At 41.1% G+C, this 141,763-nt stretch overlaps 1 protein-coding gene across 1 annotated transcript; it reads left to right on the forward strand.

Annotated features, from left to right (window-relative positions):
* The first annotated feature begins 34,766 nt into the window (after positions 1 to 34,766).
* On the forward strand, positions 34,767 to 120,985 carry LOC140475907 (uncharacterized). Its single transcript, XM_072567834.1, has 14 exons — positions 34,767 to 34,856; positions 35,616 to 35,785; positions 36,690 to 36,797; positions 64,566 to 64,659; positions 68,439 to 68,488; positions 69,341 to 69,422; positions 73,230 to 73,315; positions 77,876 to 78,070; positions 93,097 to 93,192; positions 97,641 to 97,784; positions 99,947 to 100,051; positions 102,288 to 102,373; positions 111,533 to 111,911; positions 120,566 to 120,985. Exons 1-14 carry the CDS (start codon positions 34,796 to 34,798, stop codon positions 120,983 to 120,985), a joined length of 2,076 nt encoding a protein of 691 aa, XP_072423935.1. The 5' UTR covers positions 34,767 to 34,795.
* Positions 120,986 to 141,763: the final 20,778 nt, after the last annotated feature.

A 141,763-nucleotide genomic window follows, 5' to 3' on the forward strand; every position in this document is an offset into this window, starting at 1 on the left:
TGTGTTTGTGACTTACTGGCCTAGGTAAATTCCTTACAGCTTAAAAAACCCTATGCTCTGGCTGTTCAAGGCAGAATTCTGGAATAAATTCTTAATGAATTAAATTATTAAATATTTAAATAAACCAGTGTTTCCCCTTTGCCTCAAAACATTACTCAGTAAAATAGGCAGGATCATGCTGGGTTTTGACATGCCAACATTTCTTTTAAACACTTAACACATGTGCTCACTACTGAACCTAGGTTCCAGCCATGGTACGGCCCAATCTAATGTCAAGAGGACCCTGGTGTTGGTCCTTGATTCTTCTGGCAAGCTTGCTTAGAGGTAGGATTGCAGTGGGAAGTTGATGCTATCTTCTCTGCCTTCAAACATTTACTCATGGAGTCTTCTCCAACCCATTTCCATTAGATTGGGAAGATTCTGCCCATTCTAACTGAACTGTGCCATGTCAAAAAGTATTTGGCATAAATAAATGAATTAAACAATTTCATTCCAACCCAAATATACTTTGTGATTAGGGTCCTCAGAGTCTTTACTCTGCAAATTTGATTGATAGCTATTTCTGAGATAAAGGTGTGATTTTGCTTGGTGAGAGAGAGGGAGGCCAAAGCTTCCTTATAATCAATTCAATGAACACCACGATCAGCAATTTCCAATGTGCATTCAGTTCACCAGTTAGTCTGAGGAAACCAGAGACACTGAACAGGTAGTAAGTTTCTGGTTGTCTTTTGACATGAGAACGAGTGAGCGACTGTGCTTAAAATATCAATTTTTACATTAAGAATTAGCTCAAGAGTGCATTTGGCACTTTGAAAGTGTATAAAACATACTGTTTCAATTAAATATCTGTTTACCCAGGAATTATTTATAGTGCTGGAGGTACATGGTATATTCTGCGGTATGCAATGTACCTTGAGTGAGGTCTCATTTTTATTTTACGAAAATTAAAAAAAATGTTTAAAAGAATTCTCAGGATGGGGGTGTTTCTGACAAGGCAAGTATTTATTGTTCATTCTGTGTTGTCCTGAGAAGATGATGGTGAATGCCTGTTGTTGGTTAGTTGCATCAGGGAACAGGAAACCAGATAAATTTGGGGATTGGAGTTTGTCCATTCCAAACCTGGTGAGGCTGGCTGGTTTCCTCCCTTAAAGGGCAGTAGCGAAGCAGTTGATTTGCAGGCTTGAAGGTCACTTTTGTTGCCACCAGAATTTTGTTTTCATATTTAAAACTAAATTTAAAAATTCTCAAACTGCCATGGTAGAATTTGAAGTCACTGATTACTGCTATAACCACCTACCCACACTTCCATATCTGTTGAGCTTGGTGATTAGCAGATGCCCATTCTGGTTTAAGGAGAAAGTAGCTGTTGACCCAGGAAGAATTTTCTGACGAAAAATGCACATTTTTTAACTCAGTAATTTTAGAAGTGTATTATTTTGGCATTTTTGGAAAGACAGGGAACAGAGGAATTTCAACTAAACATGTAGGAATTATGTTTAAAACATTGACAGATTGAATATAATGTGGTGAAATGTGCTTCATGTTTGTAGGAAGAAGAGAAAAAAAATTAATGTTTGGATTTAAAATGGTGAGAAGTTATTGAATATAATTGCCCAGGGATTATGGTGATCTTATACCTAAATATCAGAAAGTTAACATGACAATTATGAGTTCAGATTGGCTCATACGTGGAATGAACGAGGAACATTTAAAATACTTTTGGGAAGAAATATGAATAGGAAATGTTAAGAGGGATATAGGCCAAATGCAGACAAATGAGAATAACTTAACTTGGGAAACTTAGTTGGCATGGACAAGTTGGACTGAAGGGTCTGTTCCCATGCCTTATGACTCTGTTGTTACAAATGCTATTTATTGCATCCATTCATTTGGTGAATTTCTGAAGTATTCTTTCAAACTGTATCATATTTCTTTAGTCTTCTTAGTTTATTTGTTGCATTTAAATTATTCACTGGATAGGGCTGCCCCTTGTTCCTCAAGGTGTACAATAACTCTACAGAATATGTCTCATTGCTTCCCCTGAGTCTCTAGCTTACTGACAATGAAACATAATCATGACAGAGCTTTGATGACAGTAACTGTATAGACTTATTATTTATTCAGCAAAGGTAATGATTACTCACTGCATCACTATATTGTGTTCTTGTTTAATTAGCAGACTAATGATTATACTCATTGTAAATGTTAAGAGTAGTCCCTGTCTACTCAACAGTAAGACCTACTGAAGAAGTCAGTGGCTTCCACAGTTCCTAGCTGATTCAGCTGACAGACCATTTCAGAGAGCAGTTAGGAGTCAACCACATTGCTGTGAGAGTGGAGTCACAGGTAGGTACGTTTTCCTTCTCGAAAGGGCATTAGTGAACCAGATGCATTTTTATGATGATGATGTCATGGTCATGGTTAGATTTTTAATTCCAGTTTTTTTTTAAAAGATGGCATTAAAAGTCCAGCAGATTGCTGTGGTGGGATCCAAGTCCAGGTCTCCAGGTCATTACCTGAGTCTTTGAAGTATGACTTCAGTGACAGTACCACTACAGCCTTCCCTATTTCAGCAAAGTTGGGTCCTCCAGGTGCATCATGATGGAGAGATCGAGAACTGACATCTGCTCAATGAAACTTATAAAATTCTTAAATGACCAGAAGGGTGGTTGCAGATGGTTCCCTGGCTGTGGTATCTAGAATCATAGAATGCAGTCTTAGAGTAAGGGTTAGGTTACTTAGAACTGAAATGAAGAGCAATTTCTTCAGAGGATGGTGAATCTTTGAAATTGTCTACCCCAGAGGGGGCTGTGGAAACTCAGCGATTGAGCATGTTCTAGACATAGATTAACACATACCTCAATATTAATAAAATCAAGGAATAATGGGGTAGACTGGAAAATCCCAGGTTGATGATCAGTCATGATCTTGGATGGTGAAGCAGACTCAAAACGCTGAATACACTACTCTTGCTCCTGTATTTCCAGCACAGCTGGGCTGCTGAGAAGTTTATATAAGGAAAGTTATGATTTGAATGCACTGTTTGAAAGGTTGGTAGAAACAAGTTCAATTACAAAGCATTCAAAAGGGATTTGAATATATACAACAACTTTGTAATTATGTAGCACTTTTAATGCAGTAAACTGAAGTTTGACACCGAAGCATAGAAGGATGAAGGAGATATTTAAATGTTTTAAAATATTCATTTTGTGTCAGATTCCTGTCAAATTTCTGGTAAGCCCACAACACTCCAAAATTTCTGTGTTCCACCAATTCTGGTATTTTGTTCAACCTCAATTATAATTGCTTCACTCGGTAGCCACACCATCAGCTGCCAAGGCTTTAAGCTCTGGAACTTCCCCTAAAACGTTTTGCCTCTCTTTCCTCCTTAAGATGCTCCTTTGACCAAAATTTTGTTCATCTGGCTAACATGTTCTTACATGACACAATAGTCAAGTTTTGTTTGATTACACTCCTGTGACACTCCTTGGAATGTTGTAGTACATTAAGTGCACGAGATAAACTATTGTTATTTATACAGTTTCAGATTTCATACTAACTACAGCAGTTTTGACAAATAGCAATAACAGCTAATTATAATTCAACCAAACTTAATATCAATGTTAATATATTGCTCTTTTTTTCTCTTTATTGGACTTTAACCTAATTGTAAAGAGCCAGGCATTTTGAGTGTTTCTAGGGAAACGACTACTGCTACTGAACCCATCACTGGTTTTACTGTGACATCAGTGCTTGTGATGTAGCTAAAAGATGTGGCAGGGATTTTTCAAAGTTTGTCATGCCATACAAGAAGAACAAGAAAGACAAAGTGGTACCAGCAGGAAATGAACAAAATGGCAGGCATGACCAAGGTAAGGGTAGATTACGGGATAGTGTTGTCAAACCTCCAGCATTCTGCTGGGCTCAGCAGACATTAAGGAATTATACCCTGGCTTGCTCACAACAGTACCCATGTGATTAATCTTTAGGGGAATTTTAGAAATTATGTTTTATTTTAAGCAGTAATTGAAATATGGGGAGGATAAAAATTATAGTTTGACCAGCTGTTTGGGGAGGGGAGGGGAGGGGCATTGTGGATGGTAGACGATTATGTGCTGACAGCTCAAGGAATTTATTTGCCATAGTTGGTAACTTTAAACATGGGGGAGGCACACAATTAAGTTTAGCCTTGGCCTGAACCAGAACTAGTCTGATAAAATAGAATCCCTGCAATGTGGAAAGAAGCCATTTGACCCATGGAATCTCTCACTGACCCTCCGAAGAGCATCTCACCCAGATCCCCACTCTATTCCCGCAACCTCACAGCAAGTACATGCAAACCCCACAGAGACAGTCACCCATGTGGAATCAAACCTGGGTCCCTGGTGTTGTGAGGCAGCAGCGCTAACCATCGAGCCACTGAACCACTCCAAGAGATGTAGAATGTATTATTATCACTTGAGAGTTCAGAATGTTTTGAAAATAGAGATAGACTACAGTTCTTTGAATATAGTTTTTTTTAAGAGGTCAGGAAGACATTTGAAACAATGACTTTAATATATAAATTACAAGAAATGATATGATTCATTTAAGTATTTAACATTGTAGTGTTGGGGTTAATTGATGAAATAGTTGTTTCATGACAGAGTAAACAGTTTGTGGATGGGGGTGCACTAATTTAGTTTTGACTTCAGAATAATCAGTTTAGTTCTGGAGAAAGGTTTTATCAAACAGGAGAATCAGGATTTCACTTAAGGAGAGCCATTTACAACAGAGAAATGATTTCATTTGTGATATTTTCAAGCTGTGAGAGTTTATATAGACATTGACAAGTTGTCAGAACTGAAAGGGGTTCAGACTCAGCAGAACTGGAAAGAAGGCAAAAAAACTGTCTTAGCAGACCAAGAAGGATAACTGAACAGAATTAATTAAGTAATAAAGAGTTGTGATAGGAGTGGTATTTCTCTAGTATTGAGTATCTGTAAAAGAATATTGCAAGGCAACATGTAAAAATTTTGTTTTGCTGTTAATATTAAGGTCCTCCTAAACTAATATAGCTTTTCTCCTGTCTAGTTTAAGTAACATAAAAACTCAGAAATTAGAAGCAGGAGTTAGACCATTCAACCCTTTGAGCTTGCTTTGTCTTTCAGTATGATCATGGCTGATTATCTATCTTAATGCCATATTCCTGTTTTTTTATCCATACCCCTTGATGCCTTTAATATCTCAAACTTATCAATCCATTTATTGAATTACTTAGTAACCTGCCCTCCACAGCCTTCTGTGCTAACGAATTTCACAGATCGACCACACTCTGAATGTAAGAATGTTTCCTCAGTCCTGTCCGAAATAGCCTGCCCTTTTTTCCAAGACTGTGACCTCTTGTTCTTGACTCCATAACTAGGGGTAATGTTATTTCTATATTTAGTCTGTTGTAATGTGATATGTTTCAATCAGATACCCTCTCATTCTTCTAACCACTAGTGAATACAGGCCCAGTCAAATTAATCTTTCTTCACAGGACAATCCTACCATCCTCAATATTCTCCTAGGGGACTTACACTGTACTCTCTCTACGATAAGTATATCCTTTCTTCAGGGGGGAGATCAGAACTGCATGCAATACTTCAGGTGTGGTCTCACCAAGGCCCTGTTTAAATGTAGTAAGATATCCTTACTTCTGAACTCAAATCCTCCTGTAATGGAGGCCAACATACCATTGCATTCCTAATTGCTTGGTGCCACTACCTATTTACTGCCATTGACTGCTGTGCAAAGACACCCAGATTGCTTTGTACATTACAAATTCTAATATATCATTATTTGTCTCATACTTTGCCTTTTTGTTTTTCACATCAAATTGTATAACTTCATATTCAAGGTAAGGGCTTTTGCAGGAAACGTCGATTTCGCTGCTCGTTGGATGCTGCCTGAACTGCTGTGCTCTTCCAGCACCACTAATCCAGTATATAACTTCATATTCATCCAGGTTATACTATATCTGGCATGTATTTGTCAACACATATGTCTAGGTTGTCCCAAAGCCTCCTTGCATCCTTCCCACAACTCATCATCACACCTAGATTTGTATCATCAGCAAACTTGGAAATTTTGCATTTGATTCCTCATTCAAGATATTTATACATATATCATAAACAACTAAGATGTAAGCTCTAATTCTTATGGCACACTGCCTATCAACCAGAAAAAATGCATTTATTCACACTTGTTTCCTGTCTGTATAGCATTCTTAGTCCATGACAGACACTATAGTTCATTTTGATCCCCCATGAACAGGTCAGTAGAATCGAGAAAAATAATTGATCTCCCTCAGGTCCAGACCAACATTCCTTCTAAGCTGTATGCATGCTAGAATTAGAATTAGAATTAGAATCCCTACAGTGTGGAAACAGGCCCTCCAGCCCAACAAGTCCACACCGACCCTCCGAAGAGTAACCCATCCAGACCCATTCCCCTACCATATTACTCGACACTTACCCCATTAGATTTACCCATCTACTGTATAGCCGCTGTGTTCTCTACACAGCGATCAGTGTACTGATGTGGATTACACCATTGACTTCTGGTTCCAGAGCCTCAGAGGTCAGCACAGAAGATTAAAAGAAAATTAGAGGGCACACTGGTGCAGGTTGCCATCAACTACATGTACGTGGTAGCACTAAGGGGGTCATGTCACAACATTGCAGAATTCATTAACAGGAAGGGTTTTTTTGGATGAATGTTCAAATGATCTGTGATCACCATTACCACTTCCTGGAGGAATGTGATATATTGACAGCAGCCATGATTCCTACGTCCTGGAGCATTCCTTTGTACCTGGGTGTGTTTAAGGTCCAAGTGCCTTACAAGGCAAGTAACTTGAGATAAAGGCTGATGTGGAGATGCCAGTATTAGACTGGGGTGGAAAATGTTTAAATCACCCAACACCAGGTTATCCACTGTGACCATGGCTTACGACACCATTGTGCAAATCCTGGACTATTATAAAATGTTGATACAATGATGCCAATAATTTGACTAGGGCTGAGGTAGAGCTATTGGCTCTAAGTCAACAGGCAATACATTTATCATGGGTGACTTTAATATTCCTGTAGTTTTGGAAAGTCAAGTTGGCTGACATAGCTACAAGAAAGAGTTCATAGAATGTGTTCAGTTTCCTAGAACAATATGTTGTGGATCCAACCAGAGATTAGACTATTTTGGATATAGTAATACGTAATGAGGCAGATTTAATAAATGATCTCAGAGTAAAACAAACTTGAGAAAGCAGTGATCATGACTGGTAAAATTTAATATTTGCTTTGAGAGTGAGTTACTTGGGTTAGAAACAAATGTACCTAACTTAAATAAGGAGGGCTGGAGCAGAGTTAGCTGGAGTAAACTGGGAAAGGAGTTTAGCAGCAAAAACAGTTTAAGAGAGTAGTTTAAGAGAGTAGTTCATGGTTCACAACAAATATACATTCCTGTAAAAATGATTTATAGGAATGGGATATGCCAACTGTGTATTACCAGCAAAGTTAAAGAAAACATCACATTGAACAAAAAACATATCATATGTAAAAATTACTGGTAAGCGTGAGAATTGCAAAATTTTAAAACCCAACAAAAGGTAACCAGGTAAGTAATATGAAGGAAGAAAATAAACATTGTGGTAAATCGGCAAGCAGTATCAAAGTAGCAAGAATTTCTTTAAATATGTAAAACAAATAGAGGCCAAAGTGAACATAGGTGCCTTAGAAAATGAGGCTGGCAAAATAACGGGAAACCAGGAACTGGCAGAGGAGCTGAATAAATACTTAGCATTATTCTTCATGGTAGAAGATACTAATAATAGTCCAAAAACACTAAATAATCAAGGGACAAAAGGGGAAGAGGAAACAAATACAATAACTATCACTGGAGAAAAACACTTATGGTCTAATGGCTTCTGAGATACAGTTCTGCTGCTTACAGCAGTTTGTAGGAGCCTTCCAGTATAATTCAGACAGAGTGCTCCATATCATCCTGGTGTGCTGTGCTCTACACAATTGGAGCAGCTTACAGCGCAATGCTGAGGAATTGACAGAATGGGCGCAGTTTTCCAAGGAGAAGAACAAGATGTTGGGAAGGATGGAATGCAATCTGCTTGTCACTGACAGAGCTCAGCACAGTGGGCTCTCCAAGCAAGACAGGACTAGTTCTCAAGAACAATCTTTGGACTTGAAACAATAACTCTTTTCTCAAATGCTGCAAAACATGCTAAGTTTCTCCAGCAATTTCTGGTTTTCTTTCAGTTTTCCAGAATTTGCAGTTCTTTCTTTTATCTTAGGACCTGCTTTCAGTAAATGAGAGTACTGCATGGAATGGAGAGACCGTCATAGAATGTAAGGCGGCTGTTAGTTATAATGCCAGCATTTGCTTTATATTGTGGGGACAACCTACAGCTTCTTTTTCTTTCTGTTCCCTTCGGGTGGCTGTAAATAAAAGTTCATGTTTGAAATTGTCTGAATGCTCACCTGTGTGTGATGTTTCCCTGGGCAGTGGCAAGATATGTGTCTACAGTGAGCCGTTGGGGAGAATGTAGCAGTAACCTAGAGAGGATATTTAGATGGGATGTAGCTAAGGGCAGGTAAAATGTATGGTATGATTATTTAACAGTGACTATGGTGAGACAATAACACTATCTGCAAGTGAGAGTCAGCCATGCCAGCTGTTTGCCATGAGTAGCATGGCTTTCTAAATGCTGTACCATTACATTGCCAATGAGGGGTAATGTCAGTTTTCCAATGCTTGTCCAGGTGCAGAGCTGTCTTTTAAATATAGCATGAGCGGAAATGTTGCCGGTCATTTGGTGAAAAATTATTTTGGGAATTGCATGTTGTCAGATGGGGCTAGAATTAGATGTGAGGGGCAGCATCATGGCAGGATAAGAAATTAATAAAGCAAGTTTGGTAAGATATGGCGAGACATGGGTGGCACAGTGGGTAGCACTGCTGCCTCACAGCACCAGAGACCCGTGTTCAATTCCCACCTCAGGTGACTCTCTGTGTGGAGTTTGCACATTCTCCCTGTGTCTGCGTGGGTTTCCTCCAGGTGCTCCGGTTTCCTCCCACAGTCCAAAAATGTGCAGGTTAGGTCAATTGGCCATGCTAAGTTGCCCCTAGTGTTAGATGTAGGGGAATACGTTTGGGTGGGTTACGCTTCGGTGGGTCGGTGTGGGCTTGTTGGACCAAAGGGCCTGTTTCCACGCTGTAAGTAATCTAATCTAAAAAATCTTACTACGTCTGTGGTGAAAATCATCAAAAAATACATGACACCACTCGCACTTAGAAATGAATCTTAGGTTCGTTTGGCGATGTGTCATTAATGAATTATTTCACATAGAAGGATTAGTCAGTTTAATCTCTGTCATGAAAACAAAAAGAGGTACAGACACTAAAATCTAGGTATCAACTGACTGGGATGTGCAAAGTTTCAGTTACCATTTTTTACACTCTACAATCCTGTACTGTCTTGACTTTCAATTCAGTCCTCTGTCTCTCCAGCTATATGAGGATCAACAAATTTTAATCAACAGGAACTTTTACTACAGTGCAACTGTTGGATATTTTATTCAAACAGCCAACTCGGAATTGACGACCCCAGTCTGAACATTTGCCAGACGGATTATCCAAACTGAAGCATAATGGTAAATTATTAACTGGACTATCTATTATCAGGATTCAAAGGTGTAAAGTTAACTGTAGAAAGGACAAGGGGCAATCTAAAAATACATACTTGGAGGATAGACAATTTCAGTGGGGCTGAGAATGGACTGTTCCAGAATCAAAGTCTGGCAGGTACAAGTACTGGAACAATATGTTGCCTATCAGGTAAAGTCATGGTACCAAAGTGAGAAAGGAAATAGGAGAGACAAAAATGAGAAATGGCTGATAGTTACCATAAAGTTTAAACTCATATAACTAACCCAAAATGGTTCTCCAGGAAATTAATAGTCAAGGAGTAGTAACAGGAGGGGTGGATGTGATTGAGTATTTACACATAGATTCAAAGAACATAGCTGATCTATGAAATGATCAATGGTAATGAAGAAAATCTTGCCAAAGGTACAGAGGAAAATAAAGTGAGATACTGAAAGAAGGTAATTAATAGAATGTCTGACTATACTTATAAGTTGAATAACCATCTAGATTAGATCAGGTGCATCTGAGGATACTGAGCAAATAAAGGATGGAAATTATGGACATTATGGCCATAAATACAAAGGCAGTGACTTAGAACAAGAAAACTTCTCTGGGAAGCTAGGGAGGAGATAGCAGAGCTGTTGGCATTATCTGCAGGTTTAGTACCTGAGGACTAGAGGATTGCAAATGTTGTGCCATTGTTCAAGAAGGGCAACAGAGATGACCCAGGTAATTATAGACCAGTGAGCCTTACGTCTGTTGTAGGAAAGGTTTTGGAAAGAATTATAAGAGATAAGATTTATAATCATCTAGCAAGCAACAATTTGATTTCAGATCGTCAACATGGTTTCATCAAGGGCAGGTCATGTTTCACAAACCTCATTGAGTTTTTTGAGAAGGTGACCAAGCATGTAGATGAGGGTAGGGCAGTTGACGTGGTATACACGGACTTCAGTAAAGCCTTTGATAAGGTTCCATATGGTAGGCTGATGGAGAAAATACAGAGGCGGGTGATTTAGCAGTTTGGATTAGGAACTGGCTTTCTAGAAGAAGGCAGCGAGTGATGGTTGATGGAAAATATTCAGTCTGGAGTCCAGTTACTAGTGGTGTACCACAAGAATCTGTTTTGGGACCACTGCTGTTTGTCATTTTTATAAATGACTTAGACCCAGGCATAGGTAGATGGATTAGTAAATTTGCAGACGACACTAAAGTCGGTGGAGTAGTGGACGGTGTGGAAGAATGTTACAGGTTGCAGGGGGACTTAGATAAACTGCTGAGAGGTGGCAAATGGAGTTCAATGCAGCTAAATGTGAGGTGATGCACTTTGGGAAGAATAACAGGAAGGCAGAGTACTGGGTCAATGGAAAGATTCTTGGTAGTGTGGATGTACAGAGGGATCTTGGAGTCCATCTGCATAGATCCCTGAAAGTTGCCACCCAGGTGGATAATGCTGTGAAGGCATACAGTGTGTTAGGTTTCATTGGTAGCGGGATTGAGTTCCTGAACCGGAACTATATGCTGCAACTGTACAAAACGCTGGTGCGGCCACACTTGGAATATTGTGTACAGTTCTGGTCGCCATATTTTGGGAAGGATGTGGAAGCATTGGAAAAGGTGCAGAGGAGATTTACCAGGATGTTGCCTGGTCTGGAGGGAAGGTCTTATGAGGAAAGGCTGAGAGACTTGGGTCTGTTCTCACTGAAAAGAAGAAGACTAGGAGGGGATTTGATAGAGACATACAAGATGATCAGAGGATTAGATAGGGTAGACAGTGAAACACTTTTTCCTAGGATGATGATGTCACTTGTACAAGGGGGAATAACTACAAATTGAGGGGTGATAGATTTAAGACACATGTCAGAGGAAAGTTCTTTACACAGAGAGTGGTAAGCCATGCCCTACCTGCCAATATAGTCAACTCCCCGAAACGTCGATTTCGCTGCTCGTTGGATGCTGCCTGAACTGCTGTGCTCTTCCAGCACCACTAATCCACTACCTGCCAATATAGTCAACTCAGCCACATTAGGGAGATTTAAACAATCCTTAGATAAGCACATGGACGATTTTGGGATAGTGTAGGGGGATGAGCTGAGAATAGTTCACAGGTCGGCACTTCATTGAGGGCCAAAGGGCCTGTTCTGCGTTGTATTGTTCTATGTACTAAAATTGCAATGATAAACCTGGTTCAAAAAAAAATGTTCGGATAAACCCAACAAGTACAGACCAGTAATTAGAATTTCAGTGAATGACAGTCTGGGACAAAATTAGCAGTTGCTAGGACAAGTTTGGATTAATTAATGATAGTCAACTTGGACTTCTTAAGGAAAAATCATTTTAAACTAATTTCTTGGAGTTTCATGATCAGGTATCAGAGAGGGTCGATGACAGTAACATTTTTGATATGTATATGTACTCCCAAATAACATGTCATAAAGTGCCACATTGTCGGTTTGTCAGCAAAGTTGTCAGCAAAAAGTGGTGACATCAATGCAAAACCAGATGAGCAACAGGAAACAGAGTAGGAGCTGGTTTTCAGATAGAGGAATATTTATAACAGGATTTTTGAGGGGTTAGTATTCGGACCACTGCTTGTCTTGATTCATACAAGGCTTGGTCTGGTTGTACAGGGTGCAATTTCAAAGATTGCAAGTGCCAAAAACTTGGAAGTATCTTGTATTTTGAAAAGGTTAGTTTGGTCAAAACCTGAACTAAGAGTTATTTAGAGTGAAGCTGTACAGCAAAGTCTTGATCTGAACTATGTCGGAAGGAAAGGTATGAAGAAGTGTTAGAACATAGAGCAGTACAGCACAGTACAGGCCCTTTGGCCCACGATGTTGTGCCGAGCATTTATCTTAATCTAATTGTCACTGACTACTACTTCAGAAGCTGGCACAAACACGATAGGCCAAATATTATACAGCGATCCTATGATTCACTGACTGAGTTTCTTTCTTGCTTCCTTCTCATGTTTCAGGACCAATAGAAGAAGCCATTTAACAGAAACCGATATAGTATCTAGACAAAAATCAAAACAGACAGTTATGTACAAGGTAGCAAATGGATGAACTGCTACAGAAACATTATGCAGTCATGTGTAGCAAGTTACTCTGTGGTCAAACTGATGTGGTATCCTGTTCCTAACTCAATTTATTCGCGTGACATAGAGGCTGGAGCATGTTACTTGCAGAATATCAGACAGAATCTTAAACATAGGTCATTAGTCTGTGGACTTCTCTTCCACAGAGATCAGTGGAAGTTTTTTCACTGAATACATCCAAGACTAAGTTGGACAAATTTTCAAACAACATGTGAGTTCAGACTTTTGGGGAAGGCGTATTAGGTGGATGGAGACTGGAAACTGGAGTTGAGGCCACAATCAGATTAGACAGGATCCTATTAAATGGTGGAGCAGACACAAGGGGCTGAATAGCCTTCTCATGCTTCTAATTCCTGTGTTCTTATAAACCAAAGCATTATAGAAAAGATGAATTTTAGACACAGAGTGGCAAATATGTTGGAGTATGTGACATATTTGTTACATGATATACATGATGTGTTTGTTAAAGGGCTGAAATAAATGCTACAAAGCAGAAGACCTTTACACATTCCAGATCAATTCTAAATATGTTATCGCTATGGAATATGTTCCAGAATAGGTTATTCTGTACTTTTTCACAATCTCAGGAGTTACATATGAATATATCAGTTCACAGTAGTAGGAGACCACTAGAGAGAAATGAGAGAAGTCTGAGTAGGTCACTATGGTGAAGAGAGTTAAGAGAGGTGCTCAAAATTATGAGGAATTTTGGTAAATCTGATGTTGCTAATTCAGAAGGCTCAGTAGCCAGAGGGCACACATTGAAGGCACAAGCAGTCTTAATAGGAGCAGAAGTATATTGCCATTCAATAAGATTTGGGCTGATCTGAATGTGATCTCAATTCCACTATTGCGTATCCCCAATACCCTTTAACTCCCTTGTTAGTCAAGGATCTCTGCCTTAAAAAAAATTCAGTATGCAATAAGTTATTTGGCACACGAGCCAGAAGGGGGGATAAGAATTTTTTTAATGCAGTGAGTTTTCATTATCTGAAATGTACTGCCTAGAAGGGTGGTGGAAGTAAAATTCAATAGTAACTTTGAGTTGGAAATTCAATGTATATACTCTTGATCTGAAAAATGATATTAAGTGTTTTGGGAAAGCGAAGCAAAGTATTTGATTCAATAATTTTCTCAAAGAGTTGCATAGGCACTATGGGTCAAATGGCCTTCTTCTATTTTGCATGACTCTAAGGTGATTTATAAATAGAACACAGATATCGAGTTACAGCTAGCATTTCATTAAGGAGATTGGATGACTTTAGATATAGAATAAACAGCAGCTCAAGGAGCCAGTTACAGGCTGGAATCTAATAATCAGATTTGTTTAGTTTATAAGTAGAATAATGGATGTATAGCAGTCACGGCTAGTTCATAGTTCCTTGAAATTGAAGTCACATGTAGGTAGAATAGTTAAGAAAGCATTTGGTATGCTTTCCTTTATTGGTCAGTGCATTGAGTGCATTAGGTCACTGTGTGGCTGTACAGGACTCTGCTTAGGCACTATTAGAGTACTGTGTGCAATTCCGGTCTCCCTACTATGGGAAGGATGTTGTGAAACTTGAAACTTCAGAAAAAATTTACAAGGATGTTGCCAGGGTTGGAGGTTTTGAGCTATAGAGAGGCTGAATAGGGTGGGGCTATTTTCTCTGGAGTATCAGAGGCTAAGATGTGACCTTATAGAGTTTTATAAAATCATGAAGGGCATAGATAGGGTGAATAGACAAGATCTTTTCCCTGGGAGGAGGGAGTCTAAAACTAGAGCTCACAGGTTTTAAGGTAAGAGGGAATAGATTTAAAAGGGACCTAGAGGGCATTTTTTTTCACGTAGAGGGTGATGCGTGTCTGGAATCTGCTGCCAGAGGAAGTGATGGCAGCTGGTACAATTACAACATTTAAAAGGCATCTAGATTCGTATATGACTAGCCAGGGTTTAGAGGGATATGGGCTAAATGCTGGCAAATGGGACCAGACTAATTTATGATATCTGGTCAGTATGGACAAGTTGGACAGAAGGGTCTGTTTCTGTGTTGTATATTTCTATGACTCTGACTTATGATTATAATCTAGTTGAGGAATTTAGCTTTTAAAGTGTAGCTGCATTCTGGATAGGGAGATAAGGAGAGTGGATGCAAATTTAAACTAAGGAAGACACCACGTTTACTCCTGAGGTCCCAGCATTACAGATACCAGTACACAGCCAAATGGATTTACTCGACATGAAATAATTGAAGGCACTGGATTCTGGGAAGGCCATGGACCTGACGATAAATTAACAATAGTACTGCAGACTTGTGCTCCAGAATGAACCCCTAGCCAAGTTGTTTTAGTGCAGCAACAATACTGCCATCTTTACAGCACTGTGGAAAATTGTCCAGGCATGATCTGTACACAACATGCAAAACAAATCCTTGTGTATAATGGTAAAAGATGTGATCAGGTTGTTACTCAATAAGCAGGAATTGGGGCACCTAAATTGGGGACTGACGTTATTGGAGAAATGCACAACAGAAATGTGGAGGTTGTTTAGGGAGCACTTGCTGATAGTGTTGGGACAGGTTTATCCCACTGAGGCAAGGAATGGATGGTGGGTTGAAAGAACCTTGGGTGACCAGGGATGTGGAACATCTAGTCAAGAGGAAGAAGGAAGCTTATTTAAGGTTGAGGAGGCAACAATCAGACAGGGCTTTAGAGGGTTACAAGGTAGTCAGGACAGAACTGAAGAATGGACTGAGGAGAGCGAGAAGGGGGCAGGAAAAAGCTTTAGTGAATAGGAATAAGGAAAACCTGCAGGCGTTCGTCATTTAACGTGAGGAACAAGAGAATGGCCAGAATGAGGGTAGAGCTGGTCAGGGATTGTGGAGGGAATTTGCACCTAGAGTTGGAGGAGGTAGGGGAGGTCCTTAATGAATACTTTGCTTCAATATTCACTATTGAGAGGGATCTTGATATTTCTGAAACAGACTAATATGCTAGAACAGGTTGATGCTTGGAAGGAGGGTGTGTTGAAAAGTTTCAACAACATAAGGATAAATAAATCCCTTAAGTCAGTCGGGATATTAAGTGAGGGAAGAGCCATTGACAATGATCTTTGCATCCTCACTGTCCACTGGAGTAGTGCCAGATGATTGGGGGGGGGGGGGGGGGGGTGGCAAATATTATTCCCTTGTTCAAGAAAGGGAATAGGGATAATCCTGAGAATTACAGACCAGTCAGTCTTGTGGTGAGCAAAGTATTGGAGAGGATTCTGAGAGACAGGATTCATGATGACTTAAAACCATAATTTGATTCGAGATAGTTCTCATGGCTTTCTGAGGGACAGGTCCTGCCTCATAAACCTTATTGAATTCTTTGAGGATGTGATAAAACACATTGATGAAGGTAGCTCAGTGGATGTGGTGAACATGGATTTTAGCCAAGCATTTGATAATGTTGCCCATTGTAGGCTCATTCAGAAACTAAGGAGGCATGTGTTACAGGAAAACTGACTGTCTGGATACAGAATTGACTGGCCCATAGAAGGCAGAAGATAGTAGTAGATGGCAAGTATTCAGTGTGGAGCTTGGTGACCAGTGGTGTTCCGCAGGGATTGGTTCTGGGTCCTCTGCTATTTGTGACTTTTATAAATGACTTGGATGAGGAAGTGGAAGATTGGAGGTTTACCGATAAAATGAAAGTTGGTGGAGTGGTAGAGAGTGTGGAGCGCTATTTCTGGTTGCAATGGGACATTGACAAGATACAGAAATGGGCTGCTAAGTGGCAGATGGAGTTCAACCTGGAAAAGTGTGAAGTGATTCACTTTGGAAGGTTGAATTCGAATGCAGAATACAGGGTTAAAGGGAGGATTCTTACAGTGTGGAGGAACAGAGGGATCTTGGAGTCCATGTCCATAGATCCCTCAAAGTTGCTATTCAAGTTGATAGAGTTGTTAAGAAGACGTATAGTGTGTTGGCTTTCATTAGCAGGGGGATTGAGTTCAAGAGCCACAAGGTTATGCTGCAGCTCTATAGAGCCCTGGTTAGACCACACTTGGAATATTCAGTACTGAGTTCAGTTCTGGTTGCCTCATTATAGGAAGGATCTGGAAGCTTTAGAAAGGGTGCAGAGGAGATTTATCAGGATGCTGCCTGGACTGGAGACAGTCTGGTCCCATGAAAAAAGGTTGAGGGAGCCAGGGCTTTTCTCATTGGAGTGAATAAGGATGAGAGGTGACTTGATAGAGGTGTACAAAATGATGAGAAGCGTAGATAGAGTGGGTAGCCAGAGATTTTTTTCCCATGGTGGAAGTATCTATCATGAGTGGACATAATTTTAAGGTAACTGGGGGAAGGTTTAGGGGAGATGTCAGAGGTGGGTTTTTTACACAGAGAGTGGTGGGTGTGTGGAATGCACTGCCCACGGTTGTAGTAGAGTCAGATACATTAAGGATATTTAAGTGACTCTTGGGATATGCACATGGAAGATAGTACAAAGAAGGATATGTAGGTTAGTCTGATATTACAGTAGGAGAAAAGGCCGGCACAACATCGAGGACCGAAGACCCTGTACTGTGCTGTACTGTTCTATGTTCTATGTTTAACTACTTCCCTAACAACAGTGTGGGTGGACGTGCCTCTAACGGATTGCAGCAGATTAAGAAGACACGTTACTAACACTTTGTCAGGAGGAACTCAGGATGGAAAATAGATGCTTGTATAACCAGTGACATCAAAATTCTTTGAAGTAAAAGAAAACATCAGGAGGGATGAGCATTCAAAGATACTGTTTCTACATATAACATAAGAAAATAGAAATTAGAAGCAGGAGTAGGGCATTCAGGCCTTTGAGCCTACTCCACCATTCAATACAATCAGAGCTGGTAGGGTTGTAGCCTGAGTTACACTTTCCTGTTTGCAACTCACCCATAACTAATAAAATGTGACTCTCTTCTCTACCAAAACTTTATCTAAAAATCATCTGATTCTGATGGCCAGAGTGCACTGAAAATCAAGACCTACTACTTCACTTGCCACACCAAAAATCTAATTTAATTATCAATTTATTTATTTTATTATTGCTATTTGAACAAAAGAGGTTTGCTGTTTATTACTTACTGCTTGCTTCAATACACTCAAAAATAAGATTTTTTAATATAGATAAACTATATTCTTACAGTGGCAAAAACAGATATTAAATAAACTACGATGCAGCATCCACCTTTATCCCAAACATACAGATTTATAAAAATCAGGACAGGACAACACAGTTCTGCAGAGGTATTACGGGTGGAGTTAAACTCGAAAGAAAAGTCACCTTCTGGAGCAAGAGTCCAAACCAAAGAATTGATGTTGTATAGTTCCTTCAGTTTCCTATTGATGAAATCAAGTTGTTGTCACCCCCAAAGTGAAGGCAGGTACTCAGTTCGCGTGAAGGTTCAATTAGACCTAGGTCTTTGGACTGAGTTAACAGTTTAGCTTTCAGAGTTTATTAGGAGCTCAAAGAGACTAATTTCTGAAACTTGGTTAGTTTTCTTTTAATGGTTATCTTTTACTCAGAAAAAAGATAAAGATGTTTCGTCCCCTGTCTAGGTGACATCCTCAGTGCTTGAGAGCCTCCTGTGAAGTGCTTCTGTGATGTTTCCTCTGGCATTTATAGTGGTTTGTCTCTGCCGCTTCCGGTTGTCAGTTCCAGCTGTCCGTTGCAGTGGCCGGTATATTTGGTCCAGGTCGATGTGTTTGTTGATAGAATCTGTGGATGAGTGCCATGCCTCTAGGAATTCCCTGGCTGTTCTCTGTTTGGCTTGTCCTATAATAGTAGTGTTGTCCCAGTCAAACTCATGTTGCTTGTCATCTGCGTGTGTGGCTACTAAGGATAGCTGGTCATGTCATTTCGTGGCTCATTGGTGTTCATGGATACGATCATTAGCTGTCTTCCTCTTTGTCCTATGTAGTGTTTTGTGCAGTCCTTGCATGGGATTTTGTACACTATGTTGGTTTTGCTCATGCTGGGTATTGGGTCCTTTGTCCTGGTGAGTTGTTGTCTGAGAGTGGCTGTTGGTTTGTGTGCTGTTATGAGTCCTAGTGGTCGTAGTAGTCTGGCTGTCAGTTCAGAAATGTTCTTGATGTATGGTAACATGGCTAGTCCTTTGGGTTGTGGCATGTCCTCATTCCATTATCTTTCCCTTAGGCATCTGTTGATGAAATTGTGAGGGTTTTTAGCGAATACATTGTAGAGGTGTTCTTCTTCCTCTTTTTGCAGTTCTGGTGTGCTGCAATGTGTTGTGGCCCTTTTGAACAGTGTCTTGATGCAACTTCTTTTGTGTGTATTGGGGTGGTTGCTTTCGTGGTTCAGGACTTGGTCTGTGTGTGTGGCTTTCCTGTATACCTTTGTGGTGAATTCTCCGTTCGGTGTTCTCTGTACCATCACATCTAGGAATGGGAGTTGGTTGTCCTTTTCTTCCTCTCTAGTGAATCGGATTCCTGTGAGTGTGGCGTTGATGATCCGGTGTGTGTTTTCTATTTCTGTGTTTTTAATGATTACAAAGGTGTCATCTACATATCTGACCCAGAGTTTGGGTTGAATTTGCGGTAAAACTGTTCTAATCTTTGCATTACCGCTTCTGCTATGAGTCCAGAGATGGGCGAGCCCATGGGTGTGCCGTTGATTTGTTCATATATTTGATTGTTGAATGTGAAGTGTGTTGTGAGGCACAGGTCCAGTAGTTTGAGTATGCCGTCTTTGTTGATAGGTTCCCTGTCTTGTCTGTTCTGTATGTCCAGCAGGTTGGCTATTGTTTCTCTGGCTAGGGTTTTGTCGATAGAGGTCTTCAGTGCCATTACATCGAATGAGACCAGAATTTCTTCCTTGTCTAAATGTATATTTCTGATGATGTCCAAGAATTCCTGTGTTGACTGTATGGAGTGTCTGGATCCGCTGATCAGGTGTTTCAGTTTCTGTTGTAGTTCTTTAGCCAGTTTGTGTGATGGTGTCCCTGGTGGTGATACTATGAGTCTGAGTGGGATGTCTGGTTTGTGCACTTTAGGTAGTCCATAGAATCTGGGGGTGGTGTTGCTTTCAGGTTTCATTCTTTGTAGGTCAAACCTGGTTATCTGTCCGTTTTTTTGCAGGTTCCTCAGTGTGTTGTTTATCCTATTGGTGAGCTGTGGGGTGGGGTCAAACTCCCTCTTTTGGTAGGTGTTGGCATCTGCAAGTAGTTGTGCTTTTTGGATGTACTCTGCTTTGTCCAGGATGACCGTCATTCTGCCTTTGTCTACTGGTAGTATGATTATGTTCTTATCATTTATTAGTGTTTTTAGTGCTTCCCTCTCCTTGGTGTTGAGGTTGTGTGTTTGTCTTTTCCTTATTATTAAGGGTATGATACTTTGTCTCACTGTTTGTTGTATCTCTTCTGTCAGACCATTGTTTCTGTGTGTACATTCTAGTGCTGCTAGGAAGTCTGCTGTCTTGGCGTCCCTGTGGTTATAGTTGAGTCCCTTGGCCAGTATTGTTCCTTCCGTGTCTGTGAGCTGTCTGTGGGAGAGGTTTCTAACCCAGGTGTGTGTTGTGATGTCCTCTCTGTTGTGTGTTAGTTTGGCCATATTTTTCTTTTAGTGCTGTTTATTTGCGGTGTGTGGTCCTGTTCTGTCCTATGTTGACGGCCTGTTCTGTGGTCCGGGTCCATTCCTGATTGGTTGTTTTTGAAATTAACGATTTTTGGCGCGCAATTTCTTGTCTGTATTTGTGTAGTCTGTTGTGTGCGTCTGTAATCATTACCTGGATCATCCTGAATCTGTTCTGTCTGGCTGTGTCTCTGGCTTGTGGGTTGTTGACTGGTGGTCTGTGTCTGACACATGTGGAAGGATTCGATTCTTTTGGCATTCGTGCAGGAACTGGAGTTGTTCATATGTGGCGCTGAGGCAGTTTGCACAGGATTCCCATTTCCTGGCTTGTCTTAGCGTCTCTCACCCGTAGGTGTTCAAAGTTTGTGAGAAGATTTGTAGCTTGGGTGCTCGTTGTTGTGGTTCTGTTCGCCGAGCTGGGAATTTGTGTTGCAGACGTTTCGTCCCCTGTCTAGGTGACATCCTCAGTGCTTGGGACCCTCCTGTGCAGCGTTTCTGTGATGTTTCCTCCAGTATTTATAGTGGTTTGTCTCTGCCGCTTCCGGTTGTCAGTTCCAGCTGTCCGCTGCAGTGGCCGGTATATTGGGTCCAGGTCGATGTGTTTGTTGATAGAATCTATGGATGAGTGCCATGCCTCTAGGAATTCCCTGGCTGTTCTCTGTTTGGCTTGTCCTATAATAGTAGTGTTGTCCCAGTCAAACTCATGTTGCTTGTCATCTGCATGTGTGGCTACTAAGGATAGCTGGTCATGTAGTTTCGTGGCTAGTTGGTGTTCATGGATACGGATCGTTAGCTGTCTTCCTGTTTGTCCGATGTAGTGTTTTGTGCATCGAAAACACACACCAGACCATCAGCGCCACACTCACAGGAATCCGATTCACTAGAGAGGAAGAAAAGGACAACCAACTCCCATTCCTAGACGTGATGGTACAGAGAACACTGAACGGAGAATTCACCAAAAAGGTACACAGGAAAGCCACACACACAGACCAAGTCCTGAACTACGAAAGCAACAACCCCAACACACACAAAAGAAGTTGCATCAAGACACTGTTCAAAAGGGCCACAACACACTGCAGCACACCAGAACTGCAAAAAGAGGAAGAAGAACACCTCTACAATGTATTTGTCAAAAACAGATACCCCTGCAATTTCATCAACAGATGCCTAAGGGAAAGACAACGGAATGAGGACATACCACAACCCAAAGGACTAGCCACGTTACCATACATCCAGAACATTTCTGAACTGACAGCCAGACTACTACGACCACTAGGATTCATAACAGCACATAAACCAACAGCCACTCTCAGACAACAACTCACCAGGACAAAGGACCCAATACCCAGCATGAGTAAAACCAACGTAGTGTACAAAATCCCATGCAAGGACTGCACAAAACACTACATAGGACAAACAGGAAGACAGCTCGCGATCCGTATCCATGAACACCAACTAGCCATGAAACGACATGACCAGCTATCCTTAGTAGCCACACACGCGGATGACAGCAACATGAGTTTGACTGGGACAACACTACTATTATAGGACAAACCAAACAGAGAACAACCAGGGAATTCCTAGAGGCATGGCACTCATCCACAGATTCTATCAACAAAAACATATCGACATGGACCCAATATATCGGCCACTGCAACGGACAGCTGGAACTGACAACCGGAAGCGGCAGAGAGAAACCACTATAAATGCCGGAGGAAACAACACAGAAGTGCTTCACAGGAGGCTCCCAAGCACTGAGGATGTCACCTAGACAGGGGACGAAACGTCTGCAACACAAATTCCCAGCTCAGTGAACAGAACCATAACAACGAGCACTCAAGCTACAAATCTTCTCATAAACTTTGAAAGATAAAGAAGAGAGCACTACAGCTATATCTATATGTATTCTGAAAAAAAGACTTTTGTTTCGAGGCTGTTGTTCGGCATGTTGGCAGCTAACAGTTGATATGCCAGCCAGTAGCTAATCAGTGCATTCCCTTCATTGACCTCGACAGCTTCTGCTTATAATAAACCTCAATAGGAAACCATATAGAAGAAGTGCAGGAACAAAGGGTTCTGGATGTCTATGTAGATACATTTGTGAAGGTGGATGGAGAAGTTGAGAGTGTTTTTGAAAATAAAATGTTGGACCCTTCAATTTATAAACATAGGCATAGAATACAAAAGCAGGAAAACAACCCCTAACCTTACATATGACTGAAAAAGTGCTTAATCCCGAAATGTCGATTCTCCTGCTCCTTTGATGCTGCCTGACCTGCTGCGCTTTTCCAGCAACACATTTTTCAGCTCTGATCTCTAGCATCTGCAGTCCTCACTTTCTCCTATATGACTGCTCCAGCCTAACTACAGCAATATCTCCAATTCTGGGCACTGTTTTCAGGGAAGTTGTCAAGCCTTTTGGGAAGGTGCTGAGGACAGTTACTGGAATGGATCAGGGACAAGGGAGTTCAAGTATGTGGAGAATCTACACTTATTCTCCCTTGAACACAGAGATGTTTATACTCAAAGAGTTTTTAAGACTAAACAGCAACAAAATGATAGAAGGGGCAAGAATCAGAAGGCACAGTTTTAAGGCAATTGACAAAAAGCAAGGTATCAAGACCATTTTATATACAAGTTGTTGTGATCATAGAATCCCTGCAGTGTGGAAGCAGGCCATTCAGCCTATTGAGTCCACACTGACCCTCTAAAGAGCATCCTACCCAGACACATCCCCTACCCTATCCATGTAACTTGCATCCCTCTCAACTAATCCTCTTCACCTGCATATCCCTGGACACCAAGGGCAATTTAGCATTCCTGAAGAAAGGCTTATGCCCGAAACTTATGCCCGAAACGTCGATTCTCCTGCTCCTTGGATGCTGCCTGACCTGCTGCGCTTTTCCAGCAACACATTTTTCAGTTCTGATCTCAAGCATCTGCAGTCCTCACTTTCTCCCGATTTAGCATGGCCAATCCACCTAACATGCATATCTTTTGATACACGGAGGAAACCCATGCAGGTACAGGGAGAATGTGCAAATTGCACACAGATAATCACTCAAGAGTAGAACTGAACCCGGGCCCTAGTGCTGTGAGGGTGCAGTGCTAACCACTGAGCCATCGTGCCACCACAAAGCATGGTTGAGTATGTATTTCTGGAAATACAATGAAAGTAGGTTCAATATCGATGACAAAATATCGAGTCATAGAGCCATACAACATGGAAACAAACCCTTCAGTCCAACTCATCCATGCCAACCAGATATCCTATATTAATCTCGTCCCATTTGCCAGCATTTGGCTCACATCCCTCAAAACCCTTCCTATTCATACAGCCATCCAAATATCTTTTAAATGTTGTAATTTTACCAGGCTCCACCATTTCCTCTGGCAGTTCACTCTTTTCCAGACATCACCCTCTACATGAAAAAGTTGCATCTTAGATCCCTTTTATATCTTTACCCTCTCCTTAACCAATGCCTTCTAATTTTAGACTCCCCTCCCCAAGGAAAAGACCTTGACTATTCACCCTATCTTTGCCCCTAATGATTTTATAAACTTCTATAAGGTCACCACTCAGCCTCTGATGCTGCAGAGAAAATAGTCCCATTTTATTCAGCCTCTCAATTTGGCTCAAACCCTCCAACCCTGGCAACATCCTTGTAAATCTTTTCTGAACCCTTTCAAGTTTCACAACATCTTTCCTATAGCAAGGCAATCAGAATTGAATGCAATATTCCAAAAGGAACAACAGGGAAATAGGAGGAATTGCACAGGACAAATGGCTGAATAGGATAAGTTCCACTGGATTAATACTCAGTAGATGAAAATGTAAAATCTACTTCAAATTTCTTGAACCTTTGCTGTCTAAATGATATTGGACATCAGATATTTACTGAAGGAATTAAAATGACATCTCAAACATATTCAGATAAAGAACTGTCAGAGAAATTTGTCTTGGCAAGTTAGTTGCTAGCTAGGTCTTATTGGGAGATTACTTACAAGGCTAATTTTCATTAAAATGTGCATGTCGCGCTAATCATAAAAAAATGCTGAAGTAAGATGTAGTGATGGTAGGAAGTAAGATTTTGTTAACAAGTTGGTATGGACATAAGCAACAAAAATGTATATAGTTTTTCATAGCTGGGTGGTAATATGGCTGAGCAGGTCACCTGCTCTTGTGAAAACCATACAGTATTTATCACATCAAATCAATGGAATGTAGCCTGGATGGGTTTTACAACAGGCATGCAGAGTACATCCTCACCTGGAGTGTATTTAGTAAGCTCAACCTGGTTTTTGTTAGATTACAGATAGTTGTTACACATCATGAATGTGTGGAAGAAATTTCTTTCGATTAAAGGTTATTGTTGATTGTACTGGCTGTGACTCATCCTTTTGAACACAACCACTGAGGACAGAAAGCCTATGAATCACAGCCATTACAATCAACAATAACTTTTACTGCTGTGATGAAGTTTTACAATATTTGTTGTTTATAAATTTGGATTCTGAAGTCGAGGCTTTTAGTTCTGTGGAGGTGACATTATTTATATCTCAGAAACTCACTTATTTTAGCAAAGTCAAAATAGCATTTCCAAGAAATCATTAACTTGAACTAAATGACAAAATATGCTACCTAGATAATTGATTAAGTGTTTACTGTGTTGAACTTTTACTCCCCAGAAAGGGAGTGAGAGACCAGCGCAGGTTCAGTTTAGAAGAAACGATCCATACCATCAAGTTTGCTGTTTAGCAACTGAAAAGTAGTCAAAGTAACTGGAAAAAGCACAACTGTTCTTTGCCTCAGAGGTCAGTGAGGTCCATCAGTGAGGTAGATTATAGCCCCTAATGAAGAGCTTTTGTCCAAAAGGTCAATTTTCCTGCTTCTCGGATGCTGCCTGACCTGCTGTGTTTTTCCAGCACCACTCTAATCTAGACTCTGATCTCCAGCATCTGCAGTTCTTATTTTCACCGTCAGTGAGGTAGATTGTCCTTGTGTGTGTTGGGGAGAGATGGAGAGAATTTCATATTTTAATGCAGAAAGTTGCTGAGAGAAAATGCTTGTGATGACATCAGTTGAGTATGAAATTAAAGAATGAAGATAGGAGGAATACATTATTGAGATTAAGTGTCTATAAAGAATTGCTGGGAAAAATCTTTTTTTTATGCAAAAATTTTCCAAATTGTCAGACATATGTAGCTTTGGTATACTTTCCTTTGAGTAATAGAATCTGATGTTCTTTCATTAAAAATACATTGGCAGCCTCTTGTGAACATGTTTAGTGACCGACCACCATGGTAACCAAATTGTAGAAAAAAAAAATCAATCCAGGTCTCACTCTGCAACCTCAAATGTTCCAGTATTACAATCAGCTAGGATCATAGCATTAGCCATTATCTAGTAATCATATAACTCAGGCATGATAACATTGTTACTTGGATTGGATGTTATACTATTTGTAATTCATTCTTTCGTGGATTGTCATGAATTTAAAGGAGGTGGGATATTTGCTTGTAGCCCTTGTTCTGCACAGGATTCCAGGCCCCAGCACTGCAGTTCACTCTTAACTACCCTTTGTAAGAAGGGTAGTTCATACTGGAGTTTCTGCAACAAGCAACAAATCCTGGCCTCACCAAGACACTCTCATCACTTGAAAAAAAAGACAACAAAAAAAATGATACATTACCCAACAGAATACAATTTTTGGAGAAATTATTTTAATTCTCTCACTTTTCATACTCTGTTTTACAATATATAATTTTACTAAATCATTAGGAAGAACTCTTTCAAAGCTAGCTGATGCTAGGTGAACTGGTCCTTCACTTCTTTAGTTGAACGTCACACACTTTTGTGCCTCATCCCATGGTTTCGCTTCCTGTCTGACAAGTGAAAGAGATTCATTTCTGAGTTTGCCTGTCTCAAACTCTCTCTCCAAATCAAAAGAGAGACAAAAAGAACAGAGATTGTCCTTTGAATCCTATGTGGTTTGACTTTCCAAGGAAAGTGACTACCTCAAGCTAAAGACCAATCTCTTGGATAGAAGTTGACACATTTGTTTGCCTTGTTCAGCTAAGCCCCTTGTAGAACATTTTCCCAGTGCTACAAGCAAGTGAGGGTAGGAATAGGAGGATAAATCAGATGAATACGTGGCTGAGGAACTGGTGCATGGGAGAAGAATTCACATTTTTAAATCATTGGGAATCTCTTCTGGGGTAGAAGTGACCTGTACAAGAAGGATGGATTGCACCTGAATAGGAAGGGGACTAATATACTGGCAGGAAGATTTGCTCGAGCTGCTCAGGAGGATCTAAACTAGTAAGGTGGGAGGGTGGGACCTAGGGAGATAGTAAGGAAAGAGATCAATCTGAGATTGGTACAGTTGGAAAGGGAGTAAGTCGAACAGTCAGGGCAGGCAGGAACAAAGCAGAGAACAAGGTCGGACTGATGAATTAAACTGCATTTACTTCAAATCAAGAAGTCTAACAGAGAAGGCAGATGAACTCAGGGCATGGTTAGGAATATGGGTCTGGGACTACGTAGCAATTACAGAAACATGGCTCAGGGTTGGGCAGGACTGGCAGCTTAATGTTCCAGGATACAAATGTTATAGGAAGGATAGAAAAGGGGGCATGAGAGGAGGGAGTGTGGCATTTTTGATAAGGGATAGCATTACAGATGTACTTGGGGAGGATATTCCTGGGAATACATTCAGGCAAGTTATTTGGGTGTAACTGAGAAATAAGAAAGGGACAATCACCTTATTGGGATTGTATTATAGAACCCCTAATAGTCAGCGGGAAATTGAGAAGCAAATTTGTAAGGAGGTCTCAGTTGTCTGTAAGAATAATAGGGTAATTATGGTAGGGGATTTTAATTTTCCAAACATAGACTGGGACTGCCATAGTGTTAAGGGTTTAGATGGAGAGGAATTTGTTAAATGTGTACAAGAAACCTTTCTGATTCAATATGTGGATGTACCTACGAGACAAGGTGCAAAACGTGACCTACTCTTGGTAAATAAGGCCGGACAGGTGATTGAGGTGTCAGTGAGGGTGCACTTTGGGGCCAGCGACCATAATTCTATTAGATTTAAAGCAGTGATGGAAAAGGATAGACGAGATCTAAAAGTTAAAGTTCTAAATTGAAGAAAGGCTCATTTTGATGGTGTTAGGCAAGAACTTTCAAAAGCTGATTGGGGCAGATGTTCGCAGGTAAAGGGACAGCTGGAAAATGGGAAGACTTCAAAAATGAAATAACTAGAGTTCAGAGACAGTTTATTTCTGTTAGGGTGAAAAGAAAGGCTGGTAGGTTTAGGGAATGCTGGATGACTAGAGAAGTTGAGGTTTTGGTCAAGAAAAATAAAGAAGCATATGTCAGGTAAAGATAGGAGAGATCAAGTGAATCCTCAGAAGAGTATAAAGCTGTAAGAGTATACTTAAGAGGGAAGTCAGGAGCGCAAAAAGGGGACATGAGATAGCTTTGGCAAATGGGGTTCAGGATGATTCAAAGGGTTTTTTATAAATACATTAACGACAAAAGGGTAACGCGGGAGAGAATAGAGTCCCTCAAAGATCAGCAAGGCAGCCTATGTGTGGAGCCGCAGGAGATGGGGGAGATACTGTTTTACTGTGGAGAAAGACATGGGTGATATAGAATGTGGGGAAATAGATGGTGACATCCTGAAAAATGTCCATATTACAGAGGAGGAGGTGCTGGATGTCTTGAAACGCATAAAAGTGGATAAATCCCCAGGACCTGATCAGGTGCATCTTAGACCTCTGTGGAAATCTAGGGAAGTGATTGCTGGGCCCTTCCTGAGATATTTGCGTCATCGAGGTGAGGTGCTGGCAGACTGGTGGTTGGCTAACGTGATGCCACTATTTAAGAAAGGTGGTAAGGAAAAGCCAGGGACTATAGACCGGTGAGCCTGACGTCGGTGGTGGGCAAGTTGTTGGAGGGAATGCTGAGGGACAGGATTTACATGTATTTGGAAAGGCAAGGACTATTTGCGATAGTCAGCATGGCTTCGCATGTATAAAATCATGTATCATGAACTTGATTGACTTTTTTGAAGAATTTGGTAAAAACAATGACTGCAGATGCTGGAAACCAGATTCTGGATTAGAGTGGTGCTGGAAAAGCACAGCAGTTCAGGCAGCATCCGAGAAACAGGAAGATCGACGTTTCGGGCAAAAGCCCTTCATCAGGAATAGAGGAATTAACAGAGAGGATTGATGAGGGCAGAGTGGTGGACGTGATCTATATGGACTTCACTAAGGTGTTTGGCAAGGTTCCTCGTCAGAGACTGAATGGCAAGGTTAAATCTCATGGAATACAGGGAGAACTAGCCATTTGGATACAGAACTGGCTTGAAGGTAGAAGACAGATGGTGGTGGTGGAGGGTTGCTTTTAAGACTGGAGGCCTGTGACCAGTAGAGTGCCACAAGGATCAGTGCTGGGTCCACTGCTTTTTGCCATTTATATAAATGATTTGGATTGAACATCGGGGGTATAGTTAGTAAGTTGCAGATGACACCAAAATAGGAGGTGTAGTGGACAGCAAAGAAGGTTACCTATGATGACAATGGGATCTTGATCAAATGGGCTGAGGAGTGGCAGATGGAGTTTAATTTACATAAATGTGAGGTGCTGCATTTTAGAAAAGCAAATCTTAGCAGGACTTATACACTTAATGGTAAGGTCTCAGGGAATGTTGCTGAACAAAGAGACCTTGGAGTGCAGGTTCATAGTTACTTGAAAGTAGAGTCTCAGGTAGATAGGATAGTGAAGAAGGCGTTTGGTATGCTTTCCTTTATTGGTCACAGTATTGAGTACAGGAGTTGGGAGGTCATGTTGTGGCTGTATAAGATATTTGTTACATCACATTTGGATTATTTCGTGCAATTCTGGTCTCTTTCCTATCAGAAAGAATGTTATGAAACTTGAAAGGGTTCAGAAAAGATTTACAAGAATGTTGCTAGGTTTGGAGGATTTGAGCTATAGGGAGAGGCTGAATAGGTTGGGGTGTTTTCCCTGAAACTGCAAAGACTGAGGGGTGACCTTATAGAGATTTATAAAATCATGAGGGCCATGGATAGGATAAATAGATTAGGTATTTCCCCTGGGTGGGGGAGTCCTGAATTAGAGGGCATAGGTTTAGGGTGACAGGGGAAAAATTTAAAAGGGACCTAAGGGGAAACGTTTTCACGCAGAAGGTGTTTCTTGTATGGAATGAGCTGCCAGAGGAAGTGTTGGAGGCTGGTACAATTACAACATTAAAAGGCATCTGGATGGGTATAGGAATAGGAAGGGTTCAGATATGGGCCATATCTGAAGTGCTGGCAAATGGGACTAGATTAGTTTAGGATCTCTGATCAGCTTGGACAAGTTGGACTGAAATGTCTGTTTCTATGCTGTACGTCTCAATGACTCTATGACTGAAAACCTGAAATAACTCCTCAGAGGCCGATATCCGATCATCAAATCACCCTTTAATTACACATGCAAGGGGGGTGGGGTGGCCAAGTTGGTAAGGGATGATATTCAGTCCATTGCGTGGGGGAACCTAGAATCAGGGAATGTAGAGTCAGTGTAGATAGAGCTGAGAAATTCTAAGGGTAAAAAGACCCTCTTGGGAGTTATTCACAGGCCCCCAAACAGTAGTCTGGATGTCGGATGTAAGCTGAATCAGGAGCTGAAATTGGCTTGTCGCAAAGATGTTACTACAGTTGTTATGGGGGATTTCAACATGCAGGTAGACTGGGAGAATCAGGATGGTATTGGACCTCAAGAAAGAGACTTTGTGGAGTGCCTCTGAGATGGATTCTTAGAGCAGCTGGTGCTGGAGCCTACCAGGGAGAAGGCAATTCTGGATCTGGTGTTGTGCAATGAACCAGAATTGATCAGGGACGTCGAAGTGAAAGAGCCATTGGGACCTAGTGACCATAATACAATAAGCTTCAATCTGTAATTTGAAAGGGAGAGGGTACAATTGGAAGTGACAATATTTCTGTTGAATAAAGGGAACTATGGAGCTATGAAGGAGGAACTGGCCAAAGTTCACTGGTGCAATAGTTTAGCAGGGATGACAGTGGAGGAACAATGGCGGATATTTCTGTGTATAATGCAGAAGATGCAGGATCAGTTCATTCCAAAAAGGAAGAAAGATCCTAGGAGGAGGCATGGGTGGCTGTGGCTGATGAGGGAAGTTAAGGAACATATAATGTTAAAAGAGGAAAAAGTATAACATACCAAAGATAAGTGGGAAAACGGAGGACTGGGAAGCTTTTAAAGGACAACAGAGGATTACTAAGAAGGAAATAGGCAGAGAAAAAATGAGGTACGAAGGTAAACTGACCAAAAATATAAAGGAGGATAGTAAAAGCTTTTTTAGGTATGTGAAAGACAAAAAAATGGTTAAGATTAAAATTGGGCCCTTGAAGACAGAAACAGGGGAATATATTACAGGGAACAAAGAAATCGCAGAAGAATTGAATTGGTACTTCAAATCTGTGTTCACTGGGGAAGACACAAGCAATCTCCCTGAGGTAACAGTGGCTGAAGGACCTGAACTTAAGGAATTTATATTTGCCAGGAATTGGTGTTGGAGAGACTGTTAGGTCTGAAGGTTGATAAGTCCCCGGAGCCTGATGGTCTACATCCCAGGGTACTGAAGGAGGTGGCTCGAGAAATCGTGGATGCGTTGGTGATTCTTTTCCAGAGTTCAATAGATTCGGGATCAGTTCCTGCGGATTGGAGGGTGGCTAATGTTGTACCACTTTTTAAGAAAGGTGGGAGAGAGAAAGCAGGAAATTATAGACCAGTTAGTCTGATCTCAGTGGTGGGAAAGATGCTGGAGTCTATTATAAAGGATGAAATTACAACACATCTGGATAGTAGTAACAGGATAGGTCAGAGTCAGCATGGACTCATGAAGGGGAAATCATGCTTGACTAATCTTCTGGAATTTTTTGAGGATGTAACTCTGAAGATGGACGAGGGAGATCCAGTAGATGTAGTGTACCTGGACTTTCAGAAAGCTTTTGATAAAGTCTCACATGGGAGGTTAGTGAGCAAAATTAGGGCGCATGATATTGGGGGCAAGGTACTAACTTGGACTGAAAGTTGGTTGGCTGATAGGAAACAAAGAGTAGTGATAAACAGCTCCATTTCGGAATGGCAGGCAGTGACCAGTGGGGTACCGCAGGGATCAGTGCTGGGACTGCAGCTTTTTACAATATATGTTAATGATATAGAAGATGGTATTAGTAATAACATTAGCAAATTTGCTGATGATAGTAAGCTGGGTGGCAGGGTGAAACGTAAGGAGGATATTAGGAGATTACAGGGTGACCTGGACAGGTTAGGTGAGTGGTCAGGTGCATGGCAGATGCAGTTTGATGTGGATAAATGTATGGTTATCCACTTTGGTGGCAAGAACAGGAAGGCAGATTACCATCTAACTGGAGTCAAGTTAGGTAAAGGGGCAGTACAAAGAGATCTGGGTGTTCTTGTACACCAGTCAATGAAGGTAAGCATGCAGGTACAGCAGGTAGTGAAGAAGGCTAATAGCATGCTGGCCTTCATAACAAGAGGGATTGAGTATAGAAGCAAATTGGTTCTTCTGCAGCTGTAGAGGGCCTTGGTGAGATCACACCTGGAGTACTGTGTGCAGTTCTGGTCTCCAAGTTTGAGGAAAGACATTCTGGCTATTGAGGGAGTGCAGTGTAGGTTCACGAGGTCAATTCCTGGAATGGCGGGACTACCTTACGCTGAAAAACTGGAAGTGACTGGGCTTGTATATCCTTGAGTTTAGAAGAATAAGAGGGGATCTGATTGAGACATATAAGATTATTAAAGGATTGGACACTCTGGAGGCAGGAAACACATTTCCGCTGATGGGTAAGTGCCGAACCAGAGGACACAGCTTAAAAATATGGGGTAGACCATTTAGGACAGAGATGAGGAGAAACTTCTTCACCCAGAGAATGGTGGCTGTGTAGAATGCTTTGCCCCAGAGGGCAGTGGAGACCCAGTCTCTAGACTCATTTAAGAAAGAGTTGGATAGAGCTCTCAAGGATAGTGGAATAAGGGTTATGGAGATAAGGCAGGAACAGGATGCTGATTAAGGATGATCAGCCATGATCATATTGAATGATGGTGCAGGCTCGAAGGGCAGAATGGCCTACTCCTGCACCTACTATCTACTGTTTATAGTTGACGCCCATCCAGCATCCTCAGAGCCACTCTCAGAGTGAACAGACCCTTTGACACTTCTGTTTATATCTGTCAGCTAGGGCTGCCTGATTGTACCAGGTTAACAGCCCCAATCAGGCAACTCAAAAGTTATGAGGTCCACCTGACTGACCTTGTTACAATCACTACAAAGCCCATTTTACCACAGTGGCAAAAAAATGTCTAAAATGAGGGATTTAAAGTCCTAATGTTACAAATCAACACTTAGTGACTTCTCTGAACATGATTTGGAGATACCGGTGTTGGACTGGGGTGTACAAAGTTAAAAATCACACAACACCAGGTTATAGTCCAACAGGTTTAACTGGAAGCACTAGCTTTCGGAGTGCCATGCCTTCGTCAGGTGGTTGTGGAGGACACAATTGTAAGACACAGAATTTATAGCAAAAGTTTACAGTGTGATGTAACAGAAATTATACATTGAAAAATATCTCGATTGTTGTTGAGTCTCCCATCTGTTAGAATGACCATAATAGTTTCAATTCTTTCATCTGTAAATCACAAAACTTTTTTTAAAAGTTACATTCTCCGGTTAACTGCAACAATTGGTGTCAGCCAGATAAGATGTTGAGATGTTGAAGGTGTTAGCCCCCTGTGTTCCCTGTCTGTGCCATAAAGTTTAGACTGATTCTAATCTAAAAAGTGAGTTAACAGAGTCTTACATCGATTCATGCAGTTTTTGAGCAAAGTGCAATGTAACTCTGCAAGTACAAATTCACCCCACAAATGTATATGTGTATGTGTGATGTGGGTTTGTGTGTGTGTGTGTGTCTATCTGGGGTGGTGGTTGTGAGTGTCTGAGAGAGAGAGAGTGTATACACGTGTGTGTGAGTGTAAAGTGTCTAAGTCTGTGAGAGGATGCATGTGTGAATGTGTATATGTGTGTCTGGGGTGGGGGGTTGTGAGTGTCTGTGAGAGAGAGTATATACACATGTGTGTGAGTGTAAAGTGGTCTAAGTCTGTGAGAGGGTGAATGTGTGTGTGTGTCTGGGGTGGGGGGTTGTGAGTGTCTGTGAGAGAGTGTATACACGTGTGTGTGAGTGTAAAGTGGTCTAAGTCTGTGAGAGGATGCATGTGGGAGTGTGTGCGTGTCTGTGTGTACGTGTGTCTGTGTGTATAGGAGTGCTTGTGTGTGTGTGTCTGTGTGTGTGTAGGAGTGTCTGTGTGTGTGTATAGTACAATGGTGGTCACCTGTAATGTGACATGAACCCAAGTTCCCGGTTAAGGCCCTCCCTATGGGTACCGAACTTAGCTATCAGCCTCTGCTCGGCCACTTTTTGCTGCTGCCTATCCAAAGTTCGCCTTGAAGGATGGTCACTTGAAGGTCCAATGTCGAGTGTCCTGGACCGCTGAAGTGTTCCCCAACTAGGAGGGAACACTCCTGTCTGTTGATTGTTATGCAGTGCCCATTCATCCATTGTCGTAGCCTTTGTTTGGTTTCAGCAATGTACCATGCCTCAGGGCATCCTTGCCTGCAGTGTATGAGATAGACAAGGTTGGCTGAGTTGCATGAGTACCTGCCACGTACATGGTGGGAGGTGTCCCCACGTGTAATGGTGGTGTCCATGTCCACACAAGAATGTAACTTTAAAAAAATGTTTTGTGATTTAGATATGAAATTAGTGAAACTATGATGGTCATTCTAACAGATGAGAGACTTAACATTAACAAACAAAATATTTTTCAATGTATAATTTCTGTTACATCACACTAAACTTTTGCTATAAATTCTGTGTCTTACAATTGTGTCCTGCACAACCACCTAATGAAGGAGCAGCGCTTCAAAAGCTTCCAATTAAACCTGTTGGACTATAACCTGGTGTTCTCTGAACATGAACTCTTTTGTGAACTTGATCTCACTTCGTATTGATAAAATAGCATAATCCCTTACATATTAAAGTGTCAAAATGTTACATGTACGCATGTTTATAGAGAATGTAGTTTTGTGTATGAAAAAGCAGTGTTGCAGGTTATGGAGAAGAGCCAGTGCTGTATCCACTTTAGCTGGATGGAATACTCAATGCTTAGACCAACCTGACATTTGTTCATTCTTCAGCTTCTCAATAATACTCACAGTCGGGCAAGTTATGCCAGTTCAGCGCATTCTTTTGTGAGCACTGGGGACAGCTACAGTTCACTCTGCAATGAACCGATGTATCAGCTATTGGAAAAGACCAGTGAAGATGACTATGACACTGATGTGGAGCTTGATGGTGAGAAAATAGAAATCATGATCAAACTGCTGTTCATGCAAAATACAGTTGAAAGCTAATCCTGAGCCCCTGAAGGAGTAAAAATGTAATAATAGCTAGAGTGGGGAAAATTTGCAGCCCAGTTCCAGTTTTTTAAATTCATTAATTTTGTGGGATGTGGGTGTCACTTGGTGGTTAGTATATATTGCCTGCCCCTATCTGCAGTCATTGGCAGACTTGTAGTTTTGTGCTGTCCACATGGGATTTCACTAAAATTAACATAATACTGACGGCTGTCTCTCCAGTGAAGGAAAGATCATTTACATTCATTGGTGATTTTGATGACCTTGGAATAGTCAAAAGCATTTTGAAGTCACTTTTGAAATACAGACACATTTCCACAGATGAAGAATGGAATTTAATACCCCCTTAAGAAGTGGCTTGGGGCATGGGTAGAAGTCATATACTCAGATGAGGAGTTCCCCGCATTCTATATCATCCATGTCTTTCTCCACAGTCTATCGCTTTCCCAACATCTCCTTATAGAGTTGGGTAGGGAGGTTGAGTTTAGTTTTCCCATCCCTAAGCCAGTTGGAGCTCAGATGTGATCAGTTAAGGGCCACAAAAGTTTCATGCACTGTTAATGCCATGCTAACTCCATGACATGTGACAAAGTTACTTAGTATGCTTTGATTTTGCATTGTGTATTCTATAGAATTACATTAATCTTCAATTGTTTAAGTATTCTTTTACCTCATGCATCCCCACCACCTTTATAAGGAAAACCTGGAGAAACTGTAACTGAAGAGCAGGTCTATCGTAGGGCATGTGAGGAAGTTGGAGTCAGTCCAATATCTTACTACATTCGGCACCATCACGATGCTCACCTTAACCTGAACTACCGCTGCATGTCACCCAAAGCAGTGAAGGCCTTATCAATTGCACTCGTGGTAAGTATTTGGTGTCCAGGGAGAGACAAAATCTATCTAAAATCAGCTTCTACCATTCAGGTTCAAGTTGTACTCACACTGGAAGTCTAAACTGGATTCCCTTTGCATTAATATCTGATGCCTTTAGAGGGCATTCACATAAAAGAAATAAAATTACAAAAATCCAATAGAATACAATGTAGAGAACATTCTGAATCTGAAACTAATTTCTGAGCACAGAGAACCACTACTGACAGAGTGAGAAAACAAGATAAACTGAAATTGCCTCAGACTGTTAAGAGATAGTGTGAATATGGTATTGAAGATAAGGGGAACATGGGTGATAATGATAATGGCCAGTTTGTTTTAGAACATGTGCACTTTCATTAACTGGGTTGTAAAATAAGCTGCTGATTTCCATCTTTAATGTGCCAGTTTCACCTGCATGCAGAGTACCTAAATGAATTGAGAAACCTAGTACAGTACAGTGTGACAACCTATAAGATAGAAGAAGACGTTGACCTTACCTTAGTTGAGTGAATATTCATTTTCAGGTGTAGGAACCAGTAAACAAACCTTAACAGGATAGGGTGTTTGGGGGGGTGGGGGGGACTGCTGTTTTGAACAGCAGATCTTCATTCCAGATTCACTGCCATGGACATGGGCAGGAGTGGAAATGTGGCTTCAGTTTGGGCCCTTGTAGCAGTCATTGTTTGCAGGCGGTACAGTAAAATAATATGGAATAGGAGCAGGTTAAGAACTCAATCTTTGATCTCCTCATGGGACTGTCAGGAAATACCAAAAGAAGCAAACAAGCTTGGGAAAACCAGAGGGTGAAAACAAACACTGTGAAGATTATAAGGCAGAAAAGTAAGAATGAGAATGAGAGGCAGAGAGAACTTACATAATTCTTGCTGTTCTGCAGACAAATACAGCAGTGACTACATTGGACTTGGAGCATGATGGGATCAACGCAGAGGGAGTGCAATATCTGATGGAAATGTTAGTCGAAAATTGTTTCATCCAGACGCTGGTAAGGATCATCTTGTATTTTTAGGAATCGCTGTGGCTGACTCAAAGTATTAGCTCCCAGTAAATAAGCCAAGAAAATTTATTATATATTCCATCATCGAAGTAAGGAGAATTTTAGGCTGTGGATTGAATATTGCTCCCAAGGTTGTGAAATTTGGTTAGTCATATTCTTACACATTTTACAACTTCCTTCTGCCCTGTTATCACAATGCTGCCGTTGGTTCCGTAAGATAGCATGCCCATGTTTACACCTTCTGATAGCCAGTTGGAAAATGAATATATACTTTTTCATTAGCTGATTGTATGATCCAGTCAAATGGCTTTCTCTCTGTTGTCCAAATTTTTCTCTGACTGACAAGTGCTGGAAGAAGGTATATGTTTATTTAATGCCCCTTTGATTTTTTTTATTATTCCAGGGTGTTGCTCCATAACACTGACCTGGAAATTAATCTTTAGTTCCTGTGCTTCTTAAGGATTGGGCTAATCAATTAGCAGCTTCTGTTTCTCTGGTCTTTCAGAAATCATTTGCTTTTGGAAGTTAATCACCATTGCAGCAGTTGCTGAGAGGGCATGATTATTGGCCAGTTGTTCTTCAGTTGATAGTCATAAAGCTTTTTAAACAGATTATATCAAAATATATTTTTTATCCTCTTGGTCTCCATATTGATTTTTTACAATTTATTCATCAACCTCACAAGTTAGTAGACATTACTGTTCTGACATTGGTCTACATGATCCAACAGCGCATGGACAGATTACGCAACAATGCTTGTGTCACAGTTGTGCATTTCACTTTTAATATCATGAAGCCATTCAAGTTCATTGAGAAATTTAAAAGTCTTGATGTCAAACTTACCATCCGCTTTGGATGTATAATTTCCTTCATAACAGAACTCAGTGGGTGTTAGTCTCTGGGGCTTACTAAGGATCATTTTCATCAACATTGGATCTCTTCAGGACTGTGTGCTTTCACCTTTGCTTTTCATCATCTATACTAATAATTGCTGATCAAAACATGATGATGTAATGATCCTGAAGTATACCAATGAGATGGTACTTGTAGGCAATTTGGTCATCAATCATTTATTAATGAGTCTGATTGTCCACCTAGGAAATTCCACATCACTGGTCATGGATCCTGTGTATCCATGTGTGGCTAATGAGCTTGATCCAAGAGTCACAGCTCCAACCGTACATTTGGCAAGTAGATTAGATTAGATTACTTACAGTGTGGAAACAGGCCCTTCGGCCCAACAAGTCCACACCGCCCCGCCGAAGTGCAACCCACCCATACCCCTACATCTACCCCTTACCTAACACTACGGGCAATTTAGCATGGCCAATTCACCTGACCTGCACATCTTTGGACTGTGGGAGGAAAACGGAGCACCCAGAGGAAACCCATGCAGACACAGGGAGAATGTGCAAACTCCACACAGTCAGTCGCCTGAGGTGGGAATTGAACCCAGGTCCCTGGCGCTGTGAGGCAGCAGTGCTAACCACTGTGACACCATGCCGCCCAAGTATTTCCTGGGGTGGAATTAGTTATTGGCCTTGATATCGTTGGCATTCCTTTGTCTGGTTCTTTTTTCGTACATCTTCTTAATGACGATTTGGAGATGCCGGTGTTGGAATGGGGTGTACAAAGTTAAAAATCACACAACACCAGGTTATAGTACAACAGGTTTAATTGGAAGCACACTAGCTTTCGGAGCGACGCTCCTTCATCAGGTGATTGTGGAGGGCTCGATCGTAACCTGTGTTACGATCGAGCCCTCCACAATCATCCGATGAAGGAGCGTCAAGCCAAAAGCTAGTGTGCTTCCAATTAAATCTGTTGGACTATAACCTGGTGTTGTGTGATTTTTAACCTTCTTAATGACGGTATTGTGGAAGAATTGTTTCCCTTCATACTAAAGTTTCTTCCAAATCAGTTTCTTCTGAATGAAGGTCTCCCATGTGTTGACATCTATGTTACATTTCTTGAGGAAAGCCTTCAGGGAGTCTTTGAACTGCTTTCTTTGTCCTCTTTTCATTTGAGTGCCTTTCTTGAGGTTTGCTTTAGCAATTTAAACTCATGCAGCCTAAGCACGTGGCTGGCCCAATGGAGTTGACTTCGGATAATTACACCTTGATGCAGATGCCATTAGCAGCTTCAAAGATGCTGATGTTAGTACACCTGTCCTCACAGCTGATACGGAGAATCTGCCACAAACAGCATTGATGGTACTTCTCAAGGTGGCTCACTTGAGGTGGCTTCTATATGTTCAGGTTGTTCAATTTTGTTAACGCGAATTCTCTATAAAGCGATTGACAAATTGGGGATACTGTTTCTAAAGCACGATATTTTAAAATGTGTGTTGGCTGTATTGCAATTACATCGCCAACACTTTAAACGCTGTATCTAAAGCACGATTTTTCTATAATGCGGGGTTGCACAAGAATACAACCATCATATTATAGAACTACCTGTAGTCTAAGCTTCAAAGCCATATAGAAGAGTAAGAAGGAGATTTCCTTACACACAAGGACCCTGGTATCAGCATAGGCATCACGATCATTAGAGACTCTGATTTTTTAGGCTTCTGAAGGCAGCTCTCACAGATTGGATGCAATGTTGAATCACCATATTAGATAGCCTGGGTAGCTTCACAGGTAGGGGAAATCTTCCATTAGTGGGAGGATTTCTCCATCGAACTTAATGGAGGGATGGACCAAAACTTTACCTGGGGCTGATTGGTAAAGGATTTGAGCTTTCTTGAGGTCGAGGTTGAGACCAATTCTTCAGTATGCTTCCGTGAAGACATTAAGTGAGGCTTGAAGATTCTCCTCTGAGAGAACAGAGATGATATTGTCATCCGCATACTGAAGTTCCATGTGCCAGGTCAGTATTGTTTTGTTTTCAACTGGTTGAGGCGGAAACGTTTTCTGACCTCACCACTGAGAAGTGTGTTCTTGACAAGATGAAAAATGGTCGTGCCGGTAGATGGAGAAAATTGTGAAAATGATGTTACATCTTTGCTTGAGCACTGTCTTGACCTCAAAGGATTCTATCATATTACTACCAGTGAGAACTGTTGCCAACATCTTGTCACAGACAGAGACAGAATTTCACTGGACAGCCTCAGTCAGATCGATGAAGGTCATTTAGAGTGGTGAGTGTTGCTTCTGACATTTCTCTTCGAGTTTTTGAGCAGTGACAATCATATCCGTAGTTCCACAGTTTGGTCAGAAGCCACACTGGCTTTCAGGAAGGGTTTCCTCAGAGACATGGAGAAGGCATCGAGTGAGGATTCCTGGCAATAAAGACCAGTGAGTAGGGAGTAGGGAGATTCCTCTATAGTTCCCACCGTCCACTTTGTCTCCTTTCTTGAAAATAGTGGTGATAATAGCATCCTTGAGATCAGCAGGGATTTCTTCTTTGTCCCAGATTTTCAGGAACAGTTGACGGAGATGACAGGTAAGCTCTGCTCCTCCAAGTTTGAAAATCTCTGCTGGAATCCCATCTCCTCCTGCAGCTTTTTCATTCTTCATGTGTCTAATGGTGGCTTCAAATTCTGCCACATTAGGTGGGAGTGCAAGATAATCTCGTAATGGGGAGTTGATGGAACTTCTTCAAACATGTCTTTGTTGATGATTGTCTTGCAGTTTTGGAGTTCTTTGAAATGTTGTCTTCATCTGAAACTGATGCTTTCTCTGTTTCTCATAAGGGCGCTATCTTTACTCCGCACCAATTTGAGGCTAAGGGTATTGGGTCCGTATATTTCCTTGTGGTAATGAAGAAACCCTGGATGTCCTGCTTGTCAGCAAGAAGTTGCAGCTCCTTAGCTTTCTCAGTTCATCGTTGGTTCTTGATTTCTCTCGCTTTTCTAACTCTGCTGTTGCTGTTTGATGAGTTCTCCTCTTTGCCTCACTGATAATGTTGTTTCGTTGGATATAGAGAACTTTCCTTTTCTTGCTTATGAGATCTTTGATGATGCAGTCATTCCCATTAGTGTTTTCTGAACTTGCACATGATGGATTTTTCACAGCATAAGACAATGGTTGTCTTCAGCTCTTTCACAGATTTCCTCTACTCTACTAAAGTGAGCCATTTGGAGATTTTGGTGTTGACATTATTAGAAGTCCACTGGTCTGCTTGACTCTTGAAGTCGCTCATCAATAAGCGTTCTACTGAACTGTTTCTTCAACTTCAGCTGCTTCTGGTGATATTTGATGAACATTGAGGAGCAGATGAGCGAATGGTCTGTCTAGCACTTGTCTGCACTGATCATTGCTTTGATTTTTTTGATGGAACAGTGTGTTGGTGATGAGCAGTATTCTATATATTTGGTGAGCAGGAGAACCTTGTTGGAGTTGCAATTCCTAACTTCTTTCTTTCTGATCATTTCTTTCCAGACTTGGTTGCCCTTTCCAACCCTGGTGTTGAAGTCCCCAAGGATGATATTGATATCCTTCTTAGGGATGTTCATAGGTGTTTAGAGTGGAGTAGAAGACTCATTTGAGCATTGGACCATAGGCACTCACAACCGCTGCTTGCTATTTCTTGGCAGGTTGCAGACAGAGAGTCAAGAGGTGATCGTCAATGTAAACTGTGAGCTCAGAGTGTCAGTTGATGAGTCCATTCTTGACAGTGAATCCAAATCCATGTACCCTGGGCTAATACTTGGGTTTTCCTCACCACCTCCTTCCCTTAGCGGCCCTTCACCTGCTCTTCAAGTCTCCCTCAGGACAACAATATCAATGTTGAATTGCCTGAGTTCCCGGGCAACAAAGGCAGCTGTTCATTTTGAATGATTGCTTTGCTTCTCGTCCATGTGGGTTTATATATTCCAGGTTTTGAGATTGAGATTCCCTTTGGATTTCGGGCCACAGGTAGATGAGTTTGCTGCACGCTGTTTTCAAGCCAGGTTGGTTTGGAACAAACTATTTTTTTAGGGCACCTTTTCTAGTCCCTTCTGTGTAGAGTGAGCAGAGTGGAGAGGGCTGCTCAGTCATGAAGAAAGCTGCCAAAATGCTCTCCTGTTCCTATTCCAAGAATGAAATGATTGAGTCAAACTCCATCGCCTACATGCCAGTCCAAAGCTCGGGAGATCTAGATCTAACAATCCTGTCCCCATCATCTCTTACACAATTATACAACCACAGAAAATGAAAATATTTTTGAGTAGATTGTCAGAATCATAAACTCTTCTCTACCAAAAGCCATCCTTTTGGAAAGTACTACTGTCTTAGGGAGGTATGGTACAGAAATTATTAAACTACGTAGGATGGATATGTGATGAGTAGATCTTTTGAGACCTGTACTGAAGAATTTTAATGAAATTAGTGTATCATGAACAATGAAAATCACTCTTTGTCTCAATATTTCCTTGGATGCATTCAGGGAAAGGGATTCAATCATGCAGATGCAGGAAAAATCAGTTCTGAACACATTTGTGTCATTCTCAAAAAGAAATTTGAAGAATTTAGTAAATGAATAAAGGTTTGTACTCATTCTGGGACCCAATGGCTAATTATTTTAATGCATTGCAACCATACCGAAACATTTTTATTAAAACTAGTTAAACTTGCCTGATAGGGTAAATTCCAAATTTGTACTTCTTATTATTCATTTATATATAATATTTTAATGCATGAGCAATGTACTCAAAATGAATTCTCATATGGACAATAAAGAAAATAGAATTGAATTTAGACTTCAGGTCAATATGGAAGTTTGCCAACTGGAGGACCTCACCTACAGTCTATATCTTCCATATCCTTTTCCACAGTAAATACTGATGCAAAATACTCATTTAGTATCTCCCCCATTTTCTGTGGCTCCACACAAAGGTCGCCTTGCTGATCTTTGAGGGACCCTATTCTCTCCCTATTACCCTTTGTCTTTCATGTATTTGTAAAAACCCTTCGGATTCTCCTTAATTCTATTTGCCAAAGCTATCTCATGTCCCCTTTTTGCCCTCCTGATTTCCCTCCTACGTATACTCCTACTGCCTTTATACTCTAAGGATTCACTCCATCTATCCTGTCTATACCTTACATATGCTTCTTTCTTTTTCTTAACCAAGCCCTCAATTTCTTTAGTCATCCAGCATTCCCTATACCTATCAGCCTTTCCTTTCAAGCTGACAGGAATATACTTTCTCTGGATTCTCACATTTCTGAAGGCTTCCTATTTTCCAGCCGTCCCTTTACCTGCGAACATCTGCCCCCAATCAGCTTTCGAAAGTTCTTGCCTAATACTGTCAAAATGGGCAAGTTACAACTTCAACTTTTAGATCTGGTTTATCCTTTTCATCACTTTATAAAATCTAATAGAATTATGGTCACTGGCCCCAAAATGCTCCCCAACTGACAACTCAGTCACAAGCCCTGCCTTATTTCCCAAGAGTAGGTCAAGTTTTGCACCTTCTCTAGTAGGTACATCCACATACTGAATCAGAAAGTTTTCTTGTACGCACTTCACAAATTCCTCTCCATCTAAACCTTTAAAACTATGGCAGTCCCAGTCTATGTTTGGAAAGTTAAAATCCCCTACCATAACCACCCTATTATTCTTTTGATAGCTGAAATCGCCTTAGAAGTTTGTTTCTCAATTTCCCTCTGTTTATTAAGGGGTCTATAATACAATCTCAATAAGGTGATCATCCCTTTCTTATTTCTCAGTTCAACCCAAAACACTTCCCTGGATGTATTTCTGGGTATATCCTCCTTCAGCACAGTTGCGATACTATTCCTTATCAAAAATGCCACTCCCCCTCCTCTCTTGCCTCCCTTTCTATCCTTCCTGTAGCATTTGTATCCTGGAACATTAAGCTGCCAATCCTGCCCATCCCTGAGCCATGTTTCTGTAATTGCTATGACATCCCAGTCTCATGTTCCTAACCATGCCCTGAGTTCATCTGCCTTCCCTGTTAGGCCCCCTTGCAAAATGTCCAGATGACAGAGGAGGAAGTGCTGAATGCCTTGAAACGGGTAAAGGTGGATAAATCCCCAGGACCTGATCAGGTGTACCCAAGAACTCTGTGTGAAGCTAGAGAAGTGATTGCTGGGCCTCTTGCTGAGATATTTGTATTATCAATAGTCACAGGTGAGGTGCCGGAAGACTGGAGGTTGGCAAACGTTGTGCCACTGTTTAAGAAGGGTGGTAAGGACAAGCCAGGGGTCTATAGACCAGTGAGCCTGACATCGGTGGTGCGCAAGTTGTTGGAGGGAATCCTGAGGGACAAGATGTACATGTATTTGGAAAGGCAATGATTGATTGGGGTGGTCAATGTGGTTTTGTGCGTGGGAAATCATGTCTCACAAACTTGATTAAGTTTTTTGAAGAAGTAACAAAGAGGATTGATGAGTGCAGAGCAGTAGATGTGATCTATATGGACTTCAATAAGGCGTTCGACAAGGTTCCCCATGGGAGACTGATTAGCAAGATAAGATCTCACAGAATACAGGGAGAACTAGCCATTTTGGATACAGAACTGGTCCAAAGGTAGAAGACAGAGGTTGGTAGTGGAGGATTGTTTTTCAGACTGGAGGCCTGTGACCAGTGGAGTGCCACAAGGATCGGTGCTGGGTCCTCTATTTTTTGTCATTTACATAAATGATTTGGATACGAGCATAAGAAGTACAGTTAGTAAGTTTGCAGATGACACCAAAATTGGAGGTGTAGTGTTCAGCGAAGAGGGTTACCTCAGATTACAACAGGATCTTGACCAGAAGGGCCAATGGGCTGAGAAGTGGCAGATGGAGTTTAATTCAGATAAATGCAGGGTCCCAGGTTCGATCCCAGCCTCAGGTGACTGTCTGTGTGAAGTTTGCACATTCCCCTTGTGTCTGTGCGGATTTCCTCTAGGTGCTCTGGTTTCCTCCCACGGTTCAAAGACGTGCAGGTCTGGAGTTTAATTCAGATAAATGTGAGGTGCTGCATCTTGGGAAAGCAAATCTTAGCAGGACTTATATACTAATGGTAAGGTCCTAGGGAGTGTTGCTGAACAAAGAGACCTTGGAGTGCAGGTTCATAGCTCCTTGAAAGTGGAGTCGCAGGTAGGTAGGATAGTGAAGAAGGTATTTGGTATGCTTTCTTTTATTAGTTAGAGTATTGAGTACAGGGGTTGGCCAGGACATTGGTTAGGCCAGTGTTGGAATATTGCGTGCAATTCTGGTCTCCTTCCTATCGGAAAGATGTTGTGAAACTTGAAAGGGTTCAGAAAAAATTTACAAGGATGTTGCCAGGGTTGGAGGATCTGAGCTATACGGAGAGGCAGAACAGGCTGGGGCTGTTTTCCTTGGAGCATTGGAGACTGAGGGGTGACCTTATAGAGGTTTACAAAATTATGAGAGGCATGGATAGGATAAATCGGCAAAGTCTTTTCCCTGGGGTCGTGGAGTCCAGAACTAGAGGGCATAGGTTTAGGGTGAGAGGGGAAAGATATGAAAGAGACTTAAGGGGCATATTTTTCACACAGAGGGTGGTACGGGTATGGAATGAGCTGCCAGAGGAAGTGGTGGAGGCTGGTACAATTGCAACATTTAAGAGGCATGTGGATAGGTATATGAATAGAAAGGATTTGGAGGGAAATGGGCCGGGTGCTGGCAGGTGGGACTAGACTGGGTTGGGATATCTGGTCGGCATGGACAGGTTTGACCGAAGGGTCTGTTTCCATGCTGTACATCTCTATGACTGCATGACTGTAAGTGAGGGCACACATCACAAGTGAGGTTTGACTGAATGTTGCTTTTTAAGTTAAATAGAGTCGTAGAGGTGTACAGCATGGAAACAGGCCCTTCAGTCCAACTCATCCATTCCGACCAGATATCCTAAATTAATCTAGTCCCATTTGTCAGCACTTGGCCTATATCCCTTTAACCCTTTCCTATTCATGTACCCATCCAGATACCTTTCAAATGTTGTTATTGTACCACTTTTTCTGTAGCTCATTCCATACACACCACCCTCTGTGTGAAAAAGTTGCCCCTTAGCTCCCTTTTAAATCTTTCCCCTCTCACCCTCAACCTATGCCCTCTAGTTCTGGTCTCCTTCAACGCAGAGAAAATATCTTGTACTTACCCTACCCATATTCCTCATGATTTTATAAACCTCTATAAGGTCACCTCTATAAGGCTTCATTGCTCCAGGGAAAACCTCCAGCCCTGGCAACATCCTTGTAAATCTTTTCTGAACCCTTTCAAGTTTCATAACATTCTTTCTATAGCAGGGAAACCAATATTCTAAAAGTGGTCTAACTCATGTCCTGTACAGCCGCAACATGACCTCCCAACTCCTGTACTCAATACTCTGACCAATAAAGGAAAGCATACCAAATGCCTTCTTCACTATCCTATCTACCTGTGACTCTACTTTCAAGGAGCTATGAACCTGCACTCCAATGTCTTTTTGTTCAGCAATACTCCCCAGGACCTTAGCATTAAGTATATAAGTTGTGGAGTGGCATGGTAGCTCAGTGGTTAGCATTGCTGCCTCACAGCCCCAAGGACCAAGGTTCGACTCCCACCTGGGGTGTTTGCACCCTGAGTGGAGTTTGCACATTCGCCCCGTATTTGCGCTGGCTTCCTCCCACAATCCAAAGATGTGCAAGCCAGGTAAATTGGCCATGCTAAATTGCCCATTGTGTTAGGTGCATTAGTCAGAGGTAAATATAGGGTAGGTGAGTGAGTCTGGGTAGGTTACTCTTCGAAGGGTCAGTGTTGGGTCGAAGGGCTTGTTTCCATACTGTAGGGAATCTAATCTATAATCTAAAAAGTCCTGCTCTGATTTGCTGTTCCAAAATGCAGCACCTCACATTTAAACTCCATTGGCCCATCTGATCAAGATACTGTTGTACTATGAGGTAACCTTCTTCGCTGTCCACTACACCTCCAATTTTGATGTTATCTGCAAACTTACTTACATTACCTCCTATTTTCCACATCCAAATGATTTATATAAATGACAAAAAGCAGCTGGTTTAGCACCGGTCCTTGTGGCACAATGGTTAGCAGGTCCCTCTTCGGAGGGTCGGTGTGGACTGGTTGGGCCAAAGGGCCTGTTCTCACACTGTAAGGAATCTAATCCAAAAATTCTAATCATTTGTCATAGGCCTCCAGTCTAAAAAGCAACCCTCCACCACCAACTTCTACCTGCGAGGCAGTTCTGTATCCAAAGAGCTAGCTAGACTCATAGTCATGGAGACAGGCCATTTGGACCAAACTAATCCATGTTGACCAAAATGTCTATCCACACTAACCCCATTTCCCTGCACTTGACCTGTATCCTTCTACTCTTTTCTTATCCATGTATTTGTCCAAATGCCTTTTAAATGTTGTTAATGTATCCGCCTAACCACTTTCACTGGTAGTTCATTCCTTATGTGTACCACCCTCTGTGTAAAAAGGTTGCCCCTCAGCTTCCCTTTTATCCTTTCCCCTCTAACCTTAAACTGATGCCCTCTAGTCCTCAATTCCCCAATCCTGGGTAAAAGACTGAATTCATTCACCCTAGCCCCATGATCTTGTACACCTCTGTAAGGTCCCCCCTTAGTCTCTTATGCTTTTAAGAAGGAAAAAAGTCTTAGCTTGTCCAACCTTTCTTTACAACTCAGACCCTTGGGTCCTGGTAACATCCTAGTTCTCCCTGTATTCCATGTGATTTAACCTTGCTAACCAGTCTACCACGAGGAACCTTGTCAAACGCCTCAGTGAAGTTCATATAGATCATGTCCACTACTCTGCCCTCATCAATCCCCTTCGTTACTTCTTCAAAAAACTCAATCAAATTAGTGAGACTTGATTTGCCATGCACAAAGGCACATTGACTATCCCGAAACAGTCCTTGCCGATCCAAATAAATGTAAATCCTGTCCAACAATTTGCCCATCACTGATGTCAGGCTCACTGATCTATGGCCCTCTGGCTTTTCCTTACCACCTTTCTTAAATAGTGGTGCCACGTTAGACCTCCAGTCTTCCGGCACCTCACCTGTGACTATCGATGATACAAATATCTCAGCAAGGGGCCCAGCAATCACTTCCCTAGCTTCCCACAGAAGTCTAGGATACCCTGATCAGATCCTGTGGATTTATCCTGGGTATACATGATTTTAAGATATTCAGCACTTCCTCCTCTGTAATATGGACATTTTTCAAGATGTCACCATCTATGTCTCCACATTCTGTATCTTCCATGTCCTTCCCATTACTGATGCAAAATATTCGTTTGGTATCACCCCACCTCCTGCAGTTCAACACTTGCTGATCTTTGAGGGGTCTTATTTTCTCCCTAGTTACCCATTTGTCCTTAATGTATTTATGAAATCCCTTTTAATTCACCTTAATTCTTTTTGCCAAAGCTATCTCATGTCCCCTTTTTGTCTTCCATCTTAAGTGCCTTTATATTCTTCTCAGGGTTCACTTGAATATTGCTGTTTATACCTGACATATGCTTTTTCTTGACCAAAACCTCAATTTCTCTAGTCATCCAGCATTCCCCACACCTACCAGCCTCGCCTTCACCCTAACATAAACATACTGTCTCTGGATTTTTGAAGGCTTCCTATTTTCCAGTTGTGCCTTTACCTGTGAACATCCACACCCAATCAACTTTTGAAATTTCTTGTCTCATATTATCAAAATTGGCCTTCCTCCAATTTAGAATTTTAATTTTTAGATCCTGTCTATCCTTTTCCATCACTAAAACTAATAGAATTATGGTTGCTGCCCCAAAGTGCTCCCCAATTGATACCTCAGTCACCTGCCCTGCCTTATTTCCCAAGAATAAGTCAAGTTTTGACCTTCTCTAGTAGATACATCCACATACTGACTCAGAAGATTTTCTTGTACGCACTTAACAAATTCCTGTCCATCTATACCCATAACACTATGGCAGTCCCAGTCTATGTTTGGAAAGTTTAAATCCTCTACCATTACCACCCTATTATTCCCAGAGATAACTGAAATCTCCTTATAAATTTATTTCTCAATTTCCTGCTGACTATCAGGGGGTCTATAGTACAATCCCAATAAGGTATTCATCCCTTTCTATTTCTCAGTTCCAACCAAATAACTTCCCTGGGCATATTCCCAGGAATATTCTCCCAAAGTACAGCCGTAATGTTATCCCTTATCAAAAACGCCATTCTCCCTCCTCTCTTGCTCCCCTTTCTATCCTTCTTAAAGCATTTGTATCCTGGAACTTAAGCTGCCCGCCACATCTCTGTAATTGCTATGTCCCAGTCCTATGGTCCGAACCATGCCCTGAGTTCATCTGCCTTCCCTGTTTGGCCTCTTGCATTGAAATAAATGCAGTTTGATTTACCTCATTCTCTCCTTTGTTCCTGCCTGCCCTGACTGTTTGCCTTGCTCCTGTTCCCAACTGTACCAGTCCCAAATTTATCTCTTTCTTCATTATCTTCCTACCACACGCCACCCACCCCAGCTTACTAGTTTAAATTCTCCAAAGCGGCTTTAGTAAATCTCCCTGCCAGTATATTAGTACCCTTCCGATTCAGTACAATCCGTCCTTCTTATACAGAACACTTCTACCCCAGAAGAGATTCCAATCATCCAAAAATGTTAGCCATTCTTCCCTGCACCAGCTCCTCAGCCACGCATTCATCTGCTCTATGTTTCTATACCTATCCTCTCAAGCTCCAAGCACCGGGAGTAATCCAGATATTACTAACCTTGAGGATCTCCTTTACAAATTCCTGCCAAACTTCCTATATCCGCCCTTTAGAATCTCATCCTCTTTCCTTCCTATGTCATTAGTTCTAATGTACGCAACGACCTCCTGCTGGTCCTACTCCCCTTTGAAAATAGAACATAGAACATAGAACAATACAGCACAGAACAGGCCCTTCAGCCCATGATGTTGTGCCGAACATTTGTCCGAGCTTAAGCACCTATCCATATACCCATCCAATTGCTGCTTAAAGGTCATCAATGATTCTGACTCTGCCACTCCCACAGGCAGCGCATTCCATGCCCCCACCACTCTCTGGGTAAAGAACCTACCCCTGACATCCCCCCTATACCTTCCACCCTTCACCTTAAATTTATGTCCCCTTGTAACACTCTGTTGTACTCGGGGAAAAATTCTCTGACTGTCTACTCTATCTGTTCCCCTGATCATCTTATAAACCTCTATCAAGTCACCCCTCATCCTTCGCCGTTCCAATGAGAAAAGGCCTAGCACTCTCAGCCTATCCTTCTACGACCTATTCTCCATTCCAGGCAACATCCTGGTAAATCTACTCTGCACCCTCTCCAAAGCTTCCACATCTTTCCTAAAATGAGGCGACCAGAACGGCACACAGTACTCCAAATGTGGCCTTACCAAGGTCCTGTACAGCTGCAACATCACCTCACGACTCTTGAATTCAATCCCTCTGCTAATGAACGCTAATACACCATAGGCCTTCTTACAAGCTGAGTGGCAACTTTCAAAGAGCTATGAACATAGACCCCAAGATCCTTCTGCTCCTCCACCTTACTAAGAACCCTACCGTTAACCCTGTATTCCGCATTCTTATTTGTCTTTCCAAAATGGACAACCTCACACTTGACAGGGTTGAACTTCATCTGCCACTCCTCAGCCCAGCTCTGCATCATATCTAAGTCCCTTTGCAGCCGACAACAGCCCTCCTCACTAACCACAACTCCACCAATCTTCGTATCATCTGCAAATTTACTGACCCACCCTTCGACTCCCTCTTCCAAGTCATTAATAAACATTACAAACAGCAGAGGACCCAGAACTGATCCCCTGCGGAACCCCACTTGTAACTGGGCTCCAGGCTGAATATTTATCATCTACCACCACTCTGACTTCGACCGGTTAGCTAGTTCTCTATCCAACTGGCCAAATTTCCCACAATCCCATGCCTCCTGACTTTCTGCAAAAGCCTACCATGGGGAAAATTATCAAATGCCTTACTAAAATCCATGTACCCTACATCCACTGCTCTACCCTCATTCACATGCTTGGTCACCTCCTCAAAGAATTCAATAAGACTTGTAAGGCAAGACCTACCCCTCACAAATCCGTGCTGGCTGTCCCTAATCAAGCAGTGTCTTTCCAGATACTCATAAGTCCTATCCCTCAGTACTCTTTCCATTACTTTGCCTACCACCGAAGTAAGACTAACTGGCCTGTAATTCCTGGGGTTATCCCTATTCCCTTTTTTGAACAGGGGCACAACATTCGCCATTCTCCAGTCCCCTGGTACCACCCCCCGTTGACAGTGAAGACGAAAAGATCATTGCCAACGGCTCTGCAATTTCCTCTCTTGCTTCCCACATAATCCGAGGATATATCCCGTCAGGCCCGGGGGACTTGTCTATCCTCAAGTTTTTCAAAATGTCCAACACATCTTCCTTCCTAACAAGTATCTCCTCTAGCTTAGCAGTCTGTTTCATACTCTCCTCTTCAACAATACGGTCCCTCTCATTTATAAATACTGAAGAAAAGTACTCATTCAAGACCTCTCCTATCTCTTCCGACTCAATACACAGTCTCCCACTACTGTCCTTGATCGGACCTACCCTTGTTCTCGTCATTCTCATGTTTCTCACATACGCATAAAAGGCCTTGGGGTTATCCTTGATCGTACCCGCCATGCCCTCTCTTAGCTCTCTTAATTCCTTTCTTCAGCTCCCTCCTGGCTATCCTGTATCTCTCCAACGCTCTGTCTGAACCTTGTTTCCTCAACCTTATGTAAGCCTCCTTTTTCCTCTCCACTAGACATTCAACCTCCCTTGTCAACCAAGGTTCCCTCACACGACCATCTCTTTCTTGCCTGACAGGTACATACATATCAAGGACACGTCGTATCTGTTCGTTGAAAGAGTTCCACATTTCAATGACATCCTTCCCTGACAGCCTATGCTCCCAACTTATGCTCCTCAGATCTTGTCTTGCAGGATCGTATTTACCCTTCCCCCAATTGTAAAACCTACCCTGTTGCACGCACCTATCTCTCTCGATAACCAAGACGAAAGTCACAGAATTATGGTCGCCATCACCAAAATGCTCACCCACTAACAAGCCCATCATTTGTCCTGGTTCGTTACCAAGTACCAAATCCAATATGGCCTCCCCTCTGGTCGGACAATCTACATACTGAGTTAGAAAAGCTTCCTGGACACACTGCACAAACACCACCCCGTCCAATCTATTTGATCTAAAGAGCTTCCAAACAATATTTGGGAAGTTGAAATCGCTCATGACTACTACCCTGTGGCTTCTGCACCTTTCCAAAATCTGTTTGCCAATCTGTTTCTCCACATCTCTGCTGCTATTGGGGGGCCTATGGTAAACACCCAACAAAGTGACTGCTCCTTTCCTACTTCTGACTTCAGCCCATACTACCTCCAAAGGCAGATCCCCCTCGAACTGCCTTTCTGCAGCCGTTATACCATTTCTAATTAGCAACGCCATCCCCCCTCCTTTTTTACCACCCTCCCTAATCTTACTGAAACATCTGTAACCAGGAACCTCCAACAACCATTCCTGTCCCTCTTCTATCCACGTTTCTGTGATGGCCACAACATCGTGGTCCCAAGTACCGATCCACGCCTTAAGTTCACCCACCTTATTTCTGATTCTCTTTGCGTTGAAGCATACACACTTGAACCCATCTCTGTGTCCGCAAGTATTCCCTGTCAGTGCTACCTTTTCCACAGCCTCCCTACATTCTTGGACATCCTGAAAAACAGCTAACCTACTCGCTGGACTACAAGTCCGGATCCCATCCCCCTGCCAAATTAGTTTAAATCCCCCCCGAAGAGTGCTAGCAAACCTACCTCGCAGGATATTGGTGCCCTTCTGGTTCAGGTGCAACCCGTCCTGCTTGTACAGGTCCCACCTTCCCCAGAATGCAGTCCAATTGTCCAAATACATGAAGCCCTCCCTCCTACACCATCCTTCCAGCCACGTGTTCAACTGCACTCTCGCCCTGTTCCTTGCCTCACTGTCACGTGGCACCGGCAACAACCCAGAGATTACGACTCTGTCCGTCCTAGCTTTTAGCTTCCAGCCTAACTCCCTGAGCTCCTGAATGACCTCCCCACCCCTCTTCCTACCTATGTCGTTGGTGCCAATGTGCACCACGACTTCTGGCTGCACACCCTCCCCCTTAAGGATTCTGAAGACACGGTCCGATACTCTCTAACTATAGAGTCTCCTATTACTAGCGCTCTCCTCCTCTCCCCCTTTCCTTTCTGAGCCTCAGAGCCGGACCTCGTGCCAGAGACCCGGTCACTGCAGCTTACCTCTGCTAGGCCGTCCCCCTCAACAGTATCCAAAGCGGTATACTTATTGTTGTAAATATTCTGCACTCTCTTCAAGATATCTCAAATCCTGGCACCAGGGAGGCAACACACCATTCTGATTTCTCGCTGTCAGCTGCAGAAACATCTGTCTGTACCTCTGACTAGAGAGTCCTCTGTCACAATCAACTGCTTGGAACCTGACAAACCCTTTGTTACATCAGAGCCAGTCTTGGTACATAATTGTTTGTGAATGAAATCTGAAACAGAGGATCTCAAAGGTGCTGAGAAAGCTTTGCTGAATCTGTCTATCATTCGCTGCAGTATGTAAGGGTATAGATTTTTTTTACAGTAACTTTATTTCAAACTAATACTAAGTATTTGTCATCTTTGAAATCCTGTCTTTTCACTCAATGGTAGTGACATAATTACAGAAATATGGAATTCTGGACTGATTGCAGTGTTAGCGAGTTTAAAGATTTGTAGCTCAGGTTGAGATTCTGGATGTAAGTTTGCTCGCTGAGCTGGAAGGTTCATTTCCAGATGTTTCATCACCATACTAGGTAACATCTTCAGTGGGCCTCCGGACAAACCACTGTTGATAATTCCTGCTTTCTATTTATAAGATTGGGTTGGTGACATAGTTTCCTGTGGTGATGTAATTTCCTGTTTTTTTCTTGGGGAATGGTCGATGAGGTCAAGTTCAACTTGAAAGACCCTATACAGACAACAAGTAAAACTAATGTTATTTACAAAATACCATGCAAGGACTGTAATAAACACTACATTGGACAAACAGGCAGAAAACTAGCCACCAGGATACATGAACATCAACTAGCCACAAAACGACATGACCCTCTCTCATTAGAATCGTTAGATACAGATAAGGAAGGACACCACTTCTACTGGCACAACACATCCATTCCAGAGACACGCACAAGAATTCCTCGAAGCATGGCATTCCAACTGGAACTCTATCAACAAACACATGGAGTTAGACCCCATCTACCAACCCTGAGAAAAATAAAAGGAAGTGACATCACCACAGGAAATGATGTCACCATTGGAGATGACATCACCAACCCAAAGAAACCCAATCATATAAATAGAAAGCAGGAATTATCAATACAACTTCGCTCAGAGGCCTACTGAAGATGTTATCTAGTAAGGTGACAAAACGTCTGGAAATGAACGTTCCAGCTCAGCGAGCAAACCTACATCCTGATTGCATTGTACTATAAATAGATTATTAAATAAATGACATGCATATTGATCTAAACATCTGTTGGCATTGGCTTTTAAAATACAGGATTTACACCTCAGCAAAGGTTAGTGCAAAAGAAGTAGATTACTGCAGCATGAAAATCTAATATGTTGGTATCATGTATGCATCATAGACATTTGCACAACTAATCTAAGGCTCAGGAACAGCAACAATTGCCATGAACAGTTTGGAGTAAAAAGATAGTGGACTCCTCAACTGTGTTCAGCAATTTGCTGAAATAACTTAGTAATTACATAAAAAATAGCAGGAGTAGGCCATTTGGACCATGATGCTGGCTTTGCCACTCAACATGACCATCTTCTATTTTAACACCATATGTCTCTCTCTCTCTCTCTCCCTATATCCCTTCAAGCCTTTAGTGTCAGAAATATATCAATTTCTTTCTTAAATATATTGTGACTTAGCTTCAACAGCCTTGTTTATTTTCATTAGATTACGTACTTACAGTGTGGAAACAGGCCCTTTGGCCCAACAAGTCCACACCGACCCGCTGAAGCGCAACTCACCCCCCTACATTTACCCCTTCACCTAACACTACAGGCAATTTAGCATGGCCAATTCACCTAAGCTGCACAATTTTTGGACTGTGGGAGGAAACCAGAGCACCCGGAAGAAACCCATTGAGAACCCATTGAGGGAGAATGTGCAAACTCCACACAGATAGTCACTTGAGGTGGGAACTGAACCCGGGTCTCTGGCGCTGTGAGGCAGCAGTGCTAACCACTGTGCCACCCTGCCACCCATGTTTGTAGAGAATTCCACAAATTCTCCACCCTCTGAGTGAAAAAATATCTTCTCATTCCAAAATGGTCTACCCTGTATCCTGAGACCATGGTTCCTTTATCTGGACCTCATCATCTCTGCATCTAGTCTGTTCAGAAATTCTTTCAGAATTTTATACATTTCAATGATATCCCCTCATTCTTCTAAATTCTGGTGAACGCAGTACTAATCAACCCATTCTCTACTCAAACAACAGTCCTGCTGTCTCAGGAATCAGTAGGGTGAACCTTCCCTACATTGCCTCGATGTCAAGTGCATACATGTTGAAGTAAAGAGACAAAATTTGCAACAATTATATCTTTTTAATTTTTTTTTGAAATCTATTGTAAACCATTGGAGAATATTGTATCTTGGATGACCCCTGATTTATACATAGTATAGGTCTAGATTTGGATTTCTAAACATAGACAGAATGATGTGGTTAAGTTCTGGACAAGTTTTTTTTTTAAACAGACAAGAAACCATTCTAAGTACAGTAAGCTAAGTACATCAGTTCTAAGAAGGGATATAACTTCAGGCAGAGTAAATAGAACAAAGCTATTAATTTTGTTTTGAAAAAACTGCAGATGCTGGATATCAGATTAGCCTGACCTCAGTTGTTGGTAGGATTTTGCAGTCCATGAAAAGGCTGAGATTTCCGAATACTTGCAAGTACATGGTAAAATAGGGCAAAAGCAGCATGGTTCATCAAGAGGAGGTCATGCCTGACAAATCTGTTAGAATTCTTTGAGGAGGCAATGAGCAGGTTAGACTGAGAGCCAATGGATGTTATCTACCTGGACTTTCAAAAGGCCTTTGACAAGGTGTCACACAGGAGGCTGCTGAGTAAGATAAGGGCCAATGGTGTTAAAAGCAAGGTACTAGCATGGATTGAAAGCAGAGAGTGTGGCTAAAAGGACCCTTCTCAGGAAGGGTCAATGTTGGGACCACAACTTTTCACTTTATATATAAATGATCCAGTTGAAGGAACTGAGGGCATTCTGGCTAAGTCTGCAGATGATACAAAGATAGGTGGAGGGACAGGTGGTATTGAGGAGGTAGGGAGACTGCAGCTGGATCTAAACAGGTTAGGAGAGTGGGCAAAGAGGTGGCAGATGGAATACGTGGGAAAGTGTGAGGTCATGTACTTTGGTAGGAAGAATAGAGGCATAGACTATTTTCCAAATGGAGAGAAAATTCAAAAATCTGAAGTGCAAAGGCACTTGGGAGTCCTAGATCAGGATTCCCTTAAGTTAAACTTACTGGTGAGTCGGTAGTTAGGAAGGCAAATACAATGCTGTTTTTAATCTCGAGAGGACTAGAACATAAAAGCAGGATGTATGTCTGAGGGTTTATAAAGCTCCGCTCAGACCATATTTCGAGTATTATGAGCAATTTTGGGACCTATATCTCAGGAAGGATTTACTGGCTGTGGAGTGGGTCTAGAGAACCTTCACAAGAATGACCCCAGGAATGAAAAGCTTAATATTTGAGGAACGTTTGAGGACTCTGGATCTTTACTTTATGGCATTTAGAAGGATGAGGGGGAATCTAATGGAAGCTTACAGAATACTGAATGGCCTGGACAGAGTGAATATTGGGAAGATGTTTCCACTGGCAAGAGAGATTAGTACCTGAGGGCACAGCCTCAGAGTAAAGTAAAGACCCTTTATAATGGAGAAAAGGAGAAACTTCTTCAGCTAGAGAGTGATGAATCTATGGAATTCATTACCAAAGAAGGCTGTGGAGGCCAGGTCAGTGGTATATTTAAGACAGAGATAGATAGGTTCTTGATTGTCAAGGGAGAAAGTGGGAGAATGAGGTTGAGAAACTTAGCAGCCACAAAAGCCTAATTTCTGCTCCTACATTTTATGGTCTTCTCAGTTAAAGATTTAAAAATAGGATAGGAGCAATATTTTTCTTGGTCTGTGTCTCTGGAACAGATGGTGTTGGGAAGCAGGTTAAAATTTGGATTTGATGTTGATGCTAAGATCTTTTTAACAGTGATATAGATTTAACTTTGTTTCTCTTTCAATTGTTTCATAAACTTATGTTCTTTTATTTACAAACACCTGCAGCCCATTATTTACATGCTTCAGTGACTAACCACCATGGTAACCAACCACAAAAAATAAATATATGACCCAAGCCAGGTTTAATTTTGGGATGGGATTTGTCCAATGATACCATGAGCTGGAATCATAACAGAGTCAAGACTTCTGCAGGATTATAACTCACTGAGTTTAAAATGATGGGCATCTCTTTTAAAGAAATGGGCACAAGGACGTTCTGAGCAGGAAAATCGACGTTTCGGGTAGGAGCCCTTCTTTGACTGCTCAAAACGTCGATTTTCCTGCTCCTCAAATGCTGCCTGACCTGCTGTGCTTATTCAGCACCACTGTAATCTTGACTCTGATCTCCAGCATCTGCAGTCCTCACTTTCACCTATAAGGATATTCTGGACAAGAACTTTTATCTAAGAATATGTAGAAGACATAATAGAGAATAACATGGAGTCTTTAACTAAGGCTAAACCGAGAAATAGCAGATAAAGTAAGGCCAGAACTAAAAGTAGGATCTTAAAAGGCTAAGATGCTTGAAGTGATTCCTTTGCAGTTAGAAGTAAAAACAACTTAATATGGTCAGCACTATAAATAGCTAAGATACTTTAAGAAATGAAGAAAAAGTTGACACATAGACAGAAATGAAAGACTTGAATTGGAAATAAAAGAGAAGAAAAAAGGAACAGAAATGGAACAAACTGAAAAGGTAAGAACAATGAATAGGTAGGAGAAAGAGAAGAAAATAAGAATGAAAAGGGAAGAGAAAGAAAGGAAAACATAGTCAGAAATAAGAAAACTTTTAATGGAATGAGAGAAGAAAGGAAAGACAGGGAAATTCAATTTAAAAAGCTTGATCTCCAGACATAAGGAAACCAGGCAGCATGGCTTGGTCAGAGAAAAGCTTACAGTAAAGAACAAAAGAATAGCTAGTAGTTCAGAGGAAGATTTTGATTCTAATGAGGGATATTATTTCACTAGAAATCCACCCTTCCTACTTAAATTTACAGAGGGTGGAATTGAAAGGTATTTCACTTCATCTGAAAAGATATCTTGGCAGAAAAAGTGGACAAAAACTGTTTGTGCTTTAATGTTACAGGGTTTTCCAGATAGAGTTATGAATGAATAGTTTATCAGAAGAGCAATCTGCAGACCATGAAATGGTTTAAAAAGACCATGGTCCAATGCTATGAGCTTGACCCTGAAGCTTATCAATTAAAATGTGTGACTTTAAGCGAGAAATTTAATCACACATTAGTGGAATTTTTAAGAGAAAAATGCTGTGAGATCAGTGGTTTCAATTACTGACATTAGAGAAAAATTGAGAACATTAGGGAAGTCATGAATTTGGAAGCGTCCACAAATACATTCCAAGAAACCTTAAAACTTATTTGGAAGAGTATTATGTACCAAAAATCCAACAAGAGGTCGTTCTGACAGATATCTAAGGCATCTCACACAGACAGTTACATACAAGGGGATGGCCGTATAGGATCATTGGCTAGGCCAGCACTCATTGCCCATTCCTATTACCCAGAGGACTGTTAAGAGTCAACCACATTGCTATTGGTCTGGAGTCAAATTGAGGCTACGTAAATTAGTAATAGGATGTTTTTTTTCATAGTCATCTTAATTCCAGATTTGTATTGAATTCAAATTCCACTTTCTGCTATGACAGGAATTAACCCAGGACCCCAGAATATTATCTGTGTCTCTAGATTAATAGTCTAGCATTAATACCAATAAGCCATCACCTTCTCCTAATTGGTAAAGGATAAAATTTACAGATGGAAGGGCGTTTAGATTTAGGCAACAAATGGAAAGATGCCAAAATTATAAAGGAGAAAGTGATATAAAGAAAATGACATGCTTACATTGTAATAAGACTAGAGGTATTACAATTAATTGCTGGCAGTTAAATCACAGTAGTGGGAATGCCTAAAGCATTGTGTAAAGAGGTGTTTCAGAAAGAGAAACAGCTATTCAAACTAACTGAAGTAGGAAGAGAACATGTTTCCTTAGAATTTACTAATAAGGGAGAAATGACTCAGGTCAGTCACGAAAATTCTTCCTCAACAATTGATAAAGAATGTCAGACCACGAGAGTTAGGTTTAGGGTTTGGGTAATTTTGAATTGAATTGAATTGAATGATTTATTGCCATTGTACTCAACAGTAAAAAGTGTAATATGTCACCATGCTCGAGTGCCATTTTGACCTACAGAAGATGTTTAGATATAAGATTGAAATTAAGATATAAAACCTGATATAAGTATTCACAGAGTAGGTCTTCCTCCCTTCTTATGCTCCAGTCAATATTGATGTGGTGGGGGGAGGGGTCTCCACAATAGGCTCTGGGCCCACCAATGCCCCCGCATCACAGTCCATTTCAGGAGTACAAATTTGGGCCTACCACATCACTGCAGCTGAAGACCACACTGACTGCAGGTGCCAACTTCTCTACAGACATCAGTGTGATGTTTCTCTGCCACTGCTTTGCCGCCATCAGTGCCGGACCCAACCAAGGTCGAAGTCGCTGATCCTCAGGCGCGATCTTTCACCGCTGGACCTACTTCACTGATGTCGCCTCTGCTAACACAGCAGTTGCTGCTGGTGATACGGGGTCCAGTGCTCGTCCCTCCACCAACTCCTCTCAAAAGAAGAGATATTTTCTTATTCTTGTAATCAAGGTGGTGAACCAATTTAGATATTGAAAGACACTGGGGATGAAAGAACATCCAGAGGAGTTAACGAGACAAGGTGTACATTGAGGTTATAAACAATTCCCATTAATCAGAGTTCAACTGAAGAATGACTTTGTAAATGGAGAGGTCACGGTTAGAATGTAGAAGGAATTGATTTCATCTGACTGGTACAGAAATATTGACTGCTCTGAGTGTGGCAAAACAACCAATAGAAATAAAAGTAACAGATGTTTCAGGAGGAACATCTTGGGTTTCTTTTGACTATGCTGTGACTAGATCTCAGGCAGGAAGAGATGAGTCTTTGAAAAATTGAAAATTCATCATTACTTTGAAAATTATGCTTAAGAAAAATGAAAGAAGAGAATTAATCTGACATGTACAGCCTTTTATAATAGAAATGTGACAAATGGATCCTGAATTGGGAGATTTGTACCTACCGCTTACTCAGGAATTGAGTCAGACCCAATGAAAGACAAAGTGATAATGAAAAATGACGACCAGCTGAAATACCCCAGCCGAATATTCTATCAGTTGGTAGTTCCATCTGAATATCAATAACTACTTTATGAGTAGTTCACAAAATTCCAATGGTGGATTAACTGCCATTAGGAAAACACACATTAAGATACTAAACATTTTTATTGGTCCAGATTACACAAAGATGAGGTGAAATTTTGCCAGATATGCCATACATGACAAGTAGTGGAAGCACTCAGCCATCAATTAAACATGTGCATTTAATTCTGATACCATTAACAGTGTCTTAATATATTGTGTCGTACCCTAGCCTAAATTCGAAATGAGCATCAGTATCTTCCAATAATAATGGATGTACCACCCAGATTTCCTGAAGGAGTACCTTTAAAACAAACAGAGCAAAATTGGTAGTGAAAAAGTTAATTTAATTTTTTTTACAAGATATGGATTACTTAAATAAATGCAATCAGATCAATGTTTAAATTTCCTGTCACAAATATTCAAAGAAACAATGAATAGTTTGCAAATAAAACAATTTGATTCTTCAGCTTGTCACCCACAATATTGGAAAGATGGCATCAATAGTTCAGGACCACGGGTAGAGTTTATTCACAGTAATATCCTAATGATTGGGATAAAGGAATTCCCTTGTTACTGTTTATTATTATGAATGTTTTTTAATGAGCCTAAAAGATTCAGTGATATATGGGCAAACTGATATATGGGCATTAGATGAGAGGATTCAAATGCAGAAAATGCCAGGGAAACTCAGCAACATTGGCAGCATCTGTGGAGACAGAAACAGAGTTAATGTTTCCAGTCTAGTATAACGCTTTGGTCATATCAAATGCAAAATGTCAGCTCTGTTTCTCTCTTCACAGATGCTGTCAAGCCTACTGAGTTTCTCCTGCATTTTCTATTTGTTTCATGCTTCCAGCATTTGCAATTTTTGCTTTTATTTAGATGAGAGGATTCCTTAAGTTAATTAATGAGAAATTTATAAACCAAAGCACTAAGAGATAATGTTTCCAGCCTGGATGTCCAGTTTCAATAAAAATATAATCAAAGCATGAGATCAGCCAAAAATCATTTGAAGAGTGCTCAACAAACAACTGAATTGTTGAATACGATAAGTAGATTTCAACTTCTGAATTTTCAATTTCTGATTCATTCTACAATTGGCTAATAGTTGTATTTCACTTTTTCTCACTGCCATAAATATACTTTTTTCCTTCTTATCCTCCCTGTCACAGTATCTCTTTAACATGTCAATATAGACTCATAGTCGTTTACAACACACAAGGAAACCATTTGGCTCAGTGTGTCTGTGCTGATCATCAAAGCTCTAACTACATTAATTGAATTTTCCAGCTTTTGGTCCAGAGGAGTCTATGGCACTGTAAGCAATAATTGCAAGAATTTCTGATTCAACCACTTTTTTCAGACAGTGAATTCTAGTGTCCAACCAGCCTTTCAACTCTCAATATATTCTCAACTCTCTTCTTAGTCTTCAACCATTTACCTTAAATCTATGCCCCATTTCCAAAAAAGCATTTCAAAATGACTTAGATAAATAGTACGGATTCAAATTAAATTTTGTACATAGTTCAAGAGAAACAGCTTTGGTTATATACGTTGTTAATGTAAGGGATGCATTACCCTTAAAAAACATCTTTACAGACTGGATTCAGAAGATATTAGCTCAAGTGATGGAAGAGATTAAGTTCATGACAGACAATGCCATTATTAAATTGAGTTAAAGCTGGAGCTTACATATTACAATGGTACCGGATTTCAATGGGTCACAAAGTCAATGTGGTAAGAAAGTTGGGTCAGAAGTCACACAACGCCAGGTTATAGTCCAACAGGTTTACTTGAAATCACAAGCTTTTGGAGTGCTGCTCCTTCATCAGGTTCACCTGACTATAACCTGGTGTTGTGTGACTTCTGACCTTGTCCACTCCAGTTCAACATCGGAACCTCCACATTGTAAGAAAACTGGACTGGTTTTTTATTCCAACACTACAGGACCACACTGAACAAGAAGTAGACATGCATCAAAATTGACTTAGTAAAAGGATATTGGCAAGTTCCATTGACTAATAAGTCTAAAGAAATGCCAGCTTTTGTGCCACTGGATGGACATTATCAGACCATTTAGAATGAAAATTGCATGAGTAACTTTCCAATTATTAACCAACAAAGTCATCTGAAAATTGAATTCAACTACAATCTGGAATAAAAAGCTAGCCTAATTGTGACTATGTAAAAATTCACCTATTTCACTAATGTCCTGGTCTGGATTACATGTGACTCCAGTCTCACAGGGATGCATTACCGTTAAAAAACATGCTTACAAACTGAATTCAGAAGACATTAGCTCAAGTGATGGAAGAGATTAAGTTCATGACAGACAATTGCTTGATGTGCATTTTGGATGGGCAATAAGTTCTGGCTTGTCCAGTGATACCCACTTCAAGCCACCAGACTCAGGAAGGCATTGCAAAATTATCTCTGCAGTTCAAGAAAATAAACTACTATAATAACCAAATATAGCAACTAAATATATGATCTATCATGCTAGATTTCATTCTGGGATCTGACTCATCCAGTATTATCAGCAACTGGGATCATACATATCTAGTAGACAATAAAGAAAATGGTAAAACGATGTTTAGGAGCACCTCTTTCTAGATCCAAGATGCAATGGGATTGGAGACTCCATTTTCATGTTCTTTATTTACTTCTATACCCACTGGTGTGAAGGGTACATTGACATGCACTGCTCACTTTTGTTTTAAAGATTACTATAATATTGGTAATAAATAAACTGCATTATTAAATATATTACACCCTCTAGCTTTTCAAATCTGTTAAGAGTAAGGAAGTAATTTCACTTTTCAAGAAGTTTGTTTTAGTATTCTTTATCCCAGATTAAGCTTTGGCAAGCACATCCTATTGCACCTTCTATGTAATCAAATGGAATTGGCCCACATTTTGGCTGTGATTTATTGCTAAGTTTTCTCAATATTGATGTGCTTTTGCAGTTTTTTGAAATCCCGATCTTCCCTCCACATTAGGTCAGAAGTGGGGGTATGTGCCGATAGTTGCACAATGTTCAGCATCATCCAAGACTCCTCAAGATACTAAAGCAGTAACATTTGCACCACACAAATGCCAGGCAATAACCACTTCCAATAAAAGACAATTGCCCCTCAACATTCAATGACGTTATGATCATCGAATCCCCCATTATCAATATCCTGGGAGTTAACATTGACCAGAAACTGAACTGGATGAGCCACTTATGTATACTGGCTACAAGAGCAGGCCAGATGTTCAGAATAGTGCAGCAATTAACTCACCTCATGACTCCCCAAAGTCTAACCACCATCCACAAGGCAAGGTTAGATTGTGATGGAACACACCCCACTTACCTGGATGAGTGCAACTCTAGCAACACTCAAAAAGCGTGAGAACATCCATGACAAAGCTGCCAGGAGCTGAAGTATGAACCATGTCTAAGATCTGCTGCAGAAATTCACCAGACTTTTTCAGACGGCACCTTCTATACCCATGACCACTACCATCCCAAAGAACAAAGGCAGCAGATACATATGCAAGTTCCACATGCAAGTTCCCCTCCAAGCCACTTCACCATCTTGAATTGGAAATGTATTACTATTCCTTCAGTGTTGCTAGTTCAAAATCATGGAATTGGTTCTGAGTGGCATTGTGGCTCTACTCACAGGACTGTAGTAGGTCAAGAAGACAGCTCATCTTTTCAAGGGCAACTAGGGGAAGGCAATAAATGCTGGCCCAGCAGCAATGCCCATGTCCCTTGAGGGATTCAAATATATAATTTGTTAAGTGTATATCAGCCCATGTGTAAACCTACCTATGTGTGTGCCTGTGTATTTATGTGGACTGACCGCTTGACTGTAGATTTTTAACTCATGCAATAATGTACTGGTGAAGTGAGTCAATTGTCCATTTCAGATGCATTAAGAACTTTATTTTTATTGATTTCAAGAGGAGAGAAGTAAAATAAGTCGCAATTTACCATCACTTTTACTATATCACAGAAATGCAACGTTACATCCCTTAAACTTTGGTTCTTTTTGCACTTGACAGGTTGAATGGCTCCTTTTTGTTGTAATTATTTTGTGACTCTACATCTCTTAAGTTGTATTTCTATTAATTCCTGTCATTTCAGAATTTGTCCAACAATGAATTACGAACATGGGGAGTGGAAGTATTGTGTAAATTGCTTCCACTGAACATTTCACTTAAGTGCATCAAACTCTCAGGTAGGTGCTATGCCTTATAAAGCTGAAAACACTTATTTTCATCAATACAGTTCAATGATAGCTATTCCCAGATATGACTAATCATAATAGATATTGATAATGGGGGATTCGATGATCATAACGTCATTGAATGTTGAGGGGCAATTGTCTTTTATTGAAAGTGGTTATTGCCTGGCATTTGTGTGGTGCAAATGTTACTGCTTTAGTATCTTGAGGAGTCATGGATGATGCTGAACATTGTACAACTCTCAGCACATATCCCCATTCTGACCTAATGTGATCTATGGTAAGTCCCAGACATATAATTCCAAATCAACAGATTTGGGAAAGGGTTAGACGTGAAACGTCGACTTCTCCACCTCCTGATGCTAGCTTAAAAATGTGTTGCTGGAAAAGCACAGCAGGTCAGGCAGCATCGAAGGAACAGGAGAATCAATGTTTCGGGCATAAGAAGGGCTTATGCCCGAAACATCGATTCTCCTGTTCCTCTGATGCTGCCTGACTTGCTGCGCTTTTCCAGCAACACATTTTTAAGCTCTGATCTCCAGCATGTGCAGTCCTCACTTTCTCCACCTCCTGATGCTGCCTGGCTTGCTGTGTCCTTCCAGCCACCTGTGTTCTTCCAGCTGTGTCTACTTTGGATTCCAGCATCTGCAGTTTTTTTTGTCTCTAACCAAGTTTGTTCCACTGCAAAGTCTCTTCAAAGGATGCCCACTTTGAAGAAGTTCTCTGCCCTGAAGAAGGGTTACACCCAAAACATGGACTTCTCTTGATGCTGCCTGGCTTGCTGTGTTCTTCCAGCCTCCTGCCTGTTCTATAGTAGCAGCAGCAGCAGCAAAGTGATTTGAAAGGCAAATAAATGGAATAATGCACAACCTAGGGCAGCAAATTTCTCTTCCTGTCTCTGAATTTAAAAGTGAAAAGAATTCACAAATGTAACTATTAATAGATTTTTTTTTCCCAAGTGAGTTGGTAGCCCTCTTGCCTCTGAGACCCAGGTTGCTGGGTTCAATTCTCATGTCTGAGCACAAAACTTAAGGGTGACATGCCACTGCAGTACTGAGGAATACTCTGTTGGAGGTTCTGTCTTTGAACTGAGATGTGAAACTGCAGCCTTAGCATTCTCCTTGTTTGAATTTTTGGAAGAAGTGCTGGGGAGTTACCCCACTGTCCTGGTCAATATTAATCCCCAAATTAACATTGCAAAAAACAAACATTCTGGTCATCATCACAGGATTGGCTATGGGAGTTTACTGGGCACATAATGACGGTTACGTTTCCATGTTCCAAATTTTACCATACTTCAAAATTACTGCACTTTGGGACATCAGTGATCATAACCATGCTGTATAAATCATTTTCTTTAACATTGGATGTTAGTTCAGTGATAATAATTCCACCTGTGATTCATGCTTTTGCATTTCTTTATGATTACAAGTCCTATTACAGTGGATAATTTGATCATCCATGTACTGTATATCATGTTTTGACTCAGAAGGCAGAAGTGCGCTAATAATCAAGCTCTGCTATAGTATGAGTCTTACCAAAAGTGCAAATGTTTTATTTAAATCACCAAAATTTGTACTACCATCCAAAATAAATGTCCACAATACTTCAGCAGTTAACTAAAATAATTTGTGTATTTTAAGAAAGTTTGTTCTTACAATATTTGGTAAAACTGATAAACAACTAAGCTACCATGCACAATTAATCAATATTCACTTAATTCCACACACACATTCACATAACAGACAATACAGCTCTGCAGAAATGATACAGCTTGTTTAGAAAAAAAAAGAGAAAAAATAACGTGGTGGGCCAAGAGTTCAAGTTCAAAGGAAAATTTCAGAAGAAATCTCACAGTCCTTTGACGGGATTGAAGTGCTCACATCCGTATAATCAATGAGACCTTCAAATCCTACTTGAGTTCAGATGAGTTAGTTTGAAATCCTGATACTTAACTTTGTCAGGCTCTTCACAATATTTCAGCCAAAGAGAGATCTTTGCAGCTGGCTCTGCTTTTGAGTTTTCAGTTAGCTTTAAGTATTTCTAGCCTGGAGGCCTTTCTTCAACGGACACACCACAGGTATACAGGAAAGCATAGCAATTGGAGTTCAGAAGCTGTTGCTACACAACTTTGAGCATAGGGCCACTCACAAACCAGTCTGTTCAGCAACTGAAGCCATAAAACCCATCTATTCCTCTTAAAAGTTCTGCTTCCTTTCCACAAGGTTGTTTGGCTTCTTGTAAACAGGTGAACCAAAACATACTTTAACTTCATGACCTTTTACTTCCAAGAAGTCAAGGAGCAAATACTCCTCAACCCAGAAACTGTCTACATCTTTTACCTTTTTTAGCTTCTTTCACAGAATAATTTTTAAGGACTGTTTTCCCAACAAGTAAATGATATGCAACTAATAGAGGCTGACTCCCAGACTTATGAGGAAATGACTGAAAAGATTATAATTTGATTAATCATCTAAAAATGTGGTACCAGCCAAATGTGTTCAGGTTAAGGCTGTACTCTCAAATAAGAAGAGAGTGTTTGGACAAGACTCAACATTGAGTTCATCAACTTTATAGCAAGAGCACTGCCCTCTATTTTGATGACAACCCCTTCCTCCACCCCGATGTCTTATTTATATGGTTTGGCTCTTACAAAGCTGACCTATTCTTACTTTTCACACATACCATTATAATATCTATTTTGCATTTATATCACTCTATTATGACTATTAACACTCCTTTGTCCTTTGGTCTAAGCACTCTCATTACCTGCTCTACTCATCTTCCAGCTTTGTCAACAGTATAACAAATATAAATTTTCCAGCTGCCTTCAGTTCCGAAAAAGAGTCACACTGGATTTGTTTCTCTCTCCACAAAATTCCGCCTGACCTGCTGCATTTCTCCAGCAATTTCTGTTTTCAATTCAGTTCCCCAGCATCTTTAGTACATTGCTTTTGTAATAGAACAAGCAGAGATCCAGGTTCCTTCTAACCTCAGAGCAGTTTCAAGCATCTGAGGCAATGCAGCTAATACAGGACACCGGAATGTGGGAGATGATCACTGGCCACCCCAAGACTTCAGTTGTTCACTGCCATCAGGAAGCATTCTTGGGAGCCAAGTTCATTTCCATGCTATTTAATTTTAATGGACGACCAAATCAGTCATAGAATAAAGGTTCTAATTATTAAACAAAACAGTCATATATGAATTATAAGTAGCTATTGACTAATGGCTCCTTAATCATGGTAACCACCAGGCAATCCACCAACAGTAAATGTATTGTTTATTTTGTATTCTTTACGGTGATGGATGTTAATGCTGTGAAATGGAATGTCCATGATGTATCAAGCACTCCCAGATTGAATATAACATACTCTAAGTTAATTCTTAACCTAAATAGGCCCCCAAGGGTAGGACAAAATGGGGATGCTAAATTGGACACACTGCACTGTGCCAGCTGCTACCAGTTCTCTCCTTGCCTGTAGATTTTACCGATAAAAGGGCAAGCATTAGCTGGTCTGACAGCTCTTGAATACAACAACGCCCTTTAGTGACTAACTAAGGGCCACTGACTCCCTCCTTCTACTGTTATTGTGATATATATTGCAGGGAAGCTCATTCCAAATGTCCATATCAACCAGTTAAAGCTGGCAGCCCCTCCCCACCAATGCCCATTTGGGCAGCCTAAGCATTGCAAAATGCTCTCAGAATGATACCCCAATGGTAACTCAATGCAACATAACCTCATCAAAACTTCTTTCTTCAATCTGCAGGTAACAAGCTGAAATGCAATGCTGCTTCATATTTTGCCGATACTTTATCCGTAAGTAAAGACGACGATTTTTGATGAAATTCCAAAGTCTTATTTCCAACCGAACTGAAAGCTGGCTGGCATTTCTATTTTTTTCTATTAGACAGACTAGTTGGAACAACAGTTGAGTACTTATTTCTCACTTTCCCACCTTTTCTGTTTATGTGTGCTTCCCATTTGCAATGTAGCTTCAGCAATCAAGATGACAGCCAGTTAATCTCACCCTACACTGGGGATAATCCACTCAGATATGAAGATTGGATTGATTTTTACTTTTTGGGATTGGATTTGAAAGTTTTAATGACATGGCAAACACAGTCAAATGCTGCACAGGCCAAGGTGGTTGCTAAGATGTTGGGCCAGTTGTCGATATTGCTCGTAAACGATAGGTAATCAATTTACTTTGAAGGCCAGTATGATTTGTTATTCACTGTTTGGAAGAAGTGAAATTAGTTACAAAGGAGGTTGTATATGGTGTAGTCAGTCAAGTAACTTTTGTAGTATCTAGCTGACTTAGATTTTTTTCAGTTTTTTTGCTGTGGATAAGATGCGCCTGCTAATTTTGCACTGTGCCAGGCAGATGTCAGTTTTGACCTTGGCTTGGAATAGCTGGTAGACAACAGCTTGTTCAGATTTATACATTTTCAATATTATGGTTAGAATGTTGTCAGTGTCCATACCCCTTGTTATGTACAGTGGATTTTAATGTTTAATGCAAAAATGGATGTAGCTTCTGAAATGGTGGCAACTGCAAGAAGAGTTTCTAGATTAAATTAGATGGAAAATCATATGCTCATGTATGATTAATTTGATGGAAGATTTTTAAAAAAATTCGAGCTATTTTTCTCAAATTTGCACCTACAGTCTAATTTCAGAATTACAGAGCTGGATCTCAGTTACAATCAGTTTGGTGACAAAGGAGCAGAGTTCCTGGGACAAATGCTAGGTGAGAATTAACTTCACAAATGTCACATGATCATTCATTTGGTTGTTATTTTTCATAACATAGATTTCTTACTGTAGGTAAATGTATGATGAACATTTTTGTTGCTCCGATCAACAATATACTCAACAGGAAAGCATGTATTCTATTCCAGAAATCCAGCAGGAAGGATAAAATTGGAGCTAATCTTTTCACATATTTACATTTCTTTACAGAATTACACCTTGCATGTACCTTCCAACTTAACAATTTTAGGAGATGTTTATTTTATAGGGCTCAAAGGAATCCTCAGCTAAAACCCACCAGGTATATATAATTAATATACAGCTATTTAAGTGACATCTTTCATTTCCCCAATCCATGCTCAACATTGAAGACACAAGTGACCATCCCATAATAAGTCCAATAAATCAATGTTCATCTGATTCCAAGCTGGTTGGCCACACAACCAGTGTACTGCTATTGGCTTTTGTTTTTGGTAACTGATTCCTGAACTGGCTGATCTACACAGCCAGGTTGTTACTGGCATTCTTTTTTTGAGGACAAATTTCTGAACTGGCTGCTCTTCACAGTCAATGTGAACTGTTATATTTCAGTTCTCATTAGGGAACTGTTGTTTCATTGGCTGGTTGCAGCCTGTGTGTTACTCTTTTTTTTTGTGAAAAAAAAATCAATCTTTGTGCAAAAGCTTAGACAGGAGACTGATTTGAGTAGGATAAACATTATAGCCTAGTACTCACTGAAACTTAGAAGAATGAAAAGTGGAAGCATTTGTTACAACCAGGTGGTAATTCAGCTCCTCTCTTATTAACTTTTTGTGGTCAGTCAGAATAAATAGTTTATTTTGTTTTTAGCATTCAGCTATCACATTTCAATTAAAAATGCAGTTACCAAAATGAAACGGTTTTCTTGAGTGAAAGAAAGATAAATGTTTCAACTCTAATCTTCATAAAAACATTAAAACATATCAAACACAGGAAATTCATTTTTAAAAAATGAGAGTGTGATTGGCACAAACAGGAAGATACAGGCATACAATTTAAATGCTCTCAGAATTCTTGAGTTGTTAGATTTTTAAACTGAGATAAATTGTTTAAGTGCTGACTCGTATCCTCTGCTATAGTGATGTTTGTAGATATCTTTGAGTTCTTGGTGAGGGCCTGCTTCCCCAATTTGTTTTCTCACCAGGGACTGTCTTCTGTTACATTAAGAAGGGATGAGGGATAAAAAGAGAGTTAACTTTCAGGTTGCTATTATAGGCCTATCATTCCTTCACTCTGCTCTGCTGCACAGAAGTATCGTCTGTTTGTGCAGTGATTGTAACAAGGTCAGCCAGGTGGACCTCATAGAATTCGAGTTCTGTGATTGGGGCTGTTGATATTGTCTAATCAGGGAGCCCTGGCTGGCAGATATAAATGGGCTGTCTGTCTGTAGGAGTGTGTGTGTCTGTCTGTTGGCCTGTATGTGTGTGTATGTGAGGGAGTGTGCATGTATCTGTCTGTGCATCTGTCTGTGTGTGTGTGTGTCTTTGTGTGTGCGTAATGCAGTGGGGTTACCTGTAGTATGAAATGAACCCAAGGTCTCGGTTAAGGCCATTCCCATGGGTACTGAACTTGGCTATCAGCCTCTGCTCGGCCACTTTGCATTGTTGCATGACACACACACACGCGCACAGACATACACACAGACAGACGCACACTCACAGATAAACACATAGACATTCCAACACACATACACAATCCTACAGACACACACACACACTCCTACAGGCCCATACACTCACACAGACCCTCTCTCACATACAAACTTTCTCTCATACGCTCACACACGCCCTCTCACAAACTTATATCCCATTACACTCACACACATACACACACTCTCACAGACACTCATAACGGCCTCCTCACCCAACACATATACACCCATGTGAACATATATATGTTTGTGGGGTGAATTTGTACTTGCAGAATTACATTGTATTTTGCTCAAAAACTACATGAATTCACGTAAGATTCTGTAAATCTGTTTTTTAGATTAGAATCAGTCTGACCATTGTGGCATAGACAGTCTCACACAGGGCACCTTACACCTTCAATGCATTATCTGGCCTGACATGACACTAATTGTTAAAATTCAGTTGAGAATATAACTTTTAAAAAATTCTGTGATTTACATATGAAAGAACTGAAACCAATGTGTTCATTCTAAAAGATGATAGACTTAACAAACAATCCAGGTCTTTTTCAATATATAATTTCAGTTACATCATACTGTAAACTTTCGCTATAAGTTCTGTGTCTTATGATCTTATACTCCACAACCACCTGATGAAGGAGCAGCGCTCCGAAAGCTAATGTTTCCAACTAAACCTGTTGGACTGTAACCTGGTGTTGTGTGATTTTTAAACTTTGTACACCCCAGGCCAACACTGCCATCTCCAAATCATTTTGCTAGTGTGGAACTGTTCTCAACTGAAACCTGATTGTGGCCCTGGTCTGTCTTTCTGCATGTCATAAAATATGAACTTTGTAAACATTTCATTAATTAACTCCCGAGATTGTTTATATAGTCACTTGACTAAAATCATTTCTTGTAAATTCATGGTTCAAAAATGACTTTCTGACCTCTTGGGACATCAAAGTTACTTCCACAGAACTAAAACCAATAACCCAATTACCTTCACTTTAAAATCCAAATTCCCAAATGATAACATATATCAGACATTGCATTTTGGCAGGAAAAATAGAGGAGCATAATATTATTTAAATGACAAAAGCCTGCAGAAAGATATAAAACATGAATTACAAAAAGCTGGCATCCGAGTTCAGTGGGTAATAGGGGAGACAAATGGAATATTGCCATTTATTTCAAAGGTTATAAATTCAGGCAGGTTTTGCTAAAACTATACAAGGGACTTGTCAGATCACAAATGAACACTGTGAATAGTTTTGGGCCCCTTACCTAAGGAAAGATATACTGGCATTACAGGCAATCCAAAGACATTTCATTAGGTTGATACTAGATAGGGAAGGGCTGCCTAATAAGGGAAGGCTGAATAGATTAGGGCCTGTACTCATTGGAATATAGAAGAATGAGAGGTGACCCTATTTAAAATACAAGATTCTTAGGACTTGACAGGGTAGATGCAGAGAAGTTGTTTCCCCTTATGGAAGAGTCTAGGACCAGACAGCATAATCTCAGAATAAAGATAAGAATAAGAGATGAGGAGGAATTTCTTCTCTGAGTAGGTAGTGATTCTCTGGATTTACCACAGAGATCTGGGTCATTATGTATATTCAAGGCTGAGGTTGATTTTTAGTTAATAAGAGAATCAAGAGTTATGGGGAAAAGGCAAGAAAGTGAAGTTGAAGATGATCAGATCTGCCATGATCTCACTGAATTGTAGAGTTGGCTTGGAAAAATGGTCTTCATCTGAGCTACATCTTATGGTTTTAGGAACGGCTGTTGTTGTTCTAAGGTTTTACTGTGTTTAAAATGGGAATTCTGAGATTCATAACATCAGCACTGAACATTGTTGCTTGATGCATGATGCTGGTGGAGAAAGTAGGTGAAATTTGAGTCGGTAGCTTAGGAGTGAAGAAGTATAGTGCATTATTAAAATACTTTTGTGTGTGCTGCTTCATGCAGATTTCTGATACGCGTGATGACACTCTGCCACCCTTTATACCACTGTGAATATTGGTCTCTGCTACTCTATGTTTAAAAAATACTTCTAATTTTGTTACTATGGTTACAATTTAAATAGACTGTTCTATTTGCTGAAATTTCTTTTTTTCCCTTTGCTGAAAGCAACCAATGAAAGTTTGGAAATACTAAATCTGCAATGGAACCAGATTCAAACAGAGGGCGCAGTGGCTTTGAGTGCAGGACTACGGGTGAGAAGATACACTTAATATCAGTGTTTATTTTCCTCCCTTCTTTTTTCTTCTCCTAAGCATAGTTCCTTGTTGTGAGGTATTGTTCCATTGTCCCAGACAAACCTCCATCTACCGACTGTCTGTACATCTAGGGGGTGAAATGAATCTCACTGGCTGTGCAACAAATCCAAAAATTGGAAGAACTGATGGATTCACATCTTACCTAATATTGTGTTCTGTTGACCTTAAGAGACAATAAAATCAAGCATGGTGGCAAATCTAGCCTCATATCTGCGAGGTAGCAAAACTAGCCTTGTATTCAAAGCCATCAGGTCTGGATGCGCAGTGTGCAAGACAAGTGGAAACAGGGACAGTAATAACTTTCCAAAGGAAATTGGTACATACTTAAAAAGGAATCTTATTAGATCGAGTGGATTGGTTGGAGAGAAAGATAGAAGCAATGAGGAATTTGCTACAACAACAGTATGTGATGGATGGCAATTGTAGGAAGGGGGGAAAGTCTCAGAAACAGTCACATAGATGGGTTAACTCCAGGAAGGGTAAGAGAGGTAGGCAGCTAGGGCAGGAGTCTTTTGTGGATATACCCATTTCAAACAGGTATGCTGTTTTGGAAAATGTAGGGGGTGATGGATTCTCAGGGGAACGTTGCACGAACAGCCAAGTTTCTGGTATTGAGACTGGCTCTAATGCAATGAGGGGTACGTCAGACTACAGGGGATTCTGTAGTCTGAGGTACAGGTCGACGTTTCTGTGGCCAGCACAGAAAAGCAGAATGGTGTGTTGTTCCCCTGGTGCCAGGATCAAGGATGTCTCAGAGAGGATGCAGAACGTTCTCACAAGGGAGAGGGGCCAGCAAGAGGTCATTGTCCACATTGGAACCAATGATATAGGAAGGGAAAAGGTTGAGATTCTGAAGGGAGATTACAGAGAGTTAGGCAGAAATTTAAAAAGGAAGTCCTCAAGGGTAGTAATATCTGGATTACTCCCAGTGCTACGAGCTAGTGAGGGCAGGAATAGGAGGATGAATGCATGGCTGAGGAGCTGGTGTGTGGGAGAAGGATTCACATTTTCGGATCATTGGGATCTGTTTTAGGGTAGAAGTGACCTGTATAAGAAGGACGGATTGTACTGAAATTGGAAGGAGACTAATATACTGGCAGGGAAATTTGCTATAACTGCTTGGGAGGATTTAAACGAATAAGGTGGGGGTGGGAGGGGAGAGGCCCAGGGAGATAGTGAGGAAAGAGATTAATCTGAGACTGGTACAGTTGAGAACAGACGTGAGTCAAACAGTCAGGGCAGGCAGGGACAGGGTCGGACTAATAAATTAAACTGCATTTATTTCAATGCAAAGGGCCGAAAAGGGAAGGCAGATGAACTCAGGGCATGGTTAAGAACATGGAACTGTGATATCATAGCAATTACAGAAACATGGCTCAGGGATGGGCAGGACTGGCAGCTTAATGTTCCAGGATACAAATGCTACAGAACGGATAGAAAAGGAGGCAAGAGAGGAGGGAGAGTGGCATTTTTGATAGGGGTTAGCATTACAACTGTGCTGAAGGAGGATATTTCCAGAAATACATCCAGGGAAGATTTTTGGGTGGAACTGAGAAATAAGAAAGGGATGATCATCTTATTGGGATTGTGTTGTAGACCCCTAATAGTCAGAGGGAAATTGAGAAACAAACTTGTAAGGTGATTTCAGCTATCTGTAAGAATAATAGAATAGTTATGGTATGGGATTTTAACTTTCCAAACATCGACTGGGACTGCCACAGTGTTAAAGGTTTAGATGGAGAGGCATTTCTTAAGTGCATACAAGACAATTTTCTGATTCAGTATGTGGATGTACCTACTAGAGAAGGTGCAAAACTTGACCTACTCTTGGGAAATAAGGCAGGGCAGATGACTGAGGTGTCAGTTGGGGAGCACTTTGGGGCCAGTGACCATAATTCTATTCATTTTAAAATAATGATTGAAAAGGATAAACCAGATCTAAAAGTTGAAGTTCTAAATTGGAGAAAGGCCAATTTTGACGGTATTAGGCAAGAACTTTCGAAAGCTGATTGGAGGCAGATGTTGGCAGGTAAAGGGACGGCTGGAAAATGGGAAGCCTTCAGAAATTAGATAACAAGAATCCAGAGAAAGTATATTCCTGTCAGGGTGAAAGGGAAGGCTGATAGGTATAGGGAATGCTGGATGACTAAATAAATTGAGGGTTCGGTGAAGAAAAAGAAGGAAGCATATGTTAGGTATAGACAGGATAGATGGAGTGTATCCTTAGAAGAGGAAGTAGGAGTATACTTAAGAGGGAAATCAGGAGGGTAAAAAGGGGACATGAGATAGCTTTGGAAAATAGAATTAAGCAGAATCCAAAGGGTTTTTACAAATATATTAAGGACAAAAGGGTAACTAGGGAGAGAATAGGGTCCCTCAAAGATCAGCAAGGTTTATTTTGCATCAGTATTTACTGTGGAAAAGGATTTGGAAGATATAGAATAGAGGGAAATAGATGGTGACATCTTGCAAAATGTCCAGATTACAGAGGAGGAAGTGCTGGATGTCTTGAAACGGTTAAAGGTGGATAAATCCCCAGGACATGATCAGGTGTACCCGAGAACTCTGTGGGAAGCCAGAGAAGTGATTGCTGGACCTCTTGCTGATATTTGTATCATCGATAGTCACAGGTGAGGTGCTGGAAGACTGGAGGTTGGCAAACGTGGTGCCATTGTTTAAGAAGGGCAGTAAAGGCAAGCCAGGGAACTATAGACCGGTGAGCCGGACCTCAGTGGTGGGCAAGTTGTTGGAGGGAATCCTGAGGGACAGGATGTACATGTATTTGGAAAAGCAAGGACTGATTAGGGATAGTTAACATGGCTTTGTGCGTGGGAAATCATGTCTCATGAACTTGATTAAGTTTTTTGAAGAAGTGACAAAGAAGATTGATGAGGGCAGAGCAGTAGATGTGATCTATATGGACTTCAGTAAGGCATTCGACAAGCTTCCCCATGGGAGACTAACGAGCAAGGTTAGATCTCATGGAATACAGGGAGAACTAGCCATTTGGATACAGAACTGGCTCAAAGGTAGAAGACAGTGGGTGGTAGTGGAGGGGATGTTTTTCAGACTGGAGGCCTGTGAGTAGTGGAGTGCCACAAGGATCGGTGCTGGGTCCTCTACTTTTTGTCATTTACATAAATGATTTGGATGCGAGCCTAAGAGGTAGAGTTAGTAAGTTTGCAGATGACACCAAAATTGGAGGTATAGTGGACAGCGAAGAGGGTTACCCCAGATTACAACAGGATCTGGACCAGATGGGCCAAGTGGCAGATGGAGCTTAATTCAGATAAATGCGAGATGCTGCATTTTGGGAAAGCAAATCTTAGCAGGACTTATACACTTAATGGTAAGGTCCGAGGGACTGTTGCTAAACAAAGAGACCTTGGAGTGCAGGTTCATAGCTCCTTGAAAGTGGAGTCGCTGTTAGATAGGAGAGTGAAGAAGGCTTTTGGTATGCTTTCCTTTATTGAGTATTGAGTATAGGAGTTGGAAGGTCATGTTGCAGCTGTACAGGAAATTGGTTAGCCACTGTTGGAATATTGCGTGCAATTCTGGTCTCCTTCCTATCGGAAAGATGTTGTGAAACTTGAAAGGGTTCAGAAAAGATTTACAAGGATGTTGCCAAGGTTGGAGGATTTGAGCTATGGGGAGAGGCTGAACAGGCTGGGGCTGTTTTCCCTGGAGCATCGGAGGCTGAGGGGTGACCTTATTGAGGTTTACAAAATTATGAGGGGCATGGATAGGATAAATAGACAAAGTCTTTTCCCTGGGGTCGGGGAGTCCAGAACCAGAGACCATAGGTTTAGGGTGAGAGGGGAAAGATATAAAAGAGACCTAAGAGGCAACATTTTCACGCAGAGGGTGGTACGTGTATGGAATGAGCTGCCAGAGGATGTGGTGGAGGCTGGTACAATTGCAGCATTTAAGAGGCATTTGGATGGGTATATGAATAGGAAGAAGGGTTTGGAGGGGTATGGGCCGAGTGCTGGCAGGTGGGACTAGATTGGGTTGGGATATCTGGTCGGCATGGAGCAAAGGGTCTGTTTCCATGTTGTACATCTCTGTGACTCTGTGACAGATTTGGAGGAATATGGGGAAAGAGTGAGATTACGGCAAAATGGCATCTTTCTGTACTGTAAGAACACATACATGTGGAAGTGAAAATAAAACTACATGTTCTGTAATTCTTTAAATCTTATATGTCCTGCAAGACATGCCCGATTCCAGAATCCTCCTTTGTCTTCTCTTATTTAACAGAAATGGAAAATTCAGAGTCTCCCAATTCTGGCTACAATCCTGATCTGTTGAGAAATGAGTTGTGGCCAAAGAGACAAAAACAAATCTGCTGCTGATCATAACTCAAGGTGGTCTTTGGCTCTATTTGCATTTGAGTGCTGGATCAGCATAGTTATTTGTGCTGCATGTTCATTTTCACAGGCCAACTCAATATGGTTTGTCTTGTCGATGGAATTATAATATGTTTTCTATCTTCAGATGAATATCACCCTGAAGAGCCTCAATTTGTCCTATAATGGCTTTGGAAATGAAGGAGCACTTGCCATGGGAGAGACATTGAAATTCAATAGCACCTTGCTTGAGCTAAACCTTAGCTCCAACCACATTAACAATGAGGGTGTCAACATGCTGTGTAAAGGACTGGACATCAATGAAAATATTAAGATCTTGTGTGTACGTTTCGCTTTGAGTAAGGTGGCTGAAAGTTGGTAAGGTCAAATACAACATAACAACAACTTGCATTTATATAGAATGTTTAACACTGTAAAGCATCCCATGGGGCTCCACAATAACTTATCAGATTTGACATCAAGATATGTAAGATGACAGAATCAAAGGATTTATTTTTGAAGAGCATCTGATGGGAGAATAGTGAGGAAAATGAGTTTTGGGAGGGAATGCTAGGCTTTAGGGTTATAGCGATTGTAACAAGGTCAGCCAGGTGGACCTCAAAAAATGACTTTCCTGACTGGGGCTGTTAACCTGGTCATATCAAGGAGCCTGGCTTATAGATATAAACAGGAGTGTCAGAGATTCTGTTCACTCTTAGAGAGTGAACCCTGGCTCTGAGGGAGCTGGGTCAATACCGAGGAATTTCAATATATAAACAAGGGGCGACTTGGTTATGGGATAGAGACCTCCGTGGATTTATTTCAGTGACAATGAGAGCAAAGCAGGCTCCTGAAGAAATTCGCTCTCAACAGTCATCTAGGAGTTGGTGTAAGCATTTCTGGCATCATGCACCACTATTTAGGAAGCTTGGCTCATACGATCCTGCCGCAGAAGACTGGGCCAGTATGTGAAAATAATGTGTTACTTTTTCTGGGGAAATGACGCTGGGCAGATGAAAAACAATGTGTAACGTGCCTGACAGCTTGTGAAGCCGCAGCTTTTTCAGTTATTAGGACCCTAACTTTCCCTGAGACTCCACAAACTAAACCTTTCAAGAGTTGATGGAATTAGTTAAGGAATATTGCAACTTCAAGCATCCTCTAATTCTGGATCATTATCATTTTTATTCAGCAATTCAAGAAGCAAAGGAATCCTTATCAGGATTTTTCATTTGGATCGGACGACTGGCAGAGGCATGTGACTTTGGTTTAACCCTTAATAAGATGCTATGAGACCATTTGGTATGCAGGATTAATGAAGTATTCACTCAAAAGCACCTAATACCTGAAGCCCAACTGGACTTCAAACAGGCACGACAACTGGCTTTATCACTGGAAACTGCAGCAAATGCAGCGTATGAATTGCAGAGTATTCCAATAGAAGTAAACACCCTCGCCTGTCCAATAGAGCTTAAAGAACACCAAGGCACTACATAGCCTCACTCAGGACATATCCTGAATAGATGGACTCTCGGTCAGCCCACAGCAAAACCCAACAACAAAGCCAAGCTTTGGCCAAATGACTGAAACTTTCTTCAGGATCTGGGCAAGCAGATCATTGAAGTTGCTGCTGGTGTGCAGACTTGAAATAGTAAAAGAGTCCCACTGGAGCTAGATGGAGTAAGAGAACTCATAGGCTGTTATCCAGGAGCATGCATATCCTGGGAAGTCCACTGGCATCTGGTCTGGAATAGTTAAATGGCTAACCAACATCCAAATCAGAATCAATTAAAATGAACATCTGATTAAATGGTCACCCAGCTCTAATGAAGATCGATATTGATGCAGCCATTTCAGTAATTGCAGTACCAGTCTTTAACAACATTCGCTCTGGACTCCAACCCTTACATTTGCACGAGACCTCGGCTAGACTGAGAACATATACTGGGGAACCTTTATAGATTAAAGGTACAACTTTGGTTCTGATCTCTTATGAAAAGCAGCTGGTTCAGTTATTACTGATTGTAGGAAAAGGCTTGGGCCCAAGATTAATGGTGCAAACTTAATGGAGAAAGATTCATCTGGATTGGTTACACATTTTTTGATTAGAAAATGGTTGCCTGAAGTCCTAATTCAATACCCAGATGTTTTTCAGGAAGATCTAGGGACAGTCAAAGGAGCCAAGGCCACCTTGCATGTTGATCAGGAAGCAATTCTATGAATCTGCAAGCCCACTCAGGGCCATTTGCCTTACAGGCAAAAGTAGAGCAGAGATTAGAAAGCTGGAAAGGGAAGGAATCATCAGATCAGTCCAACTTGCAGAATAGACAGTACATGTTGCACTGATTGGGAAGCCCAATGGGTCAGTTTGCCTTTGTGGGGTTTTAAACAAATGGTAAACTGTTTTTTGCAGCTGGATAAATATCCAATCCCTTGTGGTTAGATGAGGATTCTCAGAGGTATGTTACAATTAATATCGATGAGGGATTGTACCAATATACAAGACTGCCATTTGGGAATATCGTTAGCCTGCGCATTTTTCAATGGATAATGGAAAGCACTTCACAAGGTGGCCTTTTATCTATATGATGTGTTAATAACAGGGAAGACCAATAAAGAGCACTTAGAGAACTTGAACACAGTCCTTATACATTTCTCCCACGCAGGCAACCCCTTAGAAAGGAAATGTGTGTGTTCCAGGCACCCCAAATGACCTGCTTGGGCTACAGAGTTCACAAGATCAGGATACACCCATTGGAAGATAAAATGAAGGCGATCAAAAGTGTCCCAGCTCCCATGTCTGTACCTGAACTTCAGACCTTCCTTTGGCTGATGCATTATTACAGAAAGCTCATTGGCATCAACTCCTAAAAAGGGGTCAGCCTTGGAAATGGTTGCACAGCTAAGCCATAGTTTTCAGGGAAGTGAAGAAACAGCTATCATCTCTAAAGATGTTGGAAAAATATGATCCCAAGCAAGATCTGGTATTAAAATGCAGTGCCTCCCTTTACGACACTGGGGTTGTATTCGCTCGTAGGTGGCCCAATGCAGAGGAATACCTGACAGCATAAGCATTCAGGACGTTGGCTGTCGCAAAGGGTGAATATGCCCAGATATGGAAAGAAGTCATATTTAGTGTCAGGAAATTCCACCAATACCTTTATGGATGTAAATTTGTATTAGTGATGGACTACAATCCCTTGCTAGGTCTACTAAAAGAGGATAAGGCAATACTGAATTCAATAGTGCGCTCTAATACTAAGTGTGTATGATTACAAGTTGGAAGACCTTTTGAGAGGCCAAGTAGAAAATGTGGATGCATTGAGCCGCCTTTGGCTGACAAATATATCATCAGTGGTAACCCCACTGGAAGAGTCTGTACTGGTTTTAAATTTTCTGGACATACTTTGAGGCAAGCTGACAGTATTAGACTTTGGAGGCAGAAATATCTGGTCCTGGCAAAATTGAAACAGCTGGTGGTGATGCATAAAACCAAAGGAACATCACAACTAGAACTGAAACCTTTTGGATCCAGAGAGACTAGATCACAGTAGATGATGGCATATTATTATGCACAGCTAGGGTGATTCTCCTGGGAAAAGGTCAGGGACTGGCTAGAATCTAAGGGTCATCTAGAGGTTTCCAAAATGAAGATATTGGCGAGATGTTCTACTTAGTGGCCAGGAATGGATGCAGACATAGCTGCATTGTTGGGGCAGTGCCAAGAGTGCCAAGAAGAACAAACGTTACTGCCAGAAGCTCCTCCACATTCACAGGAATGGCTAGGTAAACCCTGGACTTGTTTGCATGTTAACAATGCAGGTCCTTTCATGAGCTCAATCTTCTTCATCATTGTGGACACTCATTCAAAAGTGGCTGAACATGCATTGAGTTCACTTGTCAAACACAGCGGCAACAATAGAAAACTATGTGTATCTTTTGCAATACATAGACTCCTGGAAGTGTTTGTCACAGACAACAGACCATTGTTTTACTAGCAGGGAATTTGAATATTTAGTAAAGTCGAATGGCATTCAAAATATAAGGATAGGTCCATACCATCCATTATCCAATGGTCTGGCAGAAAGAGCAGTCCAAACCTTGAAGGCAAGCTTAAAAAAACAGCCTACAGTTTGACTAGATACCAAACTGTCCTGGTTCCTATTTGATTATAGGACCAAACCACAGGGATAGCTCCAGCAGAGTGGAGAAGATTCCACACCAGGTTAAATATGATCTTCCCAGACCTGGGGGTGGAGGGTGAAATGGCATCAGGAATGCCAATGCCGAACACAAGACTCTGCTAAGCGAGAGAGACGGTTTACTTCAAGGGACCAAGTTTGGTGTAGGAACAATGGGAATGGCCCTGCCTGAGTAAAAGACATGGTCGACGTAGGGTCTGCTCCAGTAACGTATGAAGTATGGGTAGGTTTGAGTATCCTGAACAAGCATATGAACCATATGAAAGTTGCAAGCTCGCAAACAGGGCGAGAGTAAAGTCTGTCCATCTCCTCAGAACAGTTGAGAAGGCTGGTGGAACCCAGGGAATTCTCTCTCACCATCAAGCTTTGAAGAGACCTCAGAATCTGAGGCAGATATCACTGCCTGGGCATCTTTGTCGCCTGAAGAAGAGAATGAATTTCTTCTAAGACACTCCAGACACAAGCGGCCACCCATATCTGAGGCAGAGCTGGATGAACCTGACCCAGCGCTAAAACACCCCAGAAGCAGCTACAAGAAAAAGACCTGGCCCATGTTGTCAGATTCAGAGGGGAAGGGATGTAGTGATTGTAATGAGGTCAGCCAGGTGGGCATCACAGCATATGAGTTCCCTGATTCGGTTTGTTAATCTGGTCCAAACTGGTTACTGATGAAGCAGCAGTGCTCCAAAAACTTGTGAATTCAAAAAAATCTCTTGGAATATAACCTGATATCATGTGACTTCTGACTTTGTCCACCCCAGTCCAACACCGGCACCTCCACATCATGGTCCAATCAGGGTACTCTGACTGACAGATTAAACAGGAGTGTCGGAGATTCTGTTCATTCTGAGAGCTGGCTCTGAGGGAACTGAATCAGTGTCAAGGACTCTCCACGTGTAAATAAAGAGTGACTTGGTGATGGGATATTGGCCTCTGTGGAGACAGCTGAACACATTTCCACCAATGAAGAAAAGAATGCAGTCAGAAGGAAACGGAATTTGTAAATATTTGCTCCATTAGAAATGCAAGCAGAGGATTAGGTGACTCAAGAGTTGACCTCTCTGCTCTTTCAAATCTATTTTGTGAATTCTAGGCCCCAGTTTTTGAAGTCAGTCAATGATGCAGAACTGGTAGAAATCTCAGTTCTGTGAACACAACACTTAAAATGGTTGTCTGCATTTAGGATTTTGGTGGGATGATTAGGGATTCAGTCCAGGCAACGTGAGAAAAGCCAAAAGGCTGCCTGGTTCCTGAGATAGGCTGGGTGGAAAGTCTGCTTGGAGACTCTGGCACTGTATACAATGATCTAAAAAAAAATCCCTCATACTGTCACCCCATCACTCTCTAACTCATCCATGTCAAGCCCTTTCCCTGCATCCAAATCTTGTTATCTCCAGAATCGCACTATGTCACTCCATTATGCCCGTGACCCCTCACATCCCCTCGAAACCGGTTTATGCCTCTGCACCCATCCCCTCACCTCTCTTATAACCTATGACACATAATCCCAATCTCCCAAGGACCCTCATGCCTCAAATCATTCCCATGGATCTTTATATCCTCTCTGCCAGTTCAGTATCAAACTAAAAACCCATTCATCACCCTTTGCTCTTTGCTTTCCATACCAACTCACTTATTAGCATGGCATTAATCAGGAGGCGTCCTAACAGAAAATAAAGTTAGCAGTCTAGTGATTATATCATCATTGAAAAAAAGCAAATTCTTGCCAATAAAAACCAAACTTCCAACATCATAAAATTGCTTGAATAAATGTTTTAAGATAATAAACACTTCACGTAAGTTCAATGACCTGTGCAAATAATTCACTGAACTGGTTAATACCTAATGTCACTCAAGCGAATCAGGCTGATTGACTTTGTTTCCAACAGTCACATACCCTTGTGTCATTTTATTATCAAGTCATGGTAACACGGATACTTGAACCCAGTAGTCTGGACTCAGGTGTCGAGTGAAGCTGACTTTATTTGATTATTTTGAAATTGAGTTGGATGTTTTCCAGACTGGTTCTGGTCTTCTTGTGAAATTCATCCCTTCAATCAGACTAGTGGTTCCTGTGATGTCTTTGTGCCGTGTAGATGTTCATTACCAACAGTACATGTCAATAATCTATACAGCAGGCATTAGTCTCCCACATGGATGAAGGATACAAATATCTTTAACTCAAATGGCTGAATAAGGTCATAAAGGGTCTGCATTAAAATCCATCCAATCGAATTATTTCATATAGTATTGGGTGGGGAAATTGTGAGAACAGCTCTGAATTTCAAAGGAGCCAGGTGTGCCATTGTGTCTCAAAATAGTCTTAGTAGCAATAGTTAACTAATTGCTTTCATGCATGAGATCACATCTTGTTGAGACGACAGCCTCTTCTTGTTAAAACTCATCAGTAGTTTTTTCTCGACCACTAATGAAAATATAAATTTTAAAAAATGAAATAGGCCTTTAAATGCAGTCCAGGAAAAGGCATTGGTGTTAACAGCCTTTGACCTACAACATGCCAAAAGGTGATCAGTGGTGAGCTTCGTTGCTTAATATCACAAGGTATCACAGTGAAAAATCTATTTGCATCCAAAAATCTGCAGAACATTGAGTGAATTTACAGTTTTAATGACCTTGCTGCTTTAAGAACTGTTCACGCAGACAATCAGCAGTTGCAAGTGCTTAAACAGACAAAAAGTCAGGGAACTCAGAAGAAGGCCAATAAAGGACAAATGGCACTTCAGACCTTTAGTTCAGACCTAGGAAAGAAATTTAAAAGAAATAGTGTGGGCCAGAAACAGATTACAAACTAACTGTACCAGGCAAGTACAGATTCTATCAGGTGAAGATCTGGAGGAGCATTCCTGATTAGAGTTTTTTAAAATTCATTAATAGGATGTGGGCATAGCTGGCTGGACCAGCATTTATTGCCCATCCCTTGGTTCATCCAGGAAGCAAATTTATTGGAATTCCATGAGTGAAATGGGCAAAAGGAAACATTAGAAATTAATGGCACAAAAGCAAGCCGAGAAGGCTGGAGTTTCTTTTTAAAACATAAGTACTTACAGTTTACAATTAATGTTACTACAATATCAGGTGGACACCATGAGGCATAACTACAAAAGGCTACCTAATTACAATTATACAATAAATTAAATCTCATTAAGAGAAAAAGCTTCTTCTTATTGAGACTCCCCAGTGTAGTTCACCTACTACTGTAAACCAAATAGTCCCTTAAACCCAGTCAAGGAAAGAGGAATGGTGTTAGTGTCCTTCTATCCACAAACATGAGGTACCAATATTCCAACCTATAGTTCTCCTATTTTCCTTTGTCCAAATCTGGCTGGAAACAGACTGCTCATCTCCAAGTCCTTTGTAGCAGTTTTTGCTGGAAGAGCTTTACAATACAGACTTAGAACCTTTTGGAAATATGATCATGTGATCAACCTGGAATACTGAATGATTCTAGCAAGTTGAGCAATTTCTAAAAAAAATCAGAATTTAAATTTATAAGTTCTGTTCATGCCCTCTGGTCATGTCACCAGTGAGAATAAAAGGCTGTCAAGGATGATGCATCAATTGTGGTTAAATAAGCAAGTTAAGAATAACATAAAATCGAGGGAGGCTATTCCCAGAAATACATCCTGGGAAGTTTATTAGATTCTCTACAGTGTGGAAACAGGCCCTTCCGCCCAACAAGTCCACAACGCCCCTCCGAAGAGAAACCCACCCAAATCCATTCCCCTACCCTATATTTACCCCTGACTAACGCACCGAACACTGAATTTAGCATGGCCAATTCACCTGACCTGCACATCTTTGAATTGTGTGAGGAAACCAGAGCACCCGGAGGAAACTCACGCAGACACAGGGAGAATGTGCAAACTCCACACAGACAGGTGGGAATCGAACCCAGGACCCTGGTGCTGTGAGCCACCATGCCAGCCAAGTTATTTGGGTGGAACGGAGAAATAAGGGGTGATCACCTTATTGGGATTGTATTATAGACCCCCTAATAGTCAGAGGGAAATTGAGAAACAAATTTGTAAGGAGATCACAGTTATCTGTAAGAATAATAGGGTGGTTATAGTGGGGGATTTTAACTTTCCAAACATAGACTGGGACTGCCATAGTGTTAAGGGTTTAGATGGAGAGGAAGTTGCTAAGTGTGTACAAGAAAATTTTCTGATTCAATATGTGGACGTAGCTACTTGAGAAAGTGCAAAACTTGACCTACTCTTGGGAAATAAGGCAGTGGGGGAGCACTTTGGGGCCAGTGACCATAATGCTATTAGTTTTAAAATAGCGATGGAAAAGGATAGACCAGATCTAAAAGTTGAAGTTCTAAATTGGAGAAAGGTCAATTTTGACGGTTTTAGGCAAGAACTTTCAAAAGCTGATTGGGGGCAGATGTTTGCAGGTAAAGGGACGGCTGGAAAATGGAAAGCCTTCAGAAATGAGATGACGAGAGTCCAGAGAACATAAATTCCTGTTAGGGTGAAAGGAAAGGCTGGTAGGTATAGGGAATGCTGGATGACTAAAGAAATTAAGGGTTTGGTTCAGAAAAAGAAGAAAGCATATGTCAGGGATAGACAGGATAGATAGAGTGAATCCTTAGAAGAGTATAAAGGCAGTGGGAGTATATTTAAGAGAGAAATCAGGAGGGCATAAAGGGGACATTGGCAAATAGAGTTAAGGAGAATCCAAAGGGATTTTACAAATTTATTAAGGACAAAAGGGTAACTAGGAAGAGAATAGGGTCCCTCAAAGGTCAGCAAGGTGGCCTTTGTGTGGAGCCGCAGGAGATGGGGAGATACTAAATGAGTATTTTGCATCAATATTTACTGTGGAAAAGGACATGGAAGATGTAGAATGTCAGGAAATAGATGGTGATATCCTGAAAAATGTCCATATTACAGAGGAGGAAGTGCTGGATGTCTTGAAAAGTCTATCAGTGGATAAATCCCCAGGACCTGATCTGGTGTGCCCTAGAACCCAGTGGGAAGCTAGAGAAGTGATTGTTGGGCGTCTTGCTGAGGTATTTGTATCATCGATAGTTACAGGTGAGGTGCCAGAAGAGTGGAAGTTGGCTAACGTGGTGCCACTGTTTAAGAAGGGTGGTAAGGACAAGCCAGGGAATTATAGACCAATGAGCCTGATGTCGGTGGTGGGCAAGTTGTTGGAGGGAATCCTGAGGGACAGGATTTACATGTATTTGGAAAGGCAAGGACTGATTAGGAATAGTCAACATGGCTTTGTGCGTGGGAAATCATGTCTCACGAACTTGATTGAGTCTTTTGAAGAAGTAACAAAGAGGTTTGATGAGGGCAGAGCAGTAGATGTGATCTACATGAACTTCAGTAAGGCGTTCAACAAGGTTCCCCAAGGCAGACTGGTTAGCTAGGTTAGATCTCACTGAATACAGGGAAAACTAGCCATTTGGATACAGAACTGGCTCAAAGATAGAAGACAGAGGGTGGCGGTGAAGGGTTGTTTTTCAGACTGGGGGCCTGTGGCCAGTGGAGTGCCACAAGGATCGGTGCTGGGTCTTCTACTTTTCATCATTTATATAAATGATTTGGATGTGAGCATAAGAGGTATAGTTAGTAAATTTGCAGATGACACTAAACATGGAGCTGTAGTGGACAGCGAAGAAGGTTACCTCACATTACAACAGGATCTTGATCAGATGGTCCAATGGGCTGAGAAGTAGCATTTAGATAAATGCAAAGTGCTGCATTTTTGGAAAGCAAACCTTAGCAGCACTGATACACTTAATGGTAAGGTCCTAGGGAATGTTACTGAACAAAGAGACCTTGGAGTGCAGGTTCATAACTCCTTGAAAGTGGAGTTGCAAGTAGATAGGATAGTGAAAAAGGTGCTTGGTATTCTTTTATTTATCAGTCAGAATATTGACTACAGGAGTTGGGAGGTCATGTTGCGGCTGTACAGGACATTGGTTAGGCCACTGTTGGAATATTGCATGCAATTCTGGTCTCCTTCCTATTGGAAAGATGTTGTGAAACTTGAAAGGGTTCAGAAAAGATTTACAAGGATATTGCCAGGGTTGGAGGATTTGAGCTATAGGGAGAAGTTGAACAGACTCGGGCTGTTTTCTCTGGAGCATCGAAGGCTGAGGGGTGACATTATAGAGGTTTACAAAATCATGAGGGGCATGGATAGGATAAACAGACAAAGTCTTTTCCCTGGGGTCGGGGAGTCCAGAACTAGAGGGCATAGGTTTAGGGCATAGGTTTAGGGTGAGAGGGTAAGATATAAAGGACAACTTTTCACAGAGAGGGTGGTACGTGTATGGAATGAGCTGCCAGAGGAAGTGGTGGAAGCTAGTACAATTGCAACATTTAAAAAGCATCTGGATGGGTATATGAATAGGAAAGTTTGGATGGATTTGGGCCAGGTGCTGGCAGATGGGACGAGATTGGGTTGGGATATCTGGTTGGCATGGAGGAATTGGACCAAAGGGTCTGTTTCCGTGCATCTCTATGACTCTATCACTCTAATTCTGAGAATGTTGATGGTTGGTCACACAATTAAACAGATTTTGCGGATGACAAAACAGGGACTAAGTAGATTATGAGAAAATGCTCGCTCATAATTTAAGATTGAAACGTGTTTGTACCAAATATTTAAGTATGGAAAGAGTAATTAAAGCCAGTGCTATTCCTTTAGAGGGTGAGTTTTTCATAATGGAAAACAAGGAAATGGCAGAGGAAATGAACAGGTGTTTATGTTTGACATTACTGTAAAATACAGAAAAAACTTTCCAAAGACACTTGAAAATTAAGAGGTAAAAGAGAGGGAGGAACTTTAAAATGTCACCATCACCAGTGAAAAGGTGCTGAGAAAACAAACCTGAAAAATGTGATAAGTAGGATCAGATCATCTACATTCTTGGGGCTTAAAAATGCTGCAGAGAAAGTAGAAAAATGTTTATAATCCTCAAAAATTCTACAGGTGTTGAATGAGTCCCAGCAGATTGGAAAGTAACAAATGAACTTTATTTAAGAAAGCAAGGGTAGAGGAAACTTTTGGCCAGTCAGCTTAACATCTGTTATTGGGAGGCTACTTGAGTTTATAATGGGATACTCTGAAAGTCAGGATGTGAACATGCAGAGTTAACATGGCTTTGTGAAACGGCAATCTTTTGAATGTTTTGTTAGCATTGTTTAAGGAAGTGACTAGCACGGTGGGATAAGGGGAAGCCTGTGAAAATAATCATCTTGTATTTCCACAATATGTTTGATGAGGCATCACCTCAAAGGCAAAATAAGAGTTTGTGATGTAAGGGGTAAAATATAAGCACCGATAAAAGTTTGGGTAGTTAACCAAAAACAGTGGGAAGAGATAAATTAATGTCTTTAAAATTGGCAATCCATGCTCGGGCTTCAAACAATGTTGATGAGTTGGATGTGAAGAACGAATGTACGATAGCTAAATTTGGCAACAACGTCAAGAAAGAGAGTATGCAAAGGAATATAGGTAGGCCAAGTGAATGGGGAAACAAATTGAAAGATGGAGTGTAAAGTGCAAAATATAAACTTGTTCACCTTATGTAATTGGAGAGAGATTGCAGAATTTGGCATTACAGGGAGATCTGGATGTCCTGGTACATGATTCGTAATTACACAACATTAGGTATGCACTGAAAATGATTAGGAAAGCAAACAGAATGCTGGAGTTTATTGCAAGGAGAATGGATATATAAATACAGAAATCTTACGAAACGGACTTAGTAAGACCAGATCTTAAGTTCTCTACAATTTTGTCTTCTTTGAAAAATGATCAACCTGTATTAGAAATAGTTCAGAGATCAGTTTACTCAATTCATTCCTAGATGATGGGCTTACCTTATGAGGAAATATTAAACATGTTAACTTCTTGCTTAGTTGAGGTTAGAAGCATGAGAGGTCACCATATTGAAACATATATGGTCCTAAGAGGATTTGACAGGGTGTACTCTGAAAGGATATTTGTCTTTTTCCACAAGAAACTACAGTGAGCCATGAACACAACTTAGTCCATTTCGCAAACCAGTCTTCCATCCTATGACCTCATCTATACCACCTGCTGCCTTGGGAAAGCAAACAACATAATCAAAGACCCCTCTCACCCCGATTATATTTTCTTCCACCCTCTTCCATCAGGCAGAAGATATAATAGTTTGAATACATGTACGAATAGATTCAAGAACAGCTTCTTCTCCACTATTTTCAGACTTTTGAATGGACCTCTCAAATGTTAATTCTGATCTCTCTGCACCTTCTTTGTGGGTGTAACACTATATTCCACACTCTGTTCTGCTATCCTGATGCCTGTCTAGCCCGCAAAGTAACACTTTTCACTGAAATTAGAGTACTTTACACTGTGGAAACAGGCCCTTCGGCCCAACAAGTCCACACCGACCCGCCGAAGCGCAAACCACCCATACCCCTACATTTACCCCTTACCTAACACTACAGGCAATTTAGCGTGGCCAATTCACCTGACCTGCACATCTTTGGACTGTGGGAGGAAACCGGAGCACCCGGAGGAAACCCACGCAGACATGGAGAGAATGTGCAAACTCCACACAGTCAGTCGCCTGAGGCGGGAATTGAACGCGGGTCTCTGGCGCTGTGAGGCAGCAGCGCTAACCACTGTGCCACTGTGCTACCCAAACAAAGAGGTGGAGAGAAAAGTTTACCTCACAGAGGGTCATTAGTCTGGGAAATTCTTTTCCTGATCAAATAGTTGAGCTTGGTAACCCAAGTTATTTAAGATTGAGTTGTATAGATTTTTGATTATAGATTTTTGATGATAAGAGTTAAGACACATTGAGATGGGCCATAATCTTATTGAATGGTGTAGATTCAAAGGGCTGAGCTCCTCCTCCCATGTCCTATGTCTTTTATTCAGTCACGAGTCAATCAGAGACAGCCGAGTTCAAAAAAGGGCATGTTGGTTGCCTCCTTCCTCACTCCTCTTCTCCCTTAGATGCTCACCATATACTTGGTGACTAGAACCATGCCCTAACTGGAGAGACTGTGCATGATGCAGCATTGTAAAGAGAGAATTGTGATGGCACAAAGAATACTACAGGCTTCTCTTAGCTGGTCAAGGCAGCAAGTGTATGATTTAAACAACCCAATGGTCTGCCCAGTCACAATTCAGGTGACAACCTCAGCCTTATTACATGTATGCTACCCGACTATGCTGTGCTTTCAGCCAGTTGAAGTCCAAGAAGAGAACAACAATAGCCTCACTCCTGTAACTTCAGTATGCAGATTTTTGTTTTATTCACTCATGAGATGTGGGCATCGCTGGCTGGCCAGCATTTATTGCCCATCTGTAGAGACTCTTGAGAAGGTGGTGGTGAGCTTTCTTCTCGAACCATTGCAGTCCACCTTGTATTAGGGAGGGAATTCCAGAATTTTGACCCAATGACATTGAAGGAATGGCAAAATATTTCCAAGTCAGGATAGTGAGTGGGTGACTTGGAAAGGAACTTGCAGGTGGTGGTGTTCCCATGTATCTTCTGCCTTTGTTCTTTGAGGTAGAAGTTGTTGTGCGTTTGGAAGATGCTGTCTGAGGAGCCTTGGTTACTTTCTGCAGTGCATCTTTTAGATAGTACATACTGCTGCTAGTGAGCATCAGGGCGGAGGGAGTGGATGGTTGTGGATGAAGTACCAATCAAGCATGCGGCTTTGTCCTGGATGGTAAGCTTCTCGAGTGTTGTTGCAGCTGCACTAATCCAGGCAAGTGGGAGTATTCCACCACACTCCTGACTTATGCTTTGTGAGAATGACTTGTGTGAATCTTCAAGCCTTGCTGAACATCTTTCCAGACCCATACCTAAGAATTGGTCTCAGCCTCAACCTCAACATCCCAATTTGTGAGCATTGTCTTCAGATGCCTAAGAATGACAGTCTTTGATGACCATGGCATCCTTGCTGATACCAAGAAGCTTGTGTAAAAGGTAGTCACTTTTCTTACTGTTGTATAAGATTCTGAAGGCCTTTCGATGTACCACCTCAAGGCCTTTCGATGTACCATCTGTATTAGCTGGGAAGACAGGTGCCCTTGAGTCAGCCAAAAGTACCAGCATCATGATCATCTGAAACTATCTCCGCTGGGCTGTCTATCTAAGGTACTTGAGATCCAATTGCCAAAGCAAATCTTTGCCCAGCTCACGGAAGAGCAAGAAGAGGAAAACGGAAACATTTCAAAGACTCCTTGAAAGCTTCTCATAAAAAGTTCAAAGTAGACATCAATGCTTGGGAGACCCTTGTTCAGAAGAAACCAACTTGGACGAAGCTCCTGTATGAAGGGACACGATTCCTTGAGAACACCAGTCAGTAAGAAGATGGAAAAGGAACTAGAGAAAAGAATGTCAGCCACTTCGAGGCCAAGCCCAACTCCACCTCCTGGAAACACCAGCCAAATGTGTGGTCAGAGATGCAGCTCCAGGATTGGTCTTATCAGCTACACAAGGATCCACAGAATTCATGACTCATTATATGGCATTTCTGAGGTGGACAATCAGACTCGTTAGTGAGTGACTGCCAGGGCTGATGCCAACCAGCTAGACATTGCAGGAATGGAAGTTTTTGTAGTTACAGTATATTGCTGATTTAAATGTTGCCTGTAATCTTTCATCAACTTTTCCGATAACATCCACTAACTTTGCAAAAGCAGTAAAAAGAAATAATCAGCAACTAACCTGAAAGTTACGATGATCCTTGTTAATAAGGATGGGGCTCCTTGCTGTTGGTGATCTCATTCAGATTTAAGGATTAGCTGGAACACTGAAGTTGAAAATAGCACTGCTGGAGAAAGTAAAGAAGAATGATAGCAGATCCAAGAGGATCTTGGAAATCGTGGAGTTTTTTCATTTAGAAAAATAACTGAGAGATGACCTGTTGGAAATCTTTAAAATTGTTAAGAAGTTTGACAAGGGAGGCAAACAGTTGTTTGAATTGTTGGGGAATCCAAAACAAGGGGCCATAAACATAAGAACATCACTAATAAAGGATAATAAGAGTTCCTGAAAGTGCACAAACATCTATGAGGGTTACTCTGTTTGTTTTCATTTAAATATGTATGTTGTAGACTGACCAGCCAGTGGTCAGTTGGCAGCCATCTGACTAATCCTAATTTCCTACTTCAGCTGTCCAACAATCCTATAACAGTGGATAGTGCCATTCGTCTTTTAGAAGTTGTACGGAAGAATGAAAAATCAAACTTGGAAAAGATCAATATTAATGTAAGTCTCACTTTGTTTACATGATCTGGGGCAATACTGAATAGATACTAGCTGGCTATCCCAAAGTGTGAAATATGGTTCACATACTGAGGTACTGAATATTTTCCTGTTCCTGCCCATCACTTTGGATTGTCTGGACACAGCAAATTCAGGAAAATTAGGCAATGAAGGAGCCTGAACAAAGTAGATTAGAGGTTAATTACACTAGTGAAGGAAAATAAGTCATAGGAATATATATGGTTATGGATCACAGCAAGTTTTTTAAAAATTTGGTGAAACAGTATGCAACAGTTAATTAATCCATCACGTCATGGAGAGTGTGATACGAGGAATGACGCATTAGTCCTAAGATTGAGCAAATTAGTCTACATCTAATAGTAGTACAACTCAAGTACTGAGTCCAGGACGTTGGCCAGCTCAGTTGGCTGAATGGCAAGTTTACAGTGCATAGTAAAACCCATAATGTGGGTTCAATTCCCAAACTCGATGGGGTTGACATGAAGCTCCCTCCTTCTCAACCTTGCCTGAGATATGCTGCCTCTAAAGTCAAACCAGTGCCAATTCTCTCTCTTCAGTGAGAACAGTTGCAGTGCCTTTTACCTACTGGGTACAACTCTGCTCACAGGCAAGGATATCAAGACATTTTAAACATTGTAGAAAAGGGCAACCAATCTGGTACCTCGCATAATCAATATTAAGACAATACTGGAAATGTTGATGCTGGTCTGGTAGTATCAGTGGAGGAACAGATTTAATACTTCCAAACAATGATGTTTTCTATTTATAGAGTCATAGAGGTATAGAGCACGGAAACAAACCCTTTGGTCCAACTCATACATGCTAACCAGATATCCTAAATCAATCTAGTCCCATTTGCCAGCATTTGGCCATATCCCTCTAAACTCTTCCTTTTCATATAGTTATCCAGATGCTGCCACAACTTCCTCTGGCAGTTCATTCCATACACACACCACCCTCTCCGTGGAAAAGGTTGCCCCTTAGGTCCCTTTTAATTCCTTCCCCTCTCACCTTAAATCTGTACCCTCTAGTTTTGGACTCCCCCACCCTGGACTGAGGACCTTGTGTATTTATCCTATCCATTCCCCTCATGATTTTATAACCCTCTATAAGGTCACCCCTCAACCTCTGGCGCTCCAAGGAAAATGGCCACAATCTATTCGGCTGCTTTCTATTGATCAAACCCTCCAACCCTGGCAGCATTCATGTAAATCTTTTCTGAACCCTTTCAGGTTTCACAACATCCTTCCTACAGCAGGGAGACCAGAACTGCATACAACATTCCAATAGTGGCCTAACCAATGTCCTGTACAGACGCAACATCATCTCCCAACTCCTATACTCAATGCACTGACCAATAAAGGCAAGCATACCATATGCCTTCTTCACCGCCCTGCCTACTTGCAACTCTACTTTCAAAGAACAATCAACCTGCACTCCAAGAGCTTTTTGTTCAGCAACACTTCCCAGGACTTTACCATTTAGTGTATAAGTCCTGCCCTAATTTGCCTTTCCAAAATTTATCTAAATTAAACTCCATCTGCCAGTCCTCAGCCCATTGGCCCATCTTATCAAGATCCTTTTGTACTCTGAGGCAACCTTAACTGTCCACTACACCACCAATTTTGGTATCAGCTGCAAATTTACTAACCATATCTCCTATGTTCACATCCAAATCATTTATATACATGACAAAAAACAGTGGACACTTGTCACAGGCCTCCAGTCTGAAAAGCAACCCTCAGTCTCCTACCTCCTACCTTCGACCCAGTTCTGTATCCAAATGGCTAGTTCTCCCTGTATTCCATGTGATCTAACTTTGCTAACCAGTCAACCATGAGGAACCTTGTCAAATGCCTTGTTGAAGTCCATATAGATCACGTCCATCACTCGGCCCTGATCAATCCTCTTCGTTAATTCTTCAAAAAACACAGTCAAGATAGTGAGACATGATTTCCCACACACAAAGCCATGTGGACTATCCCTTATCAGTTCTAAATACATGTAAATCCTCTCCCTCAGGATTCCCCCCAACAACTTGCCCAGTACCGAAGTCAGGCTCACCAGTTTACATTTCCCTGGCTTTTCCTCGCCACCTTTCTTAAATAGTGGCAACCACATTAACCAACCTTCGGTCTACCAGCATCTCACCAGTGGTTACTGATGATACAAATATCTCAGCAAGGGACCCAGCAATCACTTCTCTCGAAGTAACAAAAGGGCTACTCCTCCTACTAGTTCTTATGTTCGCAGAGGTCTAGGGTATATCTGATCAGGCCCTGCGAATTTATCCACCTTTATCTGTTTTAAGACATCCAGTACCTCCTCCTGTGTAATATGAACATTTTTCAAGATGTTGCTATTTATTTCCCCATGTTCCTTATGTTCCATGTCCTAACACCATTTTTTCATACCTAGCTAAACTTATTTGATGCATGGTGAAAATCAACATAGGACATAGGAGTGGAAGTAAGGCCATTCAGCCCATCGAGTCCACTCCGCCATTCAATCATAGCTGATGGGCATTTCAACTCCACTTACCTACATTCTCCCCGTAGCCCTTAATTCCTTGTGACATCAAGAATTTATCAATCTCTGCCTTGAAGACATTTAGCATCCCGGCCTCCATTGCACTCTGCGGCAATGAATTCCACAGGCCCACCACTCTCTGGCTGAAGAAATGTCTCTGCATTTCTGTTCTGAATTTACCCCATCTAATTCTAAGGCTGTGTCCACAGGTCCTAGTCTCCTCGCCTGGAGTCCACCCTTTCCAAGTCAAGTATTATCTTGTAAGTTTCTATTAGATCTCCCCTTAATCTTCTAAACTCCAATAATTACAATCCCAGGATCCTCAGCCGTTCCTCGTATGTTAGACCTACCATTCCAGGGATCATCCGTGTGAATCTCCGCTGGACACGCTCCAGTGCCAGTATGTCCTTCCTGAGGTGTGGGGACCAAAACTGGACACAGTACTCCAAATGGGGCCTAACCAGAGCTTTATAAAGTCTCAGTAGCACAACGGTGCTTTTATATTCCAACCCTCTTGAGATAAATGACAACATTGCATTCACTTTCTTAATCACAGACTCAACCTACATGTTTACCTTTACAGAATCCTTGACTAGCACTCCCAGATCCCTTTGTACTTTGGCTTTATGAATTTTCTCACTGTTTAGAAAGTAGTCCATGCTTGTATTCTTTTTTCCAAAGTGCAAGACCTCGCATTTGCTCACATTGAATTCCATCAGCCATTTCCTGAACCACTCTCCCAAACTGTCTAGATCCTTCTACAGCCTCCCCACTTCCTCAGTACTACCTGCCTGTCCACCTAACTTCGTATCATCAGCAAACTTCGCTAGAATGCCCTCAGTCCCTTCATCCAGATCATTAGTATATAACGTGAACAGCTGCGGCCCCAACACTGAACCCTGCGGGACACTGCTTGTCACCGGCTGCCATTCCGAAAAAGAACCTTTTATCCCAACTCTCTGCCTTCTGTCAGACAGCCAATCCTCAATCCATACCAGTAGCTCACCTCGAACACCATGGGCCCTCACCTTGCTCAGCAGCCTTCCGTGTGGCACCTTATCAAAGGCTTTTTGGAAGTCTAAATAGACCACATCCACTGGGTTTCCCTGGTCTAACCTACTTGTCACCTCTTCAAAGAATTCCAACAGGTTTGTCAGGCACAACCTCCCCTTACTAAATCCATGTTGACTTGTTCTAATCCGACCCTGCTCTTCCAAGAATTTAGAAACCTCATCCTTAATGATGGATTCTAGAATTTTACCAACAACCAAGGTTAAGCTAATTGGCCTATAATTTTCCATCTTTTGTCTTGATCCTTTCTTGAACAAGGGGGTTACAACAGCGATCTTCCAATCATCCGGGACTTTCCCTGACTCCAGTGACTTTTGAAAGATCTCAACCAACGCCTCCGCTATTTCCTCAGCCACCTCCCTCAGAACTCTAGGATGTAGCCCATCGGGGCCAGGAGATTTATCAATTTTAAGACCTTGTAGCTTTTCTAGCACTTTCTCTTTTGTAATGGCAACCATACTCAACTCAGCTCCCTGACTCCCTTTAATTGTTGGGATATTACTCATGTTTTCTACTGTGAAGACTGATGCAAAGTACTTATTAAGTTCTCCAGCTATTTCTTATCTCCCATCACTAGGCTTCCAGCATCACTTTGAAGTGGCCCAATGTCTACTTTTGCCTGTCGTTTGTTTCTTATGTATTGAAATAAACTTTTCTATCATTTCTAATATTACTGGCTAGCCTACCTTCAAATTTGATCCTCTCCTTCCTTATTTCTCTCTTTGTTATTCTGGATAGTAGAAAAATCAGAAAGATAAAAAATACTAACATCAATCTTATCTTGCCAATGAGTTACGGAAATATTCTGTTGTCTGATTATATTGCTACAGAATGTACTCGTAAATGAAAACTTCATGGAGTTATTAAAGAGTATTACTCAAGATCGTCCACAGTTTATGATTGAAATTAAAGGAGTTGGAGGATCCATTGCTGGAAGGCGTAAACATCGACCTGATCCAATGAAAGTGATCCAGGTAAGAAGAATCTATGAATTTGACCCCTATTGAAGTAGGTCCCATAACATGAAATACTACTTTTAAAACTATCTTGCACGCTATAAACATATTTACATTGATTTACAGAGTTCAACATTAAAAACATATACCTCTTCGCTTCGCTAAACCGCAATGTCAGTTTCTTTATAAATCTTTTTAATCAACTGTTATGAAGTTGTGTAGAGGACTCGTGAAGTGGAAGGCAGGAAGCCAGAATATGTTTGTAAAAATAATAAGGGAGAACAGGACTTGGGCTCCTTTATGAGGTAGAGGGCTTTTCTCAGCTTGGACATTTAAACCAGAAAATGTTTGCAAGAAGCTGCAGATGTACACACTTTTCTAAAATTGAAACATATGTATTAATTGCTGTTTGATTGGCAACATAGGCTTATTTTGATATTAAGGCAACCAGCTTGAATATTAGCCTAGATACTAAAACCCAATTACATTTAAATCTGATGGTTTTGACAACCTCGAACCAATCTGATTATAAAGAAATTAATAGGTCATCAATGGTACAAAAGACGAGGGCATTTGTAAAATTAAGAGAGAGCCAACTGCCATCTGAGGAAAACACCTTGCTCTCACAGAAATCTCCATGCTTTCTAAAAAAGCACCACCTATTCACAAAGATACACAACACTCATAAACAATATTTCTGACACCAGAATTCAGTAGAAGAAAGGCATTTATGACTGGAGAGACAGTCGAACATTCTGGAAGACACATCCTGTGTGAACATTGACAGACAAAGTTTTAATTTATTGTTTTCCTATTATTTGGATAAATGGGACTTGTGTTTATTGAAACAGCATACCAGTAGAATTTAGTTCAGTAAAGGAATAGCTAGTATCTTGGGGGGAATTGTTTGGTTTGTTAGTAATTCTGTTAATTTGTTCACTATTAGAGTTAATTGTTACTTATAAAGTGAGTATCAGTGATTCCTTTCATTTAATCAAACGTTTAACAGATTACGATGTGAGGCAAGCTTCCCTGGGTGTTTCGGGTTAAATTATTAGATAGAGACCTCTATTCCCACCATAACAGTTTGGATTAATTATTAGAGGGGTTCAAAATCCCCTTCATAACAAACTGGTGGCTTACATCCAGGATCTGGACACAACCCACTCTGAGTTGCTATGAAATGTGACTGGAGCAGGTGAGGATTTCTAGCCCAGAGGTATGGACATTACCATTGTATAACGAGAACCCGTAAGTTTCTGTACATTCTTCTGATTAAATCGAGCAAACAAATAAAATATACTAATTAACATGTCCCAATCTTTATTTTACACATTTTTTAGCATACCATTAAAACCAATAGATTTACTGATACAATCTCCAACAGCCACTGTCAGCATACAATAAAACACACAATTAATAAACAATTAATGGTCACAAAAGCTTATGTATCTCATTGTAAGGGCAAGTGTGTTTTTCTCACCTATTGACGAAAACAACGAGTTCTGTATTTACTTTTAGGGTTCCAGTATACCTACCCCTGAGCCAGAAGGTCCAGGTTCAAGTCCTACCTGTCCCAGACATGTCATAATGTGTTTGAATTAATTAAATATAAATATCTAAACAATTACTAGTAGGTAATGCCTTAAAGGAAAGTAATCCAGAGATATTAAGGGACCTTGGTGCTTAACTGGCTGCCTATAGGCAGATGGTCCTTCCACCCAACCATCCTGCACCCTGGAGCTGGAGATCTTGAAGTGCAACTAGTTCCATGCAGACCAGTCTTAGTTCTAGCCTCCAGCAAGAGTCCAGATTTCCCCCAGTACAGTTTGAGTACTGGTACACTAATATAATCTGTGGGACTGGATCCAATCCAAACATCAAAAGGAAGGGATAGAAATTTCAGGATAACCAAAAGTGCTTTCAAAAAGTATCCAAGGGAGTTTCAGGGCACATGTTGCTAGACCTCCCTAACACAGCTATCATGGTTGTATTACATCTGACTTTTCAAGGTTTGATAATGAAGTGGCCATGAGAAAATATTACATTAGCCAGCATTACTATCCCACACCCTTAAATAAGAACAGCCAGTGTGTTTGAGAAAGGAGGAAGCAAAAGAACTATGCAAACAATAAATACTTTAACACTGTCAATGACTACCGTGCAATTGTTTCAAACAGGATTACCTAGATAAGCACAAACTCCGACTGTCTGATTTCTTTCGAAACATGGACAAAGCTGGAAATATGAGTGTGCCTATCTCCGACTTCAAGAAAGCTTTACAGGTTTGCAGAGATTGTCACACTAATACACATTTTAAATGCCCCATTAGCAATAATAAAAGAAGATTTGGAAAGTCAGTGACGTGGAATCTTAGGTGTAAGACTTTCTACCTTCAGTCATAAACTGAGGTTTTGATACAAATTATAATTAAATTATTACTAAAAGCAGCAAACTTAAAATTTGAGATAGTCTGTTCAGGAATGACATTAGGAACACCTCTTCAGTACAAAAGTTAAGTATTTAAAATTCAGAATCTCTTCCACAAAATACTGACAAGAATGTGGCAGGGTCAATTGAAAAATCTAAACTGAAGATTTTTGTCAGGTTAATGTATCAAGGATTACAGTACCAAAGCCGGTAAATGAGGTATGAAATAGTTCAGTCATAATACAAATGAATTATGCAACAGACTGGTTTGCTTCTGCTATTTGTCGCCACCCCTGCCAGGAAACCAGCTAACATGGCATGCATTGCACTATCCTCACACATCCACTGTAGTTTGGTTGCAACCAATCATTATCATCGAATAAGTGAAATCATCCAAATACACCAAAGTTGAACCTTCTTTTTGCTGTGCTTCACTTTGGCCTCTATAAGAGAATTGAACTGAATTTATTGTCACATGCACCGAGGTGCAGTGAAAAGCTTTGTCTTGCGAGCAATACAGGCAGATCATATAATCAAGTAGCACAGATCAGTAAATAACAGATAAACAATGGCAAAAACAAAAACACAGGTACAGGCGAATGTTAAGAGTTTGTGAGTCCATTCAATATTCTAACAACGGTAGGGTAGAAACTGTTCGAAATCAGCTTTGTAGAGATCTCTGTAGCGTTTCAATCTTATCATATGGCCAAAACATTAATATTTTTCTTTCTGGATATTGTTTTTAAGAGTTCTTTTTTGCCTTTGCAATTTCAAGTACCTCTCTACGTGACTTATAGCTTGTCTATTCTTAGTATAGTCTTATTATCCACATGTCAAAGGTTTTTGCTTTCTTACATAGATCTTCATTTTATTGCCCGGGTTTTTGAGATGTATAAGAAAATGGACAGAATGTAGCATCTTACGAGTATTTTCCCTTGTTACAATCTTAAATTTTCTTCTTGTAAACATTATTTCTGGCAATCTCTACCCTTCTTTGAACATCTGGGTCACATATGCCATCTTCTGTTAGCATTTGTTCTAAATAGACAAACTTATTTACTACTTCCAACTTGATATCATCTGCTTTAATCTTCACTCCAGTTTCTTCTTGTTTTTGCCTTTTTGGCATTCATACTAAATCCATCTTCCAAATTTCACTTATTCGATGATATTTTCTCAGAACTATTCTGAACTTTGTGTAGTGCTACTCCTTATTTTAATATATGATCATTCAGAGGTGCAGGAATTGCACTTATTGCCCAATCCTAATTGCCCTTTGAAATGTGCATTGTTCTGTCTTCTTGGATTGGATTGTATATTTTCAAGTCAATGGTATGACCAGTCAAGCTACACGACTTGGAGAAGAACCAGTGAGTGGTTCTGTTCTCCTTATCTTTCCAAAAGGCAGAGGTCACAGAAGTCTTAGGTTAGTTGCTGTTATACATCTTGTTTATTGGACACACAAAAGTCGTGTTGCACCTATGATGGAGGGAGTAAATGGCGAACAATTAGGCAGCTTTGTGCTGAGTAATGTCAAGTTGCTTGCGCATTGTTGGATCTGCCCATCCAAACATTCCAAAAGAACAGAAATTTACATCAAATTTGATTTTGCTTTTCCTCTGTCTACAGCAATACAATCTCAGTATCACCACTGGCCTAAGCAATGCCTTAGTATAAACCTTAACCAATCTGTGATGCAGGAATAATTGTAGGCAAGTTTTGACAGGACCAAATGGGCCCCAAAGAGCTTAGCAAAGTTAACCTCACACCTCATCTATATAATTACATCAAGATACCAACAAAGTTTTCATGGAAGGAGCTTAATACAAGTTAGGATAAGGCTATTCAATTTGGGAACTGTTCACTTTTAATTAAGGTAGAAGGTGGGAGAATATTTGATGCCTACAGACTCAACTCATCCAATGTATGGATGAAGGTTTCAGGAGATGATGGACTATGGCAGGTGTGGAAACTACAATAATTTACTCTCCTGGGGTAGATGGCAATGTAGACCTATTGAAAACCTGGTTATTGTGCGATCACCTCTATAGAAATATTCTCATTTCTTTGTTATTAATTTTATTTCACCAGCAATTCAACATTCCATTGGATCTCATTCAGGTTGAAGAACTACTCAGCAAACTTGACAGAGACAATACTGGATCAATTGACTACAGGTAAGGAACAGGGTACAATAGCTTGGTTATATTATTGGACTAACAATCTATAGACTAATGATCAAGTGATATGAGTTCAAATTCCACTGACAGCTCATAGGAAATAGGAGCAGAAGCAAGTCATTCATTCAATTGCGCCTACTTCACCATTCAATAAGATCATGGCCGATCTGGCTATGACCTTAACTCTACTTTTATCACCTTCTATCCACACTCCGCTACTTCTTTTCTCTGTTTTCATTCATAGGATGAGGGGGTCGCTGGCCAGGTAGCATTTACTGCCCAGCCCTAATTGCCCAGAGGACAGTTAAGAGTCAACCACATTACTGTGGGTCTAGAGTCACATATAGACCAGACCAGGTTAAGGATGGCAGTTTATTTCCATAAAGGACATGAGTGAATCAGATAGGTTTTTCCAACAATTGACAATAGATTCATGGTCATCATTAGACTCTTAATTACCCCATATGCTGTGGCAGGATTCAAACCCAGGTCCCCTGAACATTATCTGGGTCTCTGAATTAACAGTCAGTAGTAATACCATATGTCCATCACCTCCCCCTATCACCATAACACTTTACTCTTTTGGTTATCCAAAATCTGTCGAACATTCCCTTGCAGATCAAAATGTTGCTCAACTGGAAAATTTTAATTCAGTTAATTAAATAAAATTGAGCAAAAACTAACAGAGACACTGAAACTGCAGGTGTTAGAAAAATACAGCAATTCACTAACATCCTATAGGGGTGTAAACCTGATAGCTTTACTTGGTCTGGCCAACATGTGATCCCAGAGTCATAGTACTCTAGTTAACTTTTCCCTGTCCTCTAAAATGGAAAATCAAGTTAATCCTTTATGTTCATGAATGAGATTCACGACAACTTTCTGAACAGTAATCAGGAATTAGGAATGGACAATAAATGTCTTGCCAATGATCCCCACATTCCATTAATGATTGTTGCATGTTTGGAATGACTTTCTTTCCAATAGTGGTGAATATACTGAAGGTTAGAGGAGTGAGAATTAAATCAATACTGATATGTAGATTCTCGCTGAACACGAAGTGCTGAAGGAAAAATAAACATGTTTCTTTCAGTCCTAAATTAGGTTTTACTACAGAGAGAGCTCCTGAGCTCATGAAAGTTTGAAGGCCTCTCCCTGTTTTGCTTATAGCTCAAAGCTGTTCATCTACCTAAGAACCAATGATATAGTTGTTGGAAGGCAAAAGGCCTTTGTCATGAGGCCATTAACCAACCAGTTTATTGTTCTCAAACAAAGCTCCAATTGCCCTCAACCAATCAGCTTCACCTTGTCTACAAACTGTGTATCAATTACTGATAGAACATTACAGCGCAGTACAGGCCCTTCAGCCCTCAATGTTGTGCCACCCTGTGAAACCAAGCCGAAGCCCATCTAACCTATACTATTCCATCTTTGTCCATATGCCTATCCAAAGATCATTTAAATGCCCGTAAAGTTGTTGGTGAGCCTACAGCTGTTGCCAACAGTGCATTCCACGCCCCTACTACTGAGTAAAAAAACTACCTCTGACTTCTGTCCTATATCTATCACCCCTTAATTTGAAGATATGCCCCCACCATCGCCATCACCATCCTCAGAAAAAGGCTCTCATTGTTCACCGATCTAACCCTCTGAGTATCTTATATGTCTCAATTAAGTCACCTCTCAACCTTCTTCTCTCTAACAAAACAGCCTTAAATCCCTCAACCTTTCCTCGTAAGACCTTCTCTCTATACTAGGCAACAGCCTTATAAATATCCTCTGAATCCTTTACAAAGCTTCCACAAACTTCCTATAATGCGGTGACCAGAACTGCAGGCAATACTCCAAGTGCAGCTGCACCAGAGTTTTGTACAGCTGCAGCATGATCTCATGATTCCAAAACTTGATCCCTCTACTAATAAAAGCTAACACACCATATGCCTTCTTAACAGCCCTATCAAACTGGGTGGCAACTTTCGGGGATGAATGTACACCAAAATCTCTCTGCTCATCCACACTACCAAGAATCTTATTGTTCGCCCAGTACTCTGCATTCCTGATAATCCTTCCAAAGTGAATGACCTCACGCTTTTCTACATTAAACTCCATTCGCCACCTCTCAGCACAGCTCTGCAGCTTATCTGTGTCCCTCTGTAACCTACAACATCCTTCAGCACTATCCGCAACTGTACCAACCTTAGTGATATCCGCAAATTTATAAACCCATCCCTATACGCCTTCATCCAGGTTGTTTATGAAAATTAAAAACAAGTGAATCCAAAACAGATCCTTGCAGTACACCACTAGTAACTGAACTCCAGGATGAACATTTCCCATCAACCACCACCTTTCAGCTAGCCAATTTCTGATCCAAACCACGAAACTGCCCTCAATCCCTTGCCTCTATATTTTGTGCAGTAGCCTACCATGGGGAACATTATCAAATGCCTTAATGAAATCCATATACACTTCATCAACCTCTTTACCCTCACCTTCTCAAAGAACAAACAGCTGTGTAAAAGTTGCTCACAATGAGTGTGATGTTACTTGCTTTCAAACCATGGATCAATGTTCCAGTAATCCTTGGCTTTAAAACAGTTCTTTTCTCATTTTAGCCCACAATGAAAAATACAGAGAAATAAAAAGACACAGTTTTTACAACAGTAAAACCTAATCTTTTATCAACTAAGTTTTTGGTCTCTTCCTCAAAGAAGATTGTCTCTTGAGGAGAATAGAACTGTTCTGTTATTTTTAAAAAAATCCAGAACCATGGACATTACTGGCAAGGCTAGCACACATCGCTTATCCGTAGTTATCTTTCATAAGATGGTGTTGAGGCATCTGCTTTAATTGCTGCTGTCAGTGTAGTGAAGGTATATACTTCTAAAATAGGATGCTTCTGAACTTTGGCACAGCAACAGTGAAAGCAAGGTATGTCCAAGTTATAATGGTCTCTGACTTGGAGGCAAACGTGATAAATTCAGACCAGGTGCATTTTGAGGCTGAATAGAGGGAAATGAGTGGACAATCAGCTGTTGTGGAATGCAGAGACAGTAAGTGTATTAAAGATAAATTATCTTTTACTGGAACTGTGAAGATCATTCAATGTTATCCTGTTAGAACATGCATTTCTACAGTGTCTTTTGCAATCTCAGGATGCCCTGAAACACTCCAAAGTTATTGAAGCATTTTAAAATTGAAATTGGTTAAATATTGCTCAGGACAATGGATGGACTGCCCTGACCATCAAATTATAACAAATACATTCCAGCTGAAAGAACAGACAAGGCCTCAGTTTAACATCTCATCCAAAAGTAGGCACCACCAAAGGTATAGCACTAATTTTCACTGTAGTTTCTGTAGTGAGGATTTAATGTATGATTTTCTGACTGACTGATAATGTCTGAACACTGTACACATTCATACACACAGAATCAGACCTTACACGAAATTCCCAGACAGCACTGTTACCAATCCTGGGTATGTCCAGTCTCAGCGACAGGGTGGACCCAGCAGAGCTGGAGACGCAATAGTGTAATCTTCTACATTGACTCCAGACCCATGACGTCTCAAGGCATCAGGGCAAACATTAGACAGCAAACTTCCTGCTGATTACCATGTATTGCCCACCCTCAGCTGACAAATCAGTACTCCTCCATGTTGAAAACCATTTGGAGGAATCACTGAGGGTGGCAAGGACACAGAGTGCACACTGTGTGGGCAACTTCATTGTCCGCCACCAATGCCTCATCTGCATTGCTACTGACTGAGCTAATTGAATCCTAAAGAGCATAGCTGCTAGACTGGGTCTGCAGTAGGTGGTGAGGTAGCCAACAAGAGTGTAGATATGGGCGGCACGGTGGCACAGCTGCCTCACAGCACCAGAGACCAGGGTTCAATTCCCGACTCAGGTGACTGACTGTGTGGAGTTTGCACATTCTCCCGTGTCTGCGTGGGTTTCCTCCAGGTGCTCCGGTTTCCTCCCACAGTCCAAAGATGTGCAGGTCAGGTGAATTGGCCATGCTAAATTGCCCGTAGTGTTAGGTAAAGGGGTAAATGTAGGGGAATGGGTGGGTTGCGCTTCGGCGGGTCAGTGTGGACTTGTTGGGCCGAAGGGCCTGTTTCCACACTGTAAGTAATCTAATCTAATCATATGAAACTAAAATTTGCTCAGTTAGCCAAAATGAAATTAAATTAGAATGAAATAAAAAGAAAAAAACTCTAAAATCTGTTGATAAACTAATGATTAAAAGCTCATGGGTTTTTAAAGTGTTTGTGTGAGGCTGCAGGAATGTGTGTATTTGTTTACTTCAAAACTTGCAGCTAGGTCTTGGACTAAATTGTCACAATAACTCAGTAAAAGCTGACGTTTTGTTTAAAATAATGGTAAATCAGATTTTTAACATGGTGTACTGGAGTTGTGCTATCTGAATATCACACTTGATGTGATGACATAAAAAATAGTGAACATTGAGTGCAAGCTAAGTTTTATGTCACGGTTCATTATAGGCAAAAGCTTTTCAAGGAGGTACAAGCAAGTGTTACGCTTTAACGTCTGTTTGATCAATTAACCTGACATGTTTGTGATGTTTGCTAGTGGTAAGATTGATTATTTCCTGAAGACTGTATAAAGTCAAGACTGAATGTTCAGCTTCAATGGGAACAGTTTAAAACTGCTTCCCTCACAGTAAAAATTTAGCTAGCTTGAGGAGGTCGACAGATCACTAACTGGATGCTGAGATGGATTGGACTGATCTTCTGTTTTGGTCTGATCCTTGTACAAGTCCATTTGTGTTTGCAAGTATTGTACACGTACAATTATTTAGATTTTTCCAGTTTTTTTGTGGTAAACTTTGCTATAATAAAGAACATTGGGTAGATTCCATTGCTAGGACTTCCTTGGGCTATTGATTGCCACAGTAAACCTGATGGACCAAAGAAAGTAGGAATACAAGCCTATAAGAGGGTAAAGTGTACTTGACCTCAACCTCACCAATCTGTCCACTGCAGACACATCTATAATAATATCAGTAGGATAACAAATTGAACTCCAGCAAATTATTGCCCCATCAGTCCTCTCTTGATCAAGAATAAGGTGATGTATGTCATCAACAGTATTATTAAGCAGGACTTGCTTAGCAATAACCTGCTCACTGATGCTCATTTAAGTTGTACCATGATTATTCAGTTCCTGACCTCATTAAAAGCTTAGTCTAAACATGGGCAAAAGAGCTGAGTTCCAGAGGTGAGGGGACAGTGATTGGTTTTGATGTTAAGGCTGCATTTGTAGCATGAAGTGGAGTCACTGGAAATCAAGGGGAAACTCTCTGAAAGATGGTTGTGGTTGTTGGAGGTCAAACATTTCAGTTCCAGGACTCACTACAGCAGTGTCCTAAGCCCAGTCATCTTCAGCTACTTTATCGATGGCCTGTCTTCTTTGTTTACGTCAGAAGTGGGGGTGTTCCTGATAATTGGATAATGTTCAGCACAACTCATAACTCCTCAGATACTGAAACAATCCAAGTCCAAACGCAGCAACACATGGACAATATCCAAGCTTGGTTGACAAAAGGTAAATAACATTCATGTCAGGCAGTGACTATCTCCAACAAAAGAGAATCTAAACATGACCCCTTGACAGTCAATGACATTACCATTTCAGAATTCCTAACAGTCAACATCTTGGGGATTACCATTCACTAATAATTGAATTGAACCAGCCATAAACATACTGCAGCTACAGGGGCAGGTCAGATGTAAATTGTTAATGAATTTAGCTGAAGAGTTGGTCATCAGTTTTAAGGATTAACATCCAGTCTGGTCCATTCGTGAATGGTAAACACAGATCTTAACAATGAATTCACCCAATCCTAAAGTACCTCAGTCATCTGCTACAAACTAAACTTCTTTTTAATCTCTTTTCAAAATAGCTTCACACTGCTTCAGGAACCATAGATTTTGATAAGTCAGGTGACATGTACAAGATGGTAAAGGTCAACTAGACAGCAAAAACAAAGGAGAGAGAGAAGATGAGGTTAACTACAGAAACACTGTATGTTGAGTTAAATCCTTCTCCCTGACAAATGTTTTGCTTTATTTGCTATTAAAGATGAAACATTAAATTAAGTTTTACTAAATTATATTTTGTTTTAAAGGGAATCTATATTCTACAGAAATCACCCATAAACCTAAACACGGTGAAGCTATGATGGACATAGGAAAAGACATGAATGTAAAGATTACAGGCTATCCAACCCATCTCAAAAATAATAACTCACAATTCCTCACATTCTCAAATATATGTATCTTAAAATTACGCTAGTAAGCATGTATAAATTTTACAAGTTTTAAAAGCAATAAAAATAAATCTTAACTGAATAAGAAGCCATTGAACAAGCAAATAATTTCCCTGCTCCCATCATTAACTAATGTTCTACCTCTCATTTTGCATTCTGAATCTGATCCATCTGAGCCTACATTTTGGTTCCCATCCACCATCACACCAGTTTAAAACCTCACCAATGGAACTAGCAAAAACCCCGGGAGAATCTTTTTCCCATCTTTGCTGAGGTGTAATCTGTCAGGCTTGTATAGGCCTCACCTTCCCCAGAAATGATCACAATGTCTCAAGAATCTAAACCCCTCCATAGCACACAATTTCTCCAGCCATGTATTCATCTGTTTCCTGCTTTCATTAGCACATGCCACTGGGAGTAATCTTGAAATTACTATATTTGCAGTCTTGCATTTTAATAGATATCCTAACTTCCTATATTCAGCTTTTAAGTCCTCATCCCTTTGTTTACCTATATTGTTGGTATCTATGTGTGCCACAACCATGACTGTTCACCATCCTGTTCCAGAATGTACTATAGCTACTCCATGACATGTCTGATCCTTGCAACAGGGAGGCAGTATACCATTCTGGTCTGTGACCACAGAAGCGCCTTTCTGCACCCCTTACTACGGCTGTTTCTGTTGGAACCGTGACACTTTCTGAACTTCCCAGACCAGGACTCCGTCTTTCAGATTCACCAATTCCCTGTTTCATCGAACTCCCTGTTTTTACCCAGCTCCCAAGCACTCTCATTTAGCCAAGCAATATGCACAGTGCAGGCTCAATATAAACAACTTCCAGGAGAAGCAGTGTCTACCCCTTCCCTCCAGGTACCCATATGAAACAGGAATAGGAGTGGACTGTTCAGTTCCTTGAGCCTGTCCCAACATTCAATAGGATCATGAGGGATCCAACATCTTTCACGTCCACTGTTCTGCTTTTTCCCCATAACCCTTGATTTCCATACCGATCAAAATCTATCTATCTCAGCCTTAAGTAGACAACAGGACTCAATCGCCACCGCTCTGTGTAGCAAGGAGTTCCAAAGACTCTCAAACTTCTGAGAAAATAAACTCCTTCTCAACTCAGTCTTAAATTAGTGCCCCTTTATTCTGAGATTATGCCCCCTGGTCCGAGACTCTCCAATGAGAGGAAACATCCTCTCGTTATTTACTCTACCAAGTCCCGTAAGAATCCTACATGTTTCTGTCAGATCACTTCTCATTCTTCTAAATTCCAATGAGCAGAGTCCCAGCGTGTTTAACCTTTGCTTATGACAATCCCTCCACACTGGGAATCATCTGTACTCCTTCCAATGAAATGTTTTCTTTTCAAATAAGGGGAGCAAAACTGCTCACAGTCCTCCTGATGTCGTTTTACCAGCACCTTATATGACTGCAGTGTGACTTCCCTGCTCTTATACTCCATACCCCTTGAAACAAGGGTTAACATTACATTAGCCTTTGGGCACAAGTAACCCCAAGTCCCTTTGCATTGCAGCTTTCTGCAGTTTTTCTCCAGTTAAATATGTTGTTTTTTTTGTTCTCCCTTCTAAAGTGAACAACGTTATACTCCATGTTGCTCACTTAAGAGTCAAAGATGTACAGCACACAGAAACAGACCCTTTGGTCCAACTCGTCCATGTCGACCAGATATTCTAAATAAATCTAGTCCCATTTGCCAGCATTTGGCCCATATCCCTCTAAACGGTTTCTACTCATGTAACTATCTAGATGTCTTTTAAATGTTGTAATTGTACCAGCTTAGACCATTTCCCTGGCAGCTCCTTCCGTACACACACCATCCTCTCCGTGAAAAAGTTGCCCCTTGGAATCCTTTTAAGTCTTGCCCCTTTCACCTTAAACCTATGCCATCTAGTTTTGGACTCCCCCACCTTGGTCTGAAGACCTTGTCTATTTATCCTATCCATGCCCCTCATGCTTTTATAAACCTCTATAAGGTCACCCCTCCGCTTCTGGCGCTCCAGGGAAAATAGCCGCAGTCTATTCAGCCCCTCCCTCTAGATCAAATCCTCCAACCCTGGCAACATCCTTGTAAATCTTTTCTGAACCCTTTCACGTTTCACAACATCCTTCCTATAGCAGGGAGACCAGAATTGCATCCAGTATTCTAATAGTGGCCTAACCAATGTCCTGCACAGCCTCAACGTACCCTCCCAATCCCTATATTCAATGCACTAACCAATGAAGGCAAACAAACAAAATCTTCTTCACTAACCTATCTACCCGCGACTCCACTTTCCAGGATATGAACCTGCACTCCAAGGTCTCTTTGTTCAGCAACACTCTCCAGGACCTTACCGTTTAGTGTATAAGTCCTGTCCTGATTTGCCTTTTCAAAATGTAGCATCTCAAATTTATCTGAATTAAACTCCATCTGCCACTCCTTGACCCATTGGCCCATCTGATCAAGATACTGTTGAACTCTGAGGTAACCTTCTTCACTGTCCACTTCACCAATTATTTGTGATCTTCAAATTTACCAATTACAGGTAACCAATCTAAGAAAGGTTTTGTTAATGACGCAGCACTTTGAATGCATTTATCATTACCATGGAACACTTTGCAAGGTCACTGGTGTTCACTGACAAAGCTCCAGAATGAGCACCTTGCTTAATTTATAGAGATTTGTCCCTCACACGCCTACTGTAGGATTTAAAATGTAAAATGTGATTAGTCTGCTTTGGTTTAAACAAAAACTTTAAATAATTCATGTATTTTTTTATTCATGTTTTTCATACTTCCTTCCTTTGATTCATTTGTTCCTTTGCCTCTTCATACAAATTTGGAGTTGAACAGGAATCTGGTTGACACCAGGAAGCGGATGATCCAGGACCAAAGGGAGCAACTCCATAAAGAGGAAACCCGCCAAAGGAAAGAGAAACAAAAGGCCCAGCGGGTACTGAAAACACTGAACAGTGCAATGAAGGCCATCACCCCACGAAATTCATTTGTCATTGTACCTGGTCAGGTTAAGTTGCCAGCCATCCAACCACTCAAGTCCTTCAGTTCCCAACCCTTATCTGGCACATCATTGAGCTCGTGGCATCATGTGGGGAGGTCAAACAGCAGTCAGTACTCAGTACCAATCTTGAGTAACATACAGGTGCACCGTCCATTTAGCCATTCCAACAATGGCCCTTCTGTCTCTAGTGCCAGGTTGGGTTCTTCTGTCCAGGTAAACTCAGTCTCACAGCCTGAGCTGCTGCTTAAATCACTTGGATGTTCTCTGTTAGACCCAAGTGAGGTGTTCGATCAGGAATTGGACCCTGTTACAAAGTCTAGGCCATCTACTTCATTTGGGATGGCGCAATCAGTAACATCTGGCCATAAGAGTCAGCTGAAGACTAAAATGTAGTACCTTCGTCTTTTTTTTATTTTCAATCATTCACTACACCTTCAATCATTCCATGACTCACTTTCCTTCAGCTACTTCCTTTCAATTATCTCTCAATAGTCACCTCCAATCAGTTCTTAGCCTAACCACCTTCTGTATGACCTGCGAATTAAGAACCACTTTTAAAGAAAGCAAATTCCTGCTAACCTCTTTTCCCTCTCCATATTTAAAAGAATGGTCTCTTTGCTGTGCCACAGATCCCAGTCCCTCAGAAAGTGACTATTAATAATGTATGAGTCTTGATGTCAAGAAGGCATGATCTCTCACTTACTATTACTTTGCATTAGCCAAGAAAGCCAAGCCAAGAAAGAGAGACCATGGGCTCCCTCCCTAGTCAAATGATGCGACTGGGGCATAGATTAAATGAACTTGAACCTGGGATGGCCGTGGTGAGAATGGTTTTGTAATTGATAGGGTTTTTACTATACTAATAATTGGAGACTTAGTTTCTGAAACTTTTTTGTGCACTCTTTTATGACATATGCTTCATGGAATGTAAATGGCAAAAGAACCAGAGACAAAATTAGATTATTTTTGAGCAGTCACATTGTGGTAGACATCAAAACTTTGGTAGAAATAGATTCACCAACACATTCAAAAGGAATTGTTTAAATATCTGAAGGGAAAGCTTTTGCAAGGCTGTGGAGAAATGGAAAATAAGTGTATAATGTTTTCTACAACTGTTAGCAACTGAAAGTTTGGAGTCATAGAGTCATAGAGATGTACAGCATGGAAACAGACCCTTCGGTCCAACCCATCCATGCAGACCACATATCCCAACCCAATCTAGTCCCTCCTGCCAGCACCTGGCCCATATCCCTCCAACCCTTCCTATTCATATACCCATCCAAATGCCTCTTAAATGTTGCAATTACCACATCCTCTGGCAGCCCATTCTATACACATACTACCCTCTGCATGAAAAGGTTGCCTCTTAGGTCTCTTTTATATCTTTCCCCTCTCACCCTAAACCTATGCCCTCTAGTTCTGGACTCCCTGACCCCAGGGAAAAGATTTTGCCTATTTATCCTATCCGTGCCCCTCATAATTTTGTTAACCTCTATAAGGTCACCCCTCAGCCTCCAACGCTCCAGGGAAAACAGCCCCAGCCTGTTCAGCCTCTCCCCATAGCTCAAATCCTCCAACCCTGGCAACATCCTTGGAAATCTTTTCTGAACCCTTTCAAGTTTCATAACATCTTTCCGATAGGAAGGAGACCAGAACTGCACGCACTATTCCAACAGTGGCCTAACCAATTTCCTGTACAGCTGCAACATGACCTCCCAACTCCTATACTCAATACTCTGACCAAAAAAGGAAAGCATACCAAACGCCTTCTTCACTATCCTATCTACCTGCGACTCCACTTTCAAGGAGCTATGAACCTGCACTCCAAAGTCTCTTTGTTCAGCAACACTCCCTAAGACCTTACATTAAGTGTATAAGTCCTCCTAAGATTTCCTTTCCCAAAATGCAGCACCTTGCATTTATCTGAATTAAACTCCATCTGCCACTTCTCAGCCCATTGGCCCATCTGGTCCAGATCCTGTTGTAATCTGAGGTAATCCTCTTTGCTGTCCACTACACCTGCAATATTGGTGTCATCTGCAAACTTACTAATTGTACCTCTTATCCTCGCATCCAAATCATTTATGTAAATGACAAAAAGTAGAGGGCCCAGCACCGATCCTTGTGGCACTCTACTGGTCACAGGCCTCCAGTCTGAAAAACAATCCTTCACCACTACCCTCTGTCTTCTACCTTTGAGCCAGTTCTGTATCCAAATGCCTAGTTCTCCCTGTATTCCATGAGATCTAACCTTGCTAATCAGTCTCCCATGGGGAACCTTGTCGAATGCCTTACTGAAGTCCATATAGATCACATCTACTACTCTGCCCTCATTAATCTTCTTTGTTACTTTTTACAAAGCTCAATCAAGTTTGTGAGACATGATTTCTTTCTAACATCAAAACTTAACTCCACACATCAGGATATAAAGAACTGCTCCTGGGTGGAGTTGACTATCATTTTGTATATCTTATGAGTTATGCAGTGTTCACCGAGTGTGTATCGACTTCAGTGATTGCTAATTTAATTAAAAACAAAGTCTTAAATTGAATCTGATGGTTTATTGCAAGACTACCACGTATCTAAGCTGTAATATAGCTAGCTACTATGTGATATATAATAAACGTATTTATTGTTCATCAAGTCTGAGTCTATCTTCTGCTGAGGAGTTGGTACGGGCATTTTCTCTCATACAGTATCAGTAGCTTAGACTGACACGAACAAGAAGGATTGATGGCAATGAAACTACCCAAGGCATCAAAGATGATTGCAGCAGAAACCAATCGTGGAACCTCAATTATCAGAACGAGATGGGGGGGGCACTAATCCATTCGGATAATTGATTATTCAGTTAATCAATTAAATGTCTTTCCTCTGGGGCTTGGAGTTTTCTATGAAGTCCACTCCCTATTCAGGAGACTAGGCAACAGCACACAGCGCGCAAGCCCCCGCACCCCCCATCCAACACTGCCTCCTGCCCACCCCCCAACCCAGTCCAACACCGCACCCCTGCCCACTCACTCGCCACCCCACTCCCTCGTCCCTCTCCTGGGCAGCCGAACTGGACACCAACAACAAGACTGCTGCTGCTGCCTTTGTGGGTTAGGTCTCCAAGTAGCACATGCACACAGTCACAGACACACAACTTTTTACTGCAACCTTTTGACAGGTTCCACCTCTGCCATGTAGGACAATGTTGGAGAGATTATCTGGGGAAGGGGGGGTATTTAGGATACATCCCTCTGTAGAATTGCAGGGAAAGTGTGGGGAGAGAGAGGGCGGGAGGTCAGTCATTTGGAGACAGCACCTGTTTAATCATTGTAAACAAAAGACGCGATTAGTGTTGGAAACACGTCTTTGATGTAATGTTTCTATCGGGATCTCAAGATCTCTTCGGATAATTGATATTTGGATAATTGAGGTTCCTCTGAATATACAAGATGAACAGTCATTTGGTAGAACAGTATTTGAGAATTGCTGATAATGGATCTTATTAAATCTTTTCCTCTTGCAGTCATCAGGACAATTCACGAGAATACTACTTCAATGGGAAAACATTTATACTGCATGAGAAGTCGGCAAATGGACTCTGATTTGGACTGTTTATAGTGCAAACTCATGAAAAGTCCGAAAGCAGTCACTCCTGAAAAGTACCACAGATTATCCTGGAAACATAATGATCTCAAGTATTTGGCAACAGGTCAAGCTGTTTCACAAAGCCAGTATGAAGTAGCAATGTGAGTAGTGTTCACGACTAACAGATCATTGATATAGGAGCAGAATTAGGCCATGTCTGCTCCACATTAGATCATGACTTGTTGGTTTTAAACTCCATTCTTTTGCCTCCTCGCCATTACAGATTCACCTCCCTCTGACTGAAGAAATTCCTCCTCATCTCCGTTCTTAAGGACCATCGCTTCACTCCGAGACTGTGGCCTCAGGTCTTGATCTCTCCTATTTGTGGGGACTTCTCCATGTCCACTCTATCCAGACCTCTCAGTATTCTGTACATTTCAATCAGAACCCCACCTCATCCTTCTAAACTCCTCCAAGTTTAGAGACCCAGAATCCTCAACCGTTCCTCCTATGACAAGCTCTTCAGCCCCAGGATCATTCTGGTAAACCCCCTCTGGACCCTCTCCAAGGCCAGCACATCCTTCCTTAAATATGGGGCCCAAATCTGTCAACAATGTTCCAAATGCGGTTTGACCAGAGTCTTATATAGTGTTAGCAGTACATTTCTGCTCTTGTATTCTAGCCCTTTCGAAATGACTACCAGCATTGCATTTCTCTTCCTAACTGCCAAATGAACCTGCAGGTTAACTTCAAGTGAGTCCTGATCTTGGGCTCCCAATCCCTTTGTGCTTCAGATTTCCGAAGCCCTTCCCTCTTTAGAAAATAGTCCATTCCCCATTCTTCCTATTAAAGGGCATAACGTCACATTTTCCCACATCGTATTTATTTGCCACTTTTTTCCCCACTTCCCTAGCTGTCCAAGTTCTTTTGCAGCCTCCACACTTTCTCAAAACTACCTGTCCTTCCACTGATCTTTGTGTCATTAGCAAACTTAGCAACAGTACCTTTAATTCCTTTGTCCACATTGTTAATGTATAATTTGAATAGTTGATGGTCCCAACACTGACCCCTGCAGGATTCCACTAGTCACTGTCTGCCATGCTGAAAAATACTTCTTTATCCTTACTCTCTGCCTTCTGCCAATCAGCCAATCTTCTACCCATGCCAGTGCCTTGCCCCTAAAACAATGCACTTTCATCTTAATTAGCAGCCTCCTATGTTGCAGTTTGTCAAAGGCCTTCTGGAAATCCAAACAGATCATGTTCACTGGCTTTCCTATGTCTAACTTGTTTATTACCACGTTATAGATTTCTAATAGATTTGTCAGGCATGACCTCCTCTTGATGAAACCATGCTGACTCAGACCTTTTTTACCATGCACTTCCAAGTACTCTGCAACCTGGTCCTTAACAATTGATTGTAAAACCTTTGTAGTACTCTGTGATCCTCCCTGACTTCAGTTATTTCTGACAGATCACCAGCAACTCCATAATCTGTTCATCTATTTCCTTCAAAACACTGATGTGTAGTCCCTCCTGTCTGGGTGATTTGTCCACCTTCAGACAACACAACTTCACCAGCACCTTCTCCTTAGTGATGGGCATGACACCTCTGCCTCCTGACTCTCTTGAAGTTTTGGTATGCCTCTGTGTCTTCCACCATTAAGACTGATGCAAAGTGCCTATTCAGTTTCTCCACCATTTCTTTGCTCCCCATTACTACTTCTCCAGCCTCATTTTCCAGCAGTTCAATGTCCACTCTTGCCTCTCTCTTACCTTGTGTATTTTTCATCTTCTCCCTTTTTATTGTTGTTTTAGTTGGGGCCTGCTGGTTTTGAAGGGGTTTCCAATCATCTGGCTTTCCACTTACATTCACCACATTGCTTTTTATTTTGCTTTTACGGTCGTCAGCTATGGTTGCCTTGACCTCCCCTTAGTATGTTTCTTCTTCCTTGGGATGAATTTCTGCTGTGCCTCCCGAATTACCTGCAGAAACTGTTGCCATTCCTGCTCCATCATCTTTCCTGCTTTCAATCAATTCTGACTAGCTCTTCCACCATGTTTTCATGGTTACAGAAGAGTCTGATGAAATGTCACTGGACTCAAAACATTAACTGTCGTCCCACAGATGGTGCCAGACTTGCTGAGTTTTGCCTGCAATTTCTGTTTGTTTCAGATCTCCAACATCTGCAGTTCTTTGTTTTATCTCTGTAAACTGCTTGTATTCCTCTCACAGCCTTTCCACATGGCTATAATACATTTGCTACCTTCCTCCAAGTCATTAATAAAATATATTCTAAAAAGTTGCGGTCCCAGCACCAATCCCTGTGGAACCCCAGACACAAGTCACCTACATGAAAAAGAATGCCTTATCCCATCTTGATGCTTCTTGCCAATGAGGCAATTCTCTACCCATGTCAACATACTACCTTCAACACCACGGTCTTATGACTTAACCTTTTATGAAGTACCTTGTCGAACATCTGCTGGAAGTCCAAATACAACATATTTACTGGTTCACCTCTATCCACTCTGGTTGAGATGTCCTTAAAAAAACCTGTAACAAGTTAGTCAGACATGATTTCCCTTTCATGAAGCCATGCTGACTCTGCTTAATTAGGTTATAATTTTCCAAATGTTATGCTGTTATTTTCTTAATAATTGATTGCAATACTTCTGCAACAATATATGTCAAGCTAATCAGCTTACAGTTACCTGTTTTTTGTTTAACCTGTTTTCCATTCCTTTTTGAAGAGGAGGGTCACATTGATAGTTTTCCAATCCTCTGGTACTTCTTCAGATCCAAAGATTTTGGAAAATCAATATATCTGTCTATGTAACTATCTCTTTTAGGATGCTTGGAAACAAGCCATCAGGGCCAAGCGACTTATCTACCTTTAGCACCATTAGTTTATCCAACAGTACTTCTCTTGTGATGGTATTTAATTCCTCCCCTGCATTTAGTATTCATGGGATATTCAAAATATCTTCCACAATTAAGACTGATGCAAAATATCTGTTTAACTCCTCTGCCATTTCCTTGTTTTCCCATCATACTCCAATTCATTTTCTAAGGGGCCTCTGTTCACTTTAATCTCTCTGTTCCTTTTTATATATTTAAAGAAACGCTATTATCATTTATTATATTCCTCTCTAGTTTGCCCTCATAATTTATTTTCTCTCTCTTTATTACCTTGTTCGTCCACCTTTGTTAGATTCTGGGTTAGTCCCACTCTTCGGGGCTAATGTCTTTAGTTAGCCATAGTTTGTCCATCCCTCTCTTATAATGCAAAAACAACTTATTTATAGAGAACAAACTCATTCTTTAAATATTTGGCAAAATAACCTTAAACACACGTGCACACACACACACACACACACATTCATACATGGACAGGACAAAATGGCACAGCCATGCAGAGAATTATGGGTCTGCAAAAATTAGAGAAAATTCAGAAACAAAGCTGTTCTGAGGAAGGTCATTCGACCTGAAACATTAACTCTGATTTCTCTCCACAGGTGCTGCCAGATCTGCTGAGCTTTTCCAACAATTTCTGCTTTCATAGAAACATCACTCAGTCTAGCTGTGCCATTGTACAGCCATGATGAAGGGCTTTTGCCTGAAACTTTGATTTTCCTGCTCCTCGGATGCTGCCTGACCTGCTGTGCTTTTCCGGCACCACTCTGATCTAAACATTGTACAGTCATGTCACATAAGCATGCCCATCTCACTACCACATGCATGAAATGCACTGATGGGGTGGGGGTGCAAGGCTGCATTCAACATTTGGCAAGTCCCCGCATGCTTAAGATGTATTCATGCACAAATTCCCACTGCTATTAATTCTTTTTTTTCCTTTGCACAACAGGAATGAGAGATCTTTCTGATCTCCAATCTTCATCATATTCAAACACAATGCAAAACTTTGGCAGTGAGGGGCAAGACTGGTCTAGACTGGAGTGAAAGATCAGAAGTCATTCCAACTTCTGTTTGATGCACTGCTTATGGCACGTGAGCTTCCATGGAAACAGTGGCAAGCACCTTGGAGACCCATGCCCTGCAGAATGCTCAGTAGATATTGAATCTACTTGATCCTTCACTCCAATATGAAGACCTCTAGCATTCCTGCTGACATTCCTATGCAGGTTGAACATGTAAGTTATAATTGAGTGCACAGGCACATGTTTTGCATGAGTCTGAACAGGTACCTGGTCTTCATAGTCCTTTGATTATTGGAAACTTTAGCACCAGTGATGTTTTCAATCAGATTAACAGATGGCAAGCTGGTGTTCTTCTCTGTCCACTCCCTTCTACTGGCCGACAGTCACCTGCAAAATGCCTAGCAGACTGGCAAGGGAATATGGAAATTGAATGTGAAACTGTTGCTCCCAGAACAAATGAGGAGCTCAGAAGGGATTATACATGTTGGGAGAACCATTAAACCCCTCTCTGAGTCTCCAGTGGACTGGTGGGGAATAGTAAAAGCAGCAGTGGAGGCCTGTGGGTCAAAGCTTCCTGGGACGTCGATGAAGTTGCCATTTTTCTGCTTGGATCTGCTGTCAGTGTGCAGACTCATGAGGATCTACAACCAGTTTGAAATGGCATTGGAAGTCAAGGTAAATCAAGGCAGGAGCAAGTTTTTTTTGGGAACTGGTCCAACCGATTCTTTATCCCCTTCACTATCAGATCAGATTATCTGAAGGTGCTGGGTATATGGTTCAGTGGAGCTGAGGCATGATCCAAAATTTGAGAATGTATTGCCAAGATGAGATAGAAACTGGACAATAAGAGCACTGCTCCCTCTCCATTGCAGTAAAAACTGGTATACAGATGTGAGGTACTCTTGATGTTGTTGTATGTGGAGCAGATCATAACAGTTATACAGCATGGAAACAGACCTTCAGTCCAACTTGTCTGTGCCAATAAGGTATCCTAAACTGATCTAGTCCCATTTACTAGCATTTAGCCCATATCCCTCTAAACTCTTCCTATTCATATAACCATCCAGATGCTTTTTAAATGCCCCCATCACCTCCCATGATAGCTCACTCCATACACACACCACTCTGGCCATTCAGTCAAGCCAGCTTCCATTTCATCTGGAGATCGAAGATAGACTATGTCACACTATGAACTTCGATTATCCAAAGAACACGGGCATAGAGTATTTCGTTTGGTCAATCAAATTCCGGATAATCAAATGCCTGATAACATAGATTAGACAAGCATTGCCAAAAAATCTGATATTCGGATAATTGAATGCTGGATAATCGCGGTTCCTCTGTATATAGCTATGGATAAGCGAGGGTCTGAATGTGCCCGATGCTGCTCTCATCCTGATGGCCACCTTTGTAAGTAGTTGCATCAAGCTGAGCACAGACCCTCAGTATGCAAACACCAAGTGTCACTATGTACTAAATTCTAGCTGTCCCAACACATTTGATCACAAGTCAATCACTCAGTGGTCAGCATGTAGTGTCCTTGAGACCCTGCGGGAAAAGGGGATTGTTGTTATTGTCAGATGGTTTTCTGAGCAGACTACCAAAGTTATTTCCAAGAATGCCTCATCGCCAGAACTCTCCGAGAAGCACCAAGATGAAGGTTGGCTGGTGGTGAGGAAAGTACTATCTATCTGTGAGATCTTCCATGTACGCCCAAATCCACCACCACACATGGTCGTCAAAGCAGCTGTGTGTGTGTGGTGGTATTGAGAAGAAACAGTCAAACATCTCCTTCTGGAATGTGCCTTTGCAAAGAAGATCTGAAGAGAGATACAGTAGTTTTTGTCAAAGTTTGTCCCAAACAGCTCCAGGACTCTTGTGCTGAATGCTCTGTTCCCTGAGATGCACACCTGGACAAACGTTGACTCCATCTGGAAGACCATCGACTCAGTGAAAGAAGCTCTCTGCTCTGCCAGAAAATTGTCTGTCTTCCAGCGCAAAGACATCAATTGGGCAGTGCAAAGTGACACAGTCCAGGTTCCAGGACTACGTGCTCAGGGATGCACTAAGTCTTGGGGCAGTTGCCGCCTATTATTATATACTGCATGAGTAAGACATGCCTTTGGTTTTTGCAACTGCAGGGAATATCAAATTCCAGTGTTTAGAACATAGAACAGTACAGCACAGTACAGGCCCTTTGGCCCTTGATGTTGTGCCGAGCATTTATCTTAATCTAAGACCAACCTAACCCACACACCCCTCAACTTACTGTCATCCACGTGCTTGTCCAGCAGCCGCTTATATGTCCCTAATGTCTCTGCCTCTACTACCACCACTGGTAATGCATTCCACGCACCCATCACTCTCTGCGTAAAAGACATACCTCTGACATTTCCCCATACCTTCCTCCAACCAGCTTTAAATTATGACACCTTGTGACAGCCATCTCTGCTCTAGGGTAAAATCTCTGGCTACCGACTCTACCTATGCCTCTCATTACCTTGTTCACCTCTGCTCATTATAGGAAGGATGTAGAGAGGGTGCAGAGCAGATTTACCAGGATGCTGCCTGGATTGTCTTAAGAAGAGAGTTTGAGTGACCGAGAGCTTTTCAACTGGAGAGAAGAAGGAAGAGCGGTGATTTGATAGAGGTGTACAAATGTAGTCTAATCAGGGTTTTATAGAGTTGCAGCAAAACCTTGCAGCTCTTAAACTCAATCCCCCTAAAACACCATATGCCTTTTTAACAACTTTATCAACTTGGGTAGCAACTTTGAGAGATCTATGTATGTGGACCCCAAGATCCCGCTGTTCCTCCACACTGCCAAGAATTCCGTCTTTAACCCTGATGTCAGCATTCAAATTTGACCTTCCAAAATGAACCACTTCGCATTTATCCAGTTTGAACTCCATCTGCCACTCCTCAGCCGAGCTCTGCATCCTGTCAATGTCTTGTTGTAGCCAGCAACAGCCCTCGACACCTATCTACACCACCACCGACCTTTGTGTCATCGGCAAACTTCCTAACCCCCCCCTTCCACTTCTTCATTCAAGTCATTGATAAAAACTACAAAGAGCAGAGGCCCAAGAACAGGTCCCTGTGGGACATCACTGGTCACCGACCTCCAGGCAGAGTACTTTCCATGCACTGCCACTTGCTGTATTCTTTCGGCCAGCCAATTCTATATCCTTACAGCCAAATTTCTCTGTATCCCATACCTCCTAACTTTCTGAATGAGCCTATCGTAGGGAACTTTATCAAATGCCTTACTGAAATTATATACACCACATCCATTGCTTGAGCTTTGGCAACTTGCCCCATCACATCCTCAAAGAACTCAATAAGGCTTGTGAGGCATGATATCTAAATCAAACTACGTTTTTCCAAGTAGTCATAAATCCTATGTCTCAGAACCATTTCCAATAGCTTGCTTACCACAGACATAGGACTGACTGGTCTGTAATTCCCAGGGATTTCCCTATTCCTTTGCTTAAGCATAAGAATAACATTTGCCTCCCTCCAATCATCTGGTACTACTCTCACAGAAAGTGAGGATGCAAAGATCAGTGCCAGAGGCGCAGCAATCTCACTTCCTGTAGTAACCTTGGATATGTCTGATCGGATCCTGGGGACTTATCTATCTTGATGCTTCCCAGAATTTCCAGCACATCCACTTGCTTAATATCAATCTGTTGAAACCTATTAACCTGATCCACGGTGTTCTCACTATCAATAAGATCCCTCTCTCTAGTGAATACTAAAGCAAAAAACTCATTTAGAGCCTGCTCTAACTCTTCAGACTCCAAGCACAAGTTCCCTCCACTATCCCTGATCATCCCTACCCTCTCTCTTATTCCTCATGTAAGTGTAGAACACCTTTGGGTTTTCCCTAATCCATCCCGCCAAGGCTTTTTCATGCCTCCTCCTAGCTCTCCTCAGTCCATTTTTGAGTTCTTTCCTAGCTATCCTGTAATCCTCTAAAGCTGTGCCAGATCCTTTTGTCCTCAACCTTCATTAAGCTTCCTTCTTCCTCTTGATGAGAGGTTCCTCTTCTCTGGTTATCCAAGACTCCTTCACTTTACCATTCCTTGCCCGTCTCAATCGGACAAAGTTATCCAACACTCACAACAAGTGCTCCTTAAACAGCCTCCACATTTCTGTTGTGCATCTCCCATAGAACAATTGTTCCTAATTTACACTCCACAGCTCCTGTCTAATAACAGTATAATTTCCCGTCCCCCAATTAAATACCTTCCCATACAATCTGTTCCTATCCCTCTCCGTGGCTATGGTAAAGTTGAAGCAGTTGAAGTCACTATCACCGAGAGATCTGACACCTGGCCTGGCTCGTTGCCTAGCACCAAATCTAATATGACTTCCCCCAAGTTGGTCTATCTACATATTGAGTCAGGAATTCTTCCTGGACACACCTCACAAAATCAGCTCCATCTGCACTAAGGAGGTTCCAATCAATATTGGGTAAGTTGAAGTCACCCATAACAACAACTCTGTTACACCTGCACCTTTCCAGGATCTGCTGTTCAATCTGTTCTTCCATCTCTCTGCTGTTATTGGGGGGTCTATAGAAAACACCCAATAAAGTGAGTGCTCTTTTCCTGTTACTGACTTCCACCCATACTAACCCAGTAAACAAACTCTCCTCAACAACTTCCTTTTCTGCAGCTGTGATGCACTCTCTACTTAACAATACTACTTCCCAATCTCTTTTACCTTCTCCTTGTTCTAAATCCTGGAACATAGAGCAACCATTCCTGCCTTTGTGAAATCCACGTATCCAATATGGCCACACCATTGTAATTCCAAGTACTGATCCATGCTCTAAGTTCATCACACTTACTCCTGACACAACTTGCATTGAAACAGTCATACTTTAACCCTTTGCCCTATCAACTGTGTATCCTTCCTGACAGACTCTCTGCATTCTATTTCTGCCCATTCAACATACACATTCACCTCTGATCAGTAGTTCTAGTTCCCATCCTCTGTCAAAGTGCTGTAGCAAATCTCCCACCATGGATACTGGCGCCCTCCAGTTTAAGTGCAACCCATCCTTCATGTACTGGTGCCACCTTTCCCAGATGTTACCCCAGTGATCTACATATCTGAAAATCTTCCTCCTGCACCAGCCCTGTAGCCATGTGTTTAGCTGCACTCGCTTCCTATTCCACGCCTTACTTGCATGTGGCACCAGTAGTAATCCTGAGATTACTACTCTGCTCGTCCTGCTTTTTAGCTTCCAACCTAACTTCCTTGATATGCAAAGACTGTGCAGAACTGCTTTAGTACCTGTGTATGTACATGAAGAATTTTTATGAATAAAGTATATTTATGCAATTAAAAGAATTTGCGTACTCTTAGAACTACACACAGGAGTAGGCTACTCAGGCCTTCAAGCCTGCTCCACCATTCAATATGACCACGGTTGATCATTCAATTCAGCACTCTGATCCCGCTTTCTCCCTATACCCTTTGATTCCTTTAGTCCAAGACCTTTATCCAACTCCTTGTTGGAAACCTTCTGTGCCAGATAATTCCACAATGTCACTACTCTCTGGATGAAGAAATTTCTCCTTATCTCTGTCCTCAATAGTCTAACTTGTACCCTTAGAATGTGACCCTAGTTTTGGATTCCCTGATTATTGGGAACATCCCTCCTGCATTTACAATGTATATTCCTGTTAGTCTTTTTTAGATTTCTATTAGATCCCCCTGTACATTCCTGATCATAAGCAATCCAATTTCTCTTCATACGTCAGTCCTGACATCTTAGGAATCAGTCTGGCACTCCTTCCACAGCCAGAACATCCTTTCTCAGAGATGGGGATCAAAACCACCCACAATACCCCAGGTGTGGTCTCACAAAGGCCTGTACAAATGCAGCAAGAAATCCCTGCTCCTGTACTCAAATTCTCTTACTTTGAAGGCCAACATACCATTTTCCTTCCTTACTGCCTGCTGTACCTGACAATCAGGTCTTATTGCAATTCCCTCTTTTTCAATCTATTGCTATACAGATAACAAAACTCTCTTCCTGTTTTTGCTACCAAAGTGGATAATCTCACACTTATCCACATTATAATTCATCTGCTATTCATTTTCCCACTCAACTTGTCATTTTGTCTTTATATCCCTACCTCAGGGTGCTTCATTGATGTAAATTAATGTAACCCATTTTCTCTGTTCTAATATTTTATGTGGTCTAATTTTCCTCCAGCACGCTTACATGGTTGTCTGAAGTGGAAGCAGTGTACTATCCTCCAACCGTACACTACCGTCCCCTCAGGAAACCTGTAAATGTTCAGATGAAAGATCTTTGGACTCAATATGTTAACTCTGTTTCTCTCTTGACACATGCTGCCAGACCTGCTGATCTTCTGCAACATATTCTGTTTTTATTTCAGATCTCCAACATTCACAATATTTTGTTTTTACCTTTAACTGTTTAACTGCATTAGTAATGTATACTTCCCTCATAACCCTGTGAACATTGAACCTCACAACTGAGTAATGCTGTCAAAGCACCAGATGTACCACACAGGAACTCACACTTTGTTCAGTTCAATGGCTGGCCTGGAGCAAACAAAAAGTGGGCCCTACACAGGAAATTCATTTAAGACATGTAACTGGCATCTCCAGGAATGCTGGGGCCCAAGATCCTCTCCATGCCTGGGGACTTCATAACTAAGATAGGCATTCTCAGTAAGTGAGGTCGGCAAAGCACATCTGAAAGGCTCACCACCTCTTTTGAGTTGATTGGAAGGGTGAGGCACAGTGGAGCTCTAACTTATTGTATCAATATTTATGATATTGACAACTCGCATAATAGAATTAAAATGTAGGACCATAACATTTTACAGGACTGTGGGGAAAGAAGGGGCAGAATGCGGCTACTAACATGGGGGATAATATCACAGATCTTGGGAACCTTCTTCCAGCTGAGTGTTTCCAGACCAGCTAACTCTCTGTAATGGAGATAACAGAAAGAAACAAAGACTGGCAGGGAAGGACAGGAGCAATAAAGGGAGTATCTATCCATCAAAATGAGCATCATCTCAATTGTGAGTAGGCACCAAGAAACACAGCTACAGTGGACAGAACTAATTTATACCATCGCAGCTACCAAAGAAGGCAGTATTTATTTAAAATGACAAAAGAGCAAATTTGAAAAAACTGGAAGGGTCACCATAATTTTGGCAGGAAGATTTAAGTTTGCAGCTAAAGAAGTTTTTATAAATTTGTGTGCAAGCGAACAGTCATGGAAAGTGAACAAATGTCCATTTTGCTGTGAAAACTTCATTTTGCCTAAGGAAGGTGAGAAAATACTGAAAAAGGCAGGTAGCCACGAAGTTGATGATTAAAAAGTAGGAAAACACCAATAAGCAGAACAGAGATACAGTGTCATAAAACAAAGATAAAGAACAGCAAATGCTGGAGATCTGAAACAAAAACAGAAATGCTCAAAAAACACAGCAAGTCTGGCAATATCTGTGGGAAGAAAGCAGAGTTAACATTTCAAGTCCAGTGACTCTTCATCAGAACTGTTAGCAGTTAGGAAGGTGATGACCTTCAGCATAGGTATTTATGCTGAAGATCAGGCTGGGAGAGGAGTTGGGAAGTGGAGAGGTGAACAGATAGGTGGAGGTGGAGCCCAGACAAAGTTATGAAAAAGGTGGGTAGACAAGAAGATTATGGATATCAGGCAGGACATAAGAAAAGCTGAATAAGTGATAATATGAGCAAGTGATAGTAAGAGCTAACAGTAGAAGAGAATGGGTGAGTGTGAGCTATAGTGAGCTAATGTGATGACAGGCCAAGGTGTAGATGAGAATAGGTGGTTGATGAAAAATATGAAAAGATGGAATCAGGCTCTAAAGCCATTGAACTTGATTTTGAGTCCTTGGGGGTCCCCAAGTGGAAATGAAATGTTGTACTAGCACTGGGAATCACTGGAACATTGCAGACGGCCTGCAATAGAAATATTCGTGTGGGAACACAGTGGTGTGAAATGGCAGGCAAATGGAAGCTCAGTCATGTTTGTGGACAGAACATAGATTTCTGCAAAGCGGCTATCCAGTCTGTGTTTCATTTTTACAATGTAGAGGAGATTACACTGTAAACAGCGAATACAGTACACTAGTTTGAATGAAGTACAGGTAATTTGCTGCTTCACTTGGAAAGTATATCTGGGGCCAGGGATGATGAGGGAAGAGCTAAATGTGCAGGTGTTGCAACTTCTGCATAGTAAGGTGCTGTGGAATGTGGAGAGGTATTGGGAACAGAGGAGGAATGAACCAGAGTGTCCCGGAGGGGATGCTGATAAGGAAGGGGAAAAAGTGTTTGGTCATGGCATCCCACTGGAGGTGACTGAAATGGTCGCTTACTGTGGAGGCTGCGAGTATGGTAAGGGGGAATCCTACCATTGTTGTGGGAGGGAAGGGAAGAGATGAAGGCAGAAGTGGGTAATCTTTGGTTGAGGAAAAATTTGGACATTTCTGAGGTTATCCTATGAAGGTGGCATCATCAGATCCAATGTATCAGAAATGGAGAAACTGGGAGAATGGGAAGCAGGGAATGAGAATGTATAGCTGAGGTAGCTGCAGGAGTCTGTAGTTTGTAATGGATATCGGTGGCCAGCTTATCCCCGGAAACGGAAACAGAGATGTTGAGGAAGGGAAAGGAGGAGTTGGAGATGGACCAGACGAAGGTTGGGACAGGGTGGAAATTGGAACTGTAATAGACAAGTTTTTCCAGTTCAGAATGAGAGAGGGAAGCAGCACTAATTAAGTTATCCACATACTGGAGAAGGAGTCGTGGGGAGACACACAAATAGGATTGAAACAAGGAATGGTAGACGTACCCCACAAAGAGAAAGATATGAGTATCCATGTGAGTATCCATGGCCACACCTTTGAGCTGAAGAAAGTGAGAGGAGTTAAAGGAGGTATTCAAAATGAGGGTGAGCTCGACTCGGTAGAGGTGGGTGGTGGTGGATGGGGACAGTTCAGGCCCGCTTTCCAAGAAGAAGTGGAGGTCCCTCAGACCATTCTGATGGGGGATGAATATGTACAGGGATTGCAATCTAATAGTGAAGAGGAGGTAGCTGCTGTCAATGAATAAGAATTCTGAAACCAACATAAAGCATCAGAAGAATTGTAGATATAAGTGGGGAGGGACTAACAAGGGGAGAAAAGATTGAGCTAAGGTAGGAAGAGGTTCTGTGGGGCAGGTACATGCAGAAATAATGGGTTTGCCCAGATAGTTTGTGGATTCTGGGGAGAAAGTGGAAGTGGGCGGGATGAGATTAGGGCGCTACGAAACGGAGGAGCCTGAGACCATTCTAAAAGGGGATGGACATGTAAAGCATCAGATGAATCATTGATGTCAGTGGGGAGGGACTGGATAAAGGGAGAAAGAAAATCGAGGTACAGTATTGCTAGCAAACAGAATTTAAAGCTTGGAATAATAAAACACTATAGAATTGTCATATACTTAAATTAAAGCTTTATTGTAAGATGATTCTACAGTATTATTGTAGAAGACAGAGGATGATACTGGAGGGTTACTTTTCAGACTGGAGGCCTGTGACCAATGGAATGCCATAAGGATCGGTGCTGAGCCCACTACTTTTCATCATTAATATAAATGATTTTGATGTGAACATATGAGGTATAGTTAGTAAGTTTGCAGATGACACCAAAATTAGTGCACAGTGAAGGTTACCTCAGAGTACAAGGGATCTTGATCAAATGGGCCAATGGGTTGAGGAGTGGCAGATGGAGTTTAATTTGGATATATGTGAGGTGCTGCATTTTCGAAAAGCAAATCAGAGGAGGACTTATACAACTTAATAGTAAGGTCCTAAGGAGTGTTGCTGAACAGAGACCTTAGAGTGCAGGTTCATAGCTCCTTGAAAGTAGAGTCACAGGTAGATAGGATAGTGAAGAAGCCATTTGGTATGCTTTCTTTATTGCTCAGTACTGAGTATAGGAGTTGGGAGGTCATGTTGTGGCTGTACAGGATGTTGGTTGGGCCATTTTTGGAATATTGCATGCAATTCTGGTCTCCTTCCTATCAAAAGGATGTTGTGAAACTTGAAAGGGTTCAGAAAAGATTTACAAGGATGTTGCCAGGGTTGGAGGATTGGAGCTAGAGGGAGAGGCCGAATAGGCTTGGGCTGTTTTCCCTGGAGCATCAGGGGCTGAGGGGTGACCTTATAGAGGTTTATAAAATCATGAGGGGCATGGTAGGATAAATAGAGAAAGTCTTTTCCCTGGGGTGGTGAGTCCAGAACCAGAGGGCATAGGTTTAGGGTGAGAGGGAAAGATATAAATGGGACCTAAGGGGCAACTTTTTCACACAGAGGGTTGTGCATGCATGGAATGAGCTGCCAGAGGAAGTGGTGGAGGCTGGTACGACTGCAGCATTTAAAAGGCATCTGGATGGGTACATAAATAGAAAGGGTTGAGAGGGATATGGGCCAAGTGCTAGCAAATGGGACTAGATTAGTTTAGGATATCTGGTTGACATGAATGAGTTGGACTGAAGGGTCTGTTTCCATGCTGTACGTCTCTACGACTAGTGCAAATTTTAAAGGCCAGCAGATAAAGAAAGTACTGGACCATTGTTCTGTTACAGGTGTTTTTGGTCTTTAAAGCAAGAGAATTTAAACAACATCTGTTAATGAAAAATTACAAGCTTAAAGATCACAGATTACAGACAGAATTGAAAAACTATAGATTTAATATCTATAGTAGTGGTTATTAAGAAGGAACAGAAGAATATATCGTACTTCTTAGTCCTATGATCTCAGCTGATACTAAAATTGAACAAGAATGATTCCAGAGTGAGATCTGGATGTATAGACCATATACGTTTTATATCTGCAATTTGGATATCATGGTGTATAATTACTCAACATATTTGTAAGGGGTTTCCAATCTACTTTAATAAAATAACATTCTCTTTTATGAGAACATGAACTGTTTGAAATGAACAAAAGAAGATTTAACTTCATACAAAGCTATCCAGATTGTGTTGGAAGCATGAATCAAAAAACTCACATGCAGCACCAACAACATTACCTCAGGTGAAAAATAGAATTCATTTAGTTTATAAGGTGCAAACAGTCTACAGAGTGAGCCAAACATACAGAGTGAGCCAAACAGCAGATACCAAGTTTTGTCAGCATTGTGGAGCAACAGAGCCTCACAGGTAGAGTGTCCAGCTATGCTAAAATCATGCTACATTTGTAAAACACAAGATCTGGACCAAAGAAGTGCAGAAGTACAACACAGTGTCAAACTTCCATCACATGAAGAAGTTAATGCTGTTGGACTTCTTCCATCAGAAAACGTGCCCACACTAGATAAAGTAATCCTTTAGGAAAGATGCACAAGATATTTCTAAGGAAAACTACCTATCCAAATGATTTGGATTTCACAGAATTTGGTTATGCCATTAGACATCCTCTTACTTTTAAGTTTAGTACAGGTGCAAGGATCACTTTGTTATCAAACTAATTATCATGCCTGAAAAATCAAAAGTTACAGCTGACAGAGTTGAGACTACATGGCGCAGGTGGAGGAAATCTCAAGAGGAAAGGTATGCTGCAATTAACAGTGCAACACAAGGAACACAGGAGAGTTGAAAATGTAAGTAATTTGCAATCAACACTTCTCACTAATGAGCTTGCATGCATGCACTGGCCTTAGCATGCTTAAGGGGTCAGAAATAATTTAATTAGAAGAAAGAACTTTACATCACAGTACAGGCCCTTTGGCCCTCGATGTTGCGCCAACCTGTGGAACCAACCTGAAGCCCATTTAACCTACACTATTCCATTTTCATCCATATGTTTATCCAATGTCCAGTTAAATGCCCTTAAAGTTGGTGAATCTTCTACTGTTGCAGGCAATGCATTCCACACCCCTATTACTGAGTAAATAAACTACCTCTGACATCTGTCCTAAATCCATCAACCCTCAATTTAAAGCGGTATCCCCTTCTGCTAGCCATCACCAACTGAGGAAAAGGACCATCCACAACTCCACCAACCTTAATTTCACCTGCAATTTAATAACCCATCCTTCTAAGCCCTCATCTAAGTAATTTATAAAAATCACAAACAGCAGTGGCCCCAGAACAGAACCTTGTGGTACACCACTAGTAACTGAACTCCAGGATGAACATTTCCCATCAACCACCACCCTCTGTCTTCTTTCAGCTAGCCAATTTATCATCCAAATTACTAAATCACCCTCAATCGCATGCCTCTGTATTTTATGCAATAGCCCACCATGGTGTACCTTGTCAAATGCCTTACTGAAATCCATATACACCACATTAACCGCTTTACCCTCATCCACCTGTTTGATCACCTTCTCAAAGGACTCAATAAGATTTGTGAGGCACGACCTATCCTTCACAAAACCGTGATGACTATCCCTAATCAACTTATTCCTTTCTAGATGATTATAAATCCTATCTCTTATAACATTTTCCAACACTTTACCCACAACCGAAGTAAGGCTCACTGGTCCATAATTACCAGGGTTGTCTCTACTCTCCTTCTTGAACAAGGGGACAACATATGCGATCCTCCAGTCTTCTGGCACTATTCCTGTAGACAATGATGACAGAAAGATCAAAGCAAAAGGCTCCGCAATCTCCTACCTGGCCTCCCAGAGAATCCTAAAATAAATCCCATCCGGCCCAGGGACCTATCTATTTTCACACTTTGCAGAATTGCTAACACCTCCTCCTTGTGAACCTCTATCCCGCCAATGTTTGGAATATTCCCAGTCAAAATTTGGAAAGTTAAAGCCCCCATAACAACTACTCTGTTACTCTCACTCCTTTCCAGAATTATCTTTGCTATACTTTCCTCTACATCTCTGGAACTATTCGGAGGTCTATAGAAAACTCCCAACAGGGTGACCTCTCCTTTACCTGTTTCTAACCTCAGCCCATACTACCTCAGTAGACGAGTCCTCAAACATCCTCTCTGCCACTGTAATACTGTCGCCATAATACTGATTAGGCAAAGAAACGGCCCAATAACAAACTGTTGTCAACACACCAGCCTGCGGTGAATCAGTAGACAATTTCACTGAGCTTTTTGGATTTGTGGTGAAACTTAAACAAAAGAAAGAATTTGTTGAATTTACATCTGTTGAGTCAAGAGAATTGTTTCATTTGTCAACAATATACACTTCAAAACTGAATCTAAAACTATTTCTCCCCTTCTTAAAACACACCGTATAGAAATACAAATCATACAACACATTATTTTCTTTTAGGGCCCAAGTTTCCAAATACTAATAATAATATTTCATGACCTGTCATCATACATCAAAGCAGAAAAAAATTGAAAAGGTACCTTTAAGGTATTTTAATTTTTCAATACAATTTCCTTTTTGTCATTCTATCTATCCTACCTATATAAATTTCATTCTGACATTGGCAATGTATTCACATTAAATATGCAAAGACTTTCCAATAACAATCATTTTCTACACAAGGCCTTTTTGTTTCCAGCTAGTCTCACGGAAGTATGAAATCCAGTCTCTTACACATGTTACATGCCTTTGTGAAACTAATGATGAACACCACACTGCTTCTTACTCTGATTGGTCAAAACAAACAACTGGTTCTTTCTTTTAATTAAAAAAAGAATAAACTTCCATCTTCCAATCTATATTTCAAATAAAATATAAATAGTCTTACAACCAGCAGTTTGATTAAGAGTCTCAGGAAGAGACATTGACTTAAGAAAAAAGCACTGGGTGCATGCAGTAGCTTTCCCATGAGAAAACAAGTACAGCCATGCCCACAAAACATAGAACTTAAAAATGGAATCATTGTGAAACTAATGTCATTTACAAAATACCATGCAAGGACTGTAACAAACAACTACATTGGACAAACAGGCAGAAAACTAGCCAACAGGATGCATGAACACCAACTAGCCACAAAATGACATGACCCTCTCTCACTAGTATCCTTACATACACAGTACAGTGGTTAGCACTGCTGCCTCACAGTGCCAGGACCCGGGTTCAATTCCCGCCTCAGGCGATTGACTGTGTGGAGTTTGCACATTCTCCCCGTGTCTGTGTGGGTTTTCTCTGGTTTCCTCCCACAATCCAAAAATGTGCAGGTTAGGTGAATTGGCCATGCTAAATTGCCCATAGTGTTAGGTGAAGGGGTAAATATAGGAGAATGGGTCTGGGTGGGCCGCGCTTCGGTGGGTTGGTGTGGACTTGTTTGGGCCAAAGGGCCTGTTTCCACACTGTAAGTAATCTAACCTAATCTCATGTAGATAAGGTAGGACAACACATCCATCTTAGGATAAGTCAAACAAAGACATGCATGAGAATTCTTAGCAGCATGGCATTCCAACCGGAACTCTATCAACAAACACATGGAGTTAGACCCCTTCTACCACCTCCTGAGAAAAAGAATAGGAAATGGCATGACCACATGAAATAACATCACCAACCCAAACTTTTAAATAGAAAGCAGGAATCATGTACACTGCTTCACCTGAGGCCTACTGAAGATGTTACCTCGTAGAGTGACGAAACATTTGGAAATGAACCTCCCACCTCAGCGAGCAAACCTACATCCAAAACCTTAACCTGAGCTACAAACCTTCTCAAAACTCGCTGAAAACCATTAAATAAATTACAAAACTAAAATGTTTGGGCTATCAATGGCCTTTTGATTGATTACAAGTGACAGTTTTGTCACAGAACAGATTAGAGAAAGCAAAGGGCAGAGACCTCCAAGCACCTGCAAGCAAGCCAGATTGTCCTCCATCTGCTTCTGTAAGTAGAAAGTAACATATAAAGACTGAAAAAAGACCTTTAACTCAAGCAAAGCCTTCAGTTCAACTGACTGACTAACAAGTTAAAGATTGCCATGGTCGACAACAATGTGATACCATCAGCAAAAACCAAAGGGATTATAAGAAAGTCATCTCATTTCCCCCAGTGTTTTGGACTCTTCATCAGGAACAGATTTTGTTTTCTTTTTGCCTATATTTTCCTCAAATGTTATTTCTGAAAAACTCTTTATGTGGCCTATCCATCCTATTCATGAAAGGATGTATGCATGTTTAAATTTAAAGAAAGTATAAATTAAATTTAGTAATTGATTATCTATTTTATCATAGGTTTGTCATAAAATCAATAAGTTTTAATTTCTTTTTCATTCATTGATGAAACCTGGTGTAAGTTTTGCTTTATCTGAGATTATACTCACAGTCACAAAAAGTAACCATCTCAGTGATTAAACTGGTCATATTTCACATTTAGTTTAGTTTCAACATATTCTTCCCATCAGGGTTATGACAACACCAAAAACCAAAACAAATGTAAAAAAAGTCCCTTCATCTCCACTCATGGTTTGGATTTTTCTCTTCATTCACTCTTTATGTATTTTGCCTGTATTTTCCTCAAATAGTATTTCTGAAAGATCCCTTTGTTTCATCTGGTTTGTCCACTTGTTTCTTATATTTTCTAAACTGCCCTTCTTTAGCTTTCTGTTTGTCCAATATCACATATTATTAAGCTATGGAGTTTAAGGTGCAGATACACACTTGTATTAAGGTCAAGTGTATAATATCAACTAGGTAAACAGCCTACAAAGTGGTCAACACTTTTCTTTTAAATTTTACATGCTTTCACATTGGTGTAACATCCTCTTGGTCACTAACCCAGATAAAGTCTCAGCAGTGCACTGTTCCAGAATGATATTGAGAAATACTGATTACAGTTGATCCAAACTTGTCAAAAAAAAATTATTTGTCTACTCTGCTGCTGTTCAGTTTGATGACTGAAGGAAGATTTGACTAGGTCATGACTGATTGGTTCACATCTATGTGATATATATTTCTCAACATAGAGAGACATAAAGGATCAGTCTAGATAAGTGGTCATTCACGCATTTACTGACTGATTCTTCAAACAACGATATATAAGTGACCATAACATCATAAGGTATAAGCAGAATTAAACCATTCAATTTTTAAGTCTGCTCTGCCTTTCAACCAATACATTTCTCAACCCCATTCTTCTGCATTCTCCCTGTAACATTTGATCCCTTCTCCGCCTTAAATAGTCTTAATGAAAGCCTCCATAGCTTTCTGCAGCAATGAGTTCCAATCTCTGGCTGAAGAAATTCCTCATCATCTCAGTTCTAAAGACTCGCCCTTTCTCCCTGAGGCTGTGGCCTTGGGTCTTGACCTCTCCTGCGAATGGAGACATCTTCTCCATGTCTACTCTATCCAGGCTGCACAGTATTCTATTCAATTAGTTTCTCCCTCATCCTTCTAAACTCCACTGAATACAGACCCAGAGTACTCAACTGTCCCTCATATGACAAGCCCTTCACCTCTGGGATCATTTTAGTAAACTCCCTCTGTCCCCTCCAACACCATCACATCCTTCCTTAAATATGGGGTCCAAAACTACTCACAATATTCCAAGAGAGCCCTGACCAATGCTTTAAACAGGTGTTCTATATTAGCTATTTTCCAGTCCTCTGAGATCCTCCCTATCTCCAGTGATTGCTGAAAGATCACCACCATTCACTCCACAATCTCTCAGCTAACTTCTTCAGAGCTCTAGGTTGTCATCCATCAAGTCTTGGAGATTTATCCACCGGCAGACCCTTCAGCTTCCCAGCACCTTCTCCTTAGTGATGGTCGCTACACTCACCTCTCCCCCTGACTCTTTTGAAGTTCTCGTATATTATTGATGTCAGACTTCCAGTAAGACAGAGTCATAGAGATACACAGCAAGAAACAGACCCTTCGATCCAACTCGCCATGCTGAACAGATATCCTAAATAAATCTAATCCCATTTGCCAGCGTTTGGCCCATATCCCTCTAAACCCTTCTTATTCATATACCCATCCAGGCGTCTTTTAAATGTTGTAATTGTACCAGCCTTCACCACTTCCTCTGACAGTTCAATTCATACATGCACCACCCTCTGCATGAAAACAGTGCCTCTTAGGTTCCTTTGAAATCTCTCCCCTCTCACCTTAAACCTATACCCTCTAGTTTTGGACTCCCTCACCTCAGGGAAAAGAAGTTCTTGTCTAATTACACGATCATGATTTTATAAACTTCTATAAGGTCACCCCACAGCCTTCAACGCTCCAGGGAAAATAGCTACAATCTATTTAGTTTCCCTCTATAGCTCAAATCCTCCAACACCAGCAACATCCTTCTAATTCTTTTCTGAACTCTTTCAAGTTTCACAATATCCTTCCTACAACAGACAGACCAGAAATGCACACAATATTCCAACAATGGCCTAACTAATGTCCTGTACAGCTGCAACATCACCTCCCAACTCCTTTACTCAACACATTGATCAATAAAGATAGCCGTGGAATAGGGCTTCTGGGCTCAGGACTAATCCGTTCTGGTCATTTTTCTTTTTGTTTTTCTTATTTTTCTTGTGTTTTTTTTCTCTTCTATTTCATTTTACTTATCCTCTTGGTGAAGAGTTCAGTCGTGGCAACAGCATCAGTGACAGGGCCCAGCAGCACAGACTCAAGCAGAGTTAACGTTTCGGGTCGAGTGACCTTTCCTCAGAACTGACCCAAAACGTTAACTGATTTCTCCCCAAAGATGCTGCTAGACGTGTTGAGCTTTTCCAGCAATTTCTATTTTTGTCTCTATTTTCAATAGGTGTTTGTTAAGGAGGTGTTTATAAGGGGAATAAAGTTTTAGTAATATTATATGCCAATGGTTTATATCTGTTTTGCCTATCGATGATCTTGTAACTTAATAATAATTCTTGTTCAGTACAGAAACCTGGTCCATGCTTTCTAACAACTTTGGTCTGAAACTCAGGTAAAATTGGGTATAATATGCATTTTTAACATAAAACTTTAGTATTTGTTATAACTCCAAAACTAACAGGGGTCAATTTACAGCATGTTACCCCAGCATGTCATAAGAACCAACTGATTCTTCAGGATATAGGTATATATACACAAATGATCCCTGTCTGAGTCACCCTTCAACGTATGGATATGGTCGTCAAGGATTAATCCTCAGTCTATCAATCTATAAGCTGCCACTCACTGAAGGGCTGACCCTTCAGTTCATAAAGTTAGAGATGGTCACTCAGTAAATAATTGATCCCACGGGGCTGAGACATAAATGGTTAATCACATTGATAACTTCATCCTTCACTACAGAAAATTATAAACAGTCCCTCACTCAGCAACACTCTTCAGTCTATAAACATAGAAACGGTCATTCAGCGACTGACTAACCTCTTACTTGATGTGCAAATGGTCACTCAGGGATTAATGCGCCATATAGATACACTGGGAATCACTAAAAGGAAGACTGACTCATCTATGGAAAAATGAAGAAAACCGGGGTCTTTTTTGATCCGGGTAAAAAGATTCCTGCAGAGATCTGTGCTAGGGCCTCAGCTTTTTACAATTTATATCAATGACTTGGAAAACAGACACATAGAAACATAGAAGCTTTGAGCAGGAGAAGGCCATTTGGCCCATTTAACCTGCTCTACCATACAAATGACCATGTCAGAACCTCGACCTCAACACCGCACCCCTGCTCAATTCCCATACAGTTGATATCTTTATCATTTAATAATCTCTTAATTTCTTTATTAAGTATATTTAGTAACTTGGTTTTCTCTAGTAGAGAATACTACAGATTCACAATCCTCAGAATGAATAAATGTTTCCTCATCTCAGTGCGAAAAGACCTACCAGGTATCCTGAGACTGGGACAACTTGTTCCAGACCTCTAGGACAGGGGAAACATCATCCCTGCACAGAGTCTGTCCAGTCCTGTCAGGATGCTACATGTTTCAAGGAGGTCCCTCTCACTTTTTCTGAACTCTCGTGAACACAGACCTAGTTGATCCAATCCCTCCTCAGACAACATATTTGTCAAGCCAGGAATCAGACTGGTGAGTTTTTGCTGCACTCTATGTTTGATAAATATATCTTTTTTTTGATAAGGAGACTAAAACTGGATATAATACCCCAGAAGAGGTTGCCTGCATTAAAATTTTGTTGCTCCTGTACTCAGATCTTCTTGCAATGAAAGCTAATGTACCATTTGCATTCCTAACTGCTTTCTGCACCTGCATGTGTGCTTTCAATGACTGGGTTCAAGGATACTCAGGTTTCTTTTTAGATCAACAGTTACCAATCTATCACCAAGCAAAGTATGGCAGCTAATTCTGCACATAAAAGTAGGTAGGAAAGCATGAAGATGACATAAGGAAGGTGTAGACAAATGTACACAGTTTGAGTAAACAGACAAAAATCTGGCAGATGAAGTACAATATGGGAAAATGTAAAGTTGTTGACTTTGGCAGATCATTATTTAAATGGAGGAAGACTGCTGAATTCTAAAGTGCAGAAGGATCTAAGTGTTTGAGTGTACCCATCACAACAGTGGTAGTGTCCCTGCCCAAGATCAGAGACACCTTGGTTCAAGTCTGACCTGCTCCAAAGGTGTGTAATAACATCCCTGAACAGGCTGATTAGGTAAATAGGTTTAAAAAAGGCAGTATCCCAACACAAAAAAAAATAAGAAGGCTAATGGAATGCTATTGATAAGATGAATTGAACATAAAAGTAAGGACATTACACTTCAGTTATTCAGGGTATTGGTGACATAACATCTCAGATATTACGCAGTTTTGGTCTCCTTTGTTCAGAAAGAAAGTAAATATATTAGATGTGGTTCAGATAAGGTTGATATTTGGATTGGAATTATGTTTGACAAACCTGAGTGGAGTTTTGTTTGAGGACATTAGTATAGAATTAATAAAGGAGAATTAGTGGATGTGGTATACCTGGATTTTCAGAAGCTTTTGAGAAATTGCAGGAAATTGACAAGTAAAATTAAGCAAGTGGAAGACAAGATACTTGCATGGATTAAGAATTGGCTAACGGGCAGAAGCAGAGAAGGAACGAAGGGTCATTTTCATGTCGGCAAGCTCAAGACTAGTGGGGTAATGCAAAGATCAGCACTTTGTTCCTATATTCACTATATGTATATATAAAATATATCACTAATTTGGATATGGGGATTAAATTTGATGCTTCCAAGTTTGTAGCTAATATAAAATTAGCACAAAGAATAAAAGCAGCTTCATTTTGAACAGACATGATGAGTGGGCAAGAACAAGGCAAATGGAATGTAATGCAGAAAAATGTGAGGTTATCCATGTTGGTAGGAGAAACTGAAATGTAGAGTATTAAGTCTTAAATGGCAAGAGATGAGAAAGTGTAGATGTAAAAAAGGATGAGATTCACATCAATAAATGTCTTAAGGCTTACATGAGTATGCAGCAAACTCCACTAGTGTTTACAAAAGTAAAGGTTGACCTATTTGAAATATATAAATACTCTAAATAGTCTTGACAAGGGATATATAGAAGGATGGTTCCTCTACTGCATTAGTCCAGAATTTGAGGTAGTGGGACAGTGTTTAACATTTAGGGGTTGTCTTTTTAGGATAGAGATGTGAATGATACTTTTCTCCCATAGACTTATGTAACTATGTCACTATCTCAGAAGGCAATGGAAAGTAAATCATTGAATATTTTTAAGGCAGGTAAGCCCATAAGACAGAGGAACAGAAATGGACTATGTGGAATCATGGCTAATCTGACAACCCTCAACTCCACTTTCCTATCTTTTCCTCATAACCCTTCATCCCTTTACTGATTAAAAATCTAACTCAGCTTTAAACATACTTAATTACTGAGCCTTAAAAAACCTTTGCAGGATAGAATTCACCATCCTCTGAGAGAAAACAAAATCTTCATCTGTCTTCAATGAATAGCTCTTTACTCTGACATTATGCCCTCTGGTCCCAGACCCTCTGCAAGGGGATCAAAATCTCTCAGCACCTACTGTGTCAAGCCTGGAAGTATCTTACATGTTCTAATATAGTCTCCTTTCATTCTCCAAAACTTCAATGAGTACAAGACCAATCTACTCATAGGAACATCCCTCCTTACCAGGAATCAACCTAGAAAAGTGTCTCAGTTACACAGATATTTAGATGGTCTAGAGGATATTTTGATGTTGACTCATTGACTTCTCAGTACAGGGATATTTAAACGGTCACTTGCTGACTTGATTCCTTCAGTATAGTGAGGTCCTGATGATTACCCACTGGATGACACCCACATCAATGAGACTGCTTGATGGTCACTCATTCACTTACTAAATCCCAATGGTCAAATGCACTGACTGACTCCTCAGCACAGCACCCTTCTGTTGGTCACTCACTGACCCCTAATCACAACACCCTCTTTCTTGATAGTCACTCACTCACTAACCTCTCATCACAGGATCTTCCCAATAGTCACACACTGACCCCTCCACACAGGAGATTATTGGTGGTCATTCATTTACAGATCATTCAGCACAATGATCCTCCCAATGATTACTCATTGATCCTTCAACACAAGGTCCTCTTAATGGTTACTCAATCATGACACCCGTCAGCAGAGGAACCTGCCAATAGTCACACTGACATGACCCCTCAGCCCACGGTCCTTTCAGTGGTCACTCACTGACCCCTCAGCATAGTGCTGCTTCCAATGATCACTCACTGGATACTTCCCTCAACACTGGATACTTCCGATGCTCAGTTACTGGCTGATCCCTCAGCACTGGACTTTCCCGGGGGTTCTGACTGACTTACCTCTTAGCACTGGGTCTTCCCACTGATCGTTCACTGACTGACCCCTCAGCATTAGGTGCTTGCTATGGTGCCTCATTGATTGAACCCTCAGCCTTGAACCCTCAGCACTGGGTCTTCATGGTCACCCTCACTGATCCTCAGTGCTAGGTCCTCTCAATGGTCACTGATTGATCAACCCCTCAGCAGAGGATCCTCTTCATGATCACTCACAGATTCCTCATACAGTGGGCCATCCTGATGGTCACTCACATAGCAAACCATACCATGGTCATTCATTAACTGACCGCTCACACACTGACCTCTCCTAGTGATCACTCAATGCCTGACCCCTCACACAGAAAGCCATCCTAGTGGTCACTCAGTGACCCTTCAGTGAGGTCATGTCAGTGGTGACTCACTGACTGACCCGTCACATGGTGGTCACTGACTGACTGGACTCACACAATGGGCATTTCTGTGATCACTCACTGGCAGATCCCTCACACAGAAGGCCATCTCAGTGGTCACTCACTCACCCTTCACACAAAGATCTCTCCCAGTGGCCACTCATTGACTGCTCCCTCACACAGTGGGCCATCTCTGTGATCACTCACAGACTGACCCCTCAAGTGGTGGTCATGGACTGACTGACCCCTCAGATGGTGGACATCCTGGTGGTCACTCATTGACTGACCAGTCACACAACAGTCACTCCCAGTGGTCATTCTGACTGACCCATCACACAGTGGTCTTCCTGGTGATCATTCACTGACTGACCCATCACATGGTAGTCTTCAAAGTGGTCACTTACTGACTG

The sequence above is a fragment of the Chiloscyllium punctatum genome, chromosome 4 (genome assembly GCF_047496795.1).
Source record: "Chiloscyllium punctatum isolate Juve2018m chromosome 4, sChiPun1.3, whole genome shotgun sequence".
NCBI classification, from domain to species: domain Eukaryota; kingdom Metazoa; phylum Chordata; class Chondrichthyes; order Orectolobiformes; family Hemiscylliidae; genus Chiloscyllium; species Chiloscyllium punctatum.

Excerpts from the sequence above, each read along its gene's own strand:
- LOC140475907 (XM_072567834.1), top strand. The coding sequence starts at position 34,796 with ATGTATCAGCTATTGGAAAAGACCAGTGAAGATGACTATGACACTGAT. Across the intron at positions 69,423-73,229 it reads GTTCCTGGGACAAATGCTAG|CAACCAATGAAAGTTTGGAA; the intron begins GTGAGAATTAAC and ends CTTTGCTGAAAG. Across the intron at positions 100,052-102,287 it reads ACTTCAAGAAAGCTTTACAG|CAATTCAACATTCCATTGGA; the intron begins GTTTGCAGAGAT and ends TTATTTCACCAG.